Consider the following 143,668-nt stretch of genomic DNA (forward strand, 5'->3'; position numbering starts at 1 on the left):
TTTTGGTGTTTTTGTTTTCTTTTGTCTTAGAAAAGGAGAAAGGCCACAGTGACTTCCTTCTGTGCTGAAGAGAGAGGGGTGATTTAACCAAAAAGAGGAACAGCATTCTCATGTATTTTATATTACATGTATAATGTTCACCAGGATGGTGGGTTAATTCTTCATTATCTAAGGACATTGTTCTTGATACTATGAAAGCTACATTTTTTTTATTAGTCACATGTAGCTCTGAGTTGCAGGGACACCATGAAATACCGGCAGCCTGTTCCTCCATATTGTTGTATCATTTTTTGTACATGAAAGGCTACCATACCAGTAGGATTTCTGATCTTGTGAAGGAACTGGTTCTCAAGAAGGTAGGCAGAGTGACACATTGGTGATGCCAGCCATCCCTGATTACCAATGTTAAATCAGTAGAATTTTCCCTAATGGCCATCGTGCAAAATTCAACTTGGAAAATGTTTACAATGCCTGCTATGAGTAAGGTACCAAGCAGGAAAATGAGTGCTATGGCTACCAGTATGGCTGATCAAAGCCAGTGACCACAATAAAAATGCAAAACAGGAAACTGTAACCTGTATCTGATTAGTTGAGGTGCAGCCATTTGGAACACGAGGGTGTAATTGATCAGTCTGCAGTGTTTGTAAGAGGGTGTAGGTATGCACATGCTCTGAGAGAGGTGGGGGAGGAAGAGAGAGATCAGACTGCATAAAAGTAGATGGGCCAAAATCCAAGCTACTCGGGAGACTAAATCTGAGGATCGTGGTTCAAAGCCAGCCTGAGCAGAAAAGCTCCTGAGACTCTTCTCTCCAGTTAACCACAAAATGCTGGAAGTGAAGCTGTAGCTCTCTAGCCTGGAGCACAAAAGCAAAGGGAGGAGCTGGGAAGGTGGCTCAGTGGTAGAGCATTTGCCTTGCATGCATGAGGCCCTGGGTTCAATTCCTCAGCACCACATAAGCAAAAAGCCGGAAGTGGCACTGTGGCTCAAGTGGTAGAGCACTAGCCTTGAGCTGAAGAGCTGAGGGACAGCGCCCAGGCCCAGAGTTCAGGCCCCACGACCGGACCCAAAAAAAAAAAAAAAAGCAAAGGGACAGCATCCAGATCCAGGATGGGCAAAAGGAAAAAAAGAAGAGTAGATGGGTTTGTAATAGTCTTCCAGTGGAAAACTTTATAAGGGATGCTTTGATCTTTTTTGTGTACATGTTATTACTCAAGAAACTGATTCCTGGTGATAGTTCAGTAGCTCAAATATACACAACAACAACACATACTTGGACACTTTTCCTAATTCCAAATCCACTGAAAACATCCATTACCCTAGACATTCATTGACCCAAGATGTAGGTAGGACTCTACAGTTGTAGTCCCTATGTCCAGGCCCTGAGGGTAGTCCCCAGGTTCAGAAAGTCTCTAAAATATTTTTTTATGCTCTACTGTGGCTTGAACTCAAGGCTTACATTAGGCTCATGGCTGGTGCTCCGCCGCTTGAGTGCTCTACCACTTCAAGCTTTTTGCTGGTTAATTGGAGATAAGAGTCTCTTGGATTTGTCTATCTGGGATGATTTTGAAATTTGATCTTCAGATCTCAGACTCCTGAGCAGCTGGCCTATAGGTGTAAGCCGCTAACGCCCTGTTGCAGGGCCTCCCAAATACTGGGCAAGTGATCTACCACTTGAGTCACACTCAAGGCCTTTGGGCTCCTTCTAATTCTTTGCCATTACTATTATGAAATTCCTGGTGGAGACTGAACAGAGGACTCTGATTTTCAATTTGCTCTCATCTTCACAGTGTGGGGCTTGTTTTGATTGCTTGAGAGCCTTACCTGGCAGGGCTCTGTGAGCTCAAAATGCAAGAAATTTGTTTTGTTTTTTCTGGTCTCACTTCACATATGTGTACAGTATTTTCCAGATGCCCCCAGACATTGTCTTTGCAACAGAATGCATGAAGAAACAGCTATGAGGATCTCACTCTCTTCTAGGCTAGACGTCAAAGAGATTTGCAGAAATGAAAAAAAATTATTCTTTTCATTCTAGATATTTTGTTTTTGAAAAGTATAACTTTTTTCATCAAGAATGTTATTTTAGGGGGCCGGGAATGTGGCTCAGTGATAGAATGCTTGCCTCGCATACATGAGGCCCTGGGTTCAATTCCTCAGCACCACATAAACAGAAAAAGACAGAACTGGGCACTGTGGCTCAAGTGGTAGAGCGCTAGCCTTGAACTAAAGAGCTGAGGGACAGTGCTCAGGCCCAGAGTTCAAGCCCCATGACTGACAAAAAAGAAAAAGAATGTTATTTTGGGGCTGGGAATGTGGCTTAGTGGTAGAGTGCTTGCTTAGCACGCATGAAGCCCTGGGTTCGATTCTTCAGTACCCCTAGACAGAAAAAGCCAGAAGTGGTGCTGTGACTCAAGTGGTAGAACACTAGCCTTGAGCAAAAAGAAGCTCAGAGACAGTGCTTAGACCCCGAACTTAAGCCCCAGGACTGGCAAAAATAAATGTTATTTTTCAGGAGTGAGTGGCTCAGACTTGTAATCCTAGCTACTCAGGAAGCTGAGATGTGAGGATCATGGTTTGAAGCCAGCCCAAGTAGAAAAGAGACTATCTTATTAACCAGCAAAAATGATGGTCTGGAGATATGGCTCTAGTGTTAGAGAACCAATAATAAGAAAGAAAAAAAAAAAGCTAGGCCACAGGTCCTAAGTTCAGGCCACGGTACCAGCATAGAAAAAAAAATTATACTAACATGTGATACATTTAAGACAATTTTTTTGAAATCAATTAATACATTACTGTCAAATATTTTCTTCCTTGAATGGGTATGTAGCTAAGTGGTAGAATGTGCGTTTGGCATGTGTGAGGTCCTGGGTTTATCCCCAGCAGCAAATAAACAAAGTTAAATAAATAAATTACTCCATTTTAGTTTCCGATATTGAATATCAGTAGATGCAACCCAGAAAAACCATGTCATATAAGTTTTTTTTAAATGATACACATCAACATGATTCATCAAATAAATACTGAATCTTTGAAAAACTTTTTTCTTTGTGTATGTGTGTGTGTGCATGTGTGTACGTGCACGCATGTGTGTGTTAGTTTTATGGCTTGAACTCAGGGCCTTGTACTCTTGCTTAGCTTTTACTCACTGTTGATAATCTACCACATGAGTCACACTTCTGGCTTTTTGCTGGTAGATCTCAGCCTCCTGGGTAGCTAGGGTTACAGGCATGAACCTCCAGGGTTATAATCAGAGGTAAGATAATAAAGGGATTATTTCTACTAGAGGGGAGAGTACATTGAACAAACATGGTCAAAAGATAGTGGGATTGTTTTTATTCATGTTTGTAAGTATATCAGTGGCTAGTAAGGAATAAAAAAATGTGAGACACAGAAACAACCACACTAGAAAGCACGCAATATTTCCCATGGTCTAACTGAACACATATCATTTGTTCCTGACTTTTCCTGGTTAACAGAGTTTCAGAGCACAGGTTCGCTCCCGGAGCTTTCTAAGACAGCATTGCTGCTGACTTGTTCCTTCCAAGGATTATAGTCTACTTTCTAAGGGAAGTGACAGCATAGCCCACAGAAGGCAGACCGCTGAGGGCCCTTTCATACCTGGGATGTCAGCAGAGCACTCTTTCTTCTTGTCAAGTCCAGTGACACAGGGCTGAAGTCATTTGGAATGGGGAGAGAAAAGGCAAGGGGGGGAAAAAAAGGAAGAAAGATAAGAATAAGAGTTCCAGTGGCAGTCTGTCAGCCTAAAGGCTGAGAAGCCGTCACTATACAAGTCCCATCTTAGGAGGGAAAAGCAGGCCACAAAATAGAGCTTGAACTTACTTCAAGTGAGGTACAGAAGAGTGAAGGCTTCGGATGGGAAGGGGGATGTGGGGGATGGGTATGGCGTGTTCTCATTCTTATGACTCTGACTCACTGAAAATGATCCCTCCCTTCCCTTTTGGGGGCCCCTTTCCTCCACTTTCAGCTCCAAAGTGCTGTTGTAACTTTCTCCCACTTGTCTTTACAAAAATCCATCTTGTGAATGAATGCTAAGGTGCATGGGGGTGATGTTTCACACACGGAGAAGAAACCATGCGAGACCCCGAAACTAAGCCCTTTATACTGAGGGAAAACCTTCCAAGGCAGGACACTTTAAATGTGGGCAAGTAGAATGGGTGTTCTCCAGCAAGGCAGATTTCTAGCTCTTCTCCAACCATTCCTGTGGTTTGGAAAGGGAGTTAGTCATATCCATTCTCTCTCCATCCTTGTTTTTGCTTTCCTTCTGCAAAAGGCTGTGTCCACCTGTGATCCTAGCTACTCAGGCAGCTGAGATATGAGGATTACAGTTCAAAACCAGCCCGGGAAAGCAAGGTCTATGAGTCTCATCTTCAATTAACGACCAAAAAAGCTGAAAAGTGGAGCGGTGGCTCAAGTGGTAGAGTGCTAGCTTTGAGCTAAACAAACGCTCAGGGACAGTGCTTAGGCCCTGAGTTCAAGCCCAAGATTTCACGCTCTCTCTCTCTCTCTCTCTCTCTCTCTCTGTTGTCTGTGTCTGTTATATCCCAGGCACCACGTAGGTACTAAGGATTCCCAAAGTAAATAACATGGTGTCACTCATTGCAGAATTTGTGAGGACAGCCAGACACGCACATGGATGGTTGTTACAGGCTGAGGCAGATACTGCCAGGGGAGGGTATTAGCATGCTGGGCAGCATGCCAGGGTGGGAGGGGCAGCACAGTCATTTGCTCTGGCTGCTGGAGAGAGAAGAGATACTTCTAAGGGAGAAGTGGGAGAATAAGGAGCCCCAGCCTGGAGAGATTAAGTTACATGCCCAGTTTCCCACGAGATCTGTGGGAATCCCCACAACCCCAGGCAGGTCTTTGGGAGTCGGGGTAGGTGAGAGGAGAGGGAAGAATGTGACCCCAATGGAGCCCTGTCAAGGATCCACATTCCTTTCCTCATACCAGGAAACAGAAAGGAGGTAAATGTTTACAGACCCGGAGAAAAGTAAAGGGCCATTCTTCACATTCCTGTCCCAAGTCTATGTATCTTGGCCTGCAGGGAACACCTGCCCTGAGCCGAGAATGACATCAGAGCCTTGGGTCTCCGCAGATCTGCTCAGGATGGAGTCATTGTGGAGGATTCCCCGGTAACAACTCAATTTCTGCACATGCTGTGCATTGTAGAGCTTCCGGCCTCTTCCTTGAAGAAGCCCTTTTGGCTTTCTGCTAACAAATGACCTGACTCAGGTCTTTCCTGCTTTCCTTCCTTCCACTGCCTCCATCAGAGGGGCAGAAGAGCAGACTGCTGACCCTAGGCAGGTTTCCTGCAAAGTGGGGAGGGGAACCCAGCTCCTGGACCAGCAGAAGCAGCAGCAGTGAACCTCTTTCTAGGCCAAATGCATGGGACAGAGGAGTTTGGTCCTAACTTTCAGTCTTTCTCTACCTGCCTGATGCTGGCTGGCAGCTTAGTCTTCTACGGACAGCTGGGCCCAAGGAAAGCAACCACCACCCCACAAAAATGTCCAGAATCAATCTGCTGAGAATTTGCAGTAGGGCCAACAGGAACCCATTCAGCCAGCAAATCTAAATTGAACAGTGATTAAGTCATTCAACTGCCTGGCCTAAACTTCCAGGACTACAGCTGGGTCTGGTTTTTGTTTAGGGACGGTTCTCAGACCCTGTCTTTGGAGGGTATTCAACCTGCCTAGTCTCCTTGACTAGGTTAAGCTCCAAGACCAGGGAGACAAAATGTCTGAGTTTCAGCCTCTGCTCTGACACTTACTGTGTGACTTTGGGAAGAGGAAATTAACTCTCTGGGCCTCTATTTCTGTATCTGTGAATTGGGAATAAAAACACAGAAGTAGAATTGGCCTTATATTGTTGTTTCAAGATATTTGGAAAACTAAATGAGTTTGTATTGGTTATGTTCTTAGAACTATGCATGACGATTTTTTTTTCAGTAAGAAAGACGAAATCCAGAACCTCTGTATGCTCATGCTAGGCTAGCATGCTTCCACTTGAGCCACATCCCCAGTCTTTGTGTGTATATTTTTGCTTTTGAGATAGAATACTATACTAACTTTGCCTGGGCTAGTCTCAGATTCGGATTTTCCTGTCTCTGCTTCCCACGTAGTTGGAATGACAGGCATGCACTACTGTGCCTAAGCTCATAGTATATCTAATTTTTCAGCCCTGCATGCTACTTGCTCATGTAGCAAGTCCTTTTCTCATGTATCTGCCATTGGACAGAAGGGAGAGATTTCATAAAGCAATGAACAGCAGATGTTTGGGGATTAGATTGCTTCAGTTTAAATCCTGACTTGCTTAAGTAGAAGTTACATTACGTAATATCTCTGCTTCTTAGTTTCCTCATCTATCAAATAGATGTTAATTGTGTCTGTTTCTGAGGTTGGCTGTGGAAAAGAGCTCTGTAAAGTTTTCAGGGTAGTGCCTGGCACTTTGTAATCCCTTTTTCAATCCATTGCCATTATCAGGTCACATATACAATGGTTTTGATTACAAAACCTGCAACTGGAAGAAGTTGATATGCTGAGGCCGTGTGGCCATAGCCTCCTGCTCATTACCACAAAGCCTGGTGCTTCTTTGAGTATCAAAGAGCTCAGCCATCCTGTGTTAGAGGCCTGGCTTTTCTTGCTAGAGGTGTGAACCCAATTGGGTGAGTTAATGTGTCCAATTTGTTTCCTCCTTTCGTTCCTCTTTTTGGCTCTGCTTTCTCCCTTTAGAGTGAAATTACTGAGTGCCTCCTGGGTAGGCAAGGCACTGTGTTAGGCTCCAGCTATTCCTCAGTGGATGGTTTCACACTACATATATCACAGCCAGCCAGTTAGGATTCACCAGGCTACTGTCAGGAGCAGGAGACAATGCACATCCAGTAAGTAATAGCTGCCTGCTGGGTATAGGAGCCCATGCTTATAATCACTGCTCCTTGGGCAATAGGCATAGGAGGATTAAAGTCTGAGGCAGGCCTGGGCAAGAGCCAGAGACTGTATCTGAAAAATAAAGCAAAGAAAGGCTGGTGGACACGGCTAGCAAGTGTGAAGCTCTGAGTTGGAATGCCAGTACTTCCAAAATAAATAAATAAAATACAATCTGATCATGCTAACTTGCTCTCAGACATCCTTGAATTGCATCTCCATTAGGTCTCATCATGGCTTCTCAGGAAGGCTGGCTCTTAAAAGGAGGCACTCAGGCAGGGCACAGAGAAGATTGTTCAAGGTCACTCGATCTGTTCCTGCACTAGAGAGTGAAGCAGATATATATATATATATATATATATATATATATATATATATATATAATATTCTTTTCTCTGTAACTTTGGGATACTATCAGCAGACTAGTCAGCCAGGAAATTAAAAATCAGAGAGCAGAGTCTATAGAGCACACTCAATTAAGATCTCCCCTTGATCTCACATAGTTCTGGCCCGTCCAGAGCAAGTTTGACTGACATAGAATTCTTTTGTCTAAAACATTACCTAAGCTGCCTTCTGCAGAGCACCATTTCTTTAAGCTGCTAACTAAAAGAAATCATTGAATACTTTTTTTTTTTCTACAGACCGCTTCCAAGGTCTTATTGCAAATGATAGTTGTATGTGTGGTATCTTGCTGAAAATTATTGGGGTAGGGTCTTCGTTCTAGTATATTAGTATACTAGCAATCTCCTGCAGTATATGACCTCTTCTTGGAGATGCCCATCTAGCAGAACTAGGTAGACTTGCTTGAGACATGCCATGTGTAAAACCGGGACTCGAGTAATGTGAGGATGATACCTAAGAGAAGAAATGGAGTTTGATATTGAGTGATGGATGGACTAGTCTGAGTTCTTGTCTGATCAGCACTGTGCCAGTTCATGTGAGAGAAATAACAGAGCTCTTTGGGAAGGGAGGCCAATGCACTAATATGGCATGGCTCACCTTCGACAGGCCAACACTGGCAGGTGCACTTGCTCTCTGAGAAGTTTCTGAATTTTCCTTACTTCCCACATTGAGCAGAAACGTTCCCTGCAGTAGATGAGAATCCTTTCCCAAACAGGTCTGCAACTTTTTCTTCCTAAATAGGAAGGTCAAGATGACTGAAGTTGGGATGAAGGGCTGGAAATAAAAGCATATAATTTCTGGTTGTTTCTACCTCTGATGAGCTGTGTGACCTTGAGAAAAGACTTACTCATTTCTTTCAACCTTTTCTGTAAAATGAGATAACTGTGGCACCCATTTCACAGCACTGTTGGGAGAGTGAGTGAGGCTTTACTTAAAAAGCCCTGTTGGCTGGGCCCTGGTGGCTCATGCCTGTAATCCTAGCTACTCAGGAAGCTGAGATCTAAGGATCATGGTTCAAAGCCAGCCCAGGCAGGAAAGTCCATGAGACTCTGATATCCAATAAACCACCAGAAAACCGGAAGTTGCACTGTGGCTCAAGTGGTAGAACACTAGCCTGGAACTGAATTGCCCAGGGGACAATGCCCAGGCCCAGAGTTCAAGCCCCATGACTGACCAAACAACAACAACAACAACAAACCCTGCTGCCCATCCTGTGTCAACACATTATCTGTCTGAGATTAACATTATCCGTCATTTTATGTTGATTTTATGTGTATGTGTGTGTGAGAAAAAATAGACATGGAGAAAAAGTGAGAGCAAAAGAGATGTGTGTGAGGGGCTGAGAGAGTGCTTGCCTTGTATGCATGAGGCCCTGGGTTCAATTCCTCAGCACCACATAAGCAGAAAAAACTGGAAGTGGTGCTCTGGCTCAAGTGGTAGAGCACTAGCCTTGAGCTGAAGAGCTGAGGGACAGTGCCCAGGCCCAGAGTTCAGGCACCCTGACTGGCAAAAAAAATAAATAAATAAAAAATAAAAAAAGATGTATGTGAGAGAGAAGAGAGGTTAAGGAAGAAGACAGACAGACAGATCTTCAATGTCTCCGATGTGAATCCTATTTGCAAAGCAAAATTTAGATTGAAGTGGAAAATGAATGCATTTCCTGCCAATGGCATCTCTTTCTTCCACCTAAAAAGATAATTTATACATGTGATTCTAGGCACTTTAGAAATCAATATTAAGCCAGGCGCTAGTGGCTCATACCTGTAATCCTAGCTACTCAAAAGGCTGAGATCTGAGGATCGTGGTTCAAAGCCAACCCCGGGCAGGAAAGTCTGTGAGACTCATCTCCAATAAACCACCAGAAAACTGGAAGTGGCACTGTGGCTCAAGCGGAAGAGCGCTCGCCTTGAGCTGAAGAGCTGAGAGACAGCGCCCAAGCCCAGAGTTCAAGCCCTACGAACGACAAAAAAAAAAAAAAACACAAAAAAACAATATTATTGATGATATATTTGTTAGTGTCTACATTGTCCATCTGTGGAGAATTTACTTAGCACAAACTAACATCCCAAAGCTTACTTTGCATGTGATGCACCTTGTCTGTGCGTCAGGATACCCAGGATGCTAAATTATTAGATAGAGTGTTATGTAGAGGGCTTTAAATCCAAGGAAAGAGGCCCAGACTTGGAGGGATTTTTTTGAGCAAGTGTCTGACCACAGCCTAGATAAATTATCCTGCCTAGAAGTTTTTCCCAGTGGAGCTAAAGTTTTCCTTTCGGTTTTCCTCTCCTCTTCCTTCCTTCTCTTCTCCCCTCCCCGCTCACAGGAATGAGTAAACATACACCACAGGCTTGTTTATTACATTTGTCTTTCTAAATAGGTAATGCTGATTATTACATGGTCAATATCTGTGCTATGTTTATGTGAGTATACTAATTTAAATTTGATCTATTTTGGAAGAGGGGATGGAATGAATGCCAAGTCTTCCTTCCAAGATTATCATTTTATTTCCATCAGCATGGGCCGCTTAGTGCAGTCTCCTTTATATTCATTACTATGCAATTTTACAATACATGTTAGAGTATAAAGAAAGGCTAAAACACATGTCAACCAAGAACTGAGATTGTTTATCTGGCAAAGCAAATATGGGCAATAAACACTCAAGGATTTTGTTGTTGTTATTTTGAATGCTATACCTAATTATTGTTCCTTTGTTGTTACCTAAAAAATTCATTACTGAGTGCCAACTGCCATACCAAACCTCTCACAAGCCCCATTCAATTCTCACAAAATCCCTAAAAAAAAAGGCAGTGTTTGCAACCAAGATTCTAAGGGCTCCAGTTCATGAAGGAACTATACAGAGATGGTACACCCTGGTCTCGGTCTAAGAGAATGATGGGTAAGAATATCTGGGTTTCAGCCGGGTACTGGTGGCTCACGCCTGTAATCCTAGCTACTTAGGAGGCTGAGATCTGAGGATCACAGTTCAAAGCCAACCCAGGCAGGAAAATCTGAGAGATGGGGCTGGGAAGGTGGCTCAGTGGTAGAGTGCTTGCTTGCCTTGCATGCCTGAGGCCCTGGGTTCGATTCCTCAGCACCACATAAGCAAATAGAAAAAAGCCAGAAGTGGCGCTGTGGCTCAAGTGGAATAGCACTAGCCTTGAGCTGAAGAGCTGAGGGATAGCACCCAGACCCAGAGTTCAGACCCACAACCGGACCCCCCCCCCAAAAAAAGGAAAATCTGGGAGACTCTTATCTCCAATTAACCACCAGAAAACTGAAAGTGGCACTGTGGCTCAAGTGATAGAGCACTGGCCTTGAGCTGAAGAGCTCAGGGCCAGTGCCCAAGACCAGAGTTCAAGCCCCATGACCAAAACAAAAAGATATCTGGGTTTCAAAAGCCACTTGTATCCTGCACTCCACGATCTCAAATAAAGCAGACCTCTCACAGGCACGGGGCCACATCAGGCTTCATGGTGTCACTGGGTGCAGGTCAAGATTTGTGACATTTTTCTTTAAAAGTAGGAGCATTTCACATAGAATCCTTGACTTGAATCACAGAAGAATAATTTCTGGACAAGTCACTATGGTAAGAAAACTTGGTGGAGCTTTATTGGCTGAATAAACAAGCAGGCAGGCAGACAAAAAGCAGACAGACAAGCAGAGAGGAAAAGGAACACTCTAACAGAAGGTGGGTGCTCTGAAAGAGAGAGAGACACACACAGCTCTTTGGCTGCCAGGGAGTATTTATAGGGTAAAGGCAGGGGGTCTGACTTCAAAGTTATTTGAAGATGGTTATTTTATCTTTGCTTTCATCACTCCTGGTGTTACACTATCTGAGTTTCTAGACATGTTTTTTTGTTCCAGGTAAGAATGCATCCTGCCATAAAACAGGTGCTTATCCTTGAGATAAGGAAGACGTCCTGTTGTCTCTCTTAAAAGCATAGATAGTGCTTCTAAGTTTTTAAATACCTAGTTTCTGAATTGCCTTTACCAGGCCTCATTTTCCCCTAAAATGACTTCTGGTTCCTTAATCTTTTTTCCCCCCCCAGACATTAAAACTTTAACGAATGGCTAAACAATGTGATTCAAAATTGGTTCAAGATCAGCCTGTGCACAATATTTAGTTTCTAGCAAACATTTACCATACCTCATTTTTCTTAGTCCATCCTACATCAATGGGAGCTGGAACCAGGAATGAATCTGTCTCTTAACTCTGTGTATGCACACCTGCATGTATGACTTCTGTCTGTGGGAGTTTTGCTATCTGAAAATTCCTTCATTCTGTCAACAATGGCAGTGTAGGCTCCCATGTGACAAGGAGCTTGTGATACTGATGACAACCTCAGCAGGACTGAAGAGGGTTAAATGAAGAAAAGAAGAAAAATGAGAGACAATGAACATGGCTGATTGTTTCTTCAGTTTTCCACTCTATGTACACTTGCTCCAAACCTAACTAAGCATCACCATCTACTCTGTGTGTGTGAGTGTGTATGTGCGTGCGGGTGCACACATCTGCATATGCCAGTACTAGTACTTGAACTCACAGCTGCCTGTAATCCTTATTAAGGTCAAGAATTCACTTTTTCACTCAAAGGCAGTACTCTATGGTTTCTCTTTGGCATATCCAAATTGCCAGCATCGTTGCTTTGGTGTTTTGGTATAGAGTATGACATACTGATAAAGAGATGGTTTATGTACTAAGTGAGAGAGAGCAAGACAAGTCCAGATTTCACCGTGTTACTTAGAATGGCATGTGCAATTTCACATTTATGAACTGTTTGTTTCTCGGGTCTTCCATTTAATATTTTGGGGCCATGGTTGACTGCTGACAATTGTAACCATGGAAAGAGCATGAATAAGTGGGGAGCTCTGAACTTTCTACTTGAACGAGTCAGCTTTCTCTCACTATAACACATGCCTGAGTAATCAACTTATAGCAGTTAAGTTACAACTGGTTTGTTTTGGCCCAATGTTTCATTGGTAAGCCTGCTGTTCAAGAACCTGGGGCTAGGCAGTGTCTCTTGGAGAGTGAACATAGAGGGAGCCAACCACTAAGAAAAAGAGAAAGAACAAGAGACTGCTATCCTTCAGTCTCCTTTGAGAATACTTCCTGAATGACTAAAAGAACTTCCACTAGACCCAACCTTTTTCTTTTCTTTTTTCTGTTTTATCCAGTTCTGGTGCTTGAACTCAGGACTCAAGGCCTGGGGCACTGTCCCTCTGCTTGAGGCTAGTGCTCCATTACTTGAACCAAGCTCCACTTTTACCTTTTTGGTGGTAGTTAATTGGAAATAAGAGTTGCATGGACTTTCCAGCCCAGGCTGACTTTGAACTTCAATCCTCAGATCTCAGCCTCCTCAGGAGAGCCAGCATGATTGGCTAAACCCAATCTTTTAAGGGTCCCAATGCTTCTCATTAACACAACACTGGGACCAAGAACCTTTGGTCACTCATGATCCAAACTATAGTAGTGTCTTCCCATGGTACCCACATTCCACCTCACACATGATCCTATTTGACCAGACCTTGATCTCTTTCTTGGACCTTATCTCTCCATTTGTTTGGTAAGCTTTGACCATATGAATCCCCCTCCCCCATTTTTTTGTGGATCATGGGGCTTGAACTCAGGGCCTGGATGGTATCCCTGAGCTCTTTTGCTCAACACTCACTCTACCACTTTGAGCCACAGCTTCACTTCCAGTTTGTGAGTGGTTAATTGGAGATATGAATCTCACGGGACTTTCCTGCCTGGGCTGACTTTGAACCGAGATCATTAGATCTCAGTCTCCTGAAGAGCTAGGATTACAGGCCTGAGCCACCAGTGCCCAGTTCATATGAACTTTCTTCTCTTTCTAACTTGCCAAGCTTCTGTCCAAGTCAGGGTCTTCTCTTCTGTTTCTGTGGGTGCTTCTTCTCATCATTCAGGTTTCGCTGTAGAGTTAACCTCTTTTAAAGACTATGATTGAGGGCCCTTGATAAAGCACTTTACTTCTTCCTTCCAGCCCTCTTGTCCCATTTCATCCTCTTCCTGGCAATACCAGTACTTGAAGTGATCTCCTTTATGGATTTTTTTCTTGTTTGCTGTTTGTCCTATACTGCTTGATAGTAAACACACTATCTTTCTCATTCTTGTAGTTCTTAGCATAAGTCAGTGGCCAGCCAATACTATGGCAATATTTCTAGCTGATTTAGAATGTTGGAAAGGAATCATTAAAATCCACATTATCCAAGATAATCCATGATTATCTAACATTATTTGTGTTGGACTTCCAAATTTCTTTTTGCTTTAAAGTTTGCTTATTCAAGTTAGTCTGAAAATATATTCAGATTTAATTAATCACCAGCCCCTTTAGATTAAAGAGCAGAAAAATCCTTAATACTAAAAGACAAAAGATAATAAAATCAACAGTCTATCAATACCCCATTGTTATCAAGAAAAGGATGACAAGGACTAAAATAGTTTTCTGTTTATGTCACCTAAATTCTTCCCCCAAACCACCTTCAAGGTACTCCACCAGTTGGATATTGAAAGGAGGGCAGAAGGAGGTGGAGTTTTTCTCATCTGTGTGCTAAATCTTCTCACTGTACCAAAGGTCACTGGTTTTACACCCTGGTGTTAGATCAGATGCTGAGCACATTTCTCAAATGGTCCTGTTTTTATGGCCATTAAAGTCTTGTGAGTGTATATTGCGTGCTTATGCAAGTTCTATATCTAGATCAGTGTTTATCATGTATCATGAGTAACATTATTTTATGACTAGAAATCTGAGGACCTAAAACACTGGGTTTCAATGTATGCATTCCTTGGAGAGCTACCTGTGCTCCTTGCAAGGTCTTACCAGGCATTAGCAAAAGACCTTGGGTTTTCAGTGTCGCTTCTTTCATCTATTAAAAGAAGAAACAGTATGGAAGGATAGGCTGCCTTTCTTCCCGGGAATACTTTGATGACATGGTATGATACATCAGAAATATTCAGGTATATTGGAATGCATTTTTTTCCTTTCTTTTCTCCTCTCTCTCTTCTTTCTTTCTCTCTCTTCTCTTCCTTCCATCTTTTTCTTCTTTCTTTTTTTTATTTAGAGAATACTTCATTTGTTTCTGTAGTCAAACCCATGGAGAAAAGACCTTACATACAGTGTGTTTACCCTTGTACAAATGGAATAAAACAAGTTTAACGATTCTAGACCAATATGGCTATTCTATACAATGCAATTCAACATGGTAAACCAGGATACTTTTTCCGAAGTTGATAGCACAGCTAAAGTTTCCAAAACTTCAAATTATCTTCCTTCCTTCCTTCCTTCCTTCCTTCCTTCCTTCTTTCCTCCCTCCCTTCCTTCCTTCCTCCCTCCCTCCCTCCTTCCCTCCCTCTCTTCCTTCCTTCCTTCCTTTTCTTTTTGTCTTTGTGTCCATAACAGGGCTAGAACTTAGGGCCTGGGAATTGTTCTTTAGTGTTTTCAGTCAAGGCTGGTGCCCTACCACTTGAGCTATACCTCTACTTCTGGGGAGTGGTTAATTGGAGATAAAGACTATTCCTGCCTAGGCTGACTTGAAACTATGATCCTCATGTCTCAGTCCCCTGAGTAGCTAAGATTACCGATGTGGTTTTAATTGTAATTAGACATTGAATGCTAGGATTCTGCAAGTCAGAGATGGAAGTAGTTAACAGACCAAAAGAAAGATATAGGACTGGTATCACAGTCCCTATTCTGTTCTTTCTTGCTGGGTACTACTTCTAACCTTTCATGAATCTGGACTGGTGGAGATGAGGAATGGGGATGGCTGGGCAGATATAGTCATGGAAACAAAGGATGAGTAGAACAGGCCTCAGGGCAGGCAGGAACTGGAAAGTGCCTTTGACTTCTGGGCCAGCCTAAGGAAGGGTTTCTGCTTCTGACCACTTGCCTCCTAGTCTCTCTGGTGGCTTCCTTTACCTCAATGAAATGCTCAAACTGTACTGCTTCAACCCAAGTTTTGCTTGAAAAAAAAAATAGATGCACTTGCTAGAGGAAGAAAGGATTTTCACAGGTGTCATGCTGTGGCATAATTCCTGAACTTGCTCATAGCTCGTTCCCCTCCGAACACGGATTAGGATCAGCACTCAGGTCTCTAGCCACACCACTAGTGTCAGGCAAGGAAATGGTGGAGCAGGCCAGGAGCAAGAGGAGCAGGGAGTGGCTGTGATCACAGCAAGCTGGAAACTGTGTTCTCTCTAAAACAGAGGACAGTGTACAGAGTTAGCCTATTATTGGCCTGCAGCAAGAACAATGCCAAGACTTCCAGACTTTTATAAGGCAAGCTAACAGTCCATATTTTTTACATAAACTTTTCTGATTTTTTTTTTTGTCGGTCATGGGGCTTAAACTCAGCCTGGGCGCTGTCCCTGTGCTCTACAGCTCAAGACTAGTGCTCTACCACTTGAGCCACAGGGCCACTTCTGGTTTTTGAGTGGTTAATTGTAGAGAGGAGTCTTATGGACTTTTCTTCCCTGGTCTGGCTTTGAACTGTGATCCTCAGATCTGTCTCCTGAGTAGTTAGGATTACAGGTGTGAGCCACCGGCACCCAGCTTTTCTGATTTTTTAATATTGACAAGTCACTCAGAGAATAGCAACACCATGAGGTAACAAGTAAAAATATGATAATAAATATAGTGAATGTAAAGGTCAATAGGAAGTCAGCCTGAAATTTCTTCCTTTTTTTGTTTTTATCAGATGTGGGGCTTGAACTCTAGGCCTGGGCACTGTGCTCAAGGCTAGCCTGCAGTTTCTAGAATCTAGAGTTCATATAAAAAAATCATGACCTATATAAAAAAATCATTTGTCCTATGAACTTGCCGTGTGTGTGTGTGTGTGTGTGTGTGTGTGTGTGTGTGTGTGTGTTCACATTCTGGAAATAGAACCTGATTTATCCAGTGTACCTTTTAGGGACAGAGTTTTGTCAGAGGACAAACCTGTGCATTGGCTGAACCTAGGTAAGATACTTATCTTTAGTTCTAAAAGAGCAGCCAGATTCTTTTTTTTTAATTTTTTTATTGTGAAAATACTGTACAGAGGGGTTACAATTACATGGGCAAGATAATGAGTACATTTCTTATCAAGCATTGTAGCCTCCTCCTTGTTTCTCCTTCCCATCCCATCCCCCCATCCTTCCCACCCAACCCTCCTCCCTCCCCCCACCAAAGTTGTAAAGTTCATTTTCGACATAACAACTTGTATGTCTCATTGTTGCAATGGGTCCACCTGTATTCCTATTTAAACCATTTGTTTTTCCCTTCCCCTCCACAAATTATAACAACATCAAATACAGTGTAGATGAATGGATCAAGAAAATGTGGTCTATATACACAATGGAATTCTATGCCTCCATCAGAAAGAATGACATTGCCCCATTTGTTAGGAAATGGAAAGACTAGGAAAAAATTATATTAAGTGAAGTAAGCCAGGCCCAAAGAAACATAGGTCCCATGGTTTCCCTTATTTGCAATAACTAGTATATGTCTGAGTCAAGCAGAAAAGGTCAGTTAAGTTGATGTTAGGGAAATGAATCCTAAGATATGTATTCAAATGTTTTTTTCTTTCATGTGATTGTTTCTAACACATTTATAAGATTATTTCTTTATTGCTTTGTATGTCCTTCCCCCACGGTATAACCCCTGCTTTCAGCCAGATTCCTAACTGCACTTTAACTCGCATTTCAGAGGCTGAACATGGCAAACTGTCATTGAGGTATCTAGAATCTAGGTACCTAGAATCCTTTCTAAATGTGAATGTTCAAACAGAATTATCTGTATAGGTTTCTCATAATGGGATTGTTTCAAGTATAATATTAACTTCTTTTAAGTATAAGATTCTTAACAAGTATAATATATTGGCTCTGATTTGCACCACAACATTAGCTTTTCATTTTATGAACATTCTGTTTGCGAAATTATCAGCTCTTTAGGGCTGGGCATGGTGAAGGTAGAGGTAGAGGTAAGAGGATCCCCATCTGTCTGAGACTGGTTGGGCAAAGTTAGTATAAGACCTTATGTGAAAAACAAACCAAAAGCAAAGGACTGAGGGTGTGGCTCAACTGGTAGATGTTGATGTGAGGCTCTGAGTTCAATCCCCAGTACAGAAAAATGGTGGGGGTTAGAAAAACATTTTAAACATCTTTAAACTTCCTTTCCAGTCTTTTAATACCTTTTGTGGCATCTGCAAGAGCTGGCATCTGCCTGCATTGTGACTACTTCCCAGGGATTGCAATCCTTTTAAGGGAGCCTCTTTCATCTTTGGACTAACCTGGTGATTAATGTTTTTTTTTTCATATTGCACAATGCCCTGTTCACTAAAGACAGTCAATATAGAATAAATTGGATAGATGCATTTATTCATGGATTCATTTATTCGTGTTATGTGCCTGGCACTGGTCTAGGAGTATCAGTAAACCCACAGAATTCATGCCTGGTTGAAGCAGATGGTTGTAGCCTAGGAGTGATAAGAAGAGAGACACTGAATTTAGGCAAGAAAATGTAATTTGGCCTGGGAAGGCGGCTCAGTGGTAGAGTGCTTGCCTTGTATGCATGAGGCCCTGGGTTCGATTCCTCAGCACCATATAAGCAGAAAAAGCTTCTGGTGCTGTAGCTCAAGTGGTAGAGCCCTAGCATTGAGCTGAAGAGCTGAGGGACAGCGCCCAGGCCCAGAGTTCAGGCCATGAGTGACAAAAAGAAAGAAAAGAAAAAAAAGAGAAAGTAGGATAGCATGAGGGTATTGGGATTGATTACAACTTGAATCAATTAAATAACATTTATTTAACTCATCTATTTCATTTTCCTTTTTGTTGGTCGTGGGACTTGAACTCTTGGCACTGTCCTTGAGCTCTTCAGTTTAAGGCTGAGCTACAACCCCACTTCCAGTTTCCTGGTGGTTAATTGGAGATAAGAGTCTCACAGACTTCCCTGCTCAGGCTGTCTCTGAACAGTGACTCTCAGATCTCAGCCTCCCTAATAGCTCGCATTAGAGGCATGAGCCACCAGTGCCAGGCTATCTAGTCTATTTCTCTAGTTGGAGTTTCATTGTATAGCCCAAACCAGCTTGGAACTTTGTACTCTCCTGCCTCTCCCTTTCTGGTGCTGGGATTACAGGCTGACAGAGCAGAACAGGCCTGGTGACAGACTTGAAGGAGAGGAAGATTAACAATGGGGGAAGGGACATTCTCAAACTCAGAGTTTTAGCAGCCAAATGGAACTAGCTCCTCTCAGCCTTTCCAGACCCCAGGGGAAACAACAGTAATAGTAGTAGTAACTTCAATCCCAGCTGGGGATCTATGCACTTCCACCCTTAATTCTTGCAGTCCTCATTAGCTTGGTAAGTGATAACTATTACTTTTGCCAAGAGTAAACTGAGGCACAAAGAAGTTTAACTGATAATATCCTGAGGCCAGGAGAAAGTCCAAGGTGGTGATTGTGAACTTTGCCTAAGGCTACAGGCTTTAGCTCACAGGACTTCCCTTAAATTGAGTCCCTGCTCCCAAGCATCCTTCCTCAGTCTCTCCCAAGCCTGCTAGGTGATTCCTTGGATGAGACCTAAAGTCTTTTTTATCATCCATCCCTTCTTTTCCAAATGTTTTAGCTATAAACTCTAACACAAAAGTTTTATAAGGTCACAGAGACAAAAAGACCAAAAATCAACTTAGGCTGACAGACTGACAGACAAAAGGAGAAAGAAAGAAGAGAAAGAAAAAGAGAAAGGAAGAAAGATGAAGGAAGACAGAAAGAAAAAGGAAGAAAAAGGAAGGAAGGAAGGAAAGAAAGCAAGACATCATTTTCTTCAGCAAATGTCACTGTGGTTTCAGAGCTAAGTGTGACACGAGATGGGCAGCATTTGAAAAGTATTTCCTGCTCAACCATAGGGTGAAGTTATGCAAGCCAGGGAGTGTACCGAAAACAGCTGCAGCGAATTCTTAACACCTGCCAGAAAAAGAAAAAAAACGTTTTGAAAAGGATTTGCTATTGTTTTTAAACATTTTTCAGCTCAGTTAACTTTTCTATGGTGTTTCAGCCCACCTCCACGCGCGACCCCCAACCCAGGAGCCCTCCGACTCATCAAACCTGCAGCTGGAAAGAATTTGGGACCTTTAAAAGAATGTTGCAAATCAAAGGAGAGACTTGTCACATATTTTCATTAATGCACTTAAAAACAACTGGTGGGATCGCTCTGTGAACCTTTCCTGTAAAAAAAAAAACACAACACAAAACACAAACACCACCACCAAACTGTGCTGTCCAGTCGGCTCCTTTACACAGGACCCCCAAACCAACTCTTGGCAGAATTTCCCATCGTGGGGTACGGGTGGGAGGCAGATCTCCTCTTTTGAGTGAGAGGAACACAAGGCTCTCTTGACCTGCGCCTTCCTCCTCTGCTTTCAAGTCAAAGAGCTTGGATTTCCTGAAATTGTGGAACTGGATGCACGCGATGCACCCCCCCCTTTCCCTTCTCCCCCTTTTCTCCAGAAGGGTGAGACTAGCAGAGGGGAGGAGCAGTGGGATGCGGTGGGCCCGGGCAGTTGGAGAGAGACTAAAGCGATGTGCACCAGACAGGAAAAGTGGGAGGAGGAGGGAGGGGGAAGAGAAGGAGGAGGTGGAAGAAGAGGAGGAGGAGGAGGATCGCGGCGTAGAGAAGGAGGAGGAGGAGGTGGTGGTGGAGGAAGAGGAGGAGGAGGCGGCCGTAAACCGCGAGAAGAGGAGGGGGGAGGTAAGAAGTGTCACCAGCCGGACTGCGGGCGCTCCGCGCGCGGGGACAGCGGGAGCGCAACCCAGGCTGGACGCCTGGCTGGAGGGCAGACTTGAAACGGGGATCGGGAGAGAAGAAGCGAGGAAGGAAAACCACCCCAGGTCGCGTGTCTCTTGCAGCGAGCAAACTTCTCTTCAGAACACCAGGAACTTTTTTTTTTCTGCGCGCGCAGTCTGACACCCAGGAGAGCGACGGGTGCGAACGGGCTTCGGTGACCCATGCCCGGGACCCCAAAGGGGTGAGTTGGGGGCTAAGTCCCAGCAGGAGACCGTATAGGTTCAGCCGTGGCCCAGGTTCGAGAAGGAAATTTCCTAGGCAACGATCCGGCGGGACCCAGGGTGGAGCGAACAGCCGGGCTGGGGACCCCACATGGTTCAGAATCCCCCCCCCCCACTTCCCCGATCAGATGTTGCAGGCGGGTTTAGGGGGTAGCAGACTCAATGATCATCAACTTGGGGAGCAGGCCACATTCAGAGTCAGCCTTGGTGGGGGGGCAGGGGTGTGTGTGTGTGAGATTTGGGGGTGGCCGCCAATGGTGGGACCCCCCCCCCACCAGCCAGAGGATCGAAAAAGAAAGTTTGCCTGCCTGTTAGTCTCGTTCTCTCTCTCGGCCCCAGGAGGCAAATCTCTGCAGGGCTGCGCTCGCTCCGGGGCGTGCAGTCTTCCCTCCCCCCCCCACCGTCGCGCCCCCTCCCCACTTTCCCGCGTCCCCCCCCCCTCGCCCCCGCACCTAGAGGAGGCGTGGGAGAGGAGGGCGGGGAAGGCCACCGCTGGGTCCTGCGCGCGCGCCGCTGGACGCACGCAGCCTTGGCCGACTGGGCGGGCCCGGGCGCTGCCCGGCCGGAGCCCCCGGCGTTGGAGGGGCGGCGGGAAGGCCCGGGACAGCCCGCGGCCGCGGCTCGGTGTCGCCTTTCCGCTTCATCTTTTCGCGCGCGCCCCGGCCTTTGGCCAGAGGGCTTTTCCATCGCGCGCCTACTTAACCGTGCGCGCACCTCCTGCTTGTGCGCGCTGGGGGGCGCTCTGGAACTCCGGTCCCGAGGCCCGGACCCCCTCCCCTCCCCGTCCCCCACCACACACACACTTTCCCAACCTTTTCTAGGGAGTGGACTGCAGTCCGTCCCATCGCTCGGTGTACTGCTCCGGGGGTGCCTCCTTGATTGCCAGCCCGCTCCCCGCCCCCCCCCCCCCACACACACCCCGTCCTACCCCGTTTCCCCGGCCCGTGATCCCATGCTCCTCCCCCTCCTCCCCACCCGTGGCCCGAGAGCCCGTGTTTTGTTTGTCAGCAGTAAGGCGGCGAATATTTATAGCCGCCCGCTCCAATCCTGTGGTGCGTAAGGTTTCAATTAACAGAACGGCGCGCCGCGCCGCACAAGATGCAAGCTGGGTTCCCGCAGGCCGGGGCTCAGACGCACGTTAGTTGCTCCGGGGTGGGAACCCACGGCAAAAGCACTGGAGCCGTAGCCCGGCCATCCCTCCCCGAGGCCGAGTTCTGACCTATTGCCAACGCAGTACGTGCGTATTCAAATACATAGTCATGAGCAATCCGGGGACGGCCAGGGTTCCAGCCGCTTCCTCCCCCAGCAACCCCTTCAAGTGAACCTCCGGGAGCTCCCCTCTTGACCTCCCTTAGGGGATCCGGGGATCCTGACCACCGAGAAAGGCTTGCCGTCATGACATTTTATTGCCCTACATACTGCAAAATGTCACAGTGCTGAGCTCTGGTAAATCGCTCTGAACGTGGAAGGCGTGGATACTGAGAACAAGAAGCAGCAAGTCGTTCAGGAGGGGAAATGGAGCTTGCAGAAGCCAAGCCACATTTTGAGTCAACTCTGGTTGAAGTTGCCCGTCCAGCTGCAGCAAGGATGTTAGTCCATCCCGTGGAACTTGGCAGGTCAGCTTCTCTGCTTGCAGCCCGGAGCCGGAGCCTTAGACTCTCCATCAAGGGCCTGGCGAACAGTGGGCGCTGCAGATAGGGTTGTGACATTTGGTCAGTTCACAAAAAGGCCTTTGGTTTCCCATCCCCAGCCATTGTTATTTTAGCGTCTTATTGATGCTAGTACTATTAATCCGTAAAGGAAGCAAGGCAGTAGCTAGTTTAGTCTTAGTCTAACCTGTTTCTTAAGAGTAGGATCTCATTTCTTTCAGGAGCAGAAGACCATGGGTGTATATATTTATTTCCGTGGATGTGATTCCTATTGAACATTACAAAAATGTTAAAGTTTATCTTACATAAGATGTTACACTTTGAACTAAGAGCTTGATGGGTACTGAAAACAGGGGTGTGGGTGCTCCCTTCTACCTTGAGAATGTAAGCAGTCTGTAAAGCCACATGGTAGAGCTCAGAATGGATATCAAGTGTAACGCTAGGCTTATGGGCTAAGATGTCTCCCCGTCCATCCCCCAGTTGTTGATGAGATCTTCCCTACATTGGTGGTTTCGTGGCACCAAGTGGCACAAGGTTTGAGAAAGCCCCTATCCTTCTTTTGAGAGAATTGTGATAGATCAGCTATCTGAACACTTCATGTTGATAGTCCTGGCTGGAATGTGTAATCTTCTGTTTGTTCGTTGACTTAAGGTATGTTCACCATTTATGCCATTTCTCTGTAGAAAAGTGAACTCAAAAGGGGCTTTGCAGGTCCATCTTTCTTTCAGATTCTCTGTGCCTCTGAGCCATGGCTCTGTGTGTGTGTGTGTGTGTGTCCATTCCCCTGTGAGCTTTCCTTTTGCACTGTTCTTTTACCAGGTGAAGTAGGCAGAAATTTTTTTCTTTTTTTTTCCTTTTTGGTCAGTTGTGGGCTTGAACTCTGGGCCTGGGCGGAGTCCCTCAGCTCTTCAGCTCAAGGTGAGAGCACTCTACCACTTGAGCCACAGCGCCACTTTCCGGTTTTCTGGTGGTTTATTGGAGATAAGAGTCTCATGGACTTTCCTGCCCAGGTTGCCTTAGAACTGCAATCCTCAGATCTCAGCCTCTTGAGTAGCTAGGATTACAAGCGTGAGCTACTGGTGCCTGGCCACCTTTTCTTTTTCCTCCTTCTTTCTTTTTTATCTTAATAGATTTAGACCAAATTCAGAAATCATGTGAGTCCCTCTGAAAGGGTCCTTCAGAATCTATTATTAAAGAGCTATATGTAGAATGAAAATACTTATCATAGGCAACACAGTATTCATTTGTTAACGTGTTCAGTGTGAATTAGCATCTCAGTTATAGAAATTTGGAGGCAAATTATTTTGAAGATTGTTGTTGTTGTTGTTCTGGTTAAGGAGTTTGAAATTTTTATTTATTTTTATTTTTGTCAGTTATGGGGCTTGAACTCTGGGCTTGGGCTCTGTCCGTGCACTCTTCAGCTCAAGGCGAGCGCTCTACCACTTGAGCCACAGCACCACTTCCAGTTTTCTAGTGGTTTATTGGAGATAAGAGTCTCATGGACTTTCCTGCCCAGTCTGGCTTTGAACTGTGATCCTCAGATCTCAGCCTCCTGAGTAGCTAGGATTATAGGCGTGAGCCACTGGTACCTGGCAAGGAGTTTGAAATTTGATACAGAAAAACTGGTGCCCCAAGAAGCAGACTGTTCCCTTTTATAAGGGAAACCACATTACAGCAAGAAAGGGGCTGGATGGCAAAGTAGTCACGGGCATCAGTGACCAATGTGAGTTGACTCATGTTTTCATTAGTATCAAGGGATGAGAGTTAAAAGAAATAAATCAATTAATGTTTGGGCAATTATAGTTATGGTTATCTCTCTGCAACCGGGGCAGAGAGATACTATTTTCTGTTTTAAGGTAAGAAAAGAGGCTCCAAGGGTTTATCTTCCTAGTGTCATGCAGCTATTAAGTCTCTTCAGTAATTTAAAAAACTATATTTTTTGTTTGTTTTGGCAGAGAGTGGGTCTTGAACTTAAGGCCTTACACTCTTCACTCAAGGCTGGTGGTCTGCCACTTCAGCCACAGCTCTACTTCTGGCTTTTTGGTGGTTAATTGGAGATGGAAGTCTCATAGATTTTTCTACCTGGGCTGACTTTGACTCATCATCTTCAGATCTCAGCCTCATGAGTAGCTAGGATTATAGAGGCGAGCCACTGGCTCCTGGCTTCAGTACTTCTTTTTTTTTTTTAATTGTGAAAATACTGTAAGAGGGGTTACAATCACATGAGCAAGGTAATGGTTACATTTCTTATCAAACATTGTTGCCTCCTCCTTTGTTTACCCTTCCCATCCCTTCCCATCTCCCCTGCCCCCTGCACTGCACGCCGCCCCCCCCCACGTGCCAAAGTTGTAAAATTCGTTTTTCACATAACGTCTTATACATCTGATTGTTGCAATGGGTCTACCTGTGTCCTTATTTAAACAATTTGTTTTTTTCCCTTCCCTTCCCCAAATTATACCAACATCGAATACAGTAAAAACAGGGGTTATACCATGGGGGAGAGACATACAAAGCAACAAAGAAATCATCTTATAAGTATGTTAGAAACAATAGCAAGAAAGAAAACCCATTTGAGTCCTTATCTTGGGGTTCATTTCTCCTAAAATCAACTTATCTGACCATTTCTGCTTGTCTCAGACATATACTAGTTATTGTAAATAAGAGAAATTATGGTACCTATGTTTCTTCGGGCCTGGCTTACTTCACTTAATATAATTCTTTCCAAGTCTTTCCATTTCCTAACAAATGGGGCGATGTCATTCTTTCCAATGGAGGCATAGAATTCCATTGTGTATATATACCACATTTTCTTGATCCATTCATCTACTGAGGGGCATCTGGGTTGGTTCCATAATTACTCGAGCTGATTCAAAACTTTGGCAAGTAGCAGGGTATAAGATTAACCCTCAAAAATCAATGGCTTTTCTGTATGCCAACAATGAGAAGAGTGTGGCTGAAATCAGGACAGCAACTCCATTCGTAATAGCCCCACAAAAAAATAAAATACCTAGGAATTAACTTAACCAAAGAAGTGAAGGACCTCTATGATGAAAACTTTAAAAACCTGAAAAAGGAAATCAAAATGGAACTTAGAAAGTGGAACATCCTCCCATGCCCCTGGATTGGAAAGATCAACATCGTGAAAATGGCAATACTTCCCAAGGCTATCTTCAAATTCCATGCGATACCTACCAATATTCCAACCTCATTCTTCAAGGAAATAGAAGAGGCAATCCAAAAATTTATATGGAACAATAAAAACCCCAAATAGCAAAAACGATCCTTAACAGAAAGAACAGTGCGGGAGGAAGATCAATACCAAATTTCAAACTCTACTACAAAGCCATAGTAATCAAAACAGCTTGGTATTGGCACAAGAACAGACCTCAGGACCAATGAAATAGAATTGAAAACCCAGAATGAACCCACAGACTTTTTTTTTTTGAGATAAGGCTTTTGTACATACCCTAGGCTGACTATACTCTGCTGCAGTACATTTTGATAACTCCCCCTTAAAGGCCTTTCATGAAAAACCCAAGCTCCTGAGTTCTCAGGAGAGTTGTAGTAACTACATGGACATTTCTGGATCAGTCATTGCTGGAACAGTGTGGGAAGTCTGTAATGAGGGGTAGAAGACAGTGGAAATGAGGATTCTGACGGGACAGGCTGAATCGTTCTGACAGCAGTGACAACCTGTAAGCCAAGCAGAAGTCTAGCCCTGTGGGTCTGGAATGGGGGAAGAATTAACCAGCGTTTGGCCCAGAAAGGGGAGGGGAGGCTGGCACATGTCAGAGCAAGACGTAAGACGTGGTGACTGATGTACTAGAGAGGGTTCCCAGAGCTGGAAGTGGGGAAGTAAGTCCCCCACTGCCCTGGGAATGGGTCCATGTAAATTAAAGAGCCTGTGAGACATGTTTCCAGTTTAATTAGACTTTGCCCTTTGAGGTAACAGTTCACCCAATCTTTCTCTTTAAATATTCTTTTCTTATGCTTTGCCAGTTTATGGCCTTTGTAGATCAATCCTTGGATTTCATGTAGGGGAAAGAGAGAGAGACAGAGACAGAGACAGAGGAGAGAGACAGCAAAGGTTAGTGATTACCTAAATTGGATTAAGTTCTGTCTAGCAGCATTTAAAGAAATACTGCTTGCTCTCTAATTACCATCCACTAAGCATTTAAACGGTCTATTAAATTTAAGCTGACTTTTTTTTAACTGCAGTATTTCCATCTCTAACTTATTCTGGAACTCTAGAGGGTTTTATATATTTTTTCAAATGTGTAGAGGACATTCTCTGTCCCACTTTTAAAATATTATGTTTTTATTGCAGATAATATATAATATCATTATACAGATTTCATTAAGAAGCAGGACCTCATGGCCAAGTTCAGCCAGCCTTAGGGAGCTGGGTTAACTGAGAGTGATGGAACTTTACAGAACCAGTGATAGACCTCACTGAATCTTTCTCCCTTCCCTCCTTCCTTTTTTTTTTTTTTTTGTGCTTATACTAGAGCTTGAACTCAGGGCCTGGGTACTGCCCCTTAGTTTTTTCGATCAAGGCTAGAGCTTTTCCACTTGAGCCACATCTCCACTTCTGGCTTTTTGGTGGCTCATGGACTTTCTTGTGCAGGCTGGCTTTGAACCATGATCCTCAGGATCAGTCTCCTGAGTAGCTAGTATTACAGATGTGAGTCTTCTTCTCCTTTGAACATAGCCTATGGGAAGACGTGGCAGAGATCTATTCCTACTTTGGACTCACGGGCTTATTATTTGTGTAATGTACTAGATTGTATATCTACTCTTATATCTCTGCGCTTTCTTTACCTTTATCTCCTCAAGTTTGAGGTGTCTGTAGGGTACCCTCACACAGCAGTACTGAAGCTTACTCTGGCACCATACTTGCCAAACAGCAACATGTCCAGCTTCTCCATTCTCCTCTCCCTTCCCTTGTTATAGAACTTTCTCCAACATTGTTTCTTTTTGTTCTAGTACTGGAGCTTGAAGTCAAGGCCTGGATGCTGTCCCTGAGCTTTATTGCTCATGGCTAGCACTCTACCTCTTGAGCTATAGCTCCGCTTCTGGCTTTTCAGTGGCTAATTGGAGGTATGGGTTTCATGGACTTTCCCCGGCTTGGCTCTGAACCATGATCCTCAGATCTCAGCCTCCTGAGTAGCTAGGATTAGAGGTATGTGCCACCAGTGCTCAACTAGCTCTCTGGTTCTTCACCAACCCCCTGGTTTCTTTTGACACTTGTGGGTTTCTTCCCTATTTTGATGACGTGCGGTACCACTGACAGCATTAGGGTTTCTTGCAAATCCAAGGATTAAGAAACTGTACTCTATGTCAGCTAATAGGATGTTTCTGTCCCCCTGGCTCAGCTGTGTGTCTGTATTTCCCAACACGAAGTGGCCTCATACCTTGCCACAACCTGCTAGCCACCTCAGCTGCCTAAACCCTCAGGGCTAAACCCCTTCACACTTGCCTGGTGTTTAATTCTGATTATCCTTTGGAATGGATTCAGCATCCTTCAGCATCCTCCACATGTCTGGGGTGGGAAGGAGACGGGGTGGGGGGGCAGGGGGGGGAACCGCATGGATTATGGCACATGTCTGGGGAGAGACTGCATGGATTGTGGCACGTGTGTGGGGTGGGAGGAGACTGGAGGAGACTACGTGGATTGTGGCTGTCGTTTGAAGAACTCAGCAGTTATATCAGGCCGCAGCTAGCCTCCCCTCCCTATCCTAGGGGGATGAGTGGCTGCTTTCCTTGTAAAGTATCTGCTGGCAAAATTAGTGGGTAAACATCTTAATCTTCTGTGGTGTTTGAGATAATGTTTCAAAAATTCTTCCATAGGACAATAGCTCCCTTTCAGGTCTCAGAAGAACCCTCCTGACCTTGTTGCCCACTGCCCCTCACCTCCCAACCGTCAGTCCTTGCCTTCCAGAGAGAGAGGTTTGGCCCAGGTGGCATCTGTGACACAGGTGGGGAATTGAGATCTGGAACTGGAGGATCAAGAACTAGCTCAGCCACAAGCAAAAGCTCTGTGGCTGTGGGGGAGTTGCTCAGTTGCTCTGGGACTCAGTTTTCCTTTCTACAAAAATGAAACTTGCTGGGCACTGGTTTATAATCCTAGCTACTCAGGAGGTTGACGTGTGAGGATCATAGTTCAAAGCCTGCATGGAAAGACAAATCCTTAAGACTCTTACCTCCAATTAAACCAGCAAAAAGCCAGGAGATGGTGGCTCAAGTGTAGAATGTCAGCCTTGATTGAAAAATACTAAGGAAAAGTGTTAGGCCCTGAGTTTAAGCCCTAGTGCCATTATGGGGGGTGTGGTGGGGGGGAAGGGACAGATAGGGAAGGGGAGGAAAAGAGGGGAAGAGAAAGGAGGGGAGGAGAGGAGGTAGGTTTATTGTAGGGGAGCCAACCATGAAGGCCAAGGACTGTTATGGTCCAGAGCCATAATTCTTGAAGTACACGTGCAAATGTGTTAAACCACACCATCTGCATTTGGGCTGTGTGGAGCCTGGATTTCTAACACATTTCCATGGCTTGAGTACCCAGACACTGAGGTCTGGAGCTGGGCTTCTTGACATTGGCCTTCCTGACATTTTAGGCTGGAGAAGTCTTTGTTGTGGGTCTGTCCTTTGCATTGTATGACTACTCCCTGGATCCTCATAGCCACAGTCATCTTTAACCTTTAGAGTGATGACAATCGTTAAGTGTCCCCACATATGCTGAATGTCTCCTGGGGTCCAGAGGACATTCAGCCTGCACTGGGAATCTTGATGCAGGTCACTGTTATCCATCATGCTTGTACATCCAAATCATCGGGAAGAAAATTCAGTACACATGTCATCACCAAACCTCAGGCCTAATATTAGCAGAATCATCAAGGGAAATTCTAGAAATCTATTCAATAGCTCCCCGACCCCAGCCTGATTCTTTTACTTTGCTTCGTGTCAGTTCACCACACTCCACCCCAGTTCAAAAAAAAAAAAAAACTACATGGGAAACTCCAGAAATAAACCAGTTTTGATGTGTGTTAAATTGTGTACCCTGCTGAGCAGTGTAATAAAGTCTCATGCTGTTGCTCTCTGTCCTGCCTTGGTCACGTCCTGGGTGGCGTGTCTCCACGTGGCATACACTACCTGCTGGCAGAGCTATAGTCAGATCGCTCTCTTATCCATCCTGGATGTAATTGCTCCATTATGCGAGTCTCGGCTACCCTAATACTTGTGTCTAGACTTTTTGGCTTATCACTCTGGATGGCATTTATGGGCCACACCTAAATCATGCGCACTCACTCCTGGGAACTTGATCCTTAAAGTGAGGCTTCTAGATGAGTATCTAAGACGTGACGTGCGGTGTTTCCCACCGTCTCGCTTCGTTGGTACCAAACAAGAGGTTTCTTTCCCCTAGTGATTACACAGTGGTTTGTGGGTCCAAATGATGGTGGGATGGTAGAATGACTTCTAGGTGGAGCTAAATTGCTGTGTCCTGTCTCCTGTGGATGGCTAGTGACCCTTCAGTTTGCGTCCAGCCTGCTCCAGTAGTTACTGATACCCAAATTTGGACTCCTCAGTCTTGGATGTGCACTGGGTTTCCAGGGGAGGGCTAAGACAGTAGTCTCAAGCTTCCTGCCCCACCTCTTCTGTGGTCTGAACTTGACTCTCAGCATTTTCTTGTTTGTAGGAGTTAGTGTCCATCTCCGAGGAGTTTTGAAGGGTTTGGTCTCTTAAGAAGGTTGATCCTTAACTGAGATTAATGTACTCTGCTCTACAGCCCATGTGTTTATGGTACACAGTGCTATGTCTGTTGGTGCTTGTGTATGCTGATCCATATGCTCCAGATCCTCATCCCTGTGGGCAGTAAGGCTTGGGTGGAATTATGGTCAGTTAGGAAGTAAAGAGATTTCTTTTTTCCTGTTTCCTCAGAAACACTTCTGTTTCCTGGGGGCTTGGAACACCACTTTTTATCCTATCATTTAAAAGTATTTATTAGCCGTCTGCCTGTGGCTCTTGCTTGTAATCCTAGCTACTTAGGAGGCTGAGATCTCAGGATCGCCTGTTCAAAGCCAGCCCAGGCATTTAAGTCTGTGAGACTTTTCTCTCCAGTTAACCACTGGAAAAACAGAAGTGGTGTTGTGGCTCAACATGGTAGAACACTACCCTTGAATGAAAGAGCTCAGGGACAGTGCCCGGGCTCTGAGTTCAAGCCCCATGCTTGTCCCTCGTCCCCCTTTTCACCTTCTTGTCCACCAGAGTTTACTTTCTGGCTGTGTGTCCCTACATATGACATCACTGCTGTGCAATAAGTGCTGAAAAATAATTTTGTGTTAAACGAGGGAACAAACTGTAATTGGTTGTCCAAACTTGGGATCAGTAGTCAAGTTCAACTGTGACCTCATCCTGAGCACTGAGCCACTATTTCACGAACTCTTTGATTCTTTTGGAAAGAGAGAGGAGGTGGCCACTGTTGCTGTCTTTCTTTATTTTAAGAAGTAGTCCAGCCTCACATGTCAAGACTCAGAGGGTAGTACAGAGGGGCTTGTGGAGAGAAAAGCTGCTGTTACACAGCTGTCTGTCCTAAAGTTGACCAGGATCACCTACCGTCTTCTGGCTCATCCTTCAGGGTACTTTCGTAACATGCAATGAAACATACACATGATTCTATGCTCTCAGCTTTTTTTTTTCTTCATTTCAAGCCTTGCTGCACAGCACCTGTCAGTATGTGGCACATTATTCTTCTTTTAGGTCTGCAATGCACTTGCAGGTCTCTGTGGGGGAGCATTTAGCTTACCCCTAGCCTGTTGCTTGCATAAGAGGACAACAGTGACTTCTTATTCCATACCCCATGTACACGTTGTAGAAGTAGAGGAATGGCTCATCAGAGGGTATAACTTGTGTCACCACGGTAGCGCTCGTCAAATTTCCATCAATGGGAATTGCTATCTGTTCTCTCCAGCTATGTGAGTCAGTACTTCTCTCTCGTGCTCTGGGTACCTTTTGCAGGCCAGAGGATTTTGTAAAGAACACAGTATATATATATACTGATTGAAGGCATTGCTCAGTTGGTAGAGTGCTAGCCAATAAGCAAAAGCATCAGGTACTGAGTTTGCCTAATCTTGGATCAAAAATTAAAACAGAATGACACTAGTTATAATTTTTTGAGTCTATCTATCATGCTAGGCTCTTATGGATCTTATTTATAATCTTAACTCTGAGATAAGCATAGCACTTATTTGATAGACAAAGAAAGTAACTTACCTAGATTTCCCAGTAATCAACAGAAGGGGCTGGCTTTGAACAGGAGTTTGGTTAGATTTCAGTATCGTCACGTTTATATATGGTGGAAACCTGTGTGACTTTAGGTATCGACGTTCTGAACTGACACTTGCTGTGGATCAGGGGTCTCCTAGACATAGTCCTCATGTATATCTGGCTGCTTCTCTCATCCAGTGAAGATCTATGGAGCACCTTGATGATGCAGTAAGCCTGGAGACTTATCTGAGAACAGATGGACTTAGTGCCTTACATTATGGGCCTCAAGAAAGCTATAACAAATAACTCTGGAGTGGTGTAGACCTTAATAAGATTTCAAAGCTTATGGGGGGGAAATCTTCCATAAGCAAATAAGAGGTGGATTATAAAAGAGTGTGGTGGTTGAGGTAGAGAGCTGGGTGGGAAAATTTTCATGTAGAGGGCACAGCATGTGTAAAGGTCTTGGGGCAGAGAAGAGCACTGAACTGGTGTGCAGAGGAGCAGGAGGTTGGGGTATGAGGATGGAGCTTGGGGTTTTTTTCTAAGAGCCACAGGGAGCCTTTGAAGGCATTGAAGTGACAGAGTGTCATGCATATGTGGGTCTTTCTTTTTTTCTTTCTTTTCTTTGGGTCCGGTCCTGGGGCCTGAACTCTGGGCCTGGGCGCTGTCCCTCAGCTCTTCAGCTCTAGGCTAGCGCTCTACCACTTGAGCCACAGCGCCACTTCTGGCTTTTCTCTTTTTGCTTATGTGGTGCTGAGGAATTGAACTCAGGGCCTCAGGCATGCAAGGCAAGCGCTCTACCACTGAGCCACCTTCCCAGCCCATATGTGGGTCTTATGGTCTTGAGTTCCTGACTTAGTTCATTGTCTCATAAATTAGTGACCTTAAACTTAATAGCTTGATACCTCTATGTCCCTCTCTATGTAACAGAGTCAGTAGCAGCCCCTGGCTGCTGGTGGTTATGAGGACCTGACACTGTGCTTTTGCATTGTAGTACAATATACTTTGACTCAGTGAATTAAGGGCAGGTGAGTTGGTGTGTGTGTGTGCGCGCGTGCGCGCGCGCACGCGCGTGCGTGCGTGTGTGTCCTGGAGCTTGAACTCAAGGCTTATCTTCTTTGCTCAAGGCTAATGGTCTACCACTTGAGCCATAGCTCCATTGCTAGCCTTTTGGAGATAAGAGTCTTATGGACTTTCCTGTTCCGGCTGGCTTTGAACTACATCTCCATCCTCAGATCTCAGCCTCCTAAGTGGCTAGGATTATAGGTATGAGTCACCCAGCCCTCAGGCCATTTTTCAGACACTGAGGTAAGCATGCCTAGTGCCCACCAAGCAGGTAGCTCCCTGTAAGGTGCTGTCATTAGAGGATGGAGGACGGTCAGTGTCTGAGTCCTGGTGACCTGGGAGGGCCTTTGATGTTGGTTCAGGGTGTCTGTCGCTGGACTCTGGTCACTGAGCTCCAAGGGCATCTGTGAAATGATCATCTCTTGTCTCCCAGAAAACTGGCTTCTCCCTAAGTTCTGGAAGGTCCTATCAGAGCATAGGGCTCAGTTGTCTTTGACATTGTCATTTACTCTCAGAAAGGCTTTTTCTTGGAAGCCTCAGAGTCATTATAAGACATTCACTTCTTTATTTGAAGTTTTGTTGTGCTGTGACTCTATACTTTCTCTTTTTCTTTTTTTTTTTTGAGTAAGAGGTTGAGGCCTTACTGGAGCTTATTTGCATTTTTTCACTTAGCACAGTGTCTTCTACCAGGCCTCTGGCCCAGGCCCTGTCTGGCAACTGTAAGGAGACAGTGAAGCCACACAGTCTCTTCCTCCAAGGAGCCCTCGCTAGCTCCTAGGTGCATAGTGTTTCCAGGACATTGTGTGAAGTACATATTGAGACCAAGCCAACCAGTTTCCCCAATGACCCGTAACCATCTCTGCACTTCATGGATCTTGGACCTCAGCTATCTACCTCCTGGAAACATATCCTTTTGCACCCCAAACTTACTAATTCAAACCATCCCCAGGGGACAATGAAAGCAGCATTGTCCTTACTCCCTCCCTTCTTCCCTCCCTCCCTCTTGTCTTCCTTCCTTCCTTCCTTCCTTCCTTCCTTCCTTCCTTCCTTCCTTCTTTCTTTGTTGGACCAGGGGCTTGAACTTAGGGTCTAGGTGCTGTCCCTGAGCCGCTTGTGTTCAAGGCTAGCACTCTAACACTTGAGCCACCTTGCCACTTACAGCTTTTTCTGAGTAGTTTATTGGAGATGAGTCTCATGGACTTTTCTGCCCTGGTTGGCTTCAAACCATGATCCTTAGATCTTAGCCTCTTGAGTAGCTAGATGACAGGCATGAGCCACTGGCACTCTAGTGGATCTAAACTCTAGTTTCTTTAAAAATTAGACTAGACTCTAGTTTCTTTAATTCAGAAACAATAGCCTTAGAACTTGTGATGGTGCTGATGATGGTGGTCACAAATATGGGCTGAATTGTGTCTCCTCCCAAATCCATATTTTCAAACCTTAACCCCAGAATGTGATTGTACTTGGGGCCAGTGTCTTTAAAGAGGAAACTGGGTTAAAATGAAACTGTTAGGGCATCTGTAATCCTATATGACCCAATAAGGAAGAAGTCATGGGGCACAAGAAGACACAAGGGTGAGTGGAGGTAGAGGAAAGATCCAGCATAAAGGTGGCTATTTGTATATCAACCCCACAGGTACCTGGTTCATATGTAAGCCACCCAGGCTGTGAGATTTATGATACCAGTTCTGACTGACTGAGAGGAGTGGCAATAAAAATAAATACATAGGTAGCAGTTGTCAGCCACCTATTCTATGCTTTTTTGAAATATTTCCCACTCATGCCTCTTCAGATTGCCTGCCCTGGGTCTGCCAGGAAATGGCTGTGTTGTGTCTTTCCCACGCTTTGCTGTCTCTGGCCTTGCACCTACACAGTGGACCAAGGCAAGTCCCCCAGCCAGTCTTTCTGGTTTTCATTGCAACTCTCCAAGGAAACTCTCCTTATTTCCAGTTTTCAGATGTGGAAACTGAAGTTCATGGGGTGAATATATTCATGTCTTGGTGCTGCTCTAACAATTTTTTTTGTCAGTGTGTGTGTGTATGTGTGTGTGTGTGTGCGCGCGTGTATGTGTATGTGTATGTATACGTGTGTGTGTGTGTGTGTGTTGTGTGTGTGCGTGTATGTGTATGTATACGTGTGTGTGTGTGTGTGTGTGTGTGTGTGTGCTGGTACTAGGGCTTGAACTCAGGGACTAGGCACTTAGTTTTTGTTGTTGTTGTTGTTATTGTTTGTTTTTACTCAAGGCTAGCCCTCTACCACTTGAGCCACAGCTCTACTTTTAACTTTTTTTTTTACTTTTTTTTTATTGTGAAGATACTGTGGGGGTTACAATTACATGGGCAAGATAATGAGTACATTTCTTATCAAGCATTGTAGCCTCCTCCTTTGTTTCCCCTTCCCATCCCTTCTCATCCTCCCTACTTTTAACTTTTTGGTAGTTTGGTCCTAAGAGCCTTGTAGACTTACCTGCCTGGACTGGCTTTGAACCATGATCTTCAACCCCTCAAGGTTTCCTAAGTAGTTGGAATGACAGCCATGAGCCACCTGCACTGGGCTCCTACTTATTTATTTTCCAAAGTCTTGAATCAACATGTTTCAGGAATGTACTTCTGAAAGTTCCAGGAGGATAGTTGTTTCTTTCCCCTTTTGGTTCTGAAGGTTGCTGGCATTCCTTGGCTTGTGGTGCATCACTGCTTCTGATTCCACATTCCCTTCTGCACCCTCACAAGGATGCATACTGTTGTACTTAGGACCTACCTGTATAATCCAGGATGGATGGCTGCTTTGGAGACCTTTAACACATCCTTTGCCTTTTAGGCTTACCTTTATAACTTCTGGATTCAGAAGTACAGGCACCTCTTAGGGCATTTTTTATTGCTGCTCTGAGTGAATGGTGGAGGAGTCTTGATGCCAGGGCTCCTCTGACTCTAAAGCCTTGATGTCTCCTATGTCTACTTAGCCTCTGCTGCCACTGACACCCCACCCGGCATTGTCCTGCAGCACTAAGTTGGGGCTGCCATTGGAGTGGGTGTCAGGGAGTGAATACAGCTAAGGACCCCTGCAACTCCTCTTGTGAGAATGCAATCTACAAAGTCCATCCTGTGGTACCTGAGACTCCCAGAAATGCCTGTCCGATATGCAGGGATAAGGGAAGATGGCCATGATGTGGTACCAAGAGGAAAAAAAAAATTACCCATCCATTTCCTTTTTCTCTTTCTGGTTTTGGAGTAAGGAGTACTGGAGTTTGAACTCAGTGCCTTGCACTCACTAGGCAGGTACCTGTCACTTGAGTCAGGCCTCCAGTCCCTTCATGCCTTGGCTATCCTTCCTTCCTTCCTCCCTTCCTTTTCTTTCTTTCCTTCTTTCTTTCTTTCTTTCTTTCTTTCTTTCTTTCTTTCTTTCTTTCTTTCTTTCTTTCTTTCTTTCTTTCTTTCTTTCTTTTCTTTCTTTCTTTCTTTCTTTCTTTCTTTCTTTCTTTCTTTCTTTCTTTCTTTCTTTCTTTCTTTCTTTCTTTCTTTCTTTCTTTCTTTCTTTGTCAGTCCTGGGGCTTGAACTCTGGGCCTTCAGTTCAAGGTGAATGCTCTACCACTTGAGCCACAGGGCCACTTCTGGTTTTCTGGTGGTTAATTGGAGATAAGAGTCTCATGGACTTTCCTGCCCAGGCTGGCTTTGAACTGTGATCCTCAGATCTTGGCCTCTTAAATAGCTAGGATTACAGGGGTGAGCCACCAGTGCCCAGCTCCTTGGCTATTTTCAAAGTAGGGTCTTGCTCTGTTTCTGGCTGAACTGGCTGGGCTGGGCTGCCATCCCCTTACATGTGCTTTACCATGCCACTGGGGATGCAGGCACACTTCACTGTGCCCAGCCTTTGTGCTGAGCACAATAACAGGCAGGCAGGCACCACCTTGCTTATCAGCCACTAAGTGAGATGGAGTCTCATGAACTTTTATGCCTGGACTGGCCTAGAACTGTAATTCCTCTGATCTCTACCTCATACGTAGCTAGGATTATGGGCTTGAGCCATCATGCCTGGATAAAAATTACTCATTATTGTTAAAATATTATGTAGATGGCTATTTAGCTGGAAATAAAATTAAAATTCAGTTGCAGTAGCTACATTCCAAGAGTTCAGTGTCCATGTATGGTTATGACAATAGCACAGAACTGCAGAGATTTGAGACTTTGCTGTCATTTCAGCGTGAGACTTCTATACCGTCAGGCTTCTCTGCACTGTTAGCAAGGCAAGAAGGAAGACTTCTACTCCATTAAAGACTTAGTTGAACATTATAAATATGCTCTCCAAGAACTGTTGGAGTCATGATGATAGGCACAAAAATAAAGAATTGTCTCAGCAAGGCAAATTGTACTTCTGCAGAAGGAAACAGAAATCTGGCAAGCAGGCATACAGAGCAGGCAGGCTGCTCCTCTATTTATCCCTAAGGTAACAGCCCCCGCTGCTCTGCTCAGATTGGTTGAGCTCAAGTACACTATCTGCTCATGATTGGCTAGTTTGAATAGGGTAAGATATTTTGCTATAAGGTGACTTTGAAATAAAATTAACAGTACCTAAGTAATCTCAAAATGTACTCAAAGCCCTCTGCTATCTCTAGAAAAATCTGAGGTGTATCTTAATTCCTTCTTGAAAAGAAGCCAGTTTAAGACAATCTTACATTTCAAAATTCCTTCCTTATCCCAAAGCATTTCCTTCTTTCCTAAACAAGAGCCTCGCTACCAAACCAATGAAGGAACTTTTCTTTGCCTGGGAGCTGTGCCTAATTTTTTTTTTTTTGCTCCAGGCTAGTGCTCTATTCCTTTGAGCTATAGTACCACTTCTGTTTTTCTAGTAGTTAATTGGAGATAAGAGTCTCATTTTCCTTCCTGGGCTGCCTTTGAACTGCAGATCCTCAGATTTCATTCTCAAGTAGCTAGGATTACAGATGTGAGGTACCAGTGCCTGGCCAAAGCAGGAAATTTTTTTTTTTTTGGGTCCGGTCGTGGGGCCTGAACTCTGGGCCTGGGCACTGTCCCTCAGCTCTTCAGCTGAAGGCTAGCGCTCTACCACTTGAGCCACAGTGCCACTTCCGGCTTTTTTGTTTTTGCTTATGTGGTACTGAGGAATCGAACCCAGAGCCTCAGGCATGCAAGGCAAGCGCTTTAACCACTGAGCCACCTTCCCAGCCCCCCAAAGCAGGAACTTTTAAACGACACACTTTCATAGAAAAGACAGTTTTTCTCACAGTGAATATGTTATTTGTAAGCAAGTATGTATGCTATGATCCCCACACTTTAGATGAGCTGGCTGGGAAGGTGGCTTAGTGGTGGAGTGCTTGCCTACATGCATGAAACCCTGGGTTTGATTCCTCATTACCACATAAACAGAAAAAGCCAGAAGGGGTGCTGTGGCTCAAGTGTTGAGTGCTATCCTTGAGCAAAAGAAGCTCAGGGACAGTGCTGCCCTGAGTTCAAGCCCCAGAACTGTTAAAAAAAAAAAAAAGAAAGAAATGAATAGTTGAGCTATGCTAGTGTGTGTGTATGGGGGGGCGGGGGTACGCTCAAGTGTGTCAGTGGCAGGACTTGAACTCAGGGCCTTGTGCTCTGACTCAGCTTACTTGTTCATGGTTGGTACTCTACCACTTGAGCCATGCCTCCAGCTTGACTTTGCTTTTGCTAGTTCATTGGTTTTTCTGGCTAGATCAGCTTCAAACTATGATCTTTCAGGTCTTAGCCTTCCCTGGTGTCACTAAGATTACAGGCATGAAACACAGGTGCCTGGACTTATCTATACACTCTTCAGTATGATTCTCAATGAAAATATTTTGCTACATACAAGAAAAAAGACGGAAGAGCCTCAGCTGGCCTAATTATTCTCTGGCCTTTACTGAGCTCCCTGCCCCCACTTACTGCTTCAGCCTCAGTTTCTCCATTCGTAGTAGGTCCCTTGTTCTTCTTGCTGTGTAGGGTTGGGGTGAGATTCAGAAGCCATGGCTGTGCACAGAGGTCGGCAGGGTCGATCACTAAAACTGACTTACCCAAAGCCTGAACTGGCAGAGCCCCAGTGTGCTGGCCTGCTCCCAATTGACATTCCCCCCCAGCCCCCTCTGCTGAGGTCACCTAAAGCAGGGAAATTGTGCAGCTACAGAAGCAATATCTGCTGCGGTACAAAAACAGTAACAGTGTTGTCTTGTTCATTTGTGCAGCACCTAAATCGAGCTTGTTCTTTGTCAGCTACCATTCTAGAAGTGCTTTGCCAGTATTCACTTTTCCAAACTCCTCTGTGGCAGTTAGCCTCAGAGAGCTGAAGTCCCCTGCCCGAGGTCACATAGCTAGTGCGGAGTGGTCATCTATCTGAAGTAATCTGAGCTTCCCCTGGTTTTCCTCCCTCTCCCTCTCCCCACCCCACTCCTCCTGTCCCCATCCGATAGAGTTACTTATAGTCACTTATTTGTCTTAGGGATGATATGCAGTATTGTGGGTAGTATTCCTACCTGACTTAGTAGTTTGGGTTCTGGTTTTCTTTTTTTTTTTCTTTTTGCCAGTCCTGGGACTTGAACTCAGGGCCTGGGCACTGTCCCTGAGTTTCTTTTTTTCTCAAGGCTAGCACTCTACCACTTGAGTCACAGGGCCACTTGTGGCTTTTTCTATTTATGTGGCACTGAGGAATCGAGCCCAGGGCTTCATGCATGATAGGCAAGTACTCTACCACTGAGCCACATTCCCAGCCCAAAGGTTCTGGTTTTCTGATTAAGGCTGGTGGCATGGCAAGGTGGGAATAGTATGGGGAATTAGCCAACATTGGTCCAGATCATTATACTGTTAATTAGCCGTGTGACCTCGGCTAGATTCCTTACCTCCTCTGTCTTTGAGTGGCATTTTGTGAAGGTAGAGTACATTCTCCTGGCACTGAGTCAGGCTGGAAGCTGGAGCCTTATTGACTATCATCTTGTTTTTCTTCTGTCTGAAGCAGTGAGCTGGGGGCTCAGGGGTACATAAATACATGCCCATATTCGTGGAGTTTACAGAACAGCATCCACGAGGAGTGCCCAGCCTGCTGGTTCAGTTGTTGGGGAGCCTGAGTTCCGACAGGTCCTGGATTTCTCCTTACCTCAGAGGCCTTGGGTAAGGCCTTCCCTCCACCCGAGACCCTGTGTGTCTAGTCATTTTCTGGCTTGTAGCAGGTGACAGCTGGCTCTGCCTGCCTTTCCTCCTAGGCCACTTTCACCATGGCCCCCTGTAGCCTTCTCTGTGGTCCTGGGAGAAATCTCTTTGCTCTCTTCCCAAGTGGAAGTAGAGGAGAACCTGTACTCCCCACAGCCTATCAGGATGAGACTCAAGACCGGAGCAGAATTTGGAGGGAAGGGGGGGAGTCCAAGGCAGCTCTTTGCTTGTGCTTGTGGCACTAGGCTGGAGCTGTGGCGCTGTGGTCAGCATACACCCTTTAGGCTGGGCCATACCCAGCTGGCTTGGAACTGGAGGGCTTGGGGGGAGCCCTAGCTGCGAAGGGGAGGTACATGAGATCTGTCCCCCTCTCCCCCCACTTTCTTGAGAAGGCAGAAGGTCAATGCCTGGGACAAGGAACTTTGTTTCCCTGGGCCAGCACCACAGAGTGGGAGTTGCTCATCATCTCAAGTTTAAGATCCTTGTAAAGGGAGTTAATATCCTGTAATTACATGAACTTCACAGGGCCTTTTAAGGAAGGGTGGTGAAATGCATCCTGTCTTAACAGCGACCTTTCCTGGCAAGGAAATCCCTCTGCCCAGATAATGATAGCAATCTGAGAGGACCCATGGCTGCATTTTATCTCTGGGGCCTAGATCTTCCTGAATTTGATAGCACTTGGGAAGTTATTGAGACTTCTCTGAAGCTTAACAGGCTTATTTACAACTTACTCAGCACTTGCTGAGCATATTTAGGAATTATTCACTCATTCTGAGCATGGGTGGGGGCAGAGGGTGTGTATGAAGACATGGTAGATCAGCTCGCTCTCCTTAAAGAAATAATTGGACTGGGAGCACATACCTGTAGTGCTGTTACTCCAGAGGGCAGAAAGAGGAGTACCTCGGTCTGAGGTCAGTCAGGGCAAAAGTGTGAGATCCTTCTGAAAAACAAAATAAAAGCAGAAGGACTGGGGGTGGGTCAAGTGGTAGAGTATCTACTTAGCACACATGAGACCCTAAATTCAATCCCCAGTTCTGGGACAAACCGTTTCTCTTTTGGCCCTCAGTATCGCCAGTCTGTCATCACTCTGCCTGTTGGTGCAGACGGCCACCAGCACCTCAGCCCAGAGAAAGAGGTGCTTCTGAAGGGAGGTAACTAGTCTTGGGATCTGCCATCCTTGCTGGCCATGTCCTCTGACCTCATTTTTGCCCCTCTGCAGTCCTGTGAAATTAGTACTGGAAATACTTGAGGACTTTCAACACACCACTAAAATTGTGTGTCCAAAGTCACACAATTGAGGAATGGCCAAGTTAAGACATGAACCCATGCTCCCTCCAAAGCCACTGTCTTTTTAATTTAATTTAATTGTAAGGATGCTGTACAGTTACGTGAGTAAGGTAATGAGTACATTTTTTGTCGAGCATTGTTACCCCTTCTTTGTTGTTCTCCCACTCAAAGCCACTGTCTTTAACTAAGAAGTCATAAAATACCCTGTGGTCTGCCAGAAGGAACTGTACTTTTGAGTCAACTCTGCAAGGGTACTTGGATTTAGATAAACAAAGGGCCTGAGGAAGGGAAATCTGGGCGAGGGCTGCACTAGATGGGATCTGAGGCCTGGAGAAAGCCGTTGAGCTGGACAGGAAGCGGTGCCCGGGACAGGACCTGCAGACAGGCAGATGGTCCCAAGGGCCCCATCACTTCCTGCCTGTGTCTCTTGCCTGGAGTGTGTGGTGCGAAAGAAATTGGAATCATTTCCCATGGACTAGAGGTTCTGTGGAGGGCAGAGCCTAGGCCTTAGAACCATTGGATCTATCTGTCTGTCTATCTACTATCTATCTATGTATCATCTATCTATCTATTGAGCAGTTAATTCATAGGAAGCACTCATTCACTCCTGGAGGAGTGAATGAACTACTCCAAATGGAATGAGCCAATGGCAGGGACGTGAGACCTTGGTTCATCCCTGTAAGGGATGGGGCGGGGTGGGGGGAGGATTCCTTAAAGAAGAGTTGCTATTCAATGTACATACTACAAAATTAAGAAAAGTGTAGACAAGGTTGGGTTGCGGGGGCATGAGAATGTTGAAAAGGGTAACACCGATCAAGATGCTTTGTATACATAAACTGTTAAATGGCAACTAGGTACAACTACTTAAGGATAACACAAAACTAAAAACCAAAGGAGAAGAGGTGCTGATGCTTTGGGACATATTGACTAATCCACACATGAGGACAGAATGCACTGTGGAAAGTCTTTGGTACCAGGACTAGGACCTCCTGTGGTCTCCTTGAGGCAGTTCTTAGAAAGCTGTGTCTTAGGGCTGGGGATGTAGCTCAGTGGTAGTGTGCTTACCTACCATGCTTGAGGCTCTGGATTTGAGTCCAAGCACTACCAAAAAAAAATTGCCTAAGTCAAAACACCAGGACACAAGGGTGTATAGAACCTAGCAGTGCCCAAAGTGATGTGTGTGTATCAAGCATAGCTTAGAGGTCAACGTTTTTTGTAAGACTGGCTTCTACTTGGCCTATTGGTCACTGCTTTCTCAATCTGGGATATTCACAGTTAAAACCAAAAAGAAGCCAGGCTTCAGTGGCCCATGCCTGCAAGCCTAGCTACTCAAGAGATTGAGATCTGGGAATAGTGGTTCAAAGCCAGACCAGGCAGACACATCTTTGAGACTCTTATTTCCACGTAACCAGCAAAAAGCCAGAAGTCAAGGTGTGGCTCAAGTGGTAGAGTGACAACCTTGAGTGAAAAAGCTAAGGGACAGCTTCCAGGCCCTGAGTTCAAGCATTGGTACAAGCACAAAGATACAGAGAGAAAGAGAGAGAGAGAGAGAGGCTCATGAGAACTTGCAAAAGGGAGCCCAAGATGAAGCTGTTTTTAAGACAGTTTGGCTGGAGAGTTCCAGCAACTTTCTTTATCATGTGACCTCTTTAGTCCAGGAGTTCTCAATAATAGCTTCCTTCTCTTTTTCAGGTGTTGGTTGAGCGTGTGGTTTTAAGAAAGCCTCAGGACCAGGAAGGGGCCCTGGGAGGAGGCCTTTCTGGGAGCCCCTGGAACCTTCTGGTCCTAGAAGTGAAGCTAAACCACCACCTGGACTTATGACCCGTGGCCTGACTCCTACGCTGCCCATCGAGTTCCACAAGATGGGCTCCTTCCGCAGGCCCAGGCCGAGATTCATGAGCTCCCCAGTGCTCAGTGACCTGCCCCGATTTCAGGCCACTCGACAGGCCCTGCAGTTGAGCTCCAACTCAGCCTGGAACAGGTAAAGGAATGGATGGGGGGGGGGGGGGGGGCAGGAGGGCTTGTCACAGCCAGGCAGGGCCAGGGGACATCTGGAGACTGGTTGAGTGGTTGTGCCTATTGCTTCTTGGCTCTCTACTCTGGAAGTCTGTGATGATTGGGACAAATGAAAGTAATGTTTCCCCCTCTCCCCCCGCCCCCTTCCCCTCTTAACATCTGCCTGTCCATTCACTTTCTGTATTCAGAGGGAGACATTACCCCACTGGATCATCATAGTCAGCGAACCAGCCTGGGATACCTGGGTTGGAATGGCCAGTTAGAGTTTTTGCCTTGTAGCCCCTCTTTAGACACCGAGCATCCAAAAGTGAGGTCGTGTAACAGATCTCAATCAATCTGCTTCCCCTCTGGGAAGACTAGACATGGGTCTGTGAGGAATTCAGTCAAGTAATCTGAACCACAGATGCATGACCCCTGTGAGCCACATGGCTTTGGGAACTCTTGAGAGTATCTGATCTTGCACACCATACCCAGGGTTGACTGAGTCAGTGCTGTCTCACTGTAGGTAACTCGTTTCAAATCTATGCAGGTCCTCTTTGGATTAATTAAATGCATCACGCTTTTAAAGCATTACAGAATTCTGTATGTTCTCATGGAGTTTGTTGATAAATAAGCATAAAGGACCACTCTTTTCTCTCCCCATCGGCGGAAGAGAGGACCCAGATGTTTTAAGCAGATCCTTGTTCTTTATAAAAGAACACCATGGCCGGGTGTTGGTGGCTTATGCTTGTAATTCTAGCTACTCAAGAGTTCAAAGCCAGCCTGGGCAAGAAAGTCTATGAGTGTTATCTCCAAAATCAGAAAACCGGAAGTGGCGCTGTGGATTTAAGTGGTAGAACACTAGACTTGAGGAAAAGAGGTCAGGGACAGCACTCAAGCCTGGAGTTCAAGCCCCATGACTAACAACAAAAAAGAGCACCCTGGGGGTGCACAAGATTATAACCTGCTCTCTTGTTGATATTTGTGTTGGAGTCCCTAAGAATGATGAGTGAGGCCCAAACTGTGGTCCCTCGAAGGACTCTACCCATTTACCTCCCCAGGTAGGAATGGATAAGACAAGGATCCTCTCCCACAGGACATCCTATTAGAAAGGCAAGGAATGATTGTGTCTAGTACCCCAGGCCACAAACAGCTCTGGAAAGACAGACTATGGCCTCCCAGCTGAAAAACCCAGATAGGGGCAAGCCCTGCTTGCTGGGCGAATTTCCTTACACTCTCTCAGGACAGTGGTACTGGCCACAAAGTTTCCTGAAAGCTGATCAGCTGCCTGCCTTTGATCAGGGCTGCCAACTAGACGAGGCTAGATGAGGGCAGAAGTCCAAGTGGTTGGCAGGGGAGTTCTGTGTTGTGTTTATGCCATGAATTTTCTGGCCCTTCCATCTACCTTCACCCCAAGCTGTTTGTGGAAACAGCGTAAGGAAGGCTGATGGTCTAGCCAAGGCTTGTTTCCCTTGCAGTGTCCAGACAGCTGTGATCAACGTTTTCAAAGGGGGCGGCTTGCAAAGCAATGAGCTCTTCACGTTGAATGAAAACATCAGGTATGTGACCAGGCAGGCCAGCACGTGTCTCCTGTGGACTCCACCAGGAGCCTTACATTTTGAGGCTCTATTTTGTTTTCCTGCTTGTTTCTTCTGTTGGCCATTATGTTGCTCTGATATCTATTGAGGTTTTTATTTGTTCATTCACTTTTTCTGCCAGTCCTAAGGATTGAACTCAGGACCTGGGCACTGTCCTCGAGCATTTTTTGCTCAAGGCTAGTGCTGTACCATTTAAGCCATAACACCTACTTCTGGCTTTTTGGTGATTAATTAAAGATAAGAGTCTCATGGAGGGCTGGGAAGGTGGCTCAGTGGTAGAGCGCTTGCCTTGCATGCCTGAGGCCCTGGATTTGATTCCTCAGCACCACATAAGCAAAAAGAAAAAAGCCGGAAGTGGCGCTGTGGCTCAAGGGGTAGAGCGCTAGCCTTGAGCTGAAGAGCTGAGGGACAGCGCCCAGGCCCAGAGTTCAGGCCCCACGACCAGACCCCCCCCCCCAAAAAAAAGAGTCTCATGGACTTTCTAGCCTGGGCTGGCTTTGAACCATGATCCTTAGTTCTCAGTCTCCTGCCTAGCCAGGATGACAGGCCTAGTCACCAGCACTTGGTGCTGATTCCATTTTGAGACAGTTAGCTAGATTTCTGGCTCAGAGTTAGTTTATCTGTGTATCATTTATATGTTTTGAGGGGCATGGAAGAGTAGATGATTGCTGTCACTTATTTCTGCAAACGTTTATTGTGCTCTACTTGATGGTTAAATATCGTATTAGGGCATAGGACTTAGTGATCAGAACTAGACTGCTTGGGATTTATTGCTGTCCTTTTTAATAAGGGACTTGCCAACAGACAGTGCTTATCTCTCTGATGGCCAGGTACTGGGGAGATGGGGGGAAAAAGACAGAGGTGGACTCTACTCTCCTGGAATTTATATTTGGTCAAAGAGATAACAATTAGTCCACTAATCATTCATACAAAATATAAAAGTTCTGTGACCTAGCCCGTGTGATAGAAGTATTTTAATGTGACTTGATCTTGTCCAGGAGGCGGGAACAACAGAGGTGATGTGTGTGCTGTGATCCAAGGGCCCATGGAGATGTAGTACATGGATAAAGAGGGCTCCATGTGGTAGAAACTGGAGGTGGAAAAGTCCTGTGGTTACAGTGAACAAGGGACTGTAAAAAAAAAAAAAAAGGTTGTGTGCACAAAGCACTGGAAGTTGAGTAGTGGTTGGGTTTGTGCCTCAGAGAAATGAGAGCAGAGAGTCAGGCAGGGCTGTGCTAAGAATAAGAGGATGAACCAATGCTTTCATAGCTCTGCATACATGTCCAGTTTGGGTTTGCCAAGTGAGAAAGAACTTCAAGGCTGAAGACTTAGGCCTGGAGTGAGCAGAACAATAACTATTGTTCTGCCATTATTCAGGTCCTGTTGACCCTGAGTTAAGGCCTGTGTTATATAAGGTTGTATAAGGATCTCTGCTTTCATTTAAACCTTTAGCATTCATGAGTGAACAGAATTGTGCTAAATTTCTACCTGTCTTGAATTTCATGTCATAACTGCATAAATGTGGGAAAAGACAAAAGCTTACCCACCAAATGCCTTATTAGAGGGGAAGAAGATGAGATTCCAGGAATGTGTGTGATAGGGGCAAAGCTGGGTCACTTACCCCCAAGTTACTCCAAGAACAGAGGTCCCAGCTTTCCCAACAGGAGTATAAATAAATAAAACAGGGACTCAGGAATGCGTGAATTGTTCTCACTCGGCCAGAGGAATCCTCACATTGTACTTGAAAGCTCTTTGTGGGCAGCTCGGAAATGCACAGGCCAGGCGTGATGTCACCAGCTCCGTGGGCCCCAGGGCTGCCAAGTGAGCCAAAGGGGCATCTCGGGGTGAAGCGCAGCCCTGGTGCCTGGAAAGAAGCTCCTGACCTTTGTGGAAAGGAGAATTACGCTGTCAGGACATGGCTCCAGTGACAGTTCATCTTATTTCCCAAGAAGAACCGGAAATTGTGATTTTTTTTTTTAGAAATGTGAAATTTCCTGACTTTTAGATGTTGATAAATAATCCAGATTTTCCCCTAAACATTGGTGCAGGCCAACTACAACACGTCTGCAGACACAGACGGGCCATGGTGTCATGAAGACATCAAGGCTGGGAAGTGATGTGTCCTAGGCTTAACCTCCGAGCTTGGGCACTATCCCTGAGCTTTTTTGCTCAAATCTAGTGCTCTACCACTTGAACCAGAGCTCCACTGCCAGCTTTTTTGATGCTTAATTGGATGTAAGTCTCACAGGCTTGCCCTGCTGGCTCTGAACCGTTATCTTCAGATTTCAGCCTCCCGAGTAGCTAGGATTACAGGCGTGAGCCACCAATGCTTGGCTTATTTTTTTCTTTGAGTGTGAAGTGATTACACCACAGTGTTTTTATGATGGCATTCCAGATGTGCATGTATTGTATTTTTCTCAGAATAACTTTCTCTATCACTTTCTCTTTCCTTGCCCTTAAACCCCTCACCCTTCAAATCAGCAGCATTCATTGAGATGATCTATGTGGTCTTTATACAGAGTTTCACTGTATTTCCAAACTATTCACTCTCCGTCTTCCTTTTTTCCTCTTCCTTTCCCCTCATCCCCCTACATAGTTCTATAGTTAGAATTATGTTGCATGAATATGCAGATATATATGTGTATATACACACATTTACATATAGGTATGTCTATATATGTACATATCCATGAACATGTATATCATTTAGGTCTTGCATTTACTTATGAGTAAAAACATGATATTTGACATTTTGAGTCCCCTGACCTTTTGCTTATATCTTTGAACCCTGGAGAGGAACTCTAAGTTGTCCCTTATTAAGAATATAACAGATCTTGAGGGTCCTGACTTTTTGAACTCGTCTAAACCTAATTCCTTCCCTGAAGTTTCTCCTGCAAGTACTCTCACCTTGAGAGGTGGGGCTTAGGCAGGCACTGGAATTTGGAGATAGATGGGCACAATTCAGTTCATGGTAACACCCTCACGCCCTGTACCATCTTGCGTCAGTGAGAGATTCTACATTGGTAGTACAGTTAAGCCAATGGCTCCTGATCCGTCTTTCTGCTATTATTCCTTTTATGGAGCCTATCTCTTGAATTTGCATAAATTAATTGTATGACTAGGTTTCACTGTGATACGCATGGAATGTGGTTTTGATTGATTTCACCTGGCCTCTATTTCTCTTCCTTAATTGTCTTCCTTGTGAATCGTTTGTAGTGAGTCTCATTAAGCTATTTCCATACATATGTAATGCACTTTGGTCCTGTCCATCCCCATTACCTTTCGTTCTGGTGTTGGGGCACTATCAGATGCTAGTCTCAGGAGAATGACAGATGGCTGGGGTTGGAAAACGGCTCAAATGTGAACCAAACCCAGACTAACTCATGACTCTCAGAAACCAGAGCTTGTTCCGCCTTTGTTTCTGTATCTTCTGCCCTTTGGCTTTGAAGAGAGTGGCTGGCGTGGAGCCAGGCTTTCCCCTCACGGAAGCTTGGAGTACCGCTAGGAACAGGAAGTGGGTTCCAGGCATATACATGACTTGGGCATCTCAAGGGGCATTAAACACGCTGACCCAAGTCTGCATCCACATCTGCAAGAGCCTTTCTGGAAATAAATCCAGCTGTTCCTGTTGAAGACCTAATACACTGACAGGGACATGCCATGCTCTGGCTGGGTTCTAAAGTCCAGACATTCAGAACACTTAGGTTTTGAATTTCCTTTTGGATGGCCAGTTTGCAGAAGAGATTCATAAACTTAACAGGGCTGAAGTACGACGGTGGATAAAACAGAGGACATGGGATGGGTTGTGAGAAAGAAGACATGGAAGGATAGAAGGCCAAGTTGTTCCCAAGCTCATTGTTCAGTCAGTTGTGACAGTGCCCAGTGTGTGCTGGGTTCAGTAGAATGTTCTGACTTAAATGAGCAGCTTCTGAATTCAGAGGCCTGGGGAGCAAGACTGAACTCATGGAGTTCCTTCCTTCCTTCCTTCCTTCCTTCCTTCCTTCCTTCCTTCCTTTCTTCCTTCCTTGCTTCTTTCCTTCCCTCCTTCCTTCCTTCCCTCCTTCTTTCCTTCCCTCCTTCCTTCTTTCTCTCCTTTCCATTTTCCTTTCTTCCTCTGACAGTACTGGGTCTTGAACTCAAGGCCAGAGCATTCTCCCTTAGCTTTTTTGCTTAAGGCTGGTACTCTACCATTTGAACCACATCTCTACTTCCAACTTTTTTGTGTGGTTAATTGCAGATAAGAGTCTCACAGACTTTTCTGCCCAAGCTGGCTTCAAGCTTCAGTCTTCAGATTTCAGTCTCCTGAGTAGTTAGGATTACAGGCCTGAGCTAGTGGCTACTGATTCAATATACTCAATATAATTCTTTTCCTTTGCTTTGCTTTTCCTTCCTTCCTTCCTTTCTTTCTTTCCTTCTTTCTTTCTTTCTTTCTTTCTCTCTATCCTTCCTTCCTTCCTTCTTCTTCCTTCTTCTTCCTTCTTTCTTCCTTTCTTTCTTTCTTTCTTTCTTTCTTTCTTTCTTTCTTTCTTTCTTTCTTTCTTTCTTTCTTTCTTTCTTTCTTTCTTTCTTTCTTTCTTTCTTTCTTTCTTTCTTTCTCTCTATCCTTCCTTCCTTCCTTCTTCTTCCTTCTCTTTCTTTCTTTCTTTCTTTCTTTCTTTCTTTCTTTCTTTCTTTCTTTCTTTCTTTCTTTCTTTCTTTCTTTCTTTCTTTCTTTCTTTCTCCTTTGGTCCAGTTCTGGGGCTTGAATTCATGGGCACTGTCCCTAAGCTTCTTTTGCTCAAGGTTAGCACTCCACCACTTGAGCCACAGTACTACTTCTGACTTTTTTCTGTTTATGTGGTACTGAGGAATCAAACCCAGGGCTTCATGCATGCTTGGCAAGCACTCAGCCATCAATATAATTCTTGTCGTGAATATCTAAGAACAGTATGTGGTTATGTGATACACATACAGGTCAGCAATGGGTGAGTGTCCTATACCCAGTCCTGCAGATCTATTGCTCCAGAGTTTGGGTGAGGTGAGTTCCCTGTCAACTGGCAGCTCCTGAAAGACACTTGGAACTGAGACAAGAACAAGAGGAAATGACTTTCTCGGTTCTGCAATCTCTTCAGGCCAAATGCTAATAATTTTTTTTGGGAGGGGGGATGGTTGGGTTACCTAAGTCCTATGTCAAAACTTGAATCATCTTCCCTGGGTTACTTCCCCCTGGGGCCTCTTTCAAACTGTGGAGTATTTGGGAGAGGTAAATATATGTAAATGTTAGCTCTTGTAAAGGAGGGTCAAGAATGAAGAGGGTTTTATGTAATTGGGTCACCTAATGCAGCCATTGTAAATCTGGCCCTCCTTTAAAAAAATCATGTTATTCATAATGAACTCTATATTTTAGCCACCTTTGATGTAGCTGTGATGTAGAGCTTTGGATAGTTGGTGGTCAAACTGGATTTAGAGACAACTACTCCCCTACTTTTGGGATAAATCCATCAGAATAAATAATTCCATCAGAAACAGAGTCACCAATTTCTCCCCCACGTAAAAGTCAAAGCACAAAGCTAGATGATGGTGGCTCATACCTATAACTCTAGCTACTCAGGAAGCTGAAATCTGAGGATCTTGATTCATAGCCTGCCTGGGCAGGAAACTTTGTGAGACCCTTATTTGCAATTAAGCACACACACAAAAAGCTGAAGTAGAATGTTAACCTTGAGCAAAAATCTCAGGGTCAGCTCCAGGCCCAGGACAGTTCCCCAGGACACAAACAAACAAAAAGTCAAATCTCATATTCTATTGATAAGAAAACTATAAATCACAATGTTTTCTGAAGAAACTACCGAAGGAAGCAGAGCTTGCACAACGTTCTATCCCTAAAGGCAAGAAAATGACCTTCTGGAATAGACACATTCTGGCTAACTCACAACCGACAGTTGTGGCTTTCTTGAATTTCCATCTGCCTTGGCTTGGTCTGACCCTGAATTCACATCCTCCCCTTTGAATTCTCTGTGGGACAGTGGTTTTAACACCCCTGTCCAGGCTCAGCCTGATTGCCTATATGTAGGGAGTAAGGCCAAGCTCAGCATGAAGACCCGGGTCTCACAAATCCTTCCAGAATCAGGAGTGTCTGACACCAAGCAGCAGCCAACCCTTCTACTGACTTAGGTAGTCTGGAAGAGCCAGAAAAGTATGAATTTAGTCACCACCTGTGCAGTGGGTTGTTCAGGAGACTTTGCATTTTGAGTAATTGGGATGTAGACAGAGCAGAGCAGTCAGTGGCGCTATTGTTCATGTATTGAATGTGTGTGTGGTGTGCTCTACTGGTCCTGGGCATATAGTGAAACACTCATTAAGGTGGTTGGCTCTTGGGGAGCTTTTTTTTTTCTGGTCTCAGGGCTCAAACAATAAGGTCTCAAGCTCTTGCTTGACTTTTCCACTCAAGGCTAGTGCTCTACCACTTGAGCCACAGCTCCATTTCTGGCTTTTTTTTTTTTTTGGTGGTTAATTGGAGATAAAAGTCTCACAGCTTTTTCTACCCAGGCTGGCTTTGAACTATGATAGTCAGATCTCAGCCTCCTGAGTAGCTGGAATTATAAGCGTGAGCCATGGGCACACAGCTTAACTGTCTATGTTTTAAAATGGCTGGTGGGAAACACTCTAATTCTGGGCTCTGTGGAGAGGAGGGGCACGTAATTAGATTTAGGGGGGAAATGATACTTAAGTTGAAATATGGAGATCACAGGTAGCTGTAAAGCAGAAAGGGCAGCTGTCTGCATAACTGTCTTACCACCACACATCCTGTGCCTGTGACCCCCTAGAAGAGCCTTTTCTCTGCAGATATAAGGGCTGGGTACTGAGGTTTCTGGAAGCCAGAGATGAGTTATCTGCAGTTGTTCCCGAGGCAGGAAATGTACATTTTCCCTTCTTCCAACCATCCTGTTTCTGTTCTGGGGGAGGAAGGAGGTGATGTGAAGGAAAGCTTCGAGCTATTCAAGGAAAAGGGGAACTTCTGAGAGCCATACTTGATCTCTGAGTGGCCTTGGAGGGAAATCTGTCTTTCCTTCCGTCTGTCTGTTGACTGTGGCGGGATCCCAATTGGGGAAGATGAGAAGAGGAGGCTGGGTCCCGTGCATAGGCTGGTCTATGGCCAGAGTTCACCAGCTGATTAAAGCAGATGCTTGCTGATTGTGGTGTGTGCCAGGGCCCTTGCAAGGGCTGAGTGTGTGTCCACTCTTGTGCAATTCCCAGGTCACCTCCTGTCTTACAGATAAGGAAGACTGGGCCTATGGGAGTGAAATAACTCCTCATATGCATCACTCTAGGGAGTGTCTGAGCATGGACTTGGCATTTTCTAGATGCAAGCTTGACGTCCCTGTGTGTGAGCTCAACAGTAGATCATGAAGTAAATGGAAACATTCTTTTCCCCAAGTTAGGGAAGGACTAAAGTGACATCTGTGGTCTTGGCTGGCTCTGACTGATCTTGTCTTCGTGGTACTTTGTGCCTGTGGTTGAGAAACAGACTTGCCTTGGGACACAGGAAGATATTTAGAGGGCAGTGGTGGCTGGAAATCTATGCAGCTGGCCCATGTCGTGTTGGGCTTAAATACTGCTCAGAAACCTGGCCATTTCCACTAGAATTCTAGATTTCTAGTCTCTCTGAAAACCAGATGTGGCAGTAGTCTGGCATAGGTATTGGGAACTGAAGCCTGGCTGTTGGGTTTACGAGGATTTTCCTCAGCCCTCTCCCTTCCTGGCTTGGTGTGTGGAGACTGGGGTGCTGCTGGCTAATGGCGTTGTTCTAAGCATCTCTCATTTGCAAAGGAGGGAGAATACCTGCCCAGAGGGTGATTACGTCAAGTCCCTCTGCCCTTGTTGGTACTGCCTCCTGTCCCTGTTCCTCTTTCTCAGCTGGAACCCAGCTTTGGGGTGCCTGGCTATCTTCCCTGTGCCCAGGAGTGACAATCAGAAGTGAGATCTCTGGTCTGTGTGTACCAGGAAGCCCGGACAGCTGGAGGAACACCAAAGTCTGGGAGGGAAAGGGGATGAGACAGCACAGACCAGTGAATGCTGCTCCTTTTCTTCCTATTATCACTTGGCTTCTGACTGAACTCCATGTCACTTCCCTGTGTGTCTGGGTCTCCTTCCCTTCCTATTGCTCTGTACTCCCTGCTTCTTTCTCCTTCTAGTTCCCGTGGCTCCATCTGGGGTAGATGGGGTATTAGCAGCAGCGTTCTGTTTCCAAATGAAGCTGGGCATTGAAATGGTGTCTGGAATGTGAAACAACTCCTGTGGGAATTGCCCTCCCCCCCACCTCTAATCCCAGCAGCCCTTTCTTCCAGCTCTCTCCACCTTTCACCTTCCAGGCCTTTGACTTGGGGGTGGTCTGGCCCTGACATCTAGGCCCTTCAGGCATCTCCCCTGGATCTTTAATCCAAGGCTTAGGCAGTGCTAGGCTGGGGTCCTGGTAAGGAGGAGGAACTGAAGGATGGAGTCCGCAGAGGTGGTGTTTCAAGTCCAGCAGACTTAGGTAGAACCTTAGTGGCCTAGCCTGCCCTAAGCCAGATGTTGTTCTGGGAACTTTGTGATGATTACCCTTTCAGCCATCCTTCGAAGCAGGTGTCTTTAGTCTCCTCACATCTGTGCGGACTGTTGCTAACAATAGCTAGGAAGTGGCTGTTGGGACCCACGCCCCAGCAGCGACCTCAAGGCCACCTGCACTCAACCAGATCCTGTCCATTCCTGGGGTCAGTGTCTTGGTAAGTACTAAAAAAATGAGGTGAGCCGGGCGCTGCTGATGGCTCCCACCTGTAATCCTAGCTACTCAGGAAGCTGAGAACTGAGGATTGAAGCCAGCCTGGGCAGAAAGTTCCGTGAGCCTTTTTATCTCCAATAAACTATCCAAAAAAGCCAGAAGTGGAGGTGTAGCTCAAGTAGTCGCTTTGGGCAAAAGAAACACAAAGATATAGTATCCAGGCCCTGAGTTCAAGCCCCAAGACTGCAACATACCTATTTAAAGAAAAAAAAAAAGCAGAGCTGAGACTGCTCCCTTGTCCTAATGGTTTAGGCTAAAATGCAGAAGCAACACGCTGACAGTGGTGCCTGGCACCTAGCCAGGGCTTAGTATACTTGAACTGGAAAAAAGCCAGGCTCTGTCTGGGGAATAGATTTTTTTTTAATTCTTTATTGTTCGGTTTTGTTTTCTTTTGTCTTATGTTATTTTATATTTTAGTTTGCTTATCCAGCAAGTAATTTGCCTTTCTGTTGACAGAGAAGAAACCCTAGAAACAACTGGGCCTTTTGGGCCCCTAAGCCTTAAAGGAACTTGGGCAGCAGGTACTGGGAATCAGGACTTTCACCTTCTTTTTTTTGTACACACACACACACACACACACACACACACGTCAGGGCAGCAGAGATACTCAGGCTGAAATCAGAGCAGAACAATCCCCTCTCCTCCACTCCCACATGCAAACACACTGCAACCTGGCTCACTAATTTAATTTGTAAAGAACAAAGAGCAAGAAAAAAAAAAGCAGGAGGAAGAAAGCCAAAGGCTGTGGTTTGTTCTCGATGTACACACAAATGCTTGCGTGAGGATTGAAACTCAGGACCTTGCACTTGCTTAGGTCAATACTCTAACACATGATCTAAGCTCCTAGTCCCACATAGGATAGGGTCTGATGCTAACTTTGTCCATACTAACTTCAAACCACAATCCTACACTGGCCTTCACAATAGCCTGGATTGCAAGTGTGCACCACCACACACAGCTTGTTTTAGAGAGAAAGTCTCTAATGTTTTTGCCACCTTGTCTCTGCCCCTTGAATCGCTCGCATTGTAGGCATGTGATAGCATACCTGACTTGATGTTTCTTCTCTTTTCTTTTTAAATTTTTTATCTTGATTTTTGATAAGCTGCACTTAGGCACTTCATGAGAAAGCATCTCAAGCAGGAGAAAATCATGGAGCTGTTGATTTATTTCTTCTTACAGCTAGCACCATGGCAGATACAAAATAGTTTGATAGTAACTTGTTATGATTCAAAGGATTATTGAGATCTTGTTCTCTATTAATTGCGCTCTTTCTCTCTCTCTCTGTTGCTTTTTTTTAGATAAGGGGGAACTGTCTCCTTTTTCTTCATTTCTTTTTTCAGATTTAAAATTAGTGTATACTAATTGTTCAAAGGTGTTTCATTGTGATATTTCTATACATGCATATACTTTTTTATTGTTGGTGTCAGTTCAAAGGCTTGAACTCAGAGCCTTGTGCATGCTACGCAGGCACTCTACTGCTGAACCACACCTCCAGCACATGCACTGTACTTTGATAATACTCATCCCATCAGTTAGGAAGTGTGTCTCTTAGGTGGGGAAACCTTCTGAGATGGCATTATTAAGAGAGAGAAGTAGAAAGCCTCCTTTTGTCTCAGGAGCTGAGACAAGGGTAGAGGTTTTTCAGAAGTATCCTTCCCCTGGAGGCCAAGTGCAAGCAGAGGAGACACAGCACGTAGAAGTGAATTTTGCCTCTGGCTCAGCTGCGGTCTGCCCACAGGCCAGCCTGGCCAGTGCTGCTCTGGCCCCTTGCCTTTGTTCTTCTTTCCTCAGCTCCTCTAGCTCTGTATGACCTAGGAGCACAAGTTCTCAGGTCAGTACCCGAGGTAGGTCCTGAGGGGCAGGTTCCTGTGACTTTCAGGATTCTCTCCCTCCCCTGCTCCAGCCACTCCTGACTCTGTGCCTGGGCTGGGGACTCCCTTTTTTTTTCTCAGCCTTTGGACCACTCCATAGTAACCTTAGCAGGGACTCCTGTTAGAATCTTTAAGGGTTTTGAATAGGACTTTATTCACATGGTTTAAAAATATTGAAGTCTATAAGAAAGTGGAAGATTTCCTTTTCCTATATCCCAGAGGCCTAGCTCCTATCCTTTGCTCTTCAAGTTGAGTATTGTAATAGCCGTTGCTTATTGGGTATCTCTCCTCTCCCCTCCCCTCCCCTCCCTTCCCTTCTCCCCACCCTCCCCTTCTACCCTTCCTCTTTCCTCCCTATGTTCCTTTCCTCCTCTCCCCTTTTGTTTTCTTTGATCCCTCCTTTTCAGTGAAAAACTGTTATTCATATGCAGTGACCCTATCTCATAACATGCTCAGATAGAAACAAGACAAGGTTTTCCCATTCAGGGCAACAGAATCCTCCTCCTCTTCCTCTTCCTTCTCCTCCTCCTCTTCCTCTTTCTCCTCCTCCTCTTCCTTCCTCCTCCTTCTTCCTCCTCCTCCTTCCCTTCCTTCCTCCTCCTCTTCCTCCTCCTTCTTCTTTCTCCCTCTCTCCCTCCCCCCCACTCTCTCTCTCAGCAGGATTAGGTTTGAGCTCAGTACTTGGCAGATGCTCTACACCATTTGAGACAGCCTCAGCCTAATAAAATCTTGACTTAAGTGATCAGATAGGTCTTTCTATTCAAATAACTCTACATAGCAATGCCTAACTGGGTATGGTGGTGTATGACATAATCCCAGCATTCAAAAGACTGAGACATAATGATCTTAAGTTGGGTGCCAGTCTGGGCTACACAGAGATTTCAAGATTAGCCTGGACTAAAAACAAAGGAGGCAACAATGCTTGATAAAAAATGTACTCATTACCTTGCTCATGTGATTGTAACCCCTCTGTACAATATTTTCACAATAAAAAGCTTATTTTAAACAAACAAACAAAAACCATAACTGTGTTATACAGAAAAGAAAAGGGCAAAAAAAAAAGAAAAAAGAAAGAAAAGGGCCAGTGGAGATCAGAATTGAGGGAAGGACAAATAAGTGGTTCTGTTATATCTGGTCATAATCCATCACACTAAAAGCAACTAAAGCAGGTTCTGACTTCTGTGTCTAGTTCTCCTCACTAAGAACTATTCATTCTGTTTCAGTTTTTATTTTTGTTTTGTCAGTCATGAGGCTTGAACTCGGCCTGGGTGTTGTCCCTGATCTCTTTTGCTCAAAGCTAGTGCTCTACCACTTTGAGCTACAGCACCACTTCTGGTTTTCTAGTAGTTAATTGGAGATAAGAGTCTTGAGGATGTTCCTGCCCAGGCTGGCTTTGAACTCAGCCTCCTGAGTAAAGGCTGGATTACCAGCATGAGCCACCACCCTACTCATTTTTATCTGTCACCATCTTGTCACTCTGATCTGCTTGTTTCTAGCCTCAGAGTCCTTTTGCTAAGTCTTTGTGACAGTAGTGGCTTCAAGTCTGCTCTTAGCTTTTGATCCTTTAGCACCTGATTCTGCCAAATGCTTTGCCTTCCTGTCACCATGCGTGGCTTACTGTAGCCCTTGCCTGCGAGGTGAGGGGGCTGCACTTACCTCACTGTGGGTTATGTTTTCTGTCCTCATAGCAGTTGCAGAAAACTTCTTGGATCCTCCTGCTGGGCAGCATCATAACACTCCCTGGGTACCACTACAGGTATCCCAGGGTGATCGCCATATCCAGCCTCAACTCATGATGATTGCAGAGGTTTAGATCCCACTTCCTTGTCTCTCTAGGAAATGGCTCTCCTTTTTAATCTTGATGGGCTCGCCTTCCCATTGATCTTCTTTCTCTTTCCTATTCTCCTGCAGCATCTTCATGAACATGGGGTTTCTCAGCCTGGGTTCCTCAGAGCACCCATACCACAGCATGTTATTTGATCTCAGAACTATGGTTAGCTGCCCAGCATTGCGCGTCCCCAGGATATCCTCAGGAAGTTCTGCCCTAAGGAGCCCTTACCAGGCCTCTTAAATTTCTCTCACAAGCTCAGCTTCTTCATTTGTGCTCTGGAGATTTCCCAGTGGCCACAGAGGAGGTAGGCGTTAGGAGAACTGTGTTTCTCCCATGGCCAGAGGCAGCCTCCATCCATTTGCGTCTGTCCACCGGGCTTGTTTTCTGTTCTGAAGATGCTTCTGTCTCTGACCTTGAATTTGTTGACCCAAAGCCAGAACTTTGAGTCAATGAATGACCCACACTCAGTCCAATAACCTTTCTTTTTGGTGGTAATAGGGTTTGAACTCAGAGCTTTATACTTTCTAGAAAGTCTCTTGTTTGAGCCATGCCTCCAAATCTTTATTCACGCGGATTATTTTTGAGACAACGTCTTGTTCTTTCCCATTCTAGTTTAGACCATAATCCCGCCATTTATGCTTCTTCTGTAGATATGGTAGTGGTTGTTTGCTCATGGCTCTGTCCAGCATTTGGGTGAGATGGGGCCTCTGTGAACTTCTTGCCTGAGCTAGCCTGGCCCGTGATCTTTTCAGCCTCATGAGTATCTAGAATTACAAATGTGACCCCCCCTCCCCCAATGCCAGACTTAGCCCATTGACTTTTGATGGAGACCTGCCTGCCCTTGTCGAGGAGAATTCTGGTAGGTTTTCATTAAAAGGAATCTCAAAACAAAGCATAGACCACTGGATGTATTTTAAGTTGTAGGAAAAGGGAGGTATTTTATTGATTCACACCTTCAGCTTTCTAGGGCTCTTTCTGGAAGTTAGAATGCGAATGTTTCTGTCTTCTGGCTCAGCATTCTTGATCTGTATTCCATACAGAGTAGCTTTCTCATCAGTACTGGCTCCCTAGCCTTCAGTGGGATTGTGGGCATGTTTGGGGGAGGTAATCCAATGAAGGCTGTGAAAAGTTTGAGTATTCTCCTTAATAGCCGCAGCCAGTGGGAGGAGCGAATGAGATCATGAGAAGCCATCGAGAGTTCACTCCCTGGGGAGCTGACTGGTTCTCAGGAGCCAGTTATTCTTGTTTTTAGCTTCCTCTACTGGTCTGAGTCAAATTAAACAGCGGCAGTAATGACCCCATTATTTGTCATAGGGAGAAGAAATCTGGTGCCAAACTCTTATTTATTTTTCATTTTAATTTTTCTTAGCACTTAAAACTCTTTGAAATTATCTTGAGCCAGGCATCAGAGGCTCATGCCTATAATCTTAGCTACTCAGAAGGCTAAGATCAGGAGGATTGCGGTTTGAAGCCAGTCATAAAAGTTCATGAGATTCTATCACCAAACTAACCAGCAAAAAACAGGGCTGGAGGCATGGATCAAGTGGGCAAGCAAGCCCAACAAACAAGCTCCGGGACCAATAAACACAAACAAGAAATTGCCTTGTGTCAAGCTGGTCCCTTCAAGAACAGAACTCTGAAAGCAGAAATATTGTTAATCTTCTCCCTTGTTCTCCCACTGATAGGGAGATGTGTAGCATGTAGAGATTTGCTAAGTCGATGTCTGTCATTGGACACATAGACTCTCTACTCTCGGGTAGTCCCCTTTGAAGACTACGTCTGCCTGTTCACAGTGAGTGGTCAAGTGGAGTTTCAGGTCTGAGTGTCTGTGTGATTTAGAGAAGGGACAAAGGTATGGAATAAAATGTTCAGTTTGCTTAAAATCTGGGTTTGAGTCATGACTCTGTCATTACTTAGTTGTAAAACTTCTCTGAGCCTTAATTTCTTGATCTGTACAGGATGAATAATAATTTTACCCTTAGACCCTTCCCCATCTCATTCCCCTCCTGACTTACTTTAAATCCTTGGTTGAATAATGTGTGAAAATTGCTTTTTAATGTATAAGATGCTTTGCAAATGGGAAGAACTTCAAAATAAATTTCTATCCTTTGCATTAAAAAAATTACTTTGGTAAGCTATCTTTGCCGTCATTATTATCCTTTTGCCCGGTGGAACACAGTGTGTTTAAACACAAAATTTCCAATAAAAATGCCATACTTTGCATTTTTTGGTTTTTATTGCCTCCTTCTTCTTCCTTCCTCTTCTCTTTCTTCTCCTTTTTCTTCTTCACACAAAGCCAGTCTTGGTCAATTCTGTTAGCACTAGGAGTTCCAGCATTTGCCTTCTAAGCACAAAATGAGGAACAGCTCTTTCTCTAGGATCTCCATCCCTGAGATGACACTGGGCAGGGGTGTTAGCAGGATGTAGGAGGGTGCACACCCTCTTTAGGTCTGGCCTCCCCATGCTGCTGGTGAGCGCCTGTCAGCACCCATGGGGAACTTGTCACCACAACCCCTGGCCACCAAGGGCTGCCTGACATATTTCTCTCTCCCTAGGCGACTGCTGAAGAGTGAACTAGGATCATTCATCTCAGACTATTTCCAGGTAAGCTGTGTGGGTCTAAGCATCCATTGTTATCATGTGGAGGTTGGGGCACAGGTACCCAAGGGGCTGGAGATGTGGACACCTGGATGTTCCTCTAACACTTGCTGTAGTGCTGAGTAGGCTGCAAGGGTCCCTAGAAGAATGTGGCCCCTGGGGTTAGAGAGGCAACTGTCATGGCTTTTGGTTTCAAGACCCCTTTATATTCTTAAATATTATTGCTTCTCTGAGTTATATCTCTTTTCACCTTATTAGAAATGAAGTTGCACCAGGCACTGATGACTCACTCCTGTAATCCTAGCTACTCAGGAGGCTGAGATCTGAGGATAGCAGTTCAAAGCCAGCCTGTGCAGGAAAGTCCGTCAGACTCTTTTTTTTTAATTATTATTTTTATATTTTGGGGGCGGAGTCCAGTCATGGGGCCTGAACTCTGGGCCTGGGCGCTGTCCCTCAGTTCTTCAGCTCAAGGCTAACGCTCTACCACTTGAGCCACAGTGTCACTTCTGGCTTTTTCTTTTTGCTTATGTGGTGCTGAGGAATCGAACCCAGGGCCTCAGGCATGCAAGGCAAGCGCTGTACCACTGAGCCACCTTCCCAGCCCCGTCCGTAAGACTCTTATCTCCAATAAACCACCAGAAAACCAGAAGTGGTGCTGTGGCTCAAGTGGTAGAGTGCTAGCTCTTTTGCTGAAGAGCTCAGGGACAGTGCCCAAGCCTAGAGTTCAAGCCCCATGACTGACAAAAAAAAAAAGAGAAAGAAAAAGAAATGAAGTCGTAGCAATTGGTGGTAGGGCTACTGATGTTTTGCGTGTATTCTAAGCACAAAGGACTTGGTAACGGGCTACTAATGCATCTGGACAGATGAACCGATCCTGATGTCAACCTAAGCTCTGGTCACCATTGCGTATAAATACGTGTTTCATAAGAAATATAAATTCCTCACTTAAGTTTTCAGGTTTTAGAACCATAGCTACCATCTTTGAACATCATACATGTTTGTTGATGGCTTTTTATGCATATAAATGCAGTGATCTATGGCTTAAAATGTTTGTTTTTATGGCAATGTTTGTTATTCTAGCCAATTGGTATTTCTAGGAAAATGGAGCATGTAATTGTTCTTTATGTTCAGGAACTGTCCCTTGCTAAACCTCAGTCACTGATTTGTCCTAAGATGACTTGTAAAAACTAAAATGCAGTGATTCGGGGCTGGGAAGATGGCTCAGTGGTAGAATGCTTGCCTTGCATGCATGAGGCCCTCATAAGCACCACATAAGCAAAAAGAAAAAAGCTGGAAGTGGTGCTGTGGCTCAAGTGGTAGAGCGCTAGCCTTGAGCTGAAGAGCTGAGGGACAGCGCCCAGGCCCTGCGTTCAGGCCCCATGACTGGACCCCCCCCCCAAAAAAAATAATAAAATGCAGTGATTCAAGAGGAGCTGAAATTCCAAAAGGAAAGTTAAGAAGTTGAAGCTTCAAAATTCACTTAAATGTTAAACCTATTAATGGTAATAAAGCTAGTACTTTTATGAAAAAAAATAGCTGTGAGAATAAAGGATGATAACAAGACTAGAACTGTCTTATGTGTGTGCAAATCTCTCTGGCTGCTTCCTGGGGTAGCTGGCCAGCCTGTCTGCTTTATGTTCTGTCTGTGACACCATCCTACATTATATATTTTGGGACAGTGTCACTGCACAGGCTAGGAATGGCAAAAACAGCTCTCTTGGTATTACTGTGGAACTAGTTTTGGCCATGTGGATTTCTTGAAAAGACTGGGGATCTCCCCTGGCCACCCAGATCATGCTTGTTGCCATGAGTGCGTTTCCTCCCAGCCTTGTGTATGGTATATGATTGGGCTACTTTTACATACTCTGGAACCAAGTTATTCGTTCTTACAGAGCTTCCTAGTCTGTTCTGTTGAAGGATTGGATCTTCCCTCTAGCCTGTAGCTATGGTTACAGGACCACTGAGTTCAAGGTTCCTGGTCCATGTGTAGGAGTTACTAATCCTGACTTTCCTGACTCTAACAAAGGTGCGTGGGCAGGTGTTGGAGGACAGTGAGTAACTGACTGGCACTTCAACAAAGACAGGACCATGCTTTTTATTAGTCTGTTGAGTATGAAAGCTGCTTCAGTTTCCTCATCTGTAACTTTAGAATAAAAATGCTGTTTACCTTTATAAGGTTAGAAGGTATGGTTTACATGAGATAAGCCAGGTGAAGAACTCAGCACTAGTGTGCAAGACAGTGGAGGGTGGTTTGTGATCAAGGTTATGGGCCTTCAAGACAAGGAATCTGGATTCAGCGTCTGATTCTCTATGATGGGGATGATAGGACCTAACTGTGTATAGGTCGTTAGTGCAAGGGACTAGCAGGGGCTAAGCTAAGAAAAAGTAATAGGGTTTATTAAATTTAGGTGGGTTCCTATGTGTTATTCAAAAATGTCACCCAGCCCCCTTAATGGGGAAGTCACATAAAAATACATGATCTTGGTTTCAGTTAGGTTGTACTATTTTTTTTTATTTATTTTGTATTATCATTAAGTAGTTGTACAAAGGGGATTCAATTCAGCAGTTATATTATTTTATGGCCAAGTAGAGCATACTTTTAAGACAGTTTAAAGAGATTTTTTTGGTTTTAAAAACATAAATACTCTTGTATTATTATTTTTTTCCAAATTTTCCTCCCAAGTTTCAGGAAGCGTAAACCTTTATGAATACTTTAGAAGAATGGTAACTGTCAGTTACACACACACACACACACACACACACACACACACACACACACACACACACGGAAATAAAAGAAAATAAAAATTGAAAAGCTGCCCTCAAGCTGGGACCCTGGGATTCAGTGGGGTCAGATGTCTTAGCTTCTTGGAAGAAAGCTCTTATTCAGGGAGAAGAAACCTGAAGACTAAGAGAGAGATAATTAGTCACAAATAAAGATCAGGCTGACTCAAAGGTCAGCCTTGGGCTTGGCCTTCTCTCCTCCTCTGCCTTCTTGGTTGATTGATTTTTAAACCCAGCTACAGAGAAACACTTTTTCAATCAGGCCTTGAGACCCCCCCCCCCCCGGGCTGCCTTTCTTGATGACATTTGAAAGACACTGGGTTTGGTGTGGTTTCAATCAGGTTTTAAAATGTCAGCTGTCTGTTGGGGGCTAGGACAGTAGGAAGGGTGTGTTTGGGTGGGGACCCATTTCTATGGGAGGCCCTTGAGGTTTTCAGGGGCTGTTCATACTGTGTACAAAGCATGCCAGAGAACTTAAAAACTAATAACCACATCTGGCCTCTTATCAGAGGGGAAATCAGAGAAGCTGTTTGGTGATTATGACTCTTTTTATGAGGGTATAGTGTGGGGAATCTGGGGTTTTCTGTATTTAAGGTTCTAGATTGGAAAGAAGGCTCTTCTAGACAGTTTTGTAAAATATTGATTTTAGAATCATATAGGCACATGTTCTGTTCTTGCTGTTGCTTTGAACTAGTTGATTTCCTAGTCTGTGAAGAATACCAAGTAGATGTTCAGTTAACAGTCTTGGGAGTGCAGGAAAAATTGTTTACCACTGAAACTTGGATTGATTTTAGGTGACCCACACAAGGCATTAAATAGCATTAGGGGTCATGGAGACTTTTCTTTCTTTCTTTCTTTTTTTGGTAAGTTGTGGGGCCTGAACTCAGGACCTGGTCACTGTCCCTGAGCTCTTTTTGCTCAAGGCTAGTTTTCTCTTGCCTTGAGCCACAGTACCACTTCAGGTTTTCTGGTTGGAGACCTCTCATGGAGAGCCGGGAGCCGGTGGCTCACGCCTGTAATCCTAGCCACTAAGGATACTAAGATCTGAGGATCATGGTTCAAAGCCAGCCTGGGAAGGAAAGCCCAAGAGGTTCTTATCTCCAATAAACCGCCAGAAAACCAAAAGTGGTGCTCAAGTGGTAGAGTGCTAGCCTTGAGCTGAAGAACTTAGGGACCAGTGCCCAGGCCCAGAGGTCAAGCTCCATGACTGATGAAAAAAAAAAAAAAAAAAAAGAGTATCATGGACTTTCTTGCCTGGGATGGCTTTGAATCTTGATGCTCAGATCTCAGCCTCCTGAGTAGCTAGGATTACAGGTGTGAGCCACCAGCGCCCTACCAGACTTTACCTTTTTAAACTATGTTTTAAGTCCTTATGGTTATGCCAGAGAAGGTCTTGGGCAGTGTGCCATCGTGTCTCCTCTTTTCCAGGACTTAACACTCTTGTTCAAAGAAGAAGAATCAGGCTGAACTTAGTAAGTTCAACTAAAGTACATGGCCTAGTTAAGGCTCTGTGTGTGTGTATGTGTGTGTGTGCCAGTCCTGGGACTTGAACTCAGGGCCTGGATGCTCTCCTTTAGGTTCTTCACTCAAGGCTGGCACTCTGCCACTTGAGTCATAACTCCACTTCTGGCTTTTTGATGATTAGTTGGAGATAAGAGTCTCACAGACTTTTCTGCCTGGGTTGTCTTTGAACTGTGATTGTCAGCCCTCAGCCTCCTCAGTAGTTAGGATTATAGGTGTGAGCCACTGGCTCCTGGCTTTAGTTAGGATTTTGTAGTGTTACTTTGCTTGTATTGAATTGATTCTTCAGTGTTATATGAAGTCCCCACTATTCTCTTTTTTAAACATGGTGGCATTGATTTAAGAAACACAGCATGAAAAGAAGAATAATAGAGTAGGTGGGCTGGGCTATGGCTCTGACTGTGCAAGTGGCTCAAGAGAGACTTGTCAAGCAAGTTCAATGTGGGGGCACTTTCCTACGTAGACCAAATCGCCCTGAGTGGAGGGAGACCTAGCTCATAGGGGCAGGCTTAGCTTCACATCCAGCTACTAGGTATAGGTTTTTTGTTTTAAATCCAAATCAGGCTCCAGAAAAGAAGGTAGGAGGAAGGAGTGGGTGCATGAGCAGCAGAACTGAAAACTGGGCAGGGGGGTCCCCACAACTGTGGCTGAGGTGGCTTGGGACAGGGGAGAATGAGCTTTGAAAGGGTGAGCAGTGGCTACCACCAGGCACCTGTATGCGGCTGTGAGGTCCGTCCCTTCCCAGGATCCCCCCTTCCCAATCAGAGCAGAGCTGTCTTTGTGGCTCTGCTCGCGCAAGGGAGTGTTTTCTTTTTATTACAGCTTTGAAAGAAAGCCCTGCAGAAAGAGTATCTTCAGTGAGGAATAATCAGAATGACCCCAGGTTAGGCGGGGGAAGCAGGTGGGACACGTGCTTATCTCCTGTCTGCACACACGGAAAACAGGCTGTTTGATCCACAGAAGCCTAGGGAGATTTCCCAGAGACACTGGCCGGAAAAACCTCTGACATTTCCACTACTGAACTTTTTCTTCTTCTCCTCTCTCTGTCTGTTTTGAATTGTGCCTGGAAGGAAAATTGGAAACTCTATATCCTAGTGGCAGCTCTAGGGTATAATTGGTTCCATATAACGTTTGAAACTGAGGATATGAAATGTTTGCCATTTTTTAATAGCCTAGGTAGGCATCTTGGTGGCTCAGGGGATGGGGGGTTGCAGATGGAGGAGTTACTGAACGCTTGGCCAATTCAGCATCTGCAGCCTATATTAAAGGCTTTCCCCAGCCTAGAAAGTTCAGTCTTGGCCAGGTGCCAATAGCTACTCAGGAGGCTGAGATCTGAGGATCATGGTTCAAAGCTAGCCTGGGCAGGAAAATCTGTGAGACTTTTTTATGTCCAATAAACTACCAGCAAACCAGAAGTGGCACTGTAGCTCAAGTGGTAGAGTGCTAGCCTTGAGCTGAAGTGCTGAAGGACAATGCCCAGGCCTGGAGTTCAAGCCCCATGACCAACAAAAACAAAACAAGAAAGGTCCAGTCTTTTTTTGTTTTTGTTTTTATTTTTTCAGAGCCAGAGTTTTGCTTGATACAGAAAGTTGAGCTAGAATCAATGACTGAGTCAGTCTGAGGGAGAAGAGAAACAGCTATAGTAGTCGGTAGTGTTTATAGATATGTGTGTATGTATATATACACATGCGTATATGTATATATGTGCATATGTGTATTTTCCCAGTTGCCGATATGTGTACCTGTGCATAGGTGTATATGTGTATACATGTGTACATGTGTTCATATATTTGTGTATATGTGTGAATACACACGTGTGCATGCATATGTGTGTGTGTGCGTAGTGCATCCATTCGCTCCTCATCTTCTCCAGAGTCCACAAAGTGGATTTATCATGGCAGGACCATGAAGGGCTTTTGGCATGTGGCAGATGGCAGAAAAAGAGAGCTTTGCGAAATACCCTGGTACCCTTGAAGTTTATCACTGAAGACAAGTGCAGGTGGATAGGTGAATCTACACCAGGGGACTGATAAATAAGCCCAGAAGGAATAAATACACATTGTAGGAACAAGATAGGCATGATAAAGGACAAATGGGGTGGAGAGAAGGCATTCGTGAAAACAGCTTTGATTTACAGCCCCGAACTGAATAGGGGAGAGAAGTTTCAGCTCTTGCTTGCTCAGCCTGGGATGGCTGATCTTTAACTAGGTACGACTGCAAACCAGGAGAGAGAACTAAAGAAGTAGACAGCAAGGAGTGAAGAAATTCCAAAAGTGCCCCGCTTTGAAGGTGACCTTGGGGCCGGTATTATTCAAACTCCGAACATTCATAGCAGGGTTCTCTCAGAGGACAAGGGCTGGGGATTAGGGGTTATGTCACTAGAGTTGCATTGTGGGTTTGACCAGTTCTTGGGGTGGGGGGGGAGAGGCATAGTGAAGTCTGTGAAGAACAGAGTGACCACACTGATAGGAGAGAGTGGGAGGAGCTAACTAGGGGTGCAGGGAGTACCCCCCCCATGGTTGTGGCTGCTCCCTGGATGGCTGTCCACCAGCTGGTGCTTGTCTTTTAGCAGCTTTTCTGGGCTTAGTCTCCTCGGTAGTTACTGTGAAATTATGTGTATACTTTGGTGAATTTCTCCCCCCCGCCCCACTACTTTATGGAACTAGAGTGAAAAATGGATCTTGAGTAACCACTGGCCTTCATATATTTGAGATACCGATGAAAATCAACAGGCCTGCTGAAAGAGCCATTCCTTAGCCCCATTGGACTCAGGTTGATGCACAGTCAATTGTGAAAGGAAGGAATCTATAGGTGTACAATGCTGAAGATTTATCACTGAAGATGAGCTCTGAGGAGTGGGGGTCTGCCTAGGAAACTCACAACCCTTTTTAACTGTATGGGACCAGAATTCCTCCTGCATTATGTAATTGTATTGTTTCTCATGAGAATATAGTTTCAGAGACAATTATGTATGCTATTGGGTGATTTCTTGTAGACAGGCACAGTGTGTCAAGAGCTATGTTTAGAGCAGAGAGAGGAGGCATAGTAGTAGATGCTGGGGATGTGGTGTTAAAATAAGCAGAAGTGTTTGATCAATCAATAGACAGGGAATGTCAAGGCTGTGTTGGAAATTGTGTGTGTGTGTGTGTGTATGTGTGTTGGGGGCCAGTCGTGAGGCTTGAACTCTGGGCCTGGATGCTATCCCTGAGCTCTTCCTCTCTAGGCAAGTGCTCTACCACTTGAACCACAGCACCGCTTCCAGTTTTCTGGTGGTCAATTGGACATAAGAGTCTCACAGACTTTCCTGCCTGGGATGGCTTTGAACTGCAATCCTCAGATCTCAGCCTCCTGAGTAGCTAGGATGACAAGCACAAGCCACCCGCACCCAGCTGTGTTGGAAATTTTTGTTCAATATGGAAGGCAAAACTCTGTGTGTGTGTGTGTGTGTGTGCACGCGCACGCACGCATGCGTGCACGTGTATGCGTGCTCACATATCAACACTGGTACTTGAATTCAGGACCTGGGCACTCTCCCTTAGCTTTTTAAATTCATCTTCACTTCTGGCTTTTTGCTGGTTAATTGAAGATCAGAGTCTCATGGGCTTTCTTGCTCTTCCTGTCTTTGAACTTCCATCCTTAGAGCTCAGGCTCCGAGTAGCTAGGATAACAGGTGCAAACCACTAATGTCTGGCAAGAAACTTTTCTGAAGGCTTTTCAAGATTTATTAAAAGGGCGAAAATGGTAAAGTGTTAATGTACTTACATGCCGGGCACTGTTCTAAGTCAGTGGTTCTCAAGGTGTGGTCCCTGGGTTCCAATGTTCATCATCATCCCAATCTTAGGCTACAGGAAGGCAGATTCCCAGGCCTTGCCCACTCACAGGGAACAAAGAGGAGCCTGGGTAATTCTACGCACGCTCAAGTCTGAGAACACTAACTTACTGGGCTAACTCCTTTCTTCCTTCTAATGGCCAAGAAACGGATTGTGTTATGATGAGCTCCTTTCTACAGGCTCCGAACCTTCTGTCTCTTAGATCTTCAGAAAAGCTGGAGCAAAGAGCCACCCAGGCCATGGGAGCCATCCTTGAAATGTTAAAATGTCTTCAAGGTTTCCTTTGAAAAAGTGAAGCCCTAGGGGAGAAAGAGTTTCAGGATTTGTGTTTTTGAGTGTCTAGCCAATAAGACACATACTGATTTTTTTTGCTTCCTTATAAAAATCATTTTAAAAGTGCAAATCTACTTTTTAAATTATTACTGTCATGGTGCTGAAGGGAGAATTCACATCGGTGCTATTTTTGATCTTTGCTACTTTGCCATCTAGGGATTTTTTTCCTGCTCTCTTCATACGTGCCCACACTGAGACTGGTTTATTAAGAGTTCCCTGGGTCTGCAGGGTGAATTGTGTTGATGAGGCCATTTTATTGCTTGAGTAGGAAAGGCATCTAGGTTCACAGGAAATGCAGGCATTGTTAGAGTTGGTGGCTGGCCTTTGAGTCACAGGAAAAACATGGAGGTAGTCAGTGATTCCATCATGGAGTTCTTGCCAATAACAGGAACCTTTGAAGACATCGATACCACCAGAAACGGGTGTCCAGGGTGGATGCTGGCTAACTAACCTAAATTCTCAATAGGCAGAGTGGCATAGCCAACAGATCCCTTTTGGGAATGGGATCCTCTAAGATCCACCCTTGCTAAACACTGGAATGTGGATGGTGGAAAGGAAGGTGCTGGAAAAGTGCTTTCAAAGAGGTGGAAGTTGGGCAGTTGGGGATAGGGCTGGGCAGCAGAAACAATCCACGTGGATGGAAACCTTCTGGTAGAACCTTGTTCTGTGGCCTGGATGCTGCCAAGCTCTGTCCCATGTCTGAGCCTGATACGGACCTCATCTCTTCCTCCTGGCAAGCACACCAGACGCTCCTCCAGGGCAGGGCAGCCTGATGTTAAATGTACACCAGGCCTTCTCCCAGGTAGACCTGGATTCCAGTCCTTGCTAGGATGCTTACAAGCTATGTGTCCTCAGGCTTGTTACTTAGCCTCTCTGAATCTGTTTTCTTAGTAGTAATATGGGAATCACGGTGCCTACTTCATAAGTAAAGTATAATACTAAGTGAGATGACCTTCAAGGGCTTGGTATACAGTGAGCAGTCCACCACTAACAGCTTAGTATTTTTATAGTAAGTGGTGGTGGTGATGCAGGGAAAGGTGAGAAAGGAGATAGGCTTGGAGTTTAGACTAACTCAGATAGCATATTTCTGGCTGAGTGATTCTCTGGGCCTCCCTCAGTTCCTTCATCTGTAAGGGAAGACTAGGTTCATGGAAAGGGCAAAATGAGATAATACATGAAAAAGGTGTACTCCTGGCCTGCCCAAGCCAAAGCAGTAAGCAGCTATAGAAGCATTAAATCTTGGTATTCAGAGTTCGTACTCAGTGTGGAAAGTTGCTGCTGGAAAATAGAATTAGCTATATTCATTTTTCCTTTCCCCAAGTTGTTCCTCCTCCTCTTCCTCCTCTTTCTCCTCTTCCCCTTCCTTTTCCCCTTCCTCCTCCTTTTTTTCCTCCTCCTCCTCCTCCTCTTCCTCCTCCTCCCCTTCTCCCACCTTCTCCTCCTCCTTCTCTTCTTTCTTGTTCTCCTCTTCCAACACCTCATCGTCTTCTTCTGGAGATTAGATTCCAGGTTTTGGCTAACTGGATAAGTGCTCTACCACTTGAACTGGGAGGAGTCCCCCAGTCCTTTTGCTTTTTTTTTCTTTTTTAGGTAGTCTTGTTTTCACCTGGGTTGGCCTCAAATCATGATCCTCCTACCTCCACCTCTCAGGTAGCTGGGATTATAGGCATGTTGCACTATACCTGGCTCCCTAGTATTCTTAGTTACTTCTGTGTTTTTTTTTTCTTCTAGGTCCCTCTCACCAGGTTGAAAGATGCCTCCTGATGAGGTGTATAAATCCCACCCCTCAAATCTGCTCCCCCTTTTCTCTACTCACCTCCACTGCCTCACACCCACCAATGAGCTAGGATGCACTGGGTCTGCTCTTCCCATGAAAGCTATGTGGCTGGGATCTCTCTCCCTAGATGTGGCTGCTTGCATTTCTTCTTAACTGAGCCTCATATTTCTGTTTACAGCCCATTTTCCTGTGTCTGAGGGGGAAAAAAATGTCAGCTCTCTTTTCACTTCCAGATCCCTCTGCCACTTCATTAAAGTGCAATTTCATCCGTGTCCAAGGTCACTGTGGTAAGGGGGAAGATGCATGAAGTGCACCAGGCCCTTGGCCAAGCCCCAGGTCGTTTCCTCGGTGGCCGCTATCAGATTTCACTGTCATTGGCTGGAAGCCTTGGGGTGGGGAGCAGGAGAGAGTCAGGCAGGAGAAAAGCAGGGTCTTCAGCTCTGCCACCCCACAGCTGGGAACATCCATGGAGAACATTGTGGAGGCGGACATTTGCCAGGGATGGGGACAAGCAGAGGGGATAGCCTGGGAGAACAGATACTTCTAGAGGTGTCTTTCTCCTCCCTCTTTCCCTCCCTCTTTCCTTCCTTGCCTTCTTTCTTTCTTCTCCTTTCTTTCTCCTTCCTTTCTTCCTTCTTTTCTCCCTCCTTTGTTCCCTCTCTCCCTCCTTCTTGTGTATCAAAACCCTTGTACCTGTATAGTCTATGTGACTGTAGGTATCCAAGAAAGGGTCACTGTGTCACTAGCAAATGTGCCGATGCTGCCAGGCCAGGCCAAGGACAGCTGCCATCGTGTCCCTGGTCAAAATAATGCAGACACATGCCCAACCTGACCTCCTCCTGTACCATGACTAGGTCCCACAATGCCACCCTGTCACCGCTCAGGAGTACAGTGACATTGTGGTGGCATGGGAAGGGGAGTCTGGGTGCAGCCCAGGTAACCATGGTGTAAACATCAGGTGCCTGAAAACTCCCGGGGAGGGGGCTGGAGGCAGGACTCCAAGGAAAGGAAGCTCTGTCCTCCTAGGACCTGCCTCCCCGCCTCCCCAGACTTTATGTGTAAAGCACAACTTCAAAGATAGACATGGTGGTAAATGAAGACAGGAACTGAAGGGTGTTAAACTCCACGTGCAGAGCCCAGGTTCCCGAGGAACATGAGAGCACAGGCCTTCGCTACTCTGACAAGAAAGGTGTGGAGGGAGACTAACCATCACTGATCTCCAATCTTCTGTGACTCAGGGGGGCTGCTCTATGTCTTAGGGACCAGATGTACCCCCTCTGAGGGAGGGATGGAGGTCTAGGCAAGAGAATAGCTCAGAAGGCACCAAAGGAGGAGGGGAAAGAGCAAAGTTTCTAGACCCAGCTCTGCCCACCATGCGTGGGACTCTTCACTGCCATGAGTAGACAAAGAAACAGTACCAATCTGATAGGACTGAATTCAGTGAGATGAAGGAGTTACAGCTCTGGCAGGTGCGGGACACCACCCACCCACCTACTGCTAGCTGAAGGGTTGAGAGGACTTAGCTTGATTTCACACCCTCGCCGAGGAACGCATGCTGCTACTGCTGTTTAAGATTTTATAAAGTCTCTTTCATGTGAGTGTGAGAGATCCCAAATTTATCTTTAAAAAAAAAATCCCTACATTACCTTCCATTACCTCCAGAGCCCCTTTGAGGCCTCAGGGACACTGGGTATCAACAACAAATGGATCCTGACAAACCCGTGTTTTGTCCCTTCCCTAGTGACATGACATGTGACATTTGGTCGTTGGCCAAGGGGTAGCAGTCAGTGTTCTCTCAAGACCTTGGCCTTCCAAAAGAACAAAGGAACCGCTTCAGCTTGTGGGGGGCAGGAGACCGCACACCCGTGCCTAGAACTCTGCACTCTTGCCACTTGAAAGTGGAGGAGTTGCTCAACTCCTGTGTTCTTTTGTTCTCTTTTGGCAGAACCAGCTTCTGGCGAAGGGGCTGTTCTTTGTGGAAGAGAAGGTCAAGCTGTGTGAAGGCAAGTACCCTATTACAACCCCCCCCCTCCTCCCAACATGGATTGTGGATCTGGGCCTCTCTCTCTCTCTGTGACTCAGCCTCTCCATGACTCAGCCTTTGATGTCTGGACCGTTGAGACAGTTCTGTCCTAAAGTGCGAGGTGCCAGCCAATGAGTCAGCCCAGTCCACTTTGTCCCAACCATTAAGTCAGCCGCTCAGGGCAAGGCCATGCATGACAGAGCTGTACATGGAAAAATGAAGAAGTTGGATTGGGGTAGGTTTCTTGGAGACCTCTGGGAAGGGATTTCCATGGTACTTCCTGGTGGTCTCCTTGGAAGGGGTTCATTATGGAGTAGATCCTGCTATGTCTTTCTCTGTGATCAGCTCCAGGCTATTTTCTGTGGGTTTTCCTCCTACTTACTGGGCTCCTCATGGAGGGGACATTTGGACATGCTGGCCCCCACTCCATGGGGTCTGATTGGATAAAGGGAAGTTTCCATCTATGCTAAGGTTCTGGAATCTAACTGACCAGCTAGAAAGAAGCTGGTTGCCAATAGGAGATGGTTGCAAAGGCAAGCACTGGCCAACTTGACAGCTCTACCAAGGGCTACTCTTGGTGACTGCCAACATAGAACATGATCAGAGCATGACAGCTACTTCCTGGGTGACTTGGCAAGCTAGTAGCTTCCCTGGTGGTTATCATTTTTAAAGTGACAACATGGAGTGAGGTCCTATGGAGCATGTAAGTCACATGGTTAATGGGATATCACCTCTGGCACACAGTAGGTCTACATGCTGGGGCCTGGATTTATTTTATTTTTCTCTAGTCTTCCCTTTCTTCTTCCTCTTTGTTCTAGTCATTCTCAGGCAGTGTCTAGGAAAGAAGGAGGACATTGGAGAAGGAACATGAGAAACAGATGCTGGAAAGTTCTAGTGTTTGGCATATAGCAAGTACCACCCCTACCCATCCTCCCCCACTCCCAGGCTTATGGAAGAACCAGGGCAAGAAGTTAACCTCTGCCTATCTGAGATCGCATTGAGCTGTGGTTTCCTTCCCCCTACAGCAACTCTGTGCTGTGACTTCTTATGCCTGAGGTTTTATGTCACAAGTTCTTACTATTTAGCCCCAACTGACCCTTAAACGGAGGATTCTCCTGAGTGATGGGATTACAGCTTCGTGCTGTGATTTTTTTCAAGTTTATAAATGCCTGTTAAACCAAATTATTTTTTTCGAATTATAAAAAAGTGAATGACACAAAATGTTTAATTTTAGCCATATCACAGTTCAGTGGTGTTTACAGGTTTCCCATTTTTACATAGCAAAGCTCCAGGATTTTTTTTTAACCTTACAAAACTTACTAGATGTTTCCCTTTGCCCTCTCTTATAGCCCCTGATAACAACTATTATGTTTTGTTTCCATAAATTTGACTATTCTAGGAGTCTCATGTGCATGGATCACATAGCCTCTGTTGTCCCTCCATGGCTGGCTTATCTCATTTAATGTGATGTTGTCAAAGTTCATCCATGTAGGATTCCCCTCTATTTTTTTTAAGGCTGAACAATATTTCAGTGTATGAGTACCCAATGTTTCTTCATCCACTTATGTACCAAGGGAGACCTTACTTTTAAGTGACTTGCTTAGATGAAGGACATTTGCATTTTGGAGTTGGGTTGGTACACAGGTGTGCAGGAAGGTACAGTACAAGAAGCATTTTCCCTAGCTACATTTGGGGGGGGGGCACTTGGAAAACTAGCTGTATGACAAAAAAAAATCTTGGTTAAGACTGGAGATTCACATGCTCTGCAGAGGGGAAGCTAGACTTCTCTCACTCAGTCTTCAATTGAGCAACATACATAGTGAAGACTTAGAAACAGCCAGGCAGGGTGAGCAATGGTTACCTAAAATTGTTTGATGTGAGGCTCACAGACATCAAATGTCTGTGTCAATGTATTGGATTCTATGTGTTTTATATGTTCGTGCTTGCTGTGTATATAAAGCCCTGCTTGGTGACAGAGAAGAAAGGACAGGTGGACTTTTATGTCCAGTTGTCATAGTCTTGTGGGCAGAAGACATCATGTTATTTGAGAGTTTAATGACCTTCATCTTGACCTACAGGAAATTCCTTGTACCTTCTTACGTATTTCTGGTGACCTCAACTCCTGAGGTACATCACAAGGCAGACATCTATCATCTTCCATGTAAACCTCTTTCCTTTTTGCAGGGAGCTAAGTCCCTGACTCATGGGGCCATTTTTTCTGGGAGTGAAATTATCTGCTTCCTTTACCTCTTTCTTCCCTGAGGAGTGCCACTTTGTGTGAACCTCAGTTTCCCTGATACTCATTTTGAGAGCCCTTTTTTTTGGGGGGGGGTCCAGTCGTGCAGCCTGAACTCTGGGTCTGGGCACTGTCCCTCAGCTCTTCAGCTCAAGGCTAGCACTCTACCACTTGAGCTACAGCACCGCTTCTGGTTTTTTTCTTTTTGCTTATGTGGTGCTGAGGAATCGAACCCAGGGCCTCAGGCATGCAAGGCAAGCGCTCTACCTACTCCCTTGAGAGCCCTTTCTAAACCTCCATTATTCTCTGAAGTTTGCCCTCAGCAATTGGCTCAGCTTCCCAGCAGGAGGCAGTCACTGACTTGGTCACACTCTATGGGCTACCGGGCTCCCCTGTGGTAGATCTCCATCTTGGCACTGAAGCCAGCCAGGCCCAAGCAGGGCCTTCTCCTACCTTCTTATGTCTTCAGGGTCTCTGCTGGTCTTTGTTGTGGATGGTTTAAGGTAAGAACCATCAACAAGGCAACTGAACTTTGTCCCTTCTGGGGTATGTCCTTTAGTTGTTGGGGTTCACTTTGGATTTAGGAACTAGGGTGACCTAACATTACAGTCTGTTGGACTTTCCCGCCACTCTGCCCCTTTTGGTGAAGGGGAACCTAGCATGTAAACCTCTACTCTTTCTATGTGCCATTCATTCATCTGGTGGATCTTAAAAATTAATTGATAGCTGGTGCTGGTGGCTCACACCTATAATCCTAGCTGTTCAGGAGGCTGAGATCTGAGGATCATGGTTTGAAGTCAGCCTGGGCAGGAAAAGTCCATGAGACTCTTATCTCCAATTAATGACTGAAAAGCCTAAAATGGAGCTCTGGTTCAAGTATAATGCCAGACTTGAGCAAAAAGCTAAAGGACGGTGCCTAGGCCCTGAGTTCAAACTCTAGTATTGGCATGCCCATGTGTGTGCACACACACATTCTCTCATACACACACACTCTCTCTCCCCCCCTCTCTCATACACACACACACACACACACACACACACACTTGATTAATTGATGTGTCGGGGGCTCTACTAAATACCAGAAAGGGACTGTCAAGGAGGATCCACTGGGGCCTGTGCATCACCGCTATTCTAGTGGAGGAGGCAAGGGAGTAAAGGAAGCCATTGAGTAAGTAAGGAGAGCAGAGGGATCTGAGGATCTGCACTGTTCCCTGTATTTTACACACACACACACACACACACACACAGAGTTTGTAAGCTCATGGGCCTGTTAGCAACTGTTTACACCCTTTTCCTCTTCTGTACTCTTATTATCCTTGAAATTAATAGATGGGGGACGCTAACTGAATCAAGATCCGTTCGGTGGAATGGGCAGTGTTTTTGCCAAACACGTCTCTTGGTGTCTTAATCTTGGCTGACCTAGTTTCTCTGCCTAGGATGAGCAAAGGCAGCGCCCTGCCAGCTCGGATATCTGGGTCATTAACCAGCAGCCGCCCAGCAGGCTCCCCCCAGCCTGCAGGCTCTCTCCCCCGGCCTGCAGCAGGCTCCCTGCTCCTTTCCCCTCGAAGGCTTCCTCTCACAACCCTCTGCTGTGCAGGGCGACTTGTGTCTTCTTAGCTAGTAAGTGGTGCTTGGCCAGAGCCCCGGCTGAGTCCTGGGGATGAGGAGGCATGAATCAGGTGGGTCCTGTGTTTTGGAGGTGACCTCTTCAGAGCACAATCCCCTCCCAGCTACCATAAAGCAGTGGGTGGAGGTGACAGTTTTCAGATCTGTGTATCTCTGACAGCTCAAACCCTGAAGGGCACTGAATTAGTGGCTAAGAGAGAAAAGAGCAGAGCATAACTGTGTACATGATCTTCCTGGATTGGGGTGGTAAAGAGAGAAAGTTCTGGAATCCTAGCTCTGCCTTCAAGCAGTATGACTTTGGACCAATTACTAGGCTTCCTGAGCCTATCAAATAGGCTAGCAGTCACCTGGTGGGATGTCTCGTTTGTAAATTAACTCACTTTCTGAGACTGTTATAAACATTTGTGTGGTGATAACATTTTTGTGTGTGTGTGTGTGTAATTTTTTAGTTTCAGCTCCCTTTTTGGGGGGATGGTGGTTGGGAGGTAGAAAGGTATATTTGCCTATTTCTAGACCAGTCTTTTTTCCATTGCGATCAGAAAATCTCCAAGATTGGACATCTGATAAAGGGGTTAGTTTTGGTTGCAGTTTGGGATGGCTTAAAGTTCAGGAGCTGGTGGGCTCTGGGTTTGGTCTCCGATAAGGGCTTCATGGTGGATTGTATCACAGAGGTTGGCTACGTGTATAAGAGAGGAGCATGGCAAAGCTGGCAGCCAGACAGGTGTCAGGAGTCAGGTTCCCTCTTCTAATAGCCCCTCTCCAGGGAATTAACTCTTCCTCTCTTCCCCCAATGACCTTCCACTAGATCCCCATCCCTTAAAGTTATCATCACCTCTAAATATTAACACACTGGGGACACCACTGAGAGACAACCCACTCAAATGTGGGCCTCACATAGTTGTGCATTTTACTGCAGTAACTCTTGTTGGTCTAGTGTCTGTGGTGAAGGGAGTTGTGATGCGGTGTGAATCCTAGTGAAACTAAGTATATTTCTGCCCAGAGAATTTCTGGTGGTTTTAGCCAGGAACAAAGACACTGCACCACCACTACTACGCTGCTTTTACAGCTCCTGGCTTCCTGTTTTTCTTCTCTTTTTCTTTTTACCAGTCCTGGGGCTTGAACTCAGGGCCTGGGCACTGTTCCTGAGCTTCTTTTTTGCTCAAGGCTAGCACTCTACCACTTGAGCCACAGCGCCACTTGTGCCTTTTTCTGTTTATGTGGTACTGAGGAATCGAACCCAGGGATTCATGCATGCTAGGTAAGCATTCTTCGACTAAGCTACATTCTCAGTCCCTGGCTTCACATAGGCCATTTTACATTTGAGATGGAGCTGTCTGGTGGCCTCTCCCTCAAGTAAAAAATGACAAATTCTTCTCTTTCTCTCTCCCCGTCCATCTTCTTGCCCCCTCCCCGCCTTGTGTAGGTGAAAATCGCATTGAGGTGCTGGCCGAAGTCTGGGACCACTTCTTCACTGAGACCCTCCCAACCCTGCAGGCAATATTTTACCCCGTTCAGGTCAGTGGACTCCGTGTCTGTTTCCTTTAACCTTGACAAGCTGAGGCCTCCTTCCTAACGGAGGAGAGATGGGGCCTCTAGTCCATGAGGGACCATGAAGGGCTCTGGAGGGCTCTCTGTTCTATATTAAGCTCCTAAATTTCAAACAGAAATGAGAGTCTGAATAACTAGCAATTTTAAGCTCTGGTTACTTGCTTGGTTTTCAGTATGTTTTTATATTCTTGGAGTGGTTTGGTTTGATTCTTTCTTACTTTTCTGAAGTAGAGAAGACTGAGAGGGAAACTTTGCTTTCTCTCTCCTCACCCCCAACCTTTCTTTTCCTCCAAGTTTTGGAAACATAATTAAAAATATTTATTAGTGTATATTAATTGTACAAAATAATGGGTTTTGTGCTGATATTTTCATGCATGCATCACATATGCTTTGGTCATACTCAACCTTCTTCATTGCTCTCTTTTGTCTCTCTCCCCTTCATCACTGTTTTCTTTAAACACTGTGTGTGTGTGTGTGTGTGTGTGTGTGTGTGTGTGTGTGTGTACTACTGGGATATAAAGTTGGGGCCTTGAACTTGTTTGGCAGGTGTTCTACCACTTGAGCCAGGTTCCCAACCCCTTTTTTGCTTTAGCTATTTTTCAAGTACTATTTTATAGTTCCTAATTATCCTATTTAGCATGCATCAACATGCCTGGCTTATTGGTGGGGATGTGGGTGGTGATGTCTCATGAACTCTTAGACCTGGATGGTCTTGAACTTCCATCCCACCTGATCTCCACCCATCCCAGTAGCAGGGATTACAGGAGTGAGCTACTCTACCCAATTTGAAGCACAATTTTTAAGCAAACTGCTGTTGTCCCGAAACCCTCAGAAAAAGGTAATAATATTCCTTACCCTCCATAAGGGATTCTGAGATAGAACTATATGATGTAGTAGAAACAGTGCTAAGTAAAGAATCAGATTTGAGGTGGTGTGTGGTTTTGGGTAAAGTCGTGTGAATTCTGTGGAGTTTCTACCAGGCCCGAGTCCCCTCTTTCCCTTTAGGAGAGAGTATGTTCTGTGTCTGTCTCTCTCTCACTGCCCTCACCGCTCCTCAGGGAGCTCACATTCCACCCTTCCCCTGGGGTTGAAGCTTCCTGTAATAAGGCTTTGCTGAAGTTGGAGTCCAATATTCAGAATAGGAGCCTGGCTATTAACACAATGGTTGGAATTTCCCCATACCACAGGGAAGGGCCCTTGAGGACTGTGGTTGAATAGTGTTTTAAAGGGACTTAGAATTGCTTCAAATATAGCCCAAGTATTTCACACCTGGGAGGCTGGGCCTGCAGACTTCCTTTCTGGCTTTTCCAGTAAGTCACAGCAGGTAGCTACTCCAGGCTGTAGCCTACTCCCCTCTCCTCCTATTCCAGGCTCACCTACCCAGCATCCCTACCCTCTTCCTTTCTCTAGATAGTCACCCTCTGGCCAGCCATGGATCTTAGGAAGAAACTTGAGAAAAAGGGTTGCCTGACTTAGCAAATAAACATGCAGTATACTTACTAAGTTATATTTGAATGAAAATAAACACGTAGTGCAATACTGGGATATGTTTATTCCAAAGCATGGCTCAGATTTAACTGGACATCCTGCATTTGTCCCTCATGGAAGGGCATGCATGGACCGATAGGGATCTGTTAGGGCCAAGTGGGGAATGTGGGAACTGAGTGGACACAGCTCCAGTACAGCGAGAGGCAATGATGGGTCCTCTGATGCTGAGAGCCTGTCAGGATCCCTGTCATATGAGTCTCAGCATGGTACTATTATAGTTCTCTTGAAAACTCAGATCTGGAAGTAACTGACACTGCCCTGTTCAATCTCATCTTCCAACAACAGACTTGAATTTTGCTTGCTCTCTGTTCTACCACAGCCTCCTCCCTGCTGACTGCCTTCTCCTGTCAGCTTCCCAGGACATTTGCATGTGCTAACCTGTTTTAGTTAGCTATCTGAGATGGGTAAGGGGGACAAGAATTTAGAGTGTGGCATGGGAATACTGGGAGGTGGGAAGGCTGCAGCTAATGGATGTTAGGGGAGAGGGTGGCAGAAGGGGCCAGCTGCCTCCTTCCTCCTTTTTTTCTCCACTGTCCTGGCCACATGTTCATAATTTTCTGGGATGTGGAATTCTTTGCTTTTACTCTTTCTTTGGGCTCTGCCCAGGGGAACTGTGTGGAACCTCGGGAACCATGCAAATGCATTTTCTGTACCTTTTTGGATGACAGAGGTTATGAGGAGATGGGCTAGGTGGTGACTATGCTTTCTTTTCTAGCCTAAAACAATTAGAGAAGCCAGTTTTGGATTAATATGAATTCCCTCTCTTGATTCACTGTGAATTGAAGGGGTAGCGGGGCCTCGTGATAAGCCAGTGAATGGCTAGAATTTCAGGTGTGAGCCGCCGGCGCCCAGCTGGCTTGTTTCTTCATAGATGGCAACTTGATGTTGAATCTTCACATGGTGAAAGGGACCTGGGTCTCTCTAGGGCCTGTTTTATTTTATAAGGCATTAATCCCACTTACAAGGGATCACCAAGGGATCCCAAATGCCCCACATCTAGAGTCCATTACCTTGGGGTTTGGGATTTCAACCTATGAATTTAAGAGGGGCCCAAACATTTAGACCACAGCAGTGGTTGTGAGGGATGTGTGTTATTTCCACCTGAAATAGTCAGAATCGTGTCTAACTTATTATCAGAGCCTAATACATGCCAGCTCTTGTGTCTACTTGTTATTATTTTCATCTTTGACCTCCCTCTTCATTCCCCCAACCTCCTTCCTTCTACTTTTCCAATTATTTTTCTTCCTACATTATTTGTGTGTATGAAGGAACTACAAATCTTCTCTAAACCTCTACAGTCTGATGTTTTCTTGAACTTCCTGGAAGATTATGGGTGTAGAAATATTTGTTCAATATCGGTTCATTCTTTGTTTTAAATTAGGATGTATAGGAATCCTGAGCTAGTGAACTTCTTTACAACTAGGATTACATTTTGTAAAATGTCCCTTTTGTTGGCAGTGAGATGACAGAAAGATGAACGAAATTCAGTGGTTATTTTAGAAAGAAATGAAAAAATACCTCATAGATATTTTCATGACAAATGTTATTCTTTTTTAACATTATCTTTAGTTATACAAAGGGGTTTCAGCTCAACATGTCAGCTTATGAATACAATGTATCTTGATCAGTGTCATTCTAGAAATGTTGATGAACTTGAAGAAGTAGCCATGACTGGAGAAGTGACATTGATCTCTCTTGTTTTCCCCCATTTTCCTTCTCCCTAACCACTCACAGACTGTCAGCACCACCTGGATCATGTGGACTTTGTATTGTCTTTAGGCCATTTAAGTATGTTGAGTCACCTCTGTCTTACACAAAGCCCTAATTCCAGAGGACAGATCTTGGCCTTCAGCTTTGCCAGCCTCCCAGAGCTTTGCAGATATCTGTTTCTGGCCCATCTGGATGTTCTGTAAACACATACTGTCCTGAACTCTTTATGGTTGGAAGCAGATCAGTCAAATGCTCACCTTTCACCCTCCCTCATCTCTTCTCTCCAGGGACAGGAACTGACCATCCGCCAGATCTCCCTGCTGGGCTTCCGAGACCTGGTCCTGCTGAAGGTAAAGCTGGGTGATTTGCTGCTGTCACAGTCCAAGCTACCCTCATCCATTGTCCAGATGCTGCTGATTCTGCAGGTGAGGCCCTCATGCAGGTATGCCCATCCAGCCTAGGGAGGGAACGAAAGAGGAGATGGCCATCATGGGGTAAGCGGAAGAGAACAAGTGACAAACACTTTAGCTTAGCTAAGTGTTCTTCATCAGTTTGTGGATGTTTCCTTTTTGTAGGTCATGGGGCTTGAACTCAGGGCCTGAGTGCTGTCCCTGAGCTCTTTTGCTCAAGGCCAGTGCTCTACCACTTTGAGTCACAGTGCCACTTACCGTTTTCTGGTGGTTAGTTGGAGATAAGAGTCTTATGGACTTTCTTCCCTGGGCTGGCTTCAAACTGTGGTTCTTAGATCTCACCCTTCTGGGTAGCTAGGATTACAGGCATGAGCCATGGGTGCCAGGCTTGTGTATGTTTCTTGGTTCATTTGTGTGATGTGTGTTCACTGAGCACCTGTTTGGTCCCTGCTACTGTGCTGGGTAATGGCATTGCAGTAGGGAGGAAATGAAAGATGATCCTCCATTCAGGAAGTAGACATCTTTTTCCCCAAATATGTCAGGAAGTCAAAGGTTGCAAGTATCAACAAAAAAATCCACTTTAACCTAGCATGAGCCAGACCAGAAATCAATCAGGTGGCTCCCAGGGAGATAGGCTTTCTGATGGAGGAAGACCACAGTCAGTTCACAGAGCCAAGGCATTTCTTCACTATTAAGTCTATAATAATGTCTGGTTTTTGTGTGTGATTTTTCCCCCTCTCTTTCTCTCTGATGCTGCCTCACCTGGCTTTGCTAAGCTGTTCTTGGACTTGGTTTTTCTGGGCCTATAGAATTGTGACCATTGCTTTGGTTTGCATCAGGTCAAACATGGCATGTCTCAGCTTGTGGGTTTGCATCAAGAGACACAGATGGCTGCCTACTGTGTCTCTTAATCCTAGTTCTAAACCAGTAACAAGAAAATGAGCTAATGCTTGTTAGTCCCTGGCTGTTTTTCAAGCACAGACCAAGGACTTGAAATGTATTGCTTTTTTAAATAAGCCAAACAAACACCAATAAGAAAACAAAAACCTATAGAGTTTACACACTTGCATGGAATCTCCTAGCTGGCAAAAGATAGTTCAATTTAAAATTATACCTAAATTTAAAAAGGATCGGATTGACTTACCTTGAGCTGGGTGATTTCCCTTTTCCCAGTCAGATGTAACCTTTCATTAGAATCAAGTAGGGGCTTAGTTCCAGCAGGGGAACCAAGGTTCCTGCTGATAGATGAAGCATACTGCATCAGGCTCATGGTGACCTCTTGGAGCCTTACAAACAAGAATGGCACATCAGACATGGGGACATCTGGGGCTCCTGCCTCACCCAGCTGCTGTTTTCTTTTGATTCTCTAAGCTGGGCCATCCTTCTAGGCTTTCTGCCCTTTTCCTGTCCTCAGAGAGGAGGAAGAGCTGCCTTAAGGCATGGAGGTTGGGTATTACTGACTAGAATTAGATGTCAGCCCCAACCTTGTTATGTCAAGAAAGGAGAAGGAGTGTGGATAGAAAAGTCTGTGTAGCTTACATCCCAGAAAGCTTCACTTGGGCTTGGCACCCAAAAATCTTGGGTAAAGGAAGTGGCGCTGTAGCTCAAGTGGTAGAGCGCTCGCCTTGAGCTGAAGAGCTGAGGGACAGCGCCCAGGCCCAGAGTTCAAGCCCCACGACCAACAAAAAAAAAGATCTGATTGTTCCAAAAATCTTGGGTAAAAAATGAGCCGTTGAGGATTCTGGTTGTCAGAGTAGTAACATTGGGATTCCAACATCCTGTTTTTATTTGTGTTTTGAAGATAAGAAGGCATTTACACACACAAACACACACACACACACACGTTTTCTCTTTTTTCCTTTGGGAGGAGAATCGATCCAGTTCTTCAGGTGAGGGATTCTCACCTGTTGACCCCTCATTTCGTTTAGTGATGCTGGAACAGGAGGACTATCTCTTTGTTTTTCTGTCAGTCATGTGGTTTGAACTCAGGGCTTGGGCACTTGGGACTGTTTCTATATAATGAAAAACATCAACCACATGGTAAGGTTCTTAATCCTGTGCCAAGACAGTCTGACAGCCATCATCTATCAGAATTCTCCAGCTAGCTTAAGAGAGCCATCTTCCATCCACTCCAGTACCAGCCCCAATTTGCTTTCTTTGGGGCAGCATCAAACTCTTGTCAGTTGATCTCAGTAACTGGGCCTGGGTTCCCTCCCACCTCTTCAGCCTGACCTGGAACCTGACTTACCTGGTGTGATGGCCTTTGGCCTCTATGACAGCAGGAACTTGCTGTTTGCTGTTCCCTCTTCTCAGAACACTCTGTCCTTGGAATTCCTAACCCTCCTTCCAGTCAAAGCAGATCCTGTGCTTTGTGTTCACACTTGTGTCCTCACACTTTGTCTCATAGTAGGCATTGATTAGCCACCATTTGGTGAATGACAGTACCAGCTAGTGAGAGTTTGGATAGGACGCCAGGTCACTGGCCTCAGATCCCATGATGCCCTTACCCTGGGATCCTCCCTGAACCAAGAGAAATACAGAGAAGCTCCATGGTCCTAGAAAATGCCTGGGGAAGTTGGGCAAAGAGAATTCCTTCTGTGACTTTTGTCCTTCTGTGAGTCAAGCAGAGATGGAGATTCAGGCCTTGGCTAACTAGCTCAAGATCACATAGAGATTTGTGTAGAGCTAGGCTGTTCAGCCACACATCAGCCCTGGTTCTTTCTCTTCTCTGCTCAGCCTTTCTGGCCACTGCTGCCTTCCTTCCCATTGCCTCCTAGGTATTAGAAGCATGGTTTCTCTCAAGTGTCCTGGCCATGCTCTTTCTCACACAGGAGGTAGGGAGCCTGGGCTGGGAGGCTCAGTGATGAATATGGGCCTTAACCTAGCCCAAGTCCTCCTCCAGCAGCAGGTGCACCAGCCTGTGGGTCTGATGGAACAACCAGGTTGGCCATGCCCTTGGGGCTTGTTCTGCCTCAGACAATTTCAGCCTCTGTGCTTAGAACTGTCCATTCTCCCCCTGGGCTCTCACTCTCCAGGGTGATGAGACATGGGGCTGATTTTTTCCAAATGACCTGACTCTAGCACAGAGAAAAGCCCCATTTCCCAGTCTTCTACTCACCCTTTTTTGTCTCTTTTCCAAATATTTTTGAAGCAACTCCTCCTTTCCTAAGATACAAGAGGTCCTCCTACTATGGCAGAAGTCCTCCTTCTGTTGTCAGGGTGTCTCTGCAAGAGGCAGATCCAGAAACTGGGACTGAGGCCCCCCCCCACTCACTCAAATCTGTGTGTGTGTGTGTGTGTGTGTGTGTGTGTACATACATGCATATGTATGTACATTTTACCCCAGTACTGGGCTTGAACTCAGGGCCTTATACTCTCACTTGGCTTTTTCTATTCAAGACTGGTACTTTACCACTTGAGTCATATCTCCATTTCTGGCTTTCTGCTGGTTAGTTGGAGATAAACATTTCATAGACTTTTTTAGCCAACTGGCTTTGAACCTCAGTCTTCACATTTCAGCTACCCCCTGACTAGGTAGGATTACAGGAGTGAGCCACCAGCTTCTGGCAGACTCAAATGTTCTTAATGTTTTATTGAACAAAGGGAACTTGCATCTTGCTTGGAGCCATGAAGATCTCATAAATGTCATTACCAGTGTTGAAGGCAAGCAGAGGGATGAGGGCAGATCCATTTTGGAGGGCTCTGCCAAGTTTTCAAGAGATGAGTTTCTGGGAAACCATCCAGTGTCAGGTTGTATGCCCATTGTCCATTTCCTTCCACCTTTTGGCAGTTTTCTATTTTCTATAACCTCTCCCTGTCTAGTGTTTATGGATTATGGGGAGGAAGTTTAGAGGGGGAACCCAGGTAAGAGTTACCAAGGACAAAAATAAAGAAAGAAGAGTTCCTGGGCTTTGAAAATCTAGTCAAGGTGGTTTTGTGGTTGAAACTGCTCTCACTGCTTTGAGGTATGGCATAGTTCCCTCAGAGCATAAATAAGGCCCTGCTTTTTTTTTCTCTCTACTGACAGGAGGATTCCCAGTTTACTTAGAATTCTGTATACGTCTTCTGAAGTGTGTGTGTGTGTGTGTGTGTGTGTGTGTGTGTGTGGTGTATGCATGCATGTGCATGCCAGTACAGAGGCTTGAATGCAGGCCTGGATTCTGTCCCTTAGTATTTTTGCTCAAGGTTGTGTCCTACCATTTGAGACACACCTCCACTTCTGGTTTTGTGTGTTTTTTTTTTTTCTTTTTGGTGGTTCATTGGAGATAACGAGTCTCATTACCTATGCAGGCCGGCTTTGAACTGCAATCTTCAGATCTGAGCCTCCTGAATAGGTAGAAGGATTATAGGCGTGAGCCACCATCACCTGGCTTGCTTTTTCTTTCCTTTTTTTTTTCTGATGCCAATTTTTTGCACGCTTTAAATGCAGTATGAGTGGAACTGGAGCAGAGGGCATGGAGAGCTACCTTGCCACCTACTTCCCATCACCACCATAAAGTGTCAGGCAGCCTGCTGGCATTCTGCCCACTTGTTTTCTCTGCAACTCTTCTCTTCTTTGCCCTTTCCATCCCTAGCCTGTGCCTACCAGCTTCTCTTTCTATATTTTTTTGCACCACTTGGGGAATCCATACTCCTGAACATACCTTTGTCCTCATCTCTGTGATGCAGCCAAGAAGGACCAAGAAAAGACCAAGGACCTAAAAGAAGACTTTGTTTCTTCAGAAACTGTGGCTCACGCAGGGGTCCTTGGCCAGCAGGAATTTCCCTTTCTCTGCCTTCTTACCCAACAAGCTTCTCCAGCCCTAAAGCACCTCAATGCCCTGCAGAGCGTTTAAGTGAGGGCACACTTTAGAAATGTGCCTTTTTTATTTTTTAGACTGAAAACAACCCCACAGAGCCTGGTTGGGCTCCTGCTCAGCCTCATCCCTTGCCACGTGGTTCCTGTATCCTTGCAGTCCCTCTGCAGAGCATGCCTGTAACTCCATTCCACTAAGAAGCTGCATTCCCAAGGCGCCTGCCAGTTTTCTAGGACACGGTAGTTACAGGCTGCTTTTCTTTCTTTCTTGGTTGTTGGGGCCATTCGCTGTGGTTGGTGTTTACCCATGGCTTAGTTTTGAAGGCTCCTGTCATGCTGAGCTTTTGAAGTGGCTCATCACTCTGCCACTGAAAGCCTACTACTACTAAAGCAACACTTTTCTGCTCCTCAGAGCCAGAGAGCTTGGGATCCAGCTCAGGATGTTTGTCCTCCACTGGCTGTGTTGGGCTGGGCAAGCTACTTAAACTCACTGGGTCGTTATCTCCCATCTGTAGAAGGAGGACCAGAAAAGAACCCTTGTCTCTTGCTTGTTGGTGGTCTAAGTGAAGTGCTGAAATAAGGTTTATGCCTGTGTGCCTAAGGCCTTGTACACATGGGAAGGCAATCTGGGTATGTTGATGCGGGCCTGCTATGGTAGCAATTGTCTCTGACCTGTATGCGTCTACCTTGTTCATTTGCAGAGTGTTCATGAACCCACAGGCCCCAGTGAGGGCTATCTGCAACTGGAAGAGCTGGTGAAGCAAGTGGTTTCTCCCTTCCTTGGCCTCAGTGGGGACCGTGGCTGCTCAGGCCCTACATTCATGCTGGGTAAGGGGTAAAGCTCTTAAGCTCCCTGGGAGCCTTGTCCCTAGTGATAGCTGCTACATGGTGCTGAGTACTTTGCTCGGGATGTGGCCAGTGCAAATCTGTACATGTTAATCACTCATATTCTAGTCACATTCTGTGTCACAGTAACCCTCTCCCTAGCCCCCTGAGGTGATTCCTCTCCAGAGACTGAATCCCTGATCTCTGCAGTGGTACCTGTCTCTTCCACATCTTTGATCAGTGGCTTTGATCTTTCTTATGTGTCCAGAACATTAGTTTGATCTTCCTTATGAGCCCTGGAAATTAGTTTAGTTTAGTTTCTTTTTTTTCCCCTGTGTCTAATAACACAAACTGTGCATTATTACACCCTTCCCTGACCTGATTGGACAACCTGTCATAATGGATTTCTTTGAAAGCAGCTCAAGATGTGAAGCTAGCCAGCTTGATGCTTCCATACACCAGACCTTATGGAGCTGCTGTCCCCTCCATGCACCCCTCTTCCCCCCCAATTGGTGTGGGTGCTGCTGTGGACTTTGCTGAAGAAGAAGAAAAGGGACTCCTGGATTTGGGGACAAATCCTGCTGGATCTTTTTTTTTTTTGGTGTCTGTGAAGCCACATTGGCATCAGACTCCGTACAAGGCCAGTGGAAAATCTAGACATAAATCAGATCTGCTTCTTTTATGGGTGAGACCACATCAGTGGGGCTCCTTATAAACAGCTGGATAGCACAGTATAAGATCATATGAGGGGCTGGGAAGGTGGCTCAGTGGTAGAGCGCTTGCCTTGCATGCCTGAGGCCCTGGGTTCGATTCCTCAGTACCACATACACAGAAAAAGCTGGAAGTGGAGCTGTGTTTCAAGTGGTAGAGTGCTAGCTTTGAGCTGAAGAGCTGAGGGACAGCGCCCAGGCCCAGCGTTCAGGCCCAATGACTGACCAAAAAAAAAAAAAAAAAAATCATATGAAATAGTTCTCAGCAAAGCCACAGTCTCAGTAGGAGCAGCCATGGAGTGAAGCTTATAATAAAGATATTCCCTAGTTTTTGCCTAAAATGCAAGCTGTCAGAATATAGTAATGTGGTTAGAGAAGGCACTCAAAAACTATGTGCTAGGTGGACAGCAGCCAGCTGTACTCTGAGGTAGCCAGCACCCAGGTAACACCATAGGATTTGGAATCTGTTGCTTCTCTTTTGATTATAATGGCTTCAAGTCCTGGGAGTAAAGGAGTAGCTTCCAGAATGGTGCCTTCCCTTCCTGGGCTTCTTTCCTCGCAGAAAAGGCCAGGCCTCTTCCTGGCAGTTTTCCTGGCCTTAGTCGTATTTCTAGGGAAACACTAGCTTAACCTCAGTCACCACAGATCGGAGGGTACTGGCCCCAGCCTGATGCCTGCCAGTTCTTCCCCTCCCTTGCTCCCAATTACTCACTCCACCAGAGCTGGAAAGAACTAGAGTTGAAATGATACTGAAGGAAAATAGTCGCCTGCTTTCCCTGGCCCTGGACTGGGTACCATATTGCTGTGGACTCCTTAGAGCCTATCTTCCTGATACTGACTCAACTCACCAAGTTTCAGAGGTGGGAGCATGCCAATTAGTTGGTTAGTTGGGCCATGGCAAGGATTCAGCTACTGACTGGGCCTAACACTAATGTAGAGTAAGAAAAACATTTTTTTTTCTTTAATTCTCATAAGTTCTTGGATGAGACCAGGCCCTATCACAGATTAACAAGACAAAAGGAAACAAGTTGATTGACACATATAATTCATAGACACCTGGGAGACACCGAGGCAACATGTAGCTTTAAACTCCAGCTATTTCAACATAAAACAAGAAGAGATGACAAGAGGAAAATAACTTAGAAATTCTAAGGACCTATGGAGAGGCAAGAAAATGGCAGGTAGTGGCTTCTTAGTAAAGCTTGTCAGTGGAGACTCTTGGTACTGCCCCCAGGTGACAAGGCCTAAAGTTGTCTAGAATGGTTAACCATTTCCTTCTGGGAGAAGGGGGACAGAATACCTTCTTTCTTCATAAGTCGGTGTCTTACTTTTAGGTTAAATGGGAACAGTACAGAGACCCCCCCAAAAAATATCTACTTTTCTTTTTTTGGTCTGTCGTGGGGCCTGAACTCTGGGTCTGGGCACTGTCCCTCAGCTCTTCAGCTCAAGGCTAGCTCTCTACCACTTGAGCCACAGTGCCACTTCCGGCTTTTTCTGCTTATGTGGTGCTGAGGAATCGAACCCAGGGCCTCGTGCATACAAGGCAAGCGTTCTACCACTGAGGCACCTTCCCAGCCCCCAAAATCTACTTCTCAGTGGCCTTTGCTTCAACAATCCTTGAACCCTGCCAGTTCAGAGTAATGTCTTACTGTCTTCCATATAAGAAACATAGTAGAGTCAGGCGCTGGTGGCTCACGCCTATAATCCTAGCTACTCAGGAGGCTGAGATCTGAGGATTGTGGTTCAAAGCCAGACTGGGCAGGAAAGTCCGTGAGACTCATCTCCAATAAACTACTCAAAAACCAGAACTGGTGCTATGTCTCAAGTGGTAGAGCACTTGCCTTGAGCTGAAGAGCGCAGGGACAGGGCCTAGGCCCAGAGTTCAAGCCCCACAACCGACCAAAAAAAAAGGAACATGGTAGATTTGCAAGTTTGTTCAGTGAGGACTCCCTGTAAGAGGAGGTACTTCTGAGTTCTAGCTAAAATATGAGTACTATCCATTTTTGTCGAGGTATAAGGCAAAAATCTGAACCTTTATTAGGCCCACGGACAGTCCTTACTTTTAGAATTATCTCACTAGGGACAGAGAGGGAAGAACATTATTCTTCTTTGAACAAGTTTTATATTATTATTATTATTTTAGCAAATGTACTCTGAAACCCTATCCCAAGTACCTTGAGAGGTGTTGCAGCCATATCTGTGAGTAAAAGCACACACATCCCTTCCCTCTAAGGCCCATGGTCCAATGAGGAGGTCACAAACACGGTGACTCATCGTGTACCCATCTGAGCTCTGAGGGGAAGTGCAGGGGAAACCACAGCAGGGACTTCATCTGGACCAGGAAATTCCGGAAAGTTCCCTGGAGGAAGTGAGGTCTATGGGGGAGAGCTGTCGGATGAATAGGAGTTGGCTGAGTAAGCAGGGAGGGAAGACTGTGCGAGCAAAGGCAAGTAGCAGAACATTTGACAGTGAATCAAAACAAAACAAAACACAAAACAAAAATGGATCCCCAGTACAATGGCTCACGGGTCCCTCAGATCTTCCCTCTCTCCCAAGCAAAAAACTGGGCTTCTGGGTTTCTCTCATAGAAATCCCCAGCTTCCCACAGACCTCCCTCTCTTGTGTCCCCGGGTGGCCCCTCTTTGGGGGGTGCCCTGCTTCAGGACACTGTGACTTCTCTGCATGACAAGTAGGCCTCTGGGTCTTTTCAAGGCCTGGGATGAGGAGCCACTGTGGGCTTGGATAGAGGGGCAATAATGGCTGCTTTATGGCAAGCCTGGGAGATCAAAGGCCTGGGAACCAGTCCCCAACAAAGGGCAAAGGACAGTCTTATTGAGCCTTTGCTTCTTTTGAGATCTGAAAGGAGCTGTGGCCATTGTTGGCTACAGAGCAATGAATGGCCAAGCTCAGCAGGGTACCTGTACGTGAGGAAGGAATAAAGGCTGCCCATGGCTCTACTCTTTGTGAAATTCTAGAAGGACAGGGATATGTGGCTTGGCAGGTAGGTGCCAGCTAAGGTAGCATCCTTCCCTCTGAGACCAGTCTTTAGGTCCCCAGGGGATGTGAGTACCCCCCAGCATGACCTGTTCTTTGGTAGCAGATTCCTTCCCCCCTGTGATGGTCTTGCTTTTGCTGCTGCAAAGAAAAGATGGAGGAGGGGGAGGTAGAGAGCTAAAAGTAAGTGTGGGTAGCTGTCTGTCAGCCCAGCTAGCCTTTGGTTTCCAGGCCTCCCAGGGACCCCATCAGGGACTGACAAAGCTCGACCTGTCTGACCTTCACTTGCCTGAAGGTTGGCTCTGGAGACTGGCAAGAGTTTGGTAAGGAAGCAGTGATGCAGCGATGTAGCCCCTGGGGTCTCTGTTCTGCCCATACCTAGCTGGGAAGGAGAACATTTCAGAAAGCAAAAGGAGGAGCTGTAGGCTTCCCTCAAGAATCATTGCAGGGTGAGGGAGGCAGCAGCAGTGTGTGAAGATAGGGGGCCTTGACAGCCATAACTGTCGAGGCCTGGAATCCGTTACTTAGATTCTCTGAGCTGCAGAGTGCTGAACACGAGGCCTTGTCCTTCCGTTGGGGGAATGCAGGAGGAAGAAAGTGCTCTGTCTTAGGGCAGGGCCAGCCGGTATTGCTACTTGCTGGGTGACAGCTCTCAGGTAGTGGTGGTATGACTCCCAGAGAACCATTCCAGGTAGGAGGTTGCATGTGCTTCCTACTCTCCATCTCCTGGACCCCCAAAGCCTTGTCATGCTGTGTGGCCATTGTCTGATTATTTGTCAGTCTTCCTCTTAGACCATGTGCTCCTTGAGAGCAAGGAACAAGTTCTTTGTATACCAGGATTTACACAGCTCTCCCCAGTAAGTGAGTATGTGGCATATTAGGGTCCAGTCTAGAAGTCATTCTACAATAATCCACCTTGTGATCCTTGTTCACTTTTTCTGGTCATCCTCTGCACTTGCAGGGTAGTTTCTGTGACTCTGTCTGGATACTTGCTACACAACCTTGTTTTAGCAGCTATCCATGTGAAGGTCATGAGCAGCAACTCTGTTGCAGGCATTGAGTTTGAGTCCTGCTATTTATTTATTTATTACCAGTCCTGGGGCTAGAACTCAGGGCTGGACACTGTCTCTGAGCTTCTTTGACTCAAGGCTAGTACTCTACCACTTGAACCACAGCTCCACTTCCTGTTTTTTGTTTTGTTTTGTTTTCTGAGCAGGTTGATTGGCGATATGAGCCTCAGGGCCTTTCCTGACAGGACTGGCTTTGAACCATGATGCTCAGATCTCAGCCTCCTGAGTAGCTAGGATTACAGACGCCTGGCTCTGGTTTTTATCATAGACCAAGATCATAGTCATGTAACCCCTCAACTGCAAGATCCCCTTCTGCAAAATTATCAGCATATTGTGTCGGTGAAATGCCTTGTTTGTGATACCTACAACGTATTAGACATTGGGTAAATGATTGCTTCTGTGATAGTGGACCTCCGCCCCCACCACACACGTGTGTGTGTGTGTGTGTGTATGTGTTTTGGGATGCAGCATCTCCTGGAAGTGCTGGTGCTGCCAGGCCCTCCTTGCTGGGATGGGGGCTGCACTCTCTGGGTTTTCAAGGTATCCAGGAAGGGCACCATGGAAAGCAGTGGCCTGTGGCAGCTGGGGAGAGGTCTAATCTGGCCAACAGGGAGGTGGAAGGAAGAAGAAGAGTCCTGAAGCTGGAGCTTCCTGTTCTCAGCCTTCTGCAGCTCTGTTTCTGGCATCTCCACCCTTTCAAATTTGCTCTCTCCTGGCCACACTGATGAGTGGTCATTCATCCAGCTTAGGCTGTGCGGCTGAGTGGGGTGCTAAGGAGAAGCATGGGTCAGGGATTGCCCTGAGATGGAGGTACACAGACATACCATGATCTTCACATGCCCCAGACTGTAGGCCTCTGTATTGACACAGTCCCTGTGAAGGTGGGGAGAGGCCAAGGACAATGGAGGTTGCTGCTTGATCTGCTTCTTCCTGTGAGAATCTTCTCTCTGGACTTCAGTTACCCCACTTGGTTCTTCTTTAGCCTCTCCCATCATCCTAGGGTTGCCCAGTTTAGACACTCAGCCTATGCCTGGGCCCCAGTTTCAGCTTTATTTATTTGGTTGTTTTTTTAATCTCCTAGTATTTTATCTCTTTGTAATTTTTTTTGTAGGTTGTGGAGCTTGAACTCTGGTCCCTGAGCTCTTCAGTTCAAGGCTAGCGCTCTACCACTTGAACCACAGCACCACTTCTAGTTTTCTGAGTGGTTTATTGGAGATAAGAGTCTCATGGACTTTCCTTCCTGGGCTGGCTTTGAACTGTGATCCTCAGATCTCAGACTCCTGAGTAACTAGGATTACAGGCGTGAGCCACTGGTGCAGGCCCCTTTGTAATTGCAAGACAGGTCATCTAATATCCCTGTATGCCTTAATTTCCCCACTCAAAAAATGATCATTAGGTGCTGATTTAATTCATTATAATCACAAGAAGCCTAGAACTGTGGCCTGCGTGTTAACTCTTAGGACTCTATTCCTGTTTTAGCCCCTGTCATTTCATCTACCCCTGTACACCCGGTTACCTGTCATCTTTACTCATGTTAGCATTCTTTTTCCTTCCCCACACAAAATGCATGTTTGTTATAGAAAAGGCTTCCTCGGCTCTCTTCCTGGCTTTCCTCAGTTTTCATCTCTTACTTGTCCTCACCCATCCTTCACAGGCCTGCCAAGGCCTCTTCCTGAAGCACTTCCCCATCCTGCCTGCCATGTCACAGATGCTTCCATCTGACATCCCAGCGCCCTCCTAGGATGCACGTATCCGGCCTGAGTGGGCACATCTCCATTGTTCTGTGCTTCCCTGTCCCAGCCAGCCTGGGAGGAACACCTGTCTCAACAACTTGCTCAAGCTGTTCCCATTGTTGAGAAAGTTATCTGTCACCTTCTACCCATTCTGATAGTTCTCCATCATCCTCCAATGTGCCTCCTCCTTGGCATTGTCCCAGGGTACCTTTTCTACCGCACTGGCTTGACCCTTCCTATAGGACCTGTGCCTATTACAGTTATTCATGGGCTTTGCTTGGGCCTCCAGGTCGAGTGAGGTCTGGAGAGAGAAAGAGTTTGTTTGAGTCCCAGCTTGACTATATTCTAGCTGTGTAACCTATGATTACCTCTAATACTCAGTTTTCTCATCTGCAAAGCAGAAGCTAATGGTATATAATTAGTTACATTCAATTTCTACGAGGATTCAAAAGATGCATGGTAAGATTTGGCATAGTTTCTGGGACATGGTATATACTCAGAAGCAGTGGTTTTATAGTTACTTGAGTACAGCCCTGCCTCTTTGGAGGCTATCCCTAGAGTTTAGCTATTCTTCCAACAGCACGGCTTGATTTGAACATAGATCTCGGCACATCATTCGGGTGGGAGGTGAGAGTCCTTAGTGCCCTGGTTCATGACCGGCAGGATGGTCCATTGCCTTGGCTTGCTTGTATAGGTGAGGAAATGTTCTCCATAGTCCTTTCTTCCTCTGGATTAAACTGAACATTATGATTTAGCAGTGTGGATGCCACATTGTGAACAGAGCCAAAAGCTTCTTTGGAGCTGACCAAGCCAACTACTCACTACCTCTTCAGACAAAGTGGTTGAAATGGAATGTAGACACATCCAGTGAGGCTTGGGGGGACAGCTGGAAAGAGAGGAAAATCCATGGGGGTAGGGGGAAGTCCTTGAGAATCAGCTCTGATGGGGAAAGAGTGGCTCCGGAGCAGGAGCAGGTACAGTGGGTAAATTATAAGACAGTCACACATGTGGACATGACCAGATCTCCTGCATGTCCGTGGGGCTCTCTCTAAAGCTGTTTCCAAAGGCTGGGCCACCATTTCTCTCTCCCTCCAACTGATGAGAGATTTCTGATGACCTCTACCCCCTCCTCAATTACAGACTTGATTGCTCCCTCCTCCCCCCTTGCAGCTAGGCGATATTCCAGAGTCCGACCCAAGGTGACTCTCCTCAACTATGGCCCTCCAATGGCCACTGTCAGCCGGCCACTGAATGAGATGGCCTTGACGCCACTGACGGAGCAGGAAGGAGAGGCCTACCTGGAGAAATGCGGCAGTGTGCGGCGGCACACGGTGGCCAACGCCCACTCGGACATCCAGCTGCTGGCTATGGCCGGCATGATGCACTCAGGCTTGGGGGAAGAAGCTGGCAGTGAGGACAAGTGCTTGCTTCTGCCACCCAGCTTCACCCCACCCCACCGGCAGTGCTCCAGCGAGCCCAGCATCCCAGACAGTCCTGACGAACTGGAGGAGATAGGCAGCGAGAGCCAGGAAGACTCGGAGCTGAACTGCGCTTCCCTCAGCTGAGCCTCCAGGATTTCCCAGCTACTTCTGTGCATGCAGGAGGAAGACAGCCCAACCCCATGGATGGCCAGGGGACTCTTCCTTTGGGCAATGAGGCCTTATTTCCTTTAGAACAGACCCGATCTAAGTGCATTTGGGGAAAACTCTTGTAAACCTCTTCATTCTGGTGTTTGGGATCAGCTCCTTACAAACACACAGACCTAACTGCCTATTGTTTGCCTTCCCACTTCCAGCCTGGTTTTTCCAACTTAGATCTTCATCTCCAAGCTCTTTTCTCTCGTACTGGACTGCCTGATGATTCCAATGATATATCCCAGTGCCTCTGGCATTAATGTAGCAGGAGGTTGTCTGGATCGTACACAAACCAATTGATAGTGTGCTGGGCATTTGCGGTTCTCCTTCAGGCTCCTGCAGAGTCCTGTGGAGGAAAAGAGAGATTTGTATGGAATTAAAGAACACTACAACTCCTGTCATGCATGGCGCTGGGATACATCCTCATTACTGTAGTTTTAGAATCACTGGGAAACCATTCATTATTCCACTAGTGCATGATGGTCCATCTCACCTACATCCAGATACTACTACTACATGCTATCTACACCAAAGCCTTTGGCCTGTGGCCCAAAAGAGCCATGAGGCTATATAGCCCTATCTGTCATAAAGTCTTTGTATTTCCCTCTCAAGCTTCCTCCCCAAATCAAGGACTAAACTCCTTATGGGTTGCTGGTGCCTTAATCCTGCCCTTTCACAAACAGACCACATTCCCAGAGGGGCTGGCTGACATCTGCCAAGTAGTCTGTACCTGGATTTGACTTGAATTTCTAAAATGTGTGTTGTTTCAAAAGATTGTTTGCAAATATTTGCTCATAGGGTCTTGCACTGATCATTTCCAAGGAGGTAAATGTTCAAGTTCACAGACAAATAGAGCTCCGAGAAAAGAAATACTAGGAATGGCTTGGAGCAAAGTAATCTCTATGGTAGAGAGAGGGTTCATGTCCACCAGCCTCTAGGAGCAACTGGAGTTAAGTTGGGAATGATTTGCATTTGTGTTATGGTTTCTGAAAAGAAGCTGCATTGGGCTGGCCCTCTGGGCAGAGGATTGTGTTTTTTGGTTGAGGGAGACAAGGGAGATGTAGGGAAGATCTTGGACAGAGATTTAATATCTAAACTGCTCTTTGAGACAGTAGGCTATGGTACTGTTCTTAGTCCTTACCTATATATCCCAAAGCCTCTGTTCCCTCCCGGTCTGGGTTTTTTTTTAATCACCATTAAGTCTCTATCCTCTTTGTATTTGTCTATGCTGATAACAGCTCCAGAAAAGGGAAGAGAGGAGCTTCTCTGTCCTTTCTGGTGGCCCATGGTGGTCTTTGAGATCCTGTTAATTGTTGTAAGTTTTGTTGATGAAATCTCAAGATAGAAACCACCTCATCATCCAATATTACTACAAAGGGGAATGAGAAAGTGTGAGGAGCCATGTAAACTGCCAGCAGAAGAAACCTAACCTCATCTAAGTCCTGATATTTCTTTTCTGAGTGCAGACCTGCATTACGACAAGAGTTGTGCTTTAGATGACTTATGACTTGGACATTTTGTTTTTAAAAAGTTGTTTCAATTTCATCCTTCTACAAGAATGGTGGAATGGAAACATCCAAAGGAGATCTCTTGAGAGTTGCAAACAAAGAAATCTGTGTACGTGTTGTGTAAAGTCTACACATACATAAGCAAATAGAACATTAGTAGGTAAGAGTAACAGGATTTGTTACAAGTTCTTGTCCTTGTTAGGGCCTTGTACACACACACTTCAGACGGCTATTTATTGATCCAGGCAAAGTAATTAACCATGCTTGGGTTTGCTTTTTGGGTTGATTAGGTTAACAATATATTGAAAATGTTGTTGCCAGATCTCAGGTGCCTCTCATGAGGACAGCAGACATCAATTACATGTAGAAGCTCCCAGGTTGGGAATGGGAGTGTCAGAGTACAGACTTGTGTGCATTGTTGCTGCTGATTGTGAGTTTACAACTTTACCTTTGTGCACACCTGATACTAGTACAGTTAATACTTCCGGCTGTACACGTAAAAACTTCGTGGATATTTATGGGCATTTTGGCTCTTGGGGTCTACTGCAAGAGTGAATGATACCTGCAGTACTTCAAACCACTTTTCCTCCTTTTTGTGGGATGAAGTCTCATTTGCATTATTTTGTGCCAGGATTTTCCTGTAGCTGAGGTTTGATAACAGGAAGCCCTCATCACTCCGGACTCCTGAGTCTTCACAAACCAAAACTCCATGTTGTCTGTATCCAAATTAAGTCCAATAAATGCCATTTTTTACGTGTTACCCTATGCCGTGCCTCAATTTTGTCTTGACTGAATTTTCTGGGTGCTTCTTGCCCTTGGTCTCCGGGTACCTGCTCATCTTGCCACTGCTACCTTGTCCCTTTTCCTGTTACCTTTTCTCCAGAGTCAGCTAAATGTAAACAATCCTCTTCTGGACTGGATGGGCAAGTCAATTTTTGGAGAAACAGATTATTTGTGGAGTTTATAAAATACTGAGACATCCGAGAAGCAAGGCTGCTTTGAAAACAAACATAGGGTCTCTTCACTGAGTGCTTGACCTAGAGGGGGCTGTATTTACTCATAGACTTGCTCCTCTCATACTCCCCTTTGATTGAACTGGGCAGAGTAAATTTGTATCTTACTTTGCATGAATACTCTCAGGAAGGCAGCGTTAGTTGGAGACCTTGCAAGACTTACTAGGAGTGTTGGAAGAAGTATGCTGGAAACTGATTAATAATTCTCCATTTTTGCTGAGAGTTTATAGGCTGCTACTAAGATAAGTGACCACTGAGCATGCTGCGATGTTGTAGGTCACTGACAAGTCCATGATGTTAGCATGCTGCCATATCCATCCATCTGTCAGTCTGTCCATCCATCCACCCCCTCGTCTACCTATCAAATACTTTGTGGAGTTTCCACTGTGGGTAGGCATTTTGTTCGAGGCTTGGTTTAGCATGATAAATAATCAAGGACCTGTTCCCTGGAAGCAGTGGGGAAAGCTGGAAATCAGGTCAACGCAGCATTTCAAGTAATGATCAAGATTGGAGCCCATGACTATAGAGATGATGAGAATGTGACCAGAAGTAGAGTGGCTAGAAGAGGTCCTTTTTGGATGTTAATCTGAGAGGAGAACTCAATGAAGAGAGATCCAGACTTACACAGTCCACCTTCACTACCACATCAAATGAATTTATTATCTCACAGTTTTGTAGAAGTCTAACTTGGTTCTTCAAGTGTTTTCAGGACTATGTCACTGCGTGGAAGTTCTACAGGGCTGGGTACATTGGTTCATGACTATAAGCCCAGCTACTTGGGAAAGAGAGGTCAGAAGGCTTCAGATTGAGCCCAACCAGGGGGAAAAGTTCATGAGATTCCATATCAACAAAGATGCTAGAAGTAATGGCATATGCCCAGCTACACAGGAAGCACTGAGAAGAGGATCATAGTCTGAGGCTAGCTTGCAGAAAAAGTGTGGGATGCTATCTAAAAGGTAACTAAAAAGCAAAAAACAAAGGGGGGACTGGAGGAGTAGCTCATGTGTTAGAGTTTGTCTAGGAAACAGGAGGCCTGCTCAAACCCAGTACTGCCAAAATAACCCTCATCACCAATACCAGCTGATTTCTTGCCAACTTCTAGAGGCTGTTCCCACATTCCTTGGTTCCTGACCTTTTCCACCTTCAAAGCCAGCAGTAAATCACGTGAGTGTCTCCAATCTACATTATACCACTCTCCTGCTTTATCAGACCCAAGTGATTATTAGGTCCCTGGGTCACCAGGATAGTCTCCATCTTAAGGTACATCATCACAGCTATAAATCCATTTCATTCTGTAATGTTATAGATTCTGGGGAATCCAGACTTTTCTTCCAGTGCTGATGGCCCTTTATGGGTAGAAAGTTGGGGATCAGATCACCTGAACTACTTGGGAAACTCCTTATCCACCTGTTTATTTGTGGGGGTTTCATTTCAGTGAAATCTCTCGGGGAGGCGGAGAGGGGATAACAGCAACCAAAATAGACAAAATAGTCTTCCTGAAGGGTGAGCCTGTTGGTGTTGCTCAAGGAGCTGCAGTCAGTCAGCTAAGGCTCTTCTGAAAGTCTGGGGATGCCCTTGAACTCCCACCTTAGCTAGAGATGGGCTGGTTTCCTCTCCAATACATTCCCTCTGGTCTTTGTGAGTTCCCCAGCTAGACTTCTGTGGGTGCTACACTTTCTGCCCCTCTGCTCCTACAAAAGAAAGACCAGCCAAGCATCAGTGGCTCATGCCTGTAATCCTAGCTACTCAAGAGGCTGAGATCTGAGGATGGTGGTTCAAAGCTAGCATGGGCAGGAAAGTCCGTGAGACTCTTAGCTCCAATAAACCCCTCAGAAAACTGGAAGTGGTGCTGTGGCTCAAGTGGTAGAACCCTTGCCTTGAATTGAAGAGCTAAGGTAGTACCTAGGCCCAGAGTTCAAGCCCCATGACCGATGGTGGCGGGGGGGGGGAGGGGGAGAAAGGAGGGAGGGAGGGAGACCAGCCCTGTGGTTTCCTGGAGACCCCAGAAAGATGAGACTACAGCATGCAGGTGCTGGTCTCATTGTTCAGGGGAGACTGGGTGGTCCACTCTCCCCTCACCTAGATTCCCATGGTGATTCTGCATAAAATTTTCTCTGCTTAAAACTTTTCCTGGGGGCTGGGAAGGTGGCTTAGTGGCAGAGTGCTTGCCTTGCATGCATGAGGCACCACATAAGCAGAAAAGCCTGAAGTGATACTGTGGCTCAAGTGGTAGGGTGCTAGCCTGGAGCTGAAGAGCTAAGGGACAGCGCCCAGGCCCAGAGTTCAGGCCCCATGACCGGCAAGGTTAAAAAAAAAAGAAAAAAACAAAAAACTTTTCCTGGTTTTTGTTCTTTCTGTAAGCGACCTGAAGTGATCTGTGAAAATGGTTCGCTATTCTCTTGACCCAGAAAACCCCACAACATCATGCAAGTCATCATGTTCACTTATTAAGACCACCAGAGACACAGTGGAGGCCATCAAGGGTATGCAGATCTAAAAAGCTACCAAGTATCTGAAAGATGTCTTTTTTTTCCCTCTACAGGTATGGGTGCTGTCTCCAAGCTCTTTGGCTCAAGGCTAGCATCCTACCATTTTGAGCCATAGAGCCATTTCTGGGTTTTTTGTTTCATTTTGTTTGTTTTGAATAGTTAATTAAAGAGTTTCCTGGGGACTTTTCTGCCTGGTCTGGCTATGGTCCTCAGATCTCAGCCTCTTGAGTAGCTAGCTAGGATTACAAGGTGTGAGCCACCTCTACCAAGCTGAAAGATGTCATTTTAAAGGATCAATGTGTGCCATTCCAGTGTTATAATGTTGGAGTTGGCAAGTGTGTCCAGGCTAAACAATGGGCTATTGATGGCCCCAAATGAGTGCTGAATTTCTGCTGCACAAGCTTAAGAATGCAGAGAATCATGCTGAACTGAAGGGTTTAGATGCAGACTCCCCGGTCATTAAACACATCCAGGTGAACAAAGCACCCGAGACATGCCACGGAACTCACAGCGTTCACAGTAGGATTAACCCATACATGAACTCCCCCTGCAACACTGAGATGATCCTGAAAAGGAGCAGATAGTTCCTAAACCAGAAGAGGAAGTTACACAGAAGAAAATGTATCCTGAAAAAACTGGAGAAACAAAAACATGGCACAAGAATAAATTTAGCATAAAATAAATTGAAATGAATGTTGGTTACCTTTATTTTAAAAAAAAAAAGCAAAATCTTCCCCTGGTTTCCAATAAAATCTACAACACCAGCTCCTTCATAGGTTCTAGGCACTGTTGGGCCTTCTGGCTACTTTGATTCCCCTGTAAGCCCTAATCCTCCCCTGCCTTGCTCTCATCTTCCCTCTCCCCTACTGCTCCTTCACTTATTTCTTTACCTTCTCAGGTGCTTTCCTCCAAGAAAGGACGTGTGGGATTTATGTTTGTATGCCTTGGGCCTAGCAATACAGATATGGTCTTGAGTCACATGTATTCCACATGTGACCCATCTCCACCCTTTTCCTTCCTCTCTAGGTCAGGATCTTCCCATGCTTTCTAAGTATGCTCCAAGTGAGTCTTTGTGGCCAAGAGACCCAGTGGTCACAGTTTACAGGACCTCTAATTGCAGAGAATTAACTCTGCCCATGAGGAACTAACTGTTGTTTTGCTACAGAGCCAGTGGCCTCTTTCTTGCCCTGCCCTCTTTCTGAATGTTGGGAAATTCCTTTGGCATCTAGAACATCTTTCTGAGGAAGAGGAAGACAAGCCTGTATTATATGCCACAAGCCATCTCTCTGAAGGTTCCTTCTTACCAAGAAATAAGAGGGAATGTCCCAGGTCAGTGGAATCTCTCAGCACTCAGGATCCCAAAGAAGGTGAGACTAAAGCTCTACCATTCTCCTGGGCAACATTACGCTCTTCCTTACTATGTCCTTGCAAGGTAGCTATCACTTCCTCCTCCCATTTGCAGAGGAAGAAACTCAGGCTAGTGTCATTTAAGAGACAGAGCTGGGTAGGTCATACCTTTCCTTGGTGGATATCAAGGAGGAAGAGAGAATGGCTAACTGGGTGCATAGGTAGGTAGTGATGGGTTACAGTTTTCAGAGAGGCTGAGGCCAAAGCTGTACCTCTTACTCTTCCCTCAACAGCTATTTCTGGACTACTCAGGGTAGGGAGAGTGGGGAAAGGTGATACCTGTGTTCTGGACAGTGAGTTTTGTTCTTTCCTTCTCTTCTCTTCTCTTCTTTCTTTCTTTCTTTCTTTCTTCCTTCCTTCCTTCCTTTTCTTTTTTTTGCCATTACTAGGCTTGGACTGTTAGGCCAAGGTCGCAGGACCCCCACCAAGAAGACCACCGAGAGTCAGACTCTACAGCTGTTTTATTTAAACAGGCTGCAGCTTGGGCCTCGTCCTACACTCAGACACAGCGGAGCCCAGGAGGAGAGCCCCGAGATAAGGATTTGCAGGTCTTGTAAGGGCACACAACCAGGTGGTTTAACATCACGTGTTGCTCTGCTCTGAAACAAGCAACAAATGGTCAATGCCTCAAATACTCTAACCTTTCAGCACTCTCTCTCCAATCTCACTTTTTACTGGTTAAGTTGAGATAGAATTTCTTGGGTTTTCCAGCCCAGAGTCACCTCAAACCACCATCCTCCAGATTTCAGCCTCCTGAGTAGCTAGATTACAGGTATGAGCCTCTGGTGACTAGCTAGTGAGTTCCTTATGTAGGAAAGATGTTTCAGTAGGTTTGCCCCCTTTAAGCCAAATGATAAATCAGTTTTAACTTGGCTTTAAAAATTCATATTTATGGGCTGGGAAGGTGGCTCAGTGGTAGAGCACTTGCCTTGCATGCATGAGGCCCTGGGTTCAATTTCTCAGCACCACATAAGCAAAAAGAAAAAAGCCGGAAGTGGCGCTGTGGCTCAAGTGGTAGAGCGCTAGCCTTGAGCTGAAGAGCTGAGGGACAGCGCCCAGGCCCAGAGTTCAGGCCCACGACTGGACCCCCCAAAAAACAAAAAAAATCATATTTATATAGTTTAATAATTTTAATAATGTAATAAATAAGAAAACAATGTTGTCTTTAGACTCAAGCAGCAAATTCAACCACCTTTTTCAGGCTTTTAAGTTCAGCTTACAAATTTTATTCTATTTATAAATCTAGTGTGTTTTAACAATAACTTCAGAGGAGCCTTTGAATAATGCTTGGTCCTATGCACAAGCTTAGTTCAGCACTTCAAACCCTTATGAATGAATTTATAAACTTAATATGCTTATTTCTTTTTTAAAATACTCCAATTTTTTTCTGACAGCTAGCAAAACCACCCCAGAACCTAAGAAATTACAGAAGCCAATAAAATAAGCTCATAAATAAAGGAAACCTAAAGTCCCATTAAATGATTTTATGCTACTCGCTGTAAACTCAGATGTCACCATAAAAAACCACAAGTCTAAATTAATTCTCAATTACACATTTTAAGTAGAGTTATAAAACCACCACTCTAGGAAGCTTCATTCTCTAAAATATCACACATTTCTATAGCACTGACTATTCACAAATTCCTTCCTAACATAAAAATATTCATTAGTGCTTTAGCTTTGTTTTTCAGTCTTTCTGCACTTAAAGCTACATCTTCCTGGAGAGTTGGCTGGTTATGCTGTTGTCTCTCAGAAGCAGCCCCTTTCTGGAGCTGGGATGGTGTGACTGAGATTGTGTAAAATCACATTATGCATGTCAGTTGGGTGCCTAATAGGCTCTGCCAGTGGTGTCTCCCCCACAAGCTGGTGGGAGGTGTGTGTGGGGTTCTGGGAGAGTTAGAAGAGATGGGTGCATCCTGTCTTTGTCACCATCACCTGGAAGGGATTGGCTCCAGGAACAGCAGTGAGTTCCTATTTGCAGTTTTTCCACATTCTCAGAACCAGCCTTAATATCTTCCATAAAACATACCAGCCCCAGAGGCTCTGGCCTGTCTTCTGAAGTCTGAAGCCCAGCCCTTGGGTTCATTCTAACCTTTCAATAGAAACAGTTCTTTCTGTTTCCTGAGTTCTAAGGATAGTGGATACTTTCTGTAGTGATCACCTTTGTGATTCCTCTGCACTCCCTCTTTGCTATGTTATTTGCCTAATACCTGATTAATAATGTGTATATTAAACTCTCTGTTGGAAGAATTGATGTGGATTTTGCCCTCTTATTACACCTCGATGGAGCCAGAGTTGAAAAACTACACACTCACCAGGGGAGATAATAATCTAGGTAGCCAAGGTTATCCACTTAGGTGAGTAAACAAAGCTGGAGGCACTCAGAGCAAGTCTTCTCATCGCCACCTAAGAAGAAATGTTGGTGATTTCTCCTCCGCCCTCTTGCTTTTACAGGACATAGGCTACACCAGAGCACCCACAAACAGTAAGGCCCAAGTGTGGTTTCATAGTCAATGGCTTCAGCATTCAGAAGGACAGTATAGCCCTTGTGTCTGTACTGTGAAATTGTCTACCTCTTCAAAAGAATGCCTTTCTCACTGAATCACTCATTAGATTCGCTTTTACTTCCTTTGGCTCCTCTGGGGCTGGGTATAATGAACATCGAGAGGAATCCTAAACAACTGTAAATATCTTTAGTGTAATAAAGTCTTCAATTCGTTCATATTCCCAATTCCATAGAACTCTTTCACAAATGCCTAAATTTTAACCTGATGTCAGTCAAATGTCTCAACTAGCTTTCTTTGTGGTCCCACTTAGGAGGTCATTCCATTCGCTGTAGCCTGTAGGTGAATCAAGTCAGCTGACTGCCCTGAGAACTTCTGCCACCCACTTGAGCAGTTTTGAGAAAGGCTTAATAAATGGAAATGGCATAAGGCGTCTGGTGATGGCTACAGGAAATTGGCTTGCATCTGATTAATCTGTCTGCCAAAATAATGATAAAAACTAGTCAAAATACAAAAAGCAACTGTTTGAAGAAGTGGAGAGTTCACAAGGCAGGCTGGACTTCAGAAGCTCTGGTCACTGATACAAAGCAAACCCCTGGGACAAACTTTATAAACACCCTGGCTCTTCCCCTGAGGGTATTTTCTCCAGTAACTTGGGGGTTGAGGATTGGAGGGAGTGGTATTAGTGGAAAACAGCAGTCTTTCTGGACTAGAAGAAAGTTTGAAGTTGTCAGAGTAGCTGAACTTGAGGGTAAATAATAGATATGAGTGAGTGAAAATTTTGCATACATGTTCCCCTTAAGTTGTTGAATGATTCTTATGCTGAATATATGCTAGGGTTTGGGTTTTAAATGTCCTCCAAAAGCTATATGTGGAAGGCTTGGTTGCCAGCCTGTGGTGCTATTGGCAGGTGAGGTCTGGTGTAAGGAAGTTAGGTCACCGGAGGCATGCCCTTGAAGCAGATATTCAAGAGCCAGAGGTAAAGTTCAAGTGGTAGCACTCTTGTGTGGCACCTGCAAGATCCTGAGCTTGAATCCCAGTAAAAAGAAGGAGGAAGACAAGGAAGAGGTGGAAGAGGAGAGAGAAATGGGAAAAGGAAGAGAAAAGGGGGAAAAGGAAGGAAGGAAAGGAAGAAGGGAGGAAGGAAGGAAGAAAGGATGGAATGGAGGAAGGAAAGAAGGAAGCCTTCATGAGGTAAGAAGAGCTTTGCTTCACGATGTATGTGAAGAGGAAGGAGAGAAAGAAGAGGAGGAAAAAAGGAATGAGGAAGGAAGGAAGGAAGGATAATGATTCTACAAGGCAAGAAGCTTTGCTTTCCTGGGCTGGGGAGGTGACTCAGTGATAGAGTGTTTGCCTTGCATGCATGAGGCCCTGGGTTCGATTCCTTAGCACCACATAAGCAGAAAAAGGTGTAGCTGTGGCTCAAGTGGTAGAGCACTAGCCTTGTGCTGAAGAGCTGAGGGACAGTGCCCAGGCCCAGAGTTCAGGCCCCATGACCACCACCACCACCACCAACAACAACAAAAAAGAAGCATTACTTTCCTATATGCTCTTTCCTAACCACAGGATTGACAACAGAGCCAAGAAACTGTGGATCTGAAACATGTGAAACTGGGAGCTATGATAAGCTTTTCATCTTATTGAGATGATTATGCTAACGTAGCATACAAGGTGAGAAATAAAAGAAATTGGCAGAAAGGGAAAGATGAGATGGCCACTTGAACCAATTTCAGCTCCAAAATAACGCCAAGAAGATGTTGGCTCAGGCCATGCCGAGGTGGGAGGCATTGGCAAACATCTTCAACTTTTGTTTGAGATCCTAGCAGAGCCTCACCCCAAGACAAGAGTCATAACCAAAGCAAGATGTTGAACTTAAATTGCAACTGCATCAGTAAATGGACTAAACAAGCCAATAAAAAAACCAAGATGGGGGCTGGGAAGGTGGCTCAGAGGTAGAATGCTTGCCTTGCATGCATGAGGTCCTGGGTTCGATTCCTCAGCACCACATAAGCAAAAAGAAAAAAGCTGGAAGTGGCGCTGTGGCTCAAGTGGTAGAGCGCTAGCCTTGAGCTGAAGAGCTGAGGGACAGCGCCCAGGCCCACAGTTCAGGCCCCACGGCCGGACCCAAAACTTAAAAAACAACAACAACAACAACAACAAATGGTAAGGTGAGAGAAAAAATAGTAATCAGCTCATGAGAGATACCATTTAAATATCAGGAAACACAAAGATTCATAATAAAAGGATGGGAAAAGATACACCATATAAAATAAGCGTTAACAACAAATCCGGAGTTGCTAAAGCATTCATACTTCATAATGGTAAAAGGTCAATTCAAAGGAGAGATATGAGTTATAATACACGAAGTGTTAGAATACATGAATTATCATTTATTATTCATCAACTGCAAGCCAAGCAATACCTTCATTCAGCATTTCACATTAGCTGTTCTGTATAAGTCCTCTGAGCAGTTTTATAAAGTAAATCTGATTGCCCCAATTTTACTAGATAGGAAATTAAATTGCAGAGAGGTTTGTTGAAGGTCACACAACTAGAAAACGGCCGAGACAGGATTCAAACCTAGTTCTGTCTGATCTCTTGCCAAAGAGCTTTTAATCACTGTTCTCTATTTGTAAGTATCATAATGCACATTGCTTGTTTAAACTAGTCAGAGAGGGCTTGAGGGCTCAGGACCATTATTTAACCCAAGGGCAGACATTCTGAAGGAAGTTCAGGAACTCTGGCCTGGAAACCATTAAACACTATAGGAGTCTGTCTATGACTCTCTCTCTCTCTGTCTGTCTGTCTGTCTCTCTCTCTCTCTCACACACACACATACACACATACACACACATGTATGTATGTCTATGCAAATGCTCTGTTTTTCTATATACATGATTTCAAAAATGTATCCCAACCTGAGTCTAAGTTCTCAGAGTACAGCTCCAATTTCTTTAAATTACCTAACTCAAATTTTGAGAACCAGACTCATCTGGTTCAAAAGTCAAGTGTCCATCTTGGTCCACTTTATTTGAGGGTGACCTCCCCTATCATTTCAGATTATAGCCCCTTCTAAGTGGAGGGTGGGGGTAGGTCAGCAGTTCTCTGGAAATAGGAGAGATAATTTTGGTCTACAATGCTGCATATATGAATGAGTGGGATTAACAGCAGAAAAAAATCTGGTTTGTCCTTTCTGATCTTTCCTTAAAACATAAATCTGTACAGAAAGGGGGACAGGTAATAAGCTCATGTACAGGAACTCTGGAATCCCAGGGTGGGTATGGTGGGAAGAGCATCAAATGCACCTGTCATCAGGGTAGGTAGGGAAAACATGGAAGAAACCACCAAACAGAAGCACTTCTTAAAGTAATATCCTGGAGTTGGAGGTCTCTCTGTGACCTGAAGCTAAAAGAAATCCTTTTACCCAGGATTATTGCCCTGTGTTGCCTTTCCCTCACTACCTACCAAGACAACTGCAAATGCCTACTGGGAAAGCAGGTTGAAGTTGTGGGCATAGTGTGCTGGAAGGATGGACAGCCAAGATGTTGTCTAGTTACCCAAGCTTCCAAGATACCCAAAGGAATTAATTTGGTAGCAAGTAATTATAATAACTTAATCAGGCTTTACTTTGGCCAGGGGCTGGTATAAGTCTTGTGCTATCTCTCCTATCTCATTTAAATCTCATAATGTAGCAAGATCAATACTACTACTCATATTTTACACATGGAGAAACAGAGACATAGGCAAAATAACTTATCCAAGGCTCAGGTAATAATAAATAAATGGTAGCATCAGAATGTGAACCAAGATAGTCTAGCTTCAGAGAGATTTTAACCACTGTTGAAAATTCATCCTATACTCTGGAAAATGTAAATCACCAAGCAGAATTATGTTCACTAAGAAAGATAGGAGCTGGCCAGGTAACCCTTCACAGCCCCTGTTTTCCTACATGGGAGATGTTGCATTTGAGGGAAATCAGTGTGAATGCCAAGAGATACCATCCTCCAAACCTGCCGCCAGGGACCCAGTGAGCATGAGATAGGGAGCCAGATCCATGGAGAAACCAAATGCCACCACATTGGATTTAAAGCTCACCCTGTCTTCTCTATCACTCTGTGAGCAAATGGTACCACAAAATGATGAGACACTTTGCTATGCCCAGCTAAACTAGCAGGGTAGTCTTCAGCAAATTAACTTGCCGTTTCCTTTTCTGCAAAACACAGCTAATTATGCCCACCCGCACTACTACAGGCACACGTGCACATGCACATGCACATGCGCGCGCGCGTGCACACACACACACACACACTCACACACACACATTTCTTCATTTGCAGGTGACATGATCTTAAATAAAAACCTTCAGAAATTCCATTTAAAACTAATGGTTAAGTACAACAACAAAACCATAGGATATAAAACTGAAGTTTAAAAACAAAAAATTCTGAATGTAAAATTAGGAATATATTTAGTTATGATAGCATAAAATGGAATATAGTTAGCAGAAGTCTAAGCCTCATGCAGTGAAAACTACAAATTGTTCTGAGGAAAGCAAAGGATCATTCATATAAGTGGAGAAACATGTTTTTGTTCCTGAATTGGAAGTCTCAGTATTGTATCACAGTTAACCTTAACCTGGAATTTTGGTCAGCTGCAATGCAATTTTGAGCAGAATTCCAGGGGACTTTTGGCAGAAATGTACAAACACACTCTAATATGTATATAGACATTCAAAAAAGCTCTAATAACTCAGATAACTTTTGAGAAAGAAGAACAAAGTTGGTGAACTTTCACTTCTCTATTTCAAATTTTTATTATAGCTCCAATAATGAAGACAAAAAGTTCCTACTATAAAGCCTAGCATGGCGGTTAATAGAACAGAGATTAGAAACAAATCTTATATTTACAGTTAATTGTGTTTTCACAAATGTGTAAAGCAATTGAGTGGACTTCAGTTTCAACCTCTAACTCCCCAAAATACAAATTAAATTCATTAAAAAAAACAAGATATATTCTTGGTTTAAAAGAGGAAAACGCAAAAATAAATAAATAAAGCCCAAAGAAGAAATAGAATATAGGCAATCTTGTTAGTGAATTGAAACACTTGAAAGAAGTGTGTTCAAAACATTACTAAGTTTTAATTTTACATGGAATTAGTAGAAGGAACTGGAATGAAGAAGTGGTTAAATTTCAAGTATTCATTCACAACAGAGTTATTCATTTCTAAACTACCCTGAAAGGTTAAATGAAGTTATGAAAAAAACACTCAAGTTTAGTTGAGACACACAGTTTTTCTACTTAAAATAAGGTTTCTTGATTGTCTCCAGTGGGCAACTACAGACATCAGAGGATGTTTTTGATCTTTAAAAAAGCACCTGGAGCAGGGCGCTGGTGGCTCACGCCTGTAATCCTAGCTACTCAGGAGGCTGAGATCTGAGGATCCCGTTTCAATGTCAGCTGGGCAGGAAAGTCTGTGAAACTCTTTTTTTGGGGGGGGGGTCCGGTTGTGGGGCCTGAACTCTGGGCTTGGGCGCTGTCCCTCAGCTCTTCAGCTCAAGGCTAGCGCTCTACCACTTGAGCCACAGCACCACTTCCGGCTTTTTTCTTATGTGGTGCTGAGGAATCGAACCCAGGGCCTCATGCATTGCAAGGCAAATGCTCTACCACTGAGCCACCTTCCCAGCCCCTCTGTGAAACTCTTATCTCCAATAAACCACTAGAAAACCAGAAGTGGCACTGTGGCTCAAGTGGTAGAGAGCTAGCCTTAAACACCTGGATTTTTATATTAAAAACAAAAAGCACCAAGTTAAAAACCTTAGCAAAAACCTTAGTAAATTTCTAATGGATCTTCTTACAAAATGACTAGTTTTTAAACAAAATAACTAAAGATAGACAAATCACTTAAAGCAGGAAGAAGTGACTGTAGCTCATGTCTAGAATGTAAGGAGGTTACCCATGAATTCTGAATCTCAGTCAGTTACTTCTCCTCCTGAATTAATTGGTCTTTGTTTTAGAACATTATCTGCTCCAGTCTGAATTTTCTCCCTCAGAGGTGTGGAGTCTATTAAGTTCGTGTTCTGCTGCTGCCACGTACTGTGAAAAACAATCATTTGCAACTTGGAAATTAGATTAAAAATTGAGCAGCTTGTCCTTTCAATGTCAAACTGGAGTATTAGTTAACAAACCTACCCAAAGATTATTCAATTATCTGAAATACTGACTTTGCAATTTTTTTTAACTTTAGAGCTCACATACTGTGAATTACATGTTAATTTATATCTCAAAAGTTAGTTTTATTAGATGAAAGGTCATTACTAATTTTGGCTATCACCTAGTAATCTTACTCTGATTTTCTTTGTTTTGAAAATGGTTTTCCTGCCAGGTGCTGGTAGCTCACACCTATAATCATAGCTACTCAGGAGACTGAGATCTGAGGATCTTGGTTCAAAGCCAGGCCAGGCAGTAAAGTCTGTGAGACTCTTATCTCCAATTAACCACCAGAAAACTAGAAGTGGTGCTGTGGCTCAAGTGGTAGAGTGCTTGTCTTGAGCTGAAGAGCTCAGGGACAGTGCTCAGGCCCAGAGTTCAAGCCCCATGACCGACAAAAAACAAAAAAAAGAAAAAAAAAGGTTTTCCGGATGCATTATATAAATTCTTTTCCTCAAATGTCTTTGAATCAGCTTTACTATCAAAGGGTTCAATTTCAAATTAATGAATTGAAAAAAATATTTTGTATGCTATATTTGAACTACATCAGTTTAATAATTACATTTTTGTATCCCCTTTTATAATTTTAATTTGTTTCATTATTCCACGTTTATACATGCATATAGTTTTTTCCCATAATACTCACTCCCATAATCACCGTCTTCTTTCATCTACCCCCTGCCAGTAGACCCTCCTGGCAGTCCCCTTTTACATTTATATCATTTTGCCTTTAGGTCTAGATTCTACATATAAGAGAAACTATGTGAAACCTGCCTTTCAAAGTCTGGGTTATTTCACGTGATAATCTCAGGTTCCATCATTCATCTGCTACTTAGCTGAAAATGTTTATGAGGTCTAAGTTTTTTTTTTTTGGTGGAGTAATAGGATCTTTTAAATATAGGGTCATATCATCTGCAAATAGGGGTATTTTGACTTGTCCCGAATAATCCAAACACTATACTAAATAACAGAAGATACTGTTGTTTTATTACTAAATTTAAAGAACATGCTTTTTAGTTTTTCCCTGTTTAGTACAATATTGGCTTTAAGTTTGTTGTATATTTTATATTCCTCTTCTTTTCTTTTTCTTCTTCCTTCCTCCACCTTTTCTTCCCTCCTAGCTTTCATCTTTGCCTAGTTTGACTTCAAAATACAATCCTCAGATATCAGCTCTCTGAATAGTTAGAAGTATAGGAGACCAGTTTCTTCATTTTCTATTTCATGGAAAATTTGAGAAGAATGAATGTTTGTTCTTTATAGATGTGGTAGAAATCTGGGCAATAGTGGCTTATGCCTATAATCCTAACTACTGTAGTTAGTAAACTAAGACCTGCAAGACTGAGGTTTGAACCCAGGCAGAAAAGTTTGAGAGATGCTATATCCAACTAGCAAAGCCAGAATTAGAATAGATAGCCATTTTCTATTGAGTAGAACAACTACTAAAAAGAAATAACAATTGTAAACATATCTGCACCAAAGGTTGAACATCAAAATAAAAATCCTAACACAATAATAGTGGTGCTTTAAAATACCCTGTTCTCACCAATATGTCATCCAGATCCCACAAATACATAAACAAGATCTCAGAAATGAATGATACTATACATCAAATGGACTTACAATATCTACAGGATATTCCACTCAAAGGCATAACTAAACATTTTTCCCAGAAGCCCACAGAACTTTGTCAAAATAGATCATATTTTAGGACATAAAACATGCCTTAGTAAGTAGAAGAAAAATGGAGTAACTTTCTATATTTTGTCAGACCATAATGGAATAGATCTTGAAATCAAAAACAAAGTAAACTAGAAAAGTATGCAGACACACAGAGCCTGAATATAGTTCAGAATGATCAGGTAATAACCACAGAAATAAAGGGGAAAATAAAAAGTTCTTGTAATCAAATTAAAATGGGTACACAGCTTATCAGAACTTTGGAGGTGTGGTAAAAGCAGTGCTTAGAGGAAATCTTATAGCTCTGAGTGTTGACATTAGAAATACAGGCAGATCTCAAAAAAAAAAAAAACTAAAAATGCACCTCATACCTTTAGGGAACAAGAAGTCAGACTCCAAATTAGTAGGTGGAAAGAAACAATAATGATAGAGGCAAAAAGTAATGAAATGGAGACTGACATAAAGAATCAAAGAATTGGTTCACTGAAAAGATAAAGGAGAGTGACAAACTTACTCAAGCTAATCAAAAGAACAAGAATGCCTACTAAAACAGATTCCCAATGAAATTCTAATTACTTTTGTTTGCTTTCAATCCATTTGTTTGAATATCTTTTTGTACCTTTTTTACTATAGTATTGTGTTTTTCTTTTTCTCTTGTGCATTTCTTGTAGCAAAAAATGATTGCATCTTTTTTTAATCCAACCCACCAGTTTATGTTTTTGATTGAAGAATTAAGATTACTGATGTTCAAAGTTACTATTAAAAAGAATGTATTATTGAAAACGGTATCATTTTTATTGTTCTTATAATGTTTTCTTTCCTAAACTCAATTTTCTTATCTACTTGTCCAATGAAAGAGTTTTTTCCCCCCCTATGTTTTAATGTTTGTGGTTTCTCTTCTCTGTGTAGAATTTCTTGAAGTGTCTTCAGCAGTGGTGGCTTAATGATCATTAATTGCTTTGTTTTTTGTTTATCATGGGAGATTTTTATTTCTCCACTTAGGAAGGATAGCTTCTCTGGCTATAGTAATCTAGGTTGACAGTTATTTTCTTTTCAGTACATCAAATAGCTTCATCCTTTGACTTCCTTGGCTTTAGAATTTCTTTTAAAATATCTGCTCTGGGACAGAGTAGGAGAGACACTTGAACTTATAGGCACAGGCAGGAGCTTCCTGAACAGAGTCCCAGGGGCACAACAAATTGGAGAGAGACTCGACAAATGGGATTACCTTAAAACAAAAAGTTTCTGCACAGCTAAAGCTATAGCAACCAAGCTAGAAAGACAAACAACTAATTGGGAAAAATATTTACCAGCAATATATCAGACAAGGGGTTAACATCCTGTATATACAGGGAACTCAAGAAACTAATCCCTCCCAAACCTAACAAACCAATTACTAAATGAACAAGGGAACTAAAGAGAGACTTCTCAGAAGAAGAGATAAAAATGGCAAAGAAACACATGAGGAAATGTTCACCATCCTTAGTTGTGAAGGAAATGTAAATAAAGACAACACTGAGATACCACCTTACCCCAGTTGGAATGGCCCACATCCTCAAGTCAGTCAACAACAAATGCTGGAGGAGATGCGGAGAAAGAGGAACCCTATTATGCTGCTGGTGGGGATGTACACTTATACAATCATTTTGGAAAGCAGTCTGGAGGGTCCTTAGAAAGCTAAATATTGACCTCCCTTATGACCCACTCATACCACTTCTAGGCATCTATCCTGAACAACAGGAACCAGTATACAAGGATACATGCACCTCCATGTTTATTGTAGCACTGTTCACAATAACCAGGATATGGAAACAATCCAGATGTCCCACCACAGATGAATGGATCCAAAAATTGTGGTATCTATATACAATGGAATATTATGCAGCCATTAGAAAGGACAAAATAATGGCATTTACAGGGAAATGGATGGAGCTAGAAAATATCATGTTGAGCGAGGTAAGCCAAGTACAAAGAGACAAATGGCACATGGTCTCCCTGATAAGTGGGTGTTAAATCCAAAATGTTAGATGATACAACAAAATTAACAGGACTTAAGAAGCAAAGGACTTCCACTCATCTAGTCAAATCACTACTAAACAACCCCATGTTGCTAATCACATGTATGGTATATATGTGCACACCAGAGGGAAACCAGGAGGATGACACAGAATTAGAGGGAATCAGGGAAAAACATACAACAGCAGGACCCATCAGCTGCACTGGACATTGACCAAGATGAACTAAGTAACACAATGGCAGCGATGGGAGGGAGGGAACAAGAGGGAAAGAGGGAACAGCTGATGCTATGCAAAACAAAAGAAATGTACATATCACCCAATGTGGAAGAAATAACTGTATTGCAAAGCTCATAGAACTCATAAATGTTATATACCATGATAGACAATTTGCTCCACGAAAGTTAGAATGTGTTTGTGACTTTAACTAAGCATCACTATCCCACATACTGTGAAATTTGGGAAATTATATAACCACTTAATCACAATTAAAAATTTGGAAAAAAATAAAATAAAAATCTGCTCTTATTCTGTTGGCTTTGCCTCTGTATGTGACTTGGTGTTGCTCTTTCAGCTTTCAAGATTTTTCTCCCTTGTTCTGAATAGTTAATGTTTTAACTGTAATAATATGCAGAGAGCTTTTCTTATCTGTTTGGTTCTCTAAAAGCCTCCTGAACCAGGACGGCCATTTCTTTCCCAATGTTTAGCTATTTACGCAATTGATTTCCTATTCTTTTAGATTGTACCTCTTCTCCTTCAAGTATTCCTCTGATTTATATGTTTTGTCTTTTAACTATGGCCCAGAGATTTTTGTGTGTTCTGGCCAAACTTTCTACCCTTTATCCTTGTCTCAGTGTTTGGATTCATCTTTGTCTTCAAGTCTTGATAGTTTTCAACTTGATCTGGTCCATTGCTGAAGTTTTCTACTGAATTTTTTTTAAATTTTATTTAATTTTATTTTGTGAACATACTGTACAGAGGGGTTACAATTACATGGGCAGGATAATGCGTACATTTCTTACCAAGCATTGCAGCCTCCTCCTTTGGTTTACCCTTCACATCCCTTCCCAGCCTCCCCCCTCCCCCCCAATCTGACTTATTGTACTTTTCATTTTCAGAAGTTTTATTTTACTTTTCTCAGAATTTCATATCCTGCATTGTCTTCCTTATTTCATTCAACTTGCATTACTTGTATTCTCCTGGAATACACTTATATTCATCCCTGTTTGTTTTAATTTTGTTGATTATTCCTATAATCATTCTTTTGTCTGAGTTTTCATTCACTTCTCTATCATTAGAGTTCATTGTTCTGAAACTATGAACTTTTTCTTCATATATTTGTATATATGTAATGTTTTTCCATTAGGATTTGCATACTTGAGGCCAAGTTGGAGGTTTCAATCATTTGTAGTCTTTCAGTTGATGTATTCTCAATGATCAGTCAGGAATGGATAGTGGCAGTTGATATGCACTTTCTTACTACTGAACTCTGGGTATAGCTCAGTGGCCAAACATTCAGTGACATACTCATAGCACCAGGTTCAATCTCCATCACCACTCAAGAGAGAAGAACACAAGTTGGAGTTTCTCTTAGTTCCTACTGTACAGACTGATGTAGAATGTGGGCTGAGAGTAGCCAGTCAAAGGTCAATTGTCTTCTCTAGAGCTGCTTTCACATGGAAAGCTTTCCTTATTTGTATGCTGGGAATTGCTGTTAGCTACCAGGAGCTTTGAAGTCTATGGACTGGGAAGGCTCCTATTTGTACTACAGGTTTCTCTTTCCCAATTTGTGCTCCTAGAAGCAACAAGCAATCAAGCATAAGTTTTGCATGTATTGGAAAGCATAAAGTTCTGCACTGGAGGAAGAGAACTCAATCATTATGGTGTTTTGTTGTTGCATGTTGTTTTTGGTGGTGCCGAGGTTTGAATTTAGGGCTTCATGTTCACTCAGACTTGCTTGCTTGCTGGGTGGTGATCTAAGACTTGAGTTACACTTCCAATCCTGCTTTTTGCTGATTATTTTTAGACATGAAGTTTCAGGAACTTTTCTGCCCATGCTGGCTTCAAGGTATAATCCTCTAGATTTCAGCCTCCTGAATACTTAGAATTACAGAGCTGATCCACTAGTACCCTGGTAACAATTATATTTTGATAGCTGACTTATCATGGCTTACATTTTTCTCCTCTCATATACTGTGATGACTTTCTTTTCAGTAGGAGTCTCCTATAAGGTAAATTCCCCATACTACCTCTCTCAGTCTAATTCAAGGGGTTTGGTATGGGTCATGGTGATAGGCTGTGTATGTATGTGTGTATGTGTGTGTGAAAGGTGGGGGGAGAAGAGAGTATACACCCTGCTGGACTAAATCCAAGGTCTTATGCATACTAGTCAAATAATTTACCATTGACATATGTCTAGTCTTTAGCAGGCATTTTACTAAGTACTTTTTAGGAGATTCTGAGGCCCTGGGGCTCAGGCCAAGTATCCTGTGAAATTCTCACAGTGAACTCAGTACTTCTGAGAATCCTAATGCCATATTGGTTCTCACTTTTCACAGACAATGGAAATGGCTATAGTTAAATGTTGAAATCTTAGGATGGATTGGGGTCTATTTCCCTAAACTTTGAAACGGACAAGGCAGTTGATCTCAAATGATCATCCTTCCATTAGGTAGTAAAATAGAGTAGGTTTGGGAAACATCAAAAAACTGAATATATAGTTTGGGCTGTGTAAAATTGCCAATATTTAACTCTCTACTGGTCTCACAAAAATAGCAGCTTTATATGGTTTGACCTAATGACCTCTCATGTGTTTCTAGCTTGAAGCTGATTTGGCAACCAACATGTAAGTACAACAGTTGGGATAAAGAATGCCTATCTTTTGGGCAACATGTGTCATGGCTTTCATTAAGTTTAAAGGAAAAAAATTAAAGATTGTTTTCTAGGAAAAATACATCTAGTACAACTTTTTGCAGACAGTCTCAGGGGGAATTTATGGACTCCTTACAGCCCAAGGACTTGTGGTTAGGCCTATTTCACAAAATTATTTTTGAACACTGCATTCATGAAGGGTTTTGCTGCCATCTACTGCCACACTGTTTTTAAGCTGAGTTTGCTCAGTTGACTTGTCAGTCATTCAGTTCTAGTCTACAGTTCTGTAGGAGCTGTAAGCTGTTGTCTTACACAAAATGATGTAGTAGTCCAATTTTAAGCTGAAATGGGTAACTGAAACTTATTTATTTATAATCTATACATGGCATTTGGGTTATTGTTAGTACAGGGTACAGGGTGAATTGTGTGCATTAGTAGGACATTATGTGTTGACTAGTCTAGCAGACACTCTTTAGGTTTATCTAGTTCTGAACCTAAGGAAACTTTATTTACAACTTGTAGATAACTCATAGTAATACTAAATAATTCTTGTTTTTAGAATGCAAATGGAGTCCAGTTCCCTTGACTTCCTTCCCACCCTGTCAAAGCTCATTTTGCTATATTTGCATATTATTTTAATATTTCTGTGTTCTATGTTCTTTGACTTCTCCTTTGAACTTAGTTTCCTCATTAAGATTAATGAAATCTCTAACACATAATCATTTGATATATCTGTATGAAAGTAATGATATTTCTCATTTGAATATTTTCCTTTAACAAGGCCAAGGTCATATTAGATATCCCTTTTTTTTTTCTATCTAGGAGAGGACCTGTTCTTTCTTTGAAAGATCTGTCCAATTAAGGCAATGTTCAAGGATCCAGTTTTAAAAGATTTTAATAAATTCCCCACTTTCCTCTTTTCCCTGCTCCTCCATTTAAACAGGTAAGAATCCCACCTCAAGGGAGATACATGTACAAGACAAGGAGATTGGGGATTTTGTTTTCCTAAAGCTTAAGTCCTCAGAAGATTGTAAAGTAGTAGAGAGAGGACCTGGACCTTGGAGAAGTAGAAGGAGATGCTTTTCTTCCACCAAATCCTGAGAGTATCCCCAGATGAGAGGAGGGGGGGAATGGTAGGAATTGGACCAGGCCAAACTGCAGGAGGCCTGAGGGTGTGCCTCTGAGGGGAGATACTGAGGCCCCTGTCCCTTTCTGTTTTTCTTTGCTTCTATTATGTGTGAAGTTCCATTGTGTTGTGTTCCTTCCATGATGCACTATGCTGCAACATGCCCAAAGCAACAGGGCCAATCATGGACTCAAACCACTGAAGCCACAGAAAAACCTCCTTTAGATTATCCCAGTTATTTTGTCACAGCAATGAAGAGCCAACAACATCCCCAATGCAATAAAATCCCCTTATTTTGCATCATTCTATTTTCTTATGAAATAATCTTGCTCCCACTGGCTCTAGCACACACACACACACACACACACACACACACAAAAGTTAACCTTTAAAATGTCGCAAACTTAATTGCCTCTCACAGAAAGACTGAGAAGATATTAAGTGTTCAGCTTACTCAAAACAGAAGTGGAGTGCTAAAAAACATTATTGCTTAATACTGGGGTTACTAATAGTATTTCACTTTTGGACATTTAAAATTAAGGTGGCAATTTGTAAAGAAAGCACCAACATCTTACCAACTTTCACACCCCACTCAGGGAAGTTGAGTGCATTTTAGAAAAGACATAGGTTAGGAAGTGGTACTGTGGCTCAAGTGATAGAGTGCTAGCCTTGAGCTGAAGAGCTGAGGAAGAGCACCCAAGCCCCACAACCAAAAAAAAAAAAAAAGACATAGGTTAAACCTCAAAAAGTTCCCCCAAAAGGCTCTTAGTAGTCCCCAAATGGAGAAAGCTTTATTAAAAATCCATTTGATGTCGGGTGCAGGTGGCTCATGCCTGTAATCACAGCTACTCAAAAGGCTGAGATCTGAGGATCACTGTTCAAAGCCAGCTTGGGCAGGAAAGTCCATGAGATTCTTATCTCCAATTAACCATCAGAAAACTGTTAAGTGGTGCTGTGGCTCAAGTTGCAGAGTACTAGCCTTGAGTTGAAGAGCTCAAGGACAGCATCCAGGCCCAGAGTTCAAGCCCCATGACCAACCAAAAAAAAAAAAAAGAGAGAGAGAGAGAGAAGAAATCCATTTGAGGAATTTACTAAGGAGAGGATAGGGACACAGTCACAGACCTGGAGTTGGGGAGGAAGGAAATGATGCTGGCATCTGGATTCACTTTATATCTCCACTTGTTTTTCTCATTGGGCCTAAAGTGGTTGTAGAAATTCCTCTGTTTAAAGTGAAAACTAGTGTTTGGTATTGTTCTGCCTTTCCAATATAATCAGTTAGCTTCCAAAATAGAATAATGCTAAAGTAAAAAATCTAAGTAGTCTATTGTATTTTTTTAAAAAAAACACTTGAAGAGAGAAACATATTTATACCTATATAACATTTCTCTACATTTTACAAAGACATCTATCTGTACCTATCAACCATCATTACCAATATCTTACTTTTGGGCAATGTTTTGAATTCTAATTTGCAATCTATGCAATAAAACTTAGTAATACAAAAAACCCACTTGGAATATTGCTATTATTTAAATATATAATTCATTTTAATTAAGAGAATGTTCATATCAATATTGGGCAATATACAGACTGGTAAGGGAGCAAGAATAGAGGTGAGGGAGTTAGGCATATAAGTCTGGCATTTGTTTTCTCCCAAATTTGCATTCAATAAAATGTCACTCAAGGAGCATTATTTTGGTCATATTCTCCCAACAACTAAGGATATAAAACTCCAGGTGCCTTTGTGAGATAAATGTGAATCCATTCAAAACCTGGGCTGAGAGAGAATAGGTCACACTTATCTATTAAATGGAGTTCAGGGAGCCTGCTTATCCCTCCATCCTTCCCCCTCCGTCAGCCCTGAAATTCAATTGTATTGACCTGATAGAGACCATCTGAGACAAAGCTGCCAGCAGGAATGGGGCTTGTTTTATGTGCGGACAGTAATGGAGAGTGGATAACTCATCCAGATAATTCATCTTCCTCTTCAATATGACCTGCTCTTAAACTGAGTATTGATCAGTCTTTCTATTATCACTAACACTTCATCTCTATATCCTCTCCCTCTCAGAAGCACATATTTACAAAGTTCTGAAAGGACTAGAAAGATCACTTGCATATTCCACCACAACAGTATGATTTCTGCCACTTTGACTAGTAGATGTTTCAGAATGTCAAAAGTCAGCTTTTATTACGTAATTTGTTAAACTGTTATAAAATTCTAAATAACCTCCCTAGATTCTTAAGATATCTTTAGAAATAGATTTGGGCATTCATAAATGTTACCTACTACATAATGCCCCAATTTCAAGTTCTACTTCCCACATCCCAGGTAGACAGAGCATTGAACACACTAAAAGAACCTGACTGGCTTGTGGCTAGTTTGGAGTAAATATCCTAGCTTCTAATTTAGTGGTGTCTATGTTAAATTGCACGGCATCTTTAGCCCCTGGGGAATATAATCCTGGAACCTTGTATAAGCAAAATAGGAGGCTCAAAATTACATTTCACTCAGGAAATTAATTGGATAATTTATCAAGTGTGAAAACAACATTAGAATATTCTGCACAATTGACCAAGGACTTTCAAATAAATCCATTACTGAAAAAAATACCCCTTCAGGCAAAAATAAATATGAGTAAAATTGAGCATAAAACTCATACAAAGGTTTAAAATTAGCTTACAGGAAGGGATACAATGTCAGTTTCAGCATAAATATCATGTTTTCCCCCAAACTTTTAGAACAGAATTTCAAAGTGATAAATGATAAAGCAAATGTAGCCAATTGGTATTATAGATATTACGTGGTCTACTCACTATGTTTCAACACTTCTGTATGTTGGAAAAAACTTGTCAACTAAAACTCACATAGCAATTATGCTCAACCCTTGCTCCCATTAAGTATCTCTACATAGTTGAGTGTTCTCTATGTGCCAGGCACTGTGTTGAAGTAGGAGACTCAGCAGTGAGCTGAATATGCACTTGATCTTCTCCTGGAACATTGTTAATATTTTAGCAAGATGAGGTTATCAAGTCCTTAATCCATGGTGCTACTGGGAAGGAGTAGAACCTTTCGATGGAAGAGCTCCCACCTGAGCTAGCACAGAATGAAATTGTGGTTACTATTGTTTTGCCAGACCTGTAAACTTCCACAACAACAAAAAAAAGCCTCACCTTCCTTGCCTCCTGTCTGGACAGCAGGGCTAATGTCCTGCTGAGAAAGCACTCTAACAGAAAAAGGAGTGCATCATTTCCTTGTTGCACAAAATGTCTTTCCCTTCTAGGATGATCTTTCTGCAGTACATTGTAATAACCAGAATCTTGTTGGTAGGTAGGAGGGTAGGGGAGGCCTTAAGACATTAAAGACATAAGTGACAGTGAAAGAAGTGTTTCCTGCCAGTGTCTCTGACTCAGAGTGAGGGCTATATTTGTGACATATAAGCTTCTGAGATGTATTCAATCATCTATCTTTCTGGATACTGGGAAGTTGGAAATGTCAATCCAGCCTCTGAACATAATGACAGCACCTGTGAAACAATTTATAGCCTATCACGTTAATCTGAGAATTTAAAAAGAATATTATCCTTTTTCATTTCCCCAAGACAAAGGAACTAGATAGCCAAAAGAAAAGAAAAAATTACCTAGTGGAATTTTATATAAGACAATGATTAGAATTTCAATGAGGTGAGCGAAGAGCTGTGCTAATAACTAAAGTACTTGTCTTTAAAAAAACATATGGAAAACTTTATGAATGTGCATGTCATCCTTGTACATTGGCTGTACTAATCTCTGTATTGCTCCCAGTTCAGTCTATCTCCTGCTGACGTGAGCACCTTCTAAGTCTTAAATTGCCGAGTTGCTCTAATAATTAAAAATGCTTTGTGGTCACTAGAGATTTGCAGAATCGCTGGATAAAGAAATTGCTCCTCTGTAAAAAGAATGTCTTCTAATTATATACATAATTCACAAGCATATTCTTAGACTGTCTGTGACTTACTGGTATAAAACCAGTAATGGAGAACATAATTTTACATGGATCTCAAAACTTAATTGCTAGACATCATCCAGCATCTCAGTTGATCACTAAGGATTAAAAAAAATCCGCCTTTCATTCTTGTTACTTTTCCTATTTATCCTCAAAATAAAAGTTGTAGAATAGCCAGAAATTGTCTACTGTACTGAGCAAGGAACAGCATTAAACTATGGATCTACAAATCACCATCCAGACTCATTCTAACAGCGAAATATCTGATGTATAACAAATTTCACACTATTGGTTATTTCTGGAAATAGAGGAAACAGTTAAAAGGTTAGCAATGTCCTACACTACTGTTGGAGAGAAATCAGAGAAGCCACATTTTTTAAGTAAGTTTTTTTAATTGTGAAAATACTGTACAGAGGGGTTACAGTTACATGAGCAAGGTAATGAGTCCACTTCTTATCCAGCACTGTTGCCGCCTCCTGTTTTCCCCCTACCATCCCTTCCCTCCCACCTTTTCTAATACACCCATGTCCCCCACCCCCACCTAAATTGTAAAGTTCATTTTTTGACATAGCGTCTTGTACATCTCATTGTTGCAATGAGTCCACCTGTATCCCTATTTAAACATTTTTTTCCCTTCCCCTCCCTAAATTATACCAACATCAAATACAGTAAAAACAGGGGTTATACCATGGGGGAGGGGCATACAAAGCAACAAAAAAAATCACATGGTACCTTATAAATATGTTAGAAACAATAGCAAGGAAGAAAAAAAAACACTTGTGTCCCTATCTTGGGGTTCATTTCACTTAACATCATCTTATCTGAGCTTTTTTGCTTGTCCCAGACATATACTAGTTATTGCAAATAAGGGGAACCATGGGACCTATGTTTCTTTGGGCCTGGCTTACTTCACTTAATATAATTTTTTTCCAAGTCTTTCCATTTCTTAACAAATGGGGCGATGTCATTGTCATTCTTTCTGATGGAAGCATAGAATTCCACTGTGTATATATACCACATTTTCTTGATCCATTCATCTACTGAGGGGCATCTGGGTTGGTTCCATATCTTAGTTATGGTAAATAAAGCTGCAATAAACATAGTTATGCTGGTAGCTTTAGTATGGTCTTGTTTGTGATCATTCGGGCAAATGCCCCAAAGTGGGATTGCTGGGCCAAAGGGGAGCTCTATGTGGAGTCTTTTGAGGAGCCTCCATACTACTTTCCAAAGTGGTTGAACACATTTATACTCCTACCAACAATGCAGTATTGTTCCCTTCTGGCCACATTCCCTCCAGCATCTGTTGCTATTAGAGTTCTTGATTATAGCTATTCTAACTGGGGTGAGGTGGAATCTCAATGTTGTTTTGATTTGCATTTCTTTTATGGCTAAAGAGGTTGAGCATTTGAGAAGCCACATTTTGAGAGGCTGAATCTTGGAGTCTTTATAAAAAAGCTGGCGACTGCATAGTGGACTCCTATCTCAAAGCCAGTAGCCAGCAAAGTGTTAGGAACTGTGCCATGTAGGCCAGAGAGGAAAGAAAGAACAATACCAATAAGCCAGTTCAGCTCCAATAGAGAACTGAATTGGGATGCCATGTTTACTGGAGAACAGTCAGGAGACTGGATACAGGACAAGAACACAGAAACATGTGCCATGGCGTAATGGCATCTGAGCCGGTCTGGGCCTACATAGGGTCAGGCCAGGGGGTAGGATCACAGGAAATTCCCAGTCCCAGGCACTGGACTGACAGGTTTAGTAACCTATCAGCTAAGTGCTGACCCTGCCTCCATGGATTCAGCATGCCCATCACCTGGGAGGTGGGCGCTTCTTTTCCCACCATGAAGACAAGATGCTAGACCATATATTTGTCATGTGGCCAAGATGCCACCGGCCAGACCTGATTTCCCTATTTCACTACTGCCAAAAGATGGCTGTCTCATGTTTTCTTTTGTATTTGAAATCTAGCACAAGTGTAAAATTAATTTGAAATTAAAAATAATGAAATTAAAAATTACATGAAAGGGGGAAACAGTAATAGAGGAGAAAATATGATCAAAACATTATATATCACAATAAACCCCTTTGTACAGTTAACATGTGTATAAAAAAATAAAAGCGAGGTGCTGTTGGCTCATGCCTGTAATCTTAGCTACCCAGGAAGCTGAAATCTGAGAATTGCGGTTCAAAGCCAGCCCAGGCAGTAAAGTTCGTGAGACTCTTATCTCCAATTAACCATTAAAAATGCCCAAAGTAGCCGGGCGCTGGTGGCTCACGCCTGTAATCCTAGCTACTCAGGAGGCTGAGATCTGAGGATCGCGGTTCAAAGCCAGCCTGGGCAGGAGAGACCGTGAGACTCCTATCTCCAATAAACCACCAGAAAACCGGAAGTGGCGCTGTAGCTCAAGTGGTAGAGTGCGCGCCTTGAGCTGAAGAGCTGAAGGACAGCGCCCAGGCCCAGAGTTCAAGCCCCACGACCGACAAAAAAAAAAAAAAAATGCCCAAAGTAGAGCTATGGTTCAAATAGTCGAGCATCAGCCTTGATCAAAAAAACTTAATGACAGTATCCAGGGCTTGAGTTCAACTCCAAGTACTGGCAAAAATCTGAATAAACAATCTATAGATATTCAAATGCTTATAAACTGGATGAAATTAAAATGTTTAAGAGTGGAGGCCATACTCAGATGCCATTAGCTCACTTGGAGGCTGAGGATGTAGTTAAGATCTGGGGATAGTACAGCCAGCTATGGTAGAAAAGTCTGTGAAATTCCATTCCCCAAATAACCAACAAAAAGCAGTGCTGGAGAAATAGGAGGTGTGGTTCCAGAGGTAGAGCATCCAGACAGCAGAGCCAGCGAAGCCTAGTGTTCAAATGGGAGTACCAAAAAGAAAAATGAGGTTCATTAAAAATATGAAGAACCATCATTTTAGGTTAAGACTTGATTCTGATTGAAGCTTACCAAGGCTTTTTATTTGAATGACAGCTTGAAGATTATTTCTACTCTGCATTCACAATAAATGACTGGCAAAAATTAGCAGTTCATTACGAAGTGCCACATATTGGGAGTTACAAAACGGCTTAAGATATGATTCAGATGATCTATACTAAATTGAAATAAAGCATTAATGTCAGCAAGGAGAAAGTTAATTTTTTATGGGTAAAATCTCTTGGTAAGTGTTTTGCCAATGTTCTGTTGGCTAGAATTTAAATTTCTGAAGACAGAATTTAATGGTGGGAGGGAACCTGGGAAACATCTAGTTTTACTCATTTTATAGAGGGGTAACATGAAGTTACAAAGAAGTTGAATGTAAGCAAAAAGCAGTTAAAATTCCTGAGGCATTAAGAAAAAATAAAACATAACCAAAGCAGGAAATGACTTTTCTTGTACCGAACACAGACATGCTTTTAATAGAAATCTGACCAGGAAGTTTTTAAATATCATTTCCTTTTTTTAAAGAGGTGTGGGGGGGGGAGGGAGAGGGAGGAGTTTGATGTTTTGTAGCAAGTTAATTTTCTTCTGGGAATAAAAAATACATATTTATAGTAGAAAAATGTAAATCATGCAAGAGCACATAAAGAAAACAGAGCCATCAAAAACAGTTCAGTTTTATTTCCTTTAGGCTTTTTCTATACAAATACAAAAATAACTACTGCTTACTTTTTAAATTGGATTTGATAATGATTTATTCACTTGAAAACAATCAGAGGAGTAGCAGCAGGGCAGGTTTCCCTACCTAGAAGATGGTGTTGCAATGATGTATACAAGAATGGTTAAGAGGCTCAAATGTCCAGGAATAACCTGGTAGCTAGTGACAAGCTGTGGTATTGACATAGTATATGGAAACAAGGTCTCTTGACCTTTATTTCCACTTTAAAAAGAGACTGAAAATTGGGAGGGGGAGGAGACAGGGAAAGATCAAAGTGATACTTGCTTGGAGTTGAAAACTAGAGTCGTTTTGGCAGAGAAGGTCCATAGTATTCTCTTGAAACTGATGCAGATCTTGAACAGTGGTCTGGGGCTGTTTTGGCCTCTTGAAAGGTGCAATACCATCTTTCATTTTCTCTCATTAAATAATCTTGTGTAAACGGCAGTAGATGGATCCTCTTAGATTCTTAAGAGTTCACCCTATAGGTGTGGTACTCTTTGAGAACTAGATTCCATAGCATTTTATATATACAGGCCTTAATAAATACAGAATGGCACAAAAATCATCTCTACTAGGAACATTTGGCCACTTCAATACATTCCACAGGATGGGCCTCAGAACCTAGTATGAACTGCTGACTAAAGCAACTCACTTCAACTGTCATGATATAGCCACTATGATGTCTAACCCTGGGGTTAGTGAGTTACCTCTCTCAGGGACCTCTGACAATGTCCCAAGTTTTAAAAAAAAGTTTTTTTTTGTTTGTTTGCTTTTTTTTGGCAGTACTAGGGTTTGAACTCAAGGGTCTTGTGCTTGCTAGGCAGGTGCTCTCCCTCTGAGCCATACTTCAAGCCTTCTTTTGCATTGATTCATGCTCCTGCTCAGGAACATGCCATTATCCATCTATTTTAGGCTTTCCTAAATTCCCATGATAGTGTAACAGCAGGCATTTGTCATCACATTCAGCTCTCAGTTGAGAAAGGGGGGTGGGGGGGAGGTGTCACACAAACTTTTCTGTCTGGGCTGGTCTAAAAGTATGATCTTCCTAATCTCAGCCTCCCAAGTAGGAATACAGGTGTGAATCAGTGATTTTAGAAAATCAGTTTTGTTTCATTTTCTTTACCTAAATTGGAGGGTTTTTGGAAGATTCAGATAGCTTCTGTCATCATCACTGAGATGCCGCCATATGCTCGATGATAGCTTGTAATTTTTATGTTGGTGATTTTGTGTACATAAACAGAAGACATTTGCAGGGCTATAGAATTCACAGAGTTTAGCTCTCAGCAGGTGGTATCCACAAGGCACTTAGCATTTTGAACTCTGGGGACGCTGCCACTGTGAGGCCTCAAGGACACATGTAAGCAAGGATGAATGAAACACCAGTCTTATTAACAGCTAACATATTTATATTAAACAAGTAAGCCTACGCTTAGGTTTAAACTAGTCCCTGAATTATATCCTTAGTTAATATCCTAAGGGGGATTTGGGATGAATGAGAACTTGAGCTTTTAAGGATCATGGTTCAAATCCTTGGCAATCAGTAGGTCAAATAAAATGAGAACTCAATATCTAGAGCAACAACTCTTCCTGTTGGAACTAGCACAGGTAGTAGTGATTCTTGCATTGAATATATTACACACAATACTATAAAAATAAGCTGAAGTTTTAAAGCAAAGTCTATTACTATGGAAGATTTGAGTTATACTGCTCCAATTCTGAACTTTTTGACAATCACACATATTGGAGTAACAGCCCATCAAAGTACAACAAAAGAGGTATTCTGACACAACAGCTACTGCTCTCCACAGGGCCTTCAGATGGAACATGGTAGAAAAAAAGCATGGAATGTGATCCCCAAGGGAGAAAAATTTCCTTATGCATGTGTATCAGGAAGTGGTAAGTGTCCTTTCGTAGAACATTCATTGGTGGAAGTACATCTTTTCAATTGCTTTTTTGTTTGCGTATCATTATTGAGAACAGACAAGAAAAGGCACTGTTTTCCCAGATAGTTTGTTGTTCTAAAATAAAATGTGGGGATATTACACCCCTGTGTCAGTACTTCGTGGCTGGAAGCCCTCCTTTCGAAGGCTTCCCATGTCAAAGCGGGTGGAGACTTCACAGCGTACTAATAACGTATCATCCTTAATGAAGGTTCTCTGTCTTAAGGCTTCAAGGTGCATAAATGTTACATAGCCAAAACCTTTGGGGTTCCGTGGGATGGTGGGTCGTTGGAAGGCAAGGAGTTCTGGTTTGGCATCCATTACCTCTTCATGGTTTTGCCTTATTGGTGTTTCAGACTGATCAAGAATTGTAAGGCGTATTGTACCTTGGAAGGGCCAGGGGAGGTGGCTGTCATACTCGCCTTGCATGGTGTGGACAAAGAGGGATATATAGTTGGCACAGCGTTGAGCAGTTGGCAACTGCAGATGCAGGCGCATGCAGAGTTTGTACCCAGGTTTGCCTGTATAGAAACCAGGGCTATGAATGACAACAGGTTTCTCTTCTTCTTGAGATTTTAAGTGCATCCCAAAGTTGCAGATCTTCCAAATGTAAATCCCATTGCACTGCTGTGCTTCAATTTCAGCAACTTTGTCCTCAAGGGTTCGTATGGTTCGTTTGAGCTCACTTACATACATACTCTGAGTTTCCATTTTAGCAGTCAGCTCCCGGATTTGATGGTCCTGTCTTACAAGGCGACCTTCTAACTGCTGAATGGTTTCCATGAAGGTCCGAACATCTGGGTCATAAGCCCGTGGCAAAGAGGTATCATATGAGGGTAAAGCAAGGTTTATGCTATGAACAGCCTGGGCCAACATTCTCATGTGAGACTGCGTATTCTCTTGTAGATGGCGTGCCAAATGATTTCTCTGCATCTAAAAACCAAGCACAAACCTTAGGTTGGGCATAGACATTGAGACAACCAGGAAAAGGACCTAGCCAGAGCAAATGAGTTTATTTTTATTTTTAGTTTTTGTCAGTTGTGAGGCCTGAACTCGGCCTGGGTGCTGTCCCTGTGCTCTTCAGCTCAAGGTTAGCACTCTACCACTTGAGCCGCAGTGCCACTTCTGGCTTTTTCTGCTTATGTGGTGCTGAGGAATCGAACCAGGGCCTCATGCATGCAAGGCAAGCACTCTACCACTGAGCCACCTTCCCAGCCCTGCAAATGAGTTTTTAAGTAGCACCACCACTTCCTTCTATCTTCCCTTTGTCTTCATTGGATATTTTTTTTTTTTGTGGGTACAATGCATTGGTTTGTTTTGCCCTCAGGTGAGGCGGTGCTCTACCACTTTGAGGCATGCCTCCAGCCTTTTAATGATTAGAGAAGAAGCCTCACATAGTTTTATGCCTGGGCTGGCTTTGAATCATGATCCTCTAAGGTCTCAGCCTTAGTAGCTGAGTAGCTAGGATTACAAGCCTGAGCCACCAGCACCTGACACTCATTGGATTCTTGAACTAATTGAAAGGATCCTGACTCTTAATATTAGTAAACAAAAACAACTGAGGCCACCAGATGAATAAATCTCCCTTTCATCCACACGAATACCTTTCTTTGCTGACTCACAGATGACTTTGCTCATGTTCAAGATCAATCCTTTCTAACACTTCAGATGCTGCACTCAGGAATTCTTTGTCTTTTTTTTCCCCTTTGCATTAAAAGAGTCGGGGACATTTTTTCTTCTAAGAGTCATTTGGATATTGATAACATCATTATGGGCCATATAAAATTATCAGTACAGGCAAAAACAGGTCCTCCCCAATGCCTCATTTATAATACAAATCAATTTTAAATTGGAATATGCTGTCTCCATAGTATTCCAAGACCATCAATAACATCCTGAATGCTGTACGTAAAACAATTCTAACCATTTTTATCATAAAAGAAATTCAAGTATATTATAGAGTATTATAGAGAAACAGAAAATACAGATTAAAAAGAAATCATCTATTATCTCAACTAACTTCATTAATATTTGATGTGTTTCCTTTAGGGCTTTTCCTCTATGCACACAAACAAAATATAATCATCCTACATACTATTTTAGTCTTCTAAATTATTAAATATAAGTTAATTGTAAATAAAGTTTTAAGATTATAGCGGAAAAAAAAGTCTGGTGGCATTCTCAAGAAACAAAAGTGACTTACCACAAATAATGCTCTGTTAGATATTGAGCACTGCTGGTCACTAATCTTAAAGATGATTTGGGAGACCATGACAAGAATTTGCCTTGCCTGGCTTACCTATTTCTACTATTACTTGCTTATGATTCTTTTCCTTGGTCTATTTCTCTTCCATGTAAGCCTAATTCCACATATGCACAATCACATCTTCTATCACCACTAAAACTTACTTTCTGAATCAATATTCTGTGTTCGCTTTGGCAGCACATATACTGAATCAATATTCTAAGTCTCTGTTTCTTTTTGGAGCTTAAGACCACATATATACTGTCTGACAGTTATCTTTGCCCAGATGTCCTATAGCTAAGGGAACTCTCATCCCCAGCTACACAACTCGGAAATAGAATTATTATTATTTTTCCCACAGTTCTGTTTCCTTTTTGTTTTTTTTTCTTTGATAAATGCTTCTTTTCAATTATATGGGAATGAAGGCAGGAAACCAAGACTTTCTCTAGATGCTCCCTATCCTTTGCCCACTATATCTAATGAATTTTACAGTCAATACATTTTCCCTCCTAGAAATGCATTGGGCTCCTAGATTTTGTCCTCATTTTGGGTCTTTCTATTGAAAACTCAGGTATTTCCACTTTCACTGAAACGAACTATCTGTAGTTCCCCAATCACTACGTTTACCCACTCATTAGACAGCTCTCTTTTGTCTTTTTAAATAACTTTGTTCATCTGTGAATATTCAGCCTACACATCTTATTTTGTCATATCTGTCCAAATGCACTTAGCTGTGGTTAAGCATGACTAAAATATGCAGGCTAATTAGCTGTGGTTAAGCATGACTAAAACATGTAGGCTAAGCATGTGTGTGCTTGTAACATCTATGTTTAACTTCTGTATACTTTATATATAAACATCATTTATCATCTTTTCTTATATTTAAGAAATCAAAGAAAAAAAGAAAACTTACCTTTTCATGGCAACCAAAGGTACTGAATGTGCATGGGATTGGGGCTGTGGGGCAGTCCAGATCGTAATGATTAGGCATCTTAGAATCAAAACAGAGGTTGAAAAATGTTTTAGCCTTCATGTCCTGTACTACGTTGATGAAATTATACTTAAAAAGAAATTTACATTTTACCCTAACAAAAAGTAGCCTATGGATTACATCAGCAAAGTTGAATAAACTGTGACAGAAACCTATAGCTAATAAAAATTGGTTTTTATGTTCAAAATTGAGGGAAATACCAAAAAATATAGCATGATATGCGCTCTAAAATTCACTAAAATTTATTTCCTAAAATGAAATTTTCTTTTTGCTAGGAGCTGATATCCTGTAACGGCAATTTAAAAATAAAAATACAACTTTTGATAACTTACAACTGCAGACTGTCAACCAGGCCCTTTCTGTAGTCTAGGCTGTCAACTGCATGCATTAAAGTCACTAACTAGAATCATTACTTCACTCATAACCTTTTACGAGTCATCTTATCTTTTGCTAACCTGTGCAAATTTTAGTTATTCTGGAAGACTTAGCTATTAATCAAAGCTTTAAAGAATGTCTCAGCCTTTGATTTGGGGACTCAGCTCTTTAGCTCACGGCTAGCGCACTACCACTTGAGCCACAGCACCAGTTCCTGTTTTCTGAGTGGTTTGTTGGAGATAAGAGTCTCATAGACTTTCCTGCCTGGGCTGGCTTTGAACCACGATCCTCAGATCTCGGCCTTCTGAGCAGCTAGGATTACAGGCGTGAGCCATCGGCGCCTGGCCAAAGTTACATTCTTGAGAGCTTGTTTGGAAATTCCAGCAGGAGAGTGCAGCTACTTCTATACCCTTGACCAAAGAACATTTCCTCTCTACCAAGGAAGATTATCCTTTGACCCAACTTCCAAGCTGAGATGGGATTGCACATGAAGTGGTGAGGAAGAAGGCACTTAGACTAGTTGGTTGGATCAGCTGACCAACCCTAGTGATCAATGGGATGACAGATGTTGCAGGCAGATGCCCTCATGTCCTTAAGGATACATTCTTTAAGGTAAGATCTATTACATAGAATCACATTAAAAAAATATTGGTGCCAGCCGGGCGCTGGTGGCTCATGCCTGTAATCCTAGCTACTTAGGTGGCTGAGATCTGAGGATCGTGGTTCAAAGCCAGCCCAGGCAGGAGAGACCATGAGACTCCTATCTCCAATAAACCACCAGAAAAAAAACCGGAAGTGGCGCTGTGGCTCAAGTGATAGAGTGCTCGCCTTGAGCTGAAGGACAGCGCCCAGGCCCAGAGTTCAAGCCCCATGACCGACCAAAAAAAAAAAAATATTGGTGCCAAGAGTTGTAAGGTAGCTTGGTGGTGGTAAAACACTTGTCTAATATGTATGAAATCCTGGATTCAATCCTCAGCTCTACAAGGGAGAAAAGAAAAACTGACAAAAACAGTGCCAAGCTTTTTTGTTTTGTTTTGTAAAAGAAATTTAACAAAATAGTTATGGACCAGAGAGCAAATTAATGGTACAGCTAGGACCAAAATCTACCTTTTCCAATGCTTTGTCTAGGTTTTTATCCTACATTAAATTTTACCTTAGCTTGTTTTAAAATATACTGCATGGCTTCAAGTATTAAAAGAGAACAAAAGAAAAAACAGGGGAAGTGGGACTTCATAAATGGAGACCTTTCACACCTTCCTATAAGACTTTGTTAGAAAGTAACTAAAGGACATTGTTAAGAGATAAATGGAGGATGGGTGCTGATGACTCACACCTCTAATCCTAGCAACTCAGGAGGCTGAGATCTTGGTTTGAAGCCAGCCCTGGAAGGGAAGCCTGTAAGATTTCTATCTCCAATTAACCACCAAAAAAGCTAGAAGTACAGTGTAGCTCAAGTGGTAAACTGCTAAACTTGAGGGGGAAAAAAAAAAAAAGGCAACTCAGAGACAGTGCATACACCCTGTGTTCAAGGCCCTGGACAATTCCCATCCCAACCCCACCCCCAATCCCCTGCAAAAGAAATAAATGGAGAAGTGTCATCAAATGACAGGTTTTGCTGTTCTGCTTGAATGATCTGTGGGGTTTATTGGTTCATGGGTGCACATATAGGTTTAGTAACTAATATTTTTAATTTGTGGGTAAATTCCCCAAATGTCAAAAAAAATAGCAATCAGATGGAATTTTCCTTTTTCTAGTAGTAACCAAAACAGTTTTCTATTATAAATATTATCTCTGATGATGCCCCATCAGTAGCCTAAATGACAAAGGAACAGAGAAATCTCAAAACTTTCTGTATGCCTCAGGAGGTACCACTGGATTAATTAGTTTTCTTCTATTTCATTGTTAGGTTATTCTTTCAGCCAGTCTCTGGATTCCTAAGATCTTCATTTCATAGGGTGTAAATAAGTATCTCTACATGTTTTTGTTTTTTTATTAAGCAGGGCTCTTATTTTCCATGGTTTCTATCTTACAATTATCCAGTTTTTATCAGAATTCTTTCTATTGTGGGTGGTGCTGGGGATCAAACCCAATATACCACCTTGTACATCCTAGGTGAGTGCTTTACCCTGGTTATATCCCTAGCCCTGAAATTTTTATAAATACACATACATGTAGGCATTATGTTAATGATCTAGGAATTGTAAAAGTTCTTCATGTTGTTGTTTTAATATATTTATTAACTACATTAATGTATGTGAGAAATGTTTGCAGTTCTAGCTTATTCAAAACGTATTAATTTTGCCTTATTGATTTAAATAAAAAAATACTAACACTTCTGTGAATTATTTGAAAATCTTTACTTTTTACAGGAAATTAGTATACCTGTTCTCTGATGAGCATGGTGTTACAGTATTCACAGATGACATTTGCCAAAGGACAGTTCTGGTCATGGATCTAAATTTAATGAGAAAAATAGAAGCATAAGAAGAAGAAAAAAAAACCCACAAAGAAAGTAATTTTTCAAAACAAGTACTTTTTTCACTATGAACAAATTAAGAACATTGGTTTGTGTAAAGCCATAGTATTATAACACTACCTGGAGGATATTTTTTTCTTTCCCTTTGCTAGTGTAATAAATAGGATTCATTCAGACTTCTGACTCAGACAAAGAATATGCGAACAGGTAAGCAGTTCTTAAAGTCACTTTTAATATGAGGCAGATTATTTGTGACTAGTTTGGCCATCGTTTACCAGTGTTCTCTTTTTTCCAAAGGCAATTGTTTCCCAAATTTTTCAGCAGCAGCATGACAAATCAATGCCAATTCTCATCATTATAGTTACAGAACAAATGCCTCATTAGGGGATGAGGCTTTGGTGCTCATGTTCTGATAATCCCAGAAGGGTACGTCTTATTTTTCTATAATACAGTGACTTTAGCTGTTATGTAGGAATCACATGCTATTCCATCTAATTTACTCAGTTTTACTTTGATGTCAATTTGCTCTGATGACTGAAACTTCTCTACACTGTAAGCAAATTATTTGTTTTTAATTGGCTGATATCAGTTATATGAGGGGGACAATTTCATTTAGCAGAATTTTTTTGAATATCAATATACTAAATATAGTAAGTTTGATTGCCTACAGAAAACTGAGAAATATTTAAAAGAATTAAAGTTTGCAGAAGGATCTAAGTATCAGTTATAAAGGAACATGAAATATAGTTGGTTCTTTTAGTGGAGTACAAAGGACAGGCACTAAAGGCTAAGCTTTTGGGTTTTGACATTAACAACATTAATATAAAACTCTAACAATATCCTGGTTTTTGCATTAAAAAATACTGTATCATCATCACAGTGTTTCAGGCTACATTAAAATTTTTTAAAGATTTTTTAAATAAGATTAAAAAAACTTCCTTATGAAAGTATAACAAACATATTGAAAAGAACATAGCATGAAGCACAATAAATTACTACCAACAGAACATGTTTTGCTTGAGCGAATTTACCCTTTGGTTCTAACATCCCAATCCCTCTTGCACAACAATTCTTACACAGTAATCATTTTACTTGTTTGTTAGCAATCAGATCGGCCTTTAATATTCATATAATGCTGCTGGGTGCTAGTTGGCTCACTCTTGAAATCCTACTCAGGAGACTAAGATCTAAGGATCCTGGTTCAAAGCCAGGCTGGGGAGGAAAGTCCATGAGACTATTAGCTCCAATTAACCAGCAAAAAGCTGGAAGTAGAACTGTGAATCAAGTAGTAAAGTACTAGCCTTGAGCTAAATAGCTCGGGAAATGTGGGAGGGCCTCAGTTCAAGTTCTAGTACCAGAAAAAAAAAATCACATACAGGAAAGAGAAGAAGCATATTTCTTTCCTAGTGCCTTTTGCAATTGGAAGATTCACAGCAGCAGGAATGTTTTCTAAGAAAGATACACAAATATTAACTGTACCTTTTTTTTTTTGCAATGATTCAGTAAAACTTTGTTTCTTACAAATAATCTTTTTTTAAACTGATCATGTACATTCACTTGTGTGTACTGCTACTGCCTTCAAAATATATATCTTTTAAAAAATTTAACTAAGTATTGGAATTAAGAAATCCAAATTAGTACATGCCTCTTTATCTTCAAATGCCATGGATACAGCACAGTTTATACAAGAAACTTGTCTTCTTGGACAATCCTCCAACACGTGAATATTAAATTGGAATTTTGGCAAGGGATGCTGGCATTGGGGACAATTCATAAGAGCAAACTCGCAATGAGCTTGATGATCCTAGAATACAGAAAACAAAATTATTATCTGCCAACACTAAGCAAGTTTTCTAAAGATAATTACTTCTAAGTTTATACTGTTCTCTTGAGCAGAATTAATCATAATCCTACATTATCTAATTTATACCAAAAAACCATTCATAGTTTGAAGGCTTTTCACACCATTGTGAACTGGAACATTGGAAGTTTATGCAAAGAATGTGAATTGTAAAGTTCATGCATTCAATTCTAGAAGACAGGTGGAGAGAAGTCAGATTTCCAGGTTACCAATTTAGTGCTTGTTAAAAGAACCAGTCTTTTTAAAAAGGGCTAACTCAAAAATCACAGCCTACATAGCACTCTTAAACACTAAATTCCATGTAGAACCTGAAATATATTTAGTTTCTAGTAAAAACTACAAAAGTAAAAAATTGATTTATCATAACCTAAGAGCCAACTTCTTTCTGATTTCTTCAATTCATTTTGACCTATAGGAACATTTAATTTAGTAAATAAAAAAAAAAAGACCATTCAGAAAAACAGAGAGAAGGAAAAAGAATACCAAAATGTACATGAGGGTACATGGTACATGCTATTCTTTTTAAAATAAGAGAAATAAAGGTAAGGATTAAAATGTGATTCTTGTATTTAAAGTTTTTTTTATCAGTTTTATTTGTAGATAATGCTCATGTCAAAAACTTTCAGGAAATTTGCTTTTATTATTGTTAGGAAAAAGTCCTAAATAAAAAAAATTGTTTTCTTCTTAAGTTCAATATATTTAACAGCCAAAGGGTTAGCATTAATTCAAGAATTTAGTAGCCAATTATTCATTTATCATACGGTAGGTATAGCCAATGTAAAAATAAATACAAGGGTCTCTTTCTCTAGAAACTGCTTTGCATACACGCTAACACTAGAAAACAACTTTACTACCTCAAGATGTCTCAGCTCCATTTTGTGCAGACAGCCTTTATTTGGACACTTGACCATGAGAGAAAGAATCTCTCGTTTTGCAAAATTGTCAGGAAATAGTTGGTTTTCCAACAGGATCTCATTGTCCACAGGACACTTGTGACCTGCATCCCTAAAAGAAATAATCCAGTGATTTAAACATTCCTGGGAGAAAAATCAACTTTACTGCATAAAATGACTGAACATATTAGACTGCAGGGGACCACCAAAATCATTTGACCTCTTATGTATAGTTCATTAATTATTCTTTTATGAAATGTGTACAAATAAATACCATATTGATTACCTATCATAAGCCCGATTTTAGATGGAAGAATAGATTCCATCTAGAAAATGAGAAAAAGCCGTTGAATAAAATCCTATTTTAATTGGCACAAAATGAAGGGAGAGTTAATGGGAATTCCAGCAACCTAGCTGACCTTGATACAGTCCACACAGTAAGAGGGACTATTTTTATAATACTGTATTATGCCTATGGTACATTGCTCAGTTATAAGGTAATTACCAGTGTCCTCCTTTCAAGGTCTACTCTGAAAACAGTCACTGTAATACTCTTAACTCCTGGGCAATAGGTTTCTTTTATTTGATTATCCAGGGTGCAAAGGAGTTAAAGGACTTATGTCCTGCTTTCAGGCTGTTTGTCTGTTTTTTGTGCTGATATTGGGGCTTGAACTCAAGGCTTAGCTTTTTAGCTCAAGGCTGGTGCTCTGCCACTTGAGTAACAGCTCCACTTCTGGCTTTTTGGTGGTTAATTGACGATTAAAAAAAAACGCAAGGGGCTGGGAAGGTGGCTCAGAGGTAGAACGCTTGCCTTGCATGCATGAGGCCCTAGGTTTGATTCCTCAGCACCACATAATCAGGAAAAAAAAAGCCAGAAGTGGTGCTATGACTCAAATGGTAGCGCACTAGCCTTGAGCTGAAGAGCTGAGGGACAGTGCCCAGGCCCAGAGTTCAGGCCCCACGACTGGACCCCCAAAAAAAAAACCCGCAAAACTTTCTTATTCAGGTTGGCTTTGAACAGTGATCCTCAGATCTCAGTCTCCTGAATAGCTAGGATTACATGTATAAGTCACCAGCACTCAGCTTGCCATGCTTTTACCCATTTCATGATGAGAAAAATTGCCATAAAGAGAGTTGTGTCATTCCTTTTTAACTTTTTTGGAATGTCTCCTTTACTGACAAAGTGTCAATCACTCTAGCATATGCTGAGTACCTCCTGTGTGCTCATCAGTGCTCACTGCTGTGGTAGGTAAAAAAATGACAAACAATGACATCTGCTATCAAATGGCATAGAGCTAATCAATGATGAGTGATACCGTTGATCTTTATGGGGCCTCTCTCAGATTATATAATGGCATTATTACATTGACAAAGACATGGAGAATATAGAAAGCCATGAACAGCTTTATTGAAATGCATATTCACACCTATAGTGATATATACTTCAGAGAAAGTAAGAACCTTCCAAAGCAAACTGAAAATTATTATCCATACTTTTGGCCATCATTCCAAAAGAAAATGGAATTACACTGTAATGAATTTTGATTCTCTGAATGACGAGAACCAATGAGGAATTTTAGAGCAGTTTCTTTAAAAATATTAGAGCCAAAACCAGATGCCATCTAGGGTAGAGGAACACGGAGGTTGGGAAAAGCCTCAAATTTCCTTTGGGTTCTGTTTCCTTTTCAGATTACTGTCCCACTAATTCTGAACATGAATATTTTGCTATTAAAGAACTGTTACAGGTTAGTTACTTCTGGGACATGGGTGACATTTGATAATTCAGAATACGGTATCATTTTACCCAAGTAGACTACAAGTAAGAAAACCATTCAAAGAGAGAGAGAAAAAAAGGCTGAGCCTTAACCCTGGTCTCCTATTTATCCTAAGCTCCTGGTTTTAATCAGTGGCTGCCTTGGGTCACAGCTGGAAGGGGGGTGGATACTACCAGTATCTAGGAGACATATACCAAACATATGGCTACAAATCCTACAACACACAAGACACAACAAGGTATCAACAGTGCCAAGTATGAGAAAATTCCCTTAAACAGATCTTGTTCACTGAACAACCAGCAACACATATCCCCCATAAACTGAAATAAGGAACATAGTTCCTTGTAACTTAAATTATGCCAAGTCTGAGGTATTAACTTCAAGTCCAAAACTTAAGAGATAAAAACCTATGAAACCAATAAATAGCCAGACATGGACTCGAAGAAAATGGGTTTAGAAATAATAATAAAATCTATTTAGGAATAATATGGCTTAGTCCTTAATGCAGAAATATTGGGAAGTGATTGGAGCACGAGGACTCTGACCTCCATCCGTGCATTAATTCATTGATGGGCTCATAATCTGATGGCCTACAGGGAGGTGACTGAAACCTAGGTGCTGGGACCAGTTGAAGGGAGTACCTGCCTCTTTCTCACCCATGTATAGTCACCAAGTTAAAACAGCAATACACTGAGCACCTACCGTGGGCCCATCATGATTATCAGCACTTAAGAAATAAAATAGTTCAGTGTTAGCAAAGAAAGACAACTGCACCAATCAAAGTTCAAGAACCTTCTGTATTTAAACACCATTTGCAATGTTCTGGGCTTTTTTTTGTTGTTACATTTAGAATGATAAAATGTTTCAGACATTAAATTGTTATCTTATTTTAAAAAATGAAGATGGAGCTAAACTTTTGCTCTTAATGGGCTTATCTTCTAGTAGGGTGAGGAGGTAATAAATTATGAAGGTATATCACAAGGCAGAAGTACTAGGGAAAAAAAGTAGAGCCTGGTAAGTATGACTGTTGGGCTAAAAGTAGGGATGACCTTGCTGTGGTAAAAACAGGGTACAGAGAACCTCTGAGAGAGGGATAGTTCAGCTACACTGGAGGGAGATCAAGGGGTTAATTATGGTAAGAATGCTCACATAGATAAAACAGCTAAAGCAATTAACTCAACAAGGCAGGCATCTGCTTGACATGTTCAGTGAACAGCAAATAAGTGAATGCAAGAGAGGGAGAACAGCAGAGAGCTCAGAAAACAAACCATGGGCCTATCATACAGGGCCTTTAAGAACTTTGACTTTTTTTGTTGTTGTTGGTTGTGGGGCTTTAACTCATTAACTCAGGGCCTGAGTACTGTCCTTGAGCTTCTCTGTGGTCAAGGCTAGCACTCTACCACTTGATCCACAGTGTCACTTCCCGTTTATTGGCAGAAAAAGTCTCAGGATTCTTCTACCCAGGCTTGCCTGGAATTATGATCCTCTGATCTCAGCCTCCTGAGTAGCTAGGATTACAGCACCTGGCAAGGACTTTGACTCCCAGCAGAGATGACATCATCTCACTTATTTACTAGGCTCACTCTAGCAGCTAAAACGAGACGGAGAAGGACAAGAGTAAAAGGAAGTCTTTTTAGAGCTGATGGTGAGTCCAGTCAGTAGCAGCTGAGGCAGGGAGGACTAGATTATGGAGCTAGGTAATGAAGGTAGACCCTTCAGTGAATGTTTTCTTTAAAATAATACTATTTTACAGTTACAGACACTGGGTAACAGAACGTACTATGGCTAAATGATCATTTATACAATTCCTGGAATGATAATCCAAACCATACAAAAAATGGCACAGTTTAAAAATATCTTTTTTAAGGCAGAGAATTACTCCCAGTCTTCATTAGAACTGCTTTAAGTAGAGGGAACTATTTTCTTAATTATCTGTATGTCAGAGGAGGAGGAGAGGCAGAAGCCAACCTTTTGTACTACAGTACTTTCTGTCCACTGTTCTTTTCTTTCCTAAAAAGCTTCCTACGTGTGAGACTATTCTTGGGAATGGCCTGTGTGTGACACAGTAATGAACTCTGCATGTGGTTGTTGTAGGACATCATTCTTTTATGTCACATACCTTATGGATTTGATGATGCAGGCTTTGCAGAACCTGTGGCCGCATGGTGTCTGCACGGCTTCCCGTAATGCCATCAAGCAAATGGGGCATTCATATTTGCTTTCCAATGGTGGATCAAACTCTACATCGTAGCCCTGGATCTCTTCCATAAAGGAGCTGGAGAGGTTCCCTGTGCTGGGAGGACCACTTACACTGTCATCTTTCGCTGTAGCGCTGCAGGAGCTGGCCATGGCGGCACAGCAGTCACTTTCAGACTGGCTGGACCCACAGCTGCGTTCACAGTTTAACAGACTCATAGTCACTTGATTGTCGACTGCTCTGTAAAAATACCCAGGAACAAATGCTTTACTGCTTTTTTTATACATAAAAAACAGCACACACACATAACTTATCTATGCGAGTCACCAATTAGGAGACACTAGCTGTGCTAATGTTACTTATAAATAACTCTTAAAATGTTTCTCAGTATTGACTGCTATTTTTTAATTAGTTAGCTGACTCCCTCCTTCAAAAAATTTGTGACACTTATGCAAAGCACTTGGGGCACACAAAGACCGGGTCCTTTAAGGAGTTCATGATCTAGCAGAATGACAATACAAGGCTAAAAAAGGAAAGGCACTCAGTAGTAACACTCATCTAGATCACATTATCTGTTCACATGTCTGTTTCTTATGACTAAGATCAGGAGTTTAATTGTCATTTCCATACACTTAGCATTGAAGCACATGATTTTCATAGACCAAGTGTTTGTTAAGCATATACTGAAGAATTCAATAATATCGTTGATGTACCTTCAAGTGTCTGAGTTGAAGAGAACCGTATGGCAGGCTAGCAAGGCAGGGCTATGAAGAGCAGAGCACCCTGCACCATTACTGCAGGTGTGATTTAGGGCAAGTTACTTAACAATTTATTTGGGTCTTGGTTTCTTCTTGTTGATAAGAAATTCTATGAGGATTTCTAAATGCTCAGTGTGGGAATTTCTACTATGTAGAAAGAATGGAATTTAAATCCTGTATCTTTACGTCCTTCTGGTTCAGTCAGGTCAAGTGACAATGTTTCATTATCAATGGAAAAAACAAGTGAGGTTTCTTCACCAATGGAAAAGTATTCTTGTAAGGAGGAGATCAATGTCTTTGAATTCTAAATTGTTGTGGTATGCAGATGAGTTGCATTGCTAATGCCTAAACACAATCCACAGCCCGTGTAACTATGTCTTTATGTTAGATAATTGTTCTCTGAGGAAATTTCCTATTATATGCTAGATACAGTTCTCAAAAACTTCCAGTCAATACTATCCCCTAGCTTGTCTTACTTTTATATAAAAATTCTACCTGCCACATTAAGGTAGTACTTTCTAATCTTTTAACTACCAAAATTCTTCCTTTGCGTCAGAGATTCTGAGAGCTACTGGATGATCAGCACCTAGGATAAGTAAGGCATGGTTCTGGGAGAGGAAGTACTGCGAAGTGGTGAAGAGGTCAAGGGTTAGAATCTCATGGTCTGGATTTACCCCTCTTCTGCTATCATCTGTATATGACTTGGGCAAATGCTATAACCTATCTATGGTTCAATTTCCTCACTGTAAACACAGTTAACAATAAGACTCACCTGAGAGTTACAGCAAGGATTAAATGATTATTATGTGCAAATCTATAGCAGTACCAGGCAGTAAAAGCAAGTTATTATTTCAAATAGCTTTATATAGTCCTTTGCTTAATAATTATATTGGCCTCACTTATCAAAGCGGATACTATGGAGCTTAAAAAGATTAAGAAACCAGTATTAATAAGTAACATATTATGTTCATCTGTGTTCTGAGCAATTCATTTTACCAAGCAGCACTTAAGACTTTTTCTTTATTCTGATTATAATAGATACTATAAATATGAGCTGTCCAGCACTGTTACACTGAGTTGATGGAATTCTAAAAAGTCAGTAGAAAAGCGTAGCATTTTATTTTCTTGTTTAGTTTTGATATATTTTTGTTAAAAGTTAAAAATAGCTCCCAATGCCTTGTAATATCCAACTTAGACATTAGAAAAGTGCATACAGATTGAAAGGAAAGAAGAACAGGAGACAGTTGCATACTAGCATGGTATTAATGCCTCTCTCCACCTTCAATCCTAGCACAAATGAGTTATGCCACACCAGGGTATATATTCCTTCTTATTTTTCTTTCCTATATACATTATTGTGTCCAATTATTTACTCAGGTACATTTCCTAGAAGTAGACTTGTTGGGTCCAAAGATCTGTAACTTTCTAAGCTTTCTGATAGATGATGCTGGTTATCCAATATATATCTAAGATTTTCTAATTTTCATTTCCACAGAGTATATATGAGAAATCCCATTTCCTATACCTTCAACAACATCAGACAGATTTATCTTTTGTCTTTAACTATTTTATTTTTAAAGTAGATTACTTTTGAGAAATTAATAGTTGTATAGCAAATATGACTAAACTGAGTGTATCTTTTTTTTTTTTTTTCCTGTGCCAGTCCTGGGGCTTGAACTCTGGGTCTGGGTGCTGTCCCTAAGCTTTTTTGCTCAATGCTAACACTGTACTAGTTGAGCCACAGCTCCTGCCTGGGCTGGCTTCCAATCATGATTCTTAGAGCACAGTTTCCTGAGAGATTAGTATCACAGGTGTGAACCACCAGCACCCAACTCTGGGCGTACCTTTCTGCCCAAATGTCCAGTTTAAAATTTAGTTTACTGCTGGTCTATACATTGCTTTCTTCCTGTCCAGTTTAAAAACTCACAAGTTAATAGCTATGTGTTTCTAGGAAATCCTGCCTACTAGGTCCTAAGTCCTTAGCAGGAATTCCCTGCTTTAAGACATAAACACACAAGCCGTACAGCATCCAAATAAACATTTTTAGACAGCCACCCTCTCCAGTCTATAGTACCCTGTAACTAGCCTGCAAACAGAAAATAAAGTTAACCAGCATTAAGTGTCATATAGTATTTTTGTGTTTTTTTTATTTAAACAAATTACCCACCTCGGCCACTACAAGAGAGGGCTACAGGTATGTTAAAATAGTTACTATTACTTTAATATTTCTTTACAGCTTCTTTTCTATTTACTTACGTGTTTTTTCCCCTACATGAATTAATAGAGTGTAGGGAACAAAGTTTAAATGGTTCTTTAACTTTTAAGAGCTTTAGAGTTGCATTCCTTTCTTGCAGGTGGGAATCCAGTATGGTAAGTGCTGCTTTAATTAGTTATTGTGGAGATGTAACCACCATCAACTTATTTTGATTGCAAAATGAATGACTATTGAAATTAGCCTTGTAAAACCTGCAAATTAGAAACTGGGAATCCATTATAATCCAAAAATAATACTGCTTAGGAGCGAGGTAGGGTAATCCACAAAAACTTGTTCTTCTAAGGCCTACTTATGGTATGATAGAAATTTGTAAAGTAAAAGGAATCAACAACTTATGCCATGCTTAGTAGCTTGTAACCGAAAAATATACGTAGGTCAACATATAAAGTAATGCAAAAGAAAAATCACCTCCAACCAGCTACTACAGGAACTATTTACCAATTCCTTAAAAAATCTCTGCTGAAAATGTGCAACAATAGGGAATCAAGAGGTGCTGAAAAACAACAACAAAAAGCTATTCAAGTATTATCACAGTGAATCTACAAGGCGAGCGCTCTACCACTGAGCCACCTTCCCAGCAGTATACAATTTGGGGTTTTGTTTTTTTTTTGGGGGGGGGGGTCCGGTCACGGGGCCTGAATTCTGGGCCTGGGCACTGTCCCTCAGCTCTTCAGCTCAAGGCTAGTGCTCTACCCCTTGAGCCACAAGGCCACTTCTGGCTTTTTTCTTTTTGTTTATGTGGTGCTGAGGAATCAAACCCAGGGCCTCATGCATGCAAGGCAAGCCCTCTACCACAGAGCCACCTTCCCAGCCCCACAGTGAATCTAAATT

The 143,668-nt window shown here is 43.4% G+C and overlaps 2 protein-coding genes, 1 long non-coding RNA gene and 1 pseudogene across 5 annotated transcripts in view; 2 read left to right on the top strand and 2 right to left on the bottom strand.

Moving 5' to 3' along the window:
- Nucleotides 1–14,567: 14,567 nt before the first annotated feature.
- On the bottom strand, nt 14,568–31,083 carry LOC105988029. Its single transcript, XR_001175183.1, has 3 exons — nt 31,070–31,083; nt 24,676–24,680; nt 14,568–14,622 (listed from the first exon to the last, which is right to left on the bottom strand). It is a non-coding gene; the product is annotated as an uncharacterized LOC105988029 (long non-coding RNA).
- Nucleotides 20,279–96,855, top strand: Prr5l (proline rich 5 like). Its single transcript, XM_013019526.1, has 9 exons — nt 20,279–20,347; nt 42,494–42,782; nt 44,275–44,355; nt 59,452–59,500; nt 71,685–71,742; nt 77,048–77,139; nt 80,718–80,855; nt 86,337–86,463; nt 94,138–96,855. The coding sequence occupies exons 2-9, from the start codon at nt 42,619–42,621 to the stop codon at nt 94,530–94,532; spliced, it is 1,104 nt and encodes a 367-aa protein (XP_012874980.1). The 5' UTR covers nt 20,279–20,347; nt 42,494–42,618; the 3' UTR covers nt 94,533–96,855.
- A 2,650-nt stretch (nt 96,856–99,505) lies between these two features.
- Nucleotides 99,506–100,293, top strand: LOC105988069 (annotated as a pseudogene).
- Nucleotides 100,294–126,115: 25,822 nt separating this feature from the next.
- Nucleotides 126,116–143,668, bottom strand: part of Traf6 (TNF receptor-associated factor 6, E3 ubiquitin protein ligase) — an 18,803-nt gene continuing 1,250 nt past the window's right edge. For 2 of the 3 annotated variants that reach the window (XM_013019650.1, XM_013019649.1), the window contains 6 exons: nt 139,727–140,044; nt 135,794–135,944; nt 134,724–134,882; nt 132,985–133,056; nt 130,150–130,227; nt 126,116–127,924 (listed from right to left, as the gene is read on the bottom strand). In XM_013019650.1, coding sequence (XP_012875104.1) covers nt 127,091–127,924; nt 130,150–130,227; nt 132,985–133,056; nt 134,724–134,882; nt 135,794–135,944; nt 139,727–140,022 — 1,590 coding nt within the window. In that variant the 5' untranslated portion in view covers nt 140,023–140,044 and the 3' untranslated portion in view covers nt 126,116–127,090. Of the gene's footprint in view, nt 127,925–130,149; nt 130,228–132,984; nt 133,057–134,723; nt 134,883–135,793; nt 135,945–139,726; nt 141,253–143,668 lie in introns of those variants that run through there. The other variant, XM_013019648.1, reaches the window with a different exon arrangement.

The sequence above is a fragment of the Dipodomys ordii genome, unplaced genomic scaffold, assembly GCF_000151885.1.
Source record: "Dipodomys ordii isolate 6190 unplaced genomic scaffold, Dord_2.0 Scaffold46, whole genome shotgun sequence".
In the NCBI taxonomy this organism is placed as follows: domain Eukaryota; kingdom Metazoa; phylum Chordata; class Mammalia; order Rodentia; family Heteromyidae; genus Dipodomys; species Dipodomys ordii.

What these genes read in the sequence shown, in the direction of transcription:
- Prr5l (XM_013019526.1), top strand. Translation starts at nt 42,619, where the DNA reads ATGACCCGTGGCCTGACTCCTACGCTGCCCATCGAGTTCCACAAGATG. An exon ending in TCCAACTCAGCCTGGAACAG is followed by an intron (nt 42,783 to 44,274) that starts GTAAAGGAATGG and finishes TTTCCCTTGCAG; the next exon opens with TGTCCAGACAGCTGTGATCA. An exon ending in CAATATTTTACCCCGTTCAG is followed by an intron (nt 77,140 to 80,717) that starts GTCAGTGGACTC and finishes TCTTCTCTCCAG; the next exon opens with GGACAGGAACTGACCATCCG.